Here is a 144179-nt window from a genome sequence, read left to right as displayed (position 1 = left end):
AGCACTCAAAATGGCCCCCAACCACATGGCCTGTCCCCATGAACACCCCATAAAATCGAAAAACACAGAAAAATCAGCACAATCCCAAGCCATCCAGCCCCTCCATGATGCTTAAATTCAAGACAACCCACAGAAAGACTAGGCCCATGCACCACTCACTACCCCTGGTGAAAAGGCCACAACAGGCCAAAAAAACTAAAATCACAGAAAAATCATCACAATCCCAAGCCATCCAGCCCCTCCATGATGTTTAAATTCAAGACAACCCACAGAAAGACTAGGCCCATGCACCACTCACTACCCCTGGTGAAAAGGCCACAACAGGCCAAAAAAACGAAAATCACAGAAAAATCAGCACAATCCCAAGCCATCCAGCCCCTCCATGATGTTTAAATTCAAGACAACCCACAGAAAGACTAGGCCCATGCACCACTCACTAACCCTGGTGAAAAGGCCACAACAGGCCAAAAAAACGAAAATCACAGAAAAATCAGCACAATCCCAAGCCATCCAGCCCCTCCATGATGTTTAAATTCAAGACAACCCACAGAAAGACTAGGCCCATGCACCACTCACTACCCCTGGGCATAATGGATGAAAGCTAGGCAAAATGGGTGCAGGCCTGAGAACACTGCCTGCATTCAAAATGGCCCCCTCCCTCCCAGCACATGGCCAGGGCCTGTAGCAGCACTCAAAATGGCCCCCAACCACATGGCCTGTCCCCATGAACACCCCAAAGAATCGAAAAACACAGAAAAATCAGCACAATCCCAAGCCATCCAGCCCCTCCATGATGTTTAAATTCAAGACAACCCACAGAAAGACTAGGCCCATGCACCACTCACTACCCCTGGTGAAAAGGCCACAACAGGCCAAAAAAACGAAAATCACAGAAAAATCAGCACAATCCCAAGCCATTCAGCCCCTCCATGATGTTTAAATTCAAGACAACCCACAGAAAGACTAGGCCCATGCACCACTCACTACCCCTGGTGAAAAAGCCACAACAGGCCAAAAAAACGAAAATCACAGAAAAATCAGCACAATCCCAAGCCATCCAGCCCCTCCATGATGTTTAAATTCAAAACACCCCACAGAAAGACTCAGTGCACCCACCACTGAGTACCCCTGGGCAAAAGGCCCCAAAACAGCCCAAAAATCGAAAATTCCAAAATTGTAGTTGCAGCAACTGTAATGCCCCAAACAAACTTACTTGTGAAATTTCTAATCCAAAAGTGATCCAAAGAAAGTCAAAAAGGCCTCAAATCCAAATATCCAGCAGCATCCACAAAAAGTAATCCTTCCAGCTCCAGATCCAAATGAAAAGTGACCAGGAGATGGACAAAGCCCTGGGAGGAGCCTGCTGGACAGGAACAGGAAGTTGAAGACTGTGGGGCACTTCCTTCCTCCCCCCCCCCTCCCCAAAATGGACTCCTCGCAAAAAAAGTGCAGGCAAATGTCAACCTGAGGAGTTATTCAGATAAAAATCATCATTTCCAGAAGGTTTATGCTGCTTGCTGGTGGATTTCTTGTGCAGAATTGCAAATTTTTTATTTTCTCGAGTGCGAGATTGTTGCTGCTCGCCGCATCTACAAGCTCGCAATTGCGAAGTACCGCGATACGTGATCACGGCGTACTCGCATTGACAAACTCTCGCTGTGCAAGTTGGCAAGCCGCGATTACGTAATCGCGCTCGCCAAATTCCCGCGGGATCCCGCAGCAAGATCCAAAATGGCGCAGCACTCGCAAAATATCAAGAAAAACAACTCGGCAAACGCTGAATGACGGTAAGTAAACGCCGCGCGCCGCAAAATTGTATCACCAAGAAAAAAAATCCGCTGCGTGCGAATTTGCGGATTTTCGGTAAATTCGCGAGCGTTCGCGGATTGCGAATTTACTGAAAATCCGCAAAATCCGCGAGCGTAACGGATTTTGCGCCCATGCTTAATTATGATCATAAGAAATACCATAAAAGGACCTGCAGTGCTGCTCGAGGATGACATCCAGGGGCGTAACACAGGCCCCCGCAGCCCACGCATTGCGGGGGGGCCCCCACGCTCCAGGGGCCCTATCAGCCGAGCCAGCAAGGACCACATATCTGTCAGGTATATTTGGTGATTACTGGTTATAGCATCGCCTTCGTTTATTGCACCAGGACCTCGCCGTGGCCTCTGCATAATAGTGCAAGGTGCGCAGAAGGCTGCATGTTACTCCCAGGATGGGGCTGGTCTGGGATCAGGGACCATTGTAATGCTTAATTGAAAGTGCGCGCGTGAGGCAGGCCTCACAGAGACCAGAGATGACTGAGAGGGACCGTGAGGCCGCAGGCCATATTTTAATTATTTCTAGCTCCTGGGTGGCTTTGCACAGCAGTGTTGCCCTGTCGGGACGATTGCCCTGACGTCATACGCAAATTACGTCGTTGCCCAGTACTTTCGTTTCACTTTAGTCCCTCGCACAAGGAGACTCCTGAACCCGACTACCAATGGCAGTAAATCGCTGAGGCACCCCCCAGCAACTAGCTGCGTGCCATAGCATTGTACACCCTCCTCCTGCGACAGCATTTGACTTTTAAAGATCCCCCGTCTAGAGTGGGCAGGTAGGACCCGAGTTCAGCAACAACACGTAAGTATCCAAGGCAGGCTTTGCATAATGGTGCGCAGCGCTGCCGGCCTCGGCCGGCAGGGGCCCCTGCTGTATTTGAGATGGTGCGGGCGGGCCCCCGGCCGGGGCCCCCCATGGGAGGCTGGCTGGGACTGGAGTCTTGTAAATGGTGCGGCCGGGGCCACCCTGAGACAGTCTAGTGTTCGAAATCATGGTGCGTGCGGGGCCCCGGCCGGGCCCGAGTCTTCGATGGCCTGGGGAGCGGGGGCCCCGGCCGGGGCCCCGAGAGCAAGTCCAAAATGGGGGGAGGGTGCCCGGCCGTGGCCCCCGTTAGGCCCGTCATCACCCTGTGAGAGGGTGTCGGACTGGAATGGAATGGAGACTGCTCGCACCTGATGAAAGCAAAGACCGCAGAGTGGGAAATAAACATGTAGAAGTGGGTGGGTGTTGCTCATAGCTTTCAAGTTATGTATTAACAGAAGCAACGAAAAGCGCTGTAGTTATTTTGCTGACGTGCGACCTGTTTAGTTGAGGAGAGCAGTTAGGAAGATGAAAGATGGTCCTCATCGGCTGTGCTTTTACATTGCCCTAGCAACTCCTTTTAACTGGCAGCCATCTAGTTTCCTCGGGCGTTTATTTGCCCTGCTATGCATCGATTTAACGAATTAAATATCTTTATTTTTCCTGTATTGACTATTGAGCCTGTGTTTAGATCACTCCTGCAACTTCCTTGTTGTGCGCCTTTTCCCCGTCGCCCCTCTGTGAAGAACTTTCTTCATCACTACAGACAATATTTTCAAACTCCACTTTTCTTTCCTTGGCAGTGGATGGACGGGAGTGAAAACTAACCACATCAAACCAGTGTAAACAGGACCTCACTGTACAGGCTAAAATTCAGTGGGATGAGGAACCTTAAGTGGGGAAGAAGGTTAAGCGTTTGCCCTTGAATTCATGCAAACTTTTAGAAATGTAAACAAGCAAAATCAACTTTGCTCTCAACGGTCTTGGAAGCTAATGAAACTGGTCGCAAACAAAAGTTATGTATTTATTGTTAGTGTTATATAGCGCAATGGACGGAAAGTGAAAGAATGAAAGGCCTGTCCCGCGGCCCGCCGCCATTCCATAGAATCAGGTGGCACGCAGTGCCAGCTTAGACTAAGAGAATCAGGCGGCAGTGCTTAGACTGAGATAACTGTTAATATCTTAGTCTAAGCACTGCCGCCTGATTCTATGAAATGGCGGCGGGCAGCGGGACAGGCCTTGAATTCTTTCACTTTCTGTTCCGCACTTATGCCGCCGCGTATGCGCGTGGGGGGTGTGGGCACTAGGGCTGGCTGCTGCTGAGTGGTGGTGAGCAATGGGGCAGCCCCAGGGCACGCACAAACATCATGCGCCAGCCAGCCGGGCCAATAAGCAGCAGCACTCAGGTGCGTGTCCGTGTGGGGCGTGTGCGTGGCATCAGGGGTGCCCGGGTGTGGCGGCGCGCATAGCCATAATTTAAAGTGAACAACAGAAGGGTGGGGCCGGGGTCTGAGGGATGAGAGGTCTGAGTCCAGTGAGGGTCAGGGTGGGGCCTGGGGTCTGAGGGATGAGAGGTCTAAGTCCAGTGAGGGTCAGGGTGGGGCTAGGCCTGGGGTCTGAGGGATGAGAGGTCTGAGTCCAGTGAGGGTCAGGGTGGGGCCTGGGGTCTGAGGGATGAGAGGTCTGAGTCCAGTGAGGGTCAGTGCGGGGCCTGGGGTCTGAGGGATGAGGGTCTGAGTCCAGTGAGGGTCAGGGCAGGGCTAGGCCTGGGGTCTGAGGGATGAGAGGTCTAAGTCCAGTGAGGGTCAGGGTGAGGCTAGGCCTGGGGTCTGAGGGATGAGAGGTCTGAGTCCAGTGAGGGTCAGGGTGGGGCTTGGGGTCTGAGGGATGAGAGGTCTGAGTCCAGTGAGGGTCAAGGCGGGGCTAGGCCTGGGGTCTGAGGGATGAGAGGTTTTGAGTCCAGTGAGGGTCAGGGTGGGGCTAGGCCTGGGGTCTGAGGGATGAGAGGTCTAAGTACAGGGAGGGTCAGGGTGGGGCTAGGCCTGGGGTCTGAGGGATGAGAGGTCTGAGTCCAGTGAGGGTCAGGGTGGGGCTAGGCCGGGGGTCTTGCTGAGGGATGAGGGTCTGAGTCCAGTGAGGGTCAGGGTGGGGCTAGGCCTGGGGTCTGAGGGATGAGAGGTCTGAGTCCAGGGTGGGGCTAGGCCGGGGGTCTGGCAGAGGGAAGAGAGGTCTGAGTCCAGTGAGGGTCAGGGCGAGGCTTGGGGTCAGGCTGAAGGATGAGAGTCTGAGTCCAGTGAGGGTCAGGGCAGGGTTAGGCCTGGGGTCTGAGGGATGAGAGGTCTGAGTCCAGTGAGGGTCAGGGTGGGGCTAGGCCGGGGGTCTGGCTGAGGGATAAGGGTCTGAGTCCAGTGAGGGTCAGGGCGGGGCTAGGCCTGGGGTCTGAGGGATGAGGTGTCTGAGTCCAATGAGGGGCAGGGCAGGGCTAGGCCTGGGGTCTGGCTGAGGGATGAGGGTCTGAGTCCAGTGAGGGTCAGGGCGAGGCTTGGGGTCTGGTGAGGGATCAGGGTCTGAGTCCAGTGAGGGTCAGGGCGGGGCTTGGGGTCTGGATGAGGGGTCTGAGTCCAGTGAGGGTCAGTGCGGGGGTCGGGGTCTGGCTGAGAGATGAGGGTCTGAGTCCAGTGAGGGTCAGGGCGGGGCTTGGGGTCTGGCTCATGGATAAGGGGTCTGAGTCCAGTGAGGGTCAGGGCGGGGCTAGGCCTGGGGTCTGAGGGATGAGGGTCCGAGTCCAGTGAGGGTCAGGGTGGGGGTCGGGGTCTGGCTGAGAGATAAGGGTCTGAGTCCAGTGAGGGTCAGGGCGGGGCGTGGGGTCTGGCTGATGGATGAGGGGTCTGAGTCCAGTGAGGGTCAGGGCGGGGCTAGGCCCTGGGGTCTGGCTGAGGGATCTGAGTCCATTGAGGGTCAGGGCGGGGCTAGACCTGGGGTCTGGCTGACGGATGAGGGTCTGAGTCCACTGATGGTCAGGGCGGGGCTTGGGGTCCGGAGTGAGGGGGGCCCCCTCCATGTACCTTGCAGGGGGGCCCCCTCAAGTATCGTTACGCCACTGATGACATCTTACTGAAAACGATATACTGCGTGCCTTCTTCTCACACTTTTTAATCTATCACACTGCTAAGCGATGCATCCCATAACAGGATAACCACATCTCAGTGGCCATCATGAACAACATGGAAACAATTTCCAGGATCAAAACAATAACAGCACATTTCCAGCCACACACCCTATGCAGTGTAATGTGCTACCCATGTAGGCAAGCGCTTCAGTGCTCCACATAGGGATAGTAAGCCCTAAATAAATGTTGTAACACAATAGAATAATAGGTTTTTATTTTTACTCAACTGAATTTTGCTACCTTTATTGACCTCTTAAGGATGATTCTGAAATTTCCTTCCTTTCCAACATGTTTTCTTCTTTCAGCCTTTCCTTCTTTTGAGCGTTTCTTTTCTTTATTCCTCTTTCTTTCTTTCATCCTTTCCTTCTGTTGAGCATTTCTTGTCTTTCTTTCCTTCTTTTGAGCATTTCTTTGTTTCTTTCTTTGATTCTTTTTTTATTCTTTCTTTGTTTGTTTCTTTCCTTCCTTTCTTTCTTTCTTTCTTTCTTCCCGCCTTCTGACTTTTTATCCATCTCTCCTTCATTCTGTTTGCCTTTATAATCATCTTCCCAGCTATCATTCCTCCTTTATTTCCGTACAACAGTTTAAATCCATCCATCTATCCTGCTCTTAATCTATCCACCCTTCTCTCCATCCATCGTCCATACATCCTTCTATCCATCTATTCATTATCCCTCTCTCTACCCAACCATCTATCTAGCCTTCATGCTTTCTTCCTTTCCATACAGCTGTCTGTCATTTTCGTCCATTCTTAAACCCATCCTTCCTTCCTTCTTTAAATCCATCCATCTGCTCTTCTCTTAATCTATACATTCTTCTCTCCATTCCTCATCCATCCATCCTTCTATCCATATGTCCATTATCCCCCTCTCAATCCATCCACCTTTCTCTCATCCATCCTTCATTTTCCCTGCTCAGTGTCAATCATCCATCATCTGTAATTCCGTCTTTTTCTCAACCCATCTAACAATCCTTCTCATTATCCAGCTATACTTTCATCCAACCATTCATCATCCATCCTTCTATCTTTCATTCCTTTTCCTTCTATCCATCCATCATGCCCTCCCTTTCCCCCTTCGATGTTCTCTTGTGTCATTTGTTCCCCCACCCAACAGTGATATCATACTATCCTCTTGCCTCTGGAGAACAGTAGTCTGTCATCAATGCCAAAAGAGCTAAAAATATACCTTTAAATATTTATTTTGGATGCGAAGTGGTCCCCACTGCTACAGTGAGGACGCCTCTGCCACTGAGTAACCAGACACAGTGCAATGCACAGCTCAGCCCCCTCCATTTATAACTCTATGTACAGCTTTTATTTTGCCGTGACATAATGAAAGAATGCTGCATGAATGTAGCCTCATTGAAGATCCAGGGGAGCCAGTTCAAAAAGATTTATCTGTGAGTACGTGAGAGGTGCTTTTCACTTAGGGCCCCATTTACAGGTGGGTGTTAATGGGACATACACCACAAATCAGCAGGGTTCTGTGCACCCACTTCCACACTTGCTCGCATATAGAATGTGGAGGAACATGGTGTTCCCATTGGCAGAGATGCCACACCATATTGAGGACCGAGCAAAAATAGGAAAGGTGCGTGAGAGACTGCCCGATTGGGGAAACTCTTCGGTCGGAGACTGCCGCTTCAACCATGGTGATAATGGAAAGAAAGATTCTATTAATGTCCCCAACCTGCTGGGTGACAACTTCCAGTGTCAGGGGGAAATTAGTTATGTGAGTCATTATAATATATCCCTGTTTTAGGGGTCCATCTCCAGCAATGTATAGGCTACAGAAATTCTGCCTTCTCACAAGAATATGACAGAACTTTTATCACTGTCTACCCTGACCCACTCCAGCCCCAAACCAGCTCCTCCAATCTGTTTCAGAGATTCTGCTCTTGGACAAAACTATTCAGGGAACCATAGCACATCAGTAAATAGGTACTGAGTCACCATACCACCTGAGTATCTATGAGTCTGAGTTCAACTAGCTATAGTGCCTCACTTGCCCTCCTAACCTTACCAAAGACACAAGTGAGTTGGCACCTCAGAACACAAGCCTCTCGACCCTCTCAGGGATCATTGTAACAGGACACACACCCTTTTGATCTCTCACTCGTACTTGTCCACAATAAAATAACCAGGAGACACGAAGAAAGTTTAAAATATGTATTCATGCTATCGTGTCTGAAATGCAGTATACGTGCCACAATTCGAAAACCAAATGCATACTAAATATACTGTAAGCATAGTTAATAATCCATACACAATGAACAGCTCTGTCATTTTATAAGGCAGAGTAACCTTAGCCCCTTTCCTGGCTAAGAAAGCTAAATTATTATACATCAAAGTTCTCTGGGATTATTGGCAGATCTCGAACCTTAGCATACACAGATGGACGTTCTACATCTCAGCAAACGCAGTGCTCTTGTCTCAGAACTCATTCCATTTGTCTGATTTTGACTCCTGTGCTCATCTGTATGACAAGACATGTGTGCACATAAACAACAGCTGCATTCTTGTGTTATGTCTAGGTGCTAGTACCTGGCCAGAAAGAATAACAAGGAACACTATTGTTTGACCTTGTCGGTGGTGTTCAGAGTAAATCCCAGGAAAAGAACAGAACACAAAAACATATGCAAGTTCCGTGTAAAAGTATAATGCTGCACAACAGCAAGCGTGTTTATATAGTAACGTGTGCAAAGGAAAAATAAGGCCTACATCGTGCCCAGTTAGGCAAACATAGGGAAAACTACAATGGGCCATGCAGGAAACACATGAAAAAAATCAATCCTTAAGCTGTGTGTAGGGAATAATTTCTGACTCAGTGGCAGAGAACTCTATCTTTGGCGGCCAGCCCAAAAACCTCAAATGAGATCTTTACTTTTGAATTTCCATCAATTAGGAACAACTAGTCATGAAAAAAAGCTTTTTGAATTGGGTCCAGACTTTACATGCTGTTGCGGATCAGAATTCTAGACATATGACAATCTTTATAGGGGTCGTTTGGGCCCACTATGGCACACACTGGTTGTACCTCTGCAAAGAAGGTTATTGTGCTTTGTACCAGCCTCCACATCTACATTTTCAGACCTTAGGGTTACATCTTACCTACAAATCCACCTTACGCTGGATATCAAAGTGTTCACTCCACATCAACAAGTACTATTGAGTATTGATTTGCTCTTGAATGCCTGAAGCAGAAGTTCTGTTCATATTCAATGCTCTTCTAAAGGCTTTTTTCATGGTCACAGAACACATTCTATGTCCAAATTCCTCTGCACGTTTGCCTGGCTGGCATTAAAGACTTATGGTCTGATTTAGAGTTTCGCAGATGGGTTATTCCATCACAAACATGACAGATATCCCATCCACAGTATTACAAGTGCCATTGAATATAATACACTTGTAATATTGTGGACGGGACATCCATCACGTTTCTGACGAAGTAACCCCGTCCGCCAAAATCACGCCCTAAACCTCCAATCACAAATGAAATCCATGGCAAAAAAATGCATGCTACCAACTTGCTTTTTTGGGTGGATCTGACATTTCATTAGTGAGTAGAACCTGAAAAACCTTGTTCAATCTTTGGTACTCTCTAGACTGGACTGCAGTAATTCTCTGCTTGCAGGCCTCTCCAAGACCCACCTTTCACCATCCTCCACTCAGTGGCACCTTTTGTTCACAGAGCCAAAAGGAACGACCATATCACACCTTTGCTGATAACTCTTCGCTGGCTTCCTTTTGAAGCTAAGTTAATATATAAAACTGCTTGTATCACCCATAAAGCCATTCACAGTTCCACCTCTAGCTACCTGGATAACAAACCCAAATTTTCAAGTGGCTCCAAACCCTCATGTAATTCTGTAAAACTACTGTTGGAACCTCCAACGGGGAACATCCTTTACAACGCAACTTTTACCACGCAGTGCCTTTACGACGCAACTTTTACAACGCAGACCATTACAACGCATTGCGCTGGGGGGCGCTCTAGGATAGGGAACATGTTTAATGTACTATCCAACACCTTCCCTACTATCCACGGGGACTGGAGTTGGAATAGTAAATTAAACTAATCACTATCCAGCGCCCCAAAGCACTATGCGTTGTAAAGGCATGCGTTGTAAAAACCGCGTTGTAAAGGCATGCGTGGTAAAAGCATGCGTTGTAACGTCATACATCCCCTCCAACTTGCAAAAGGGAAAGACTTATGGCACAATTTTTCGCAGGTAAAGTGACTAGAATTTGGACTTCACTGTCCTCAAACCTTCGCACAACCCCTCTTTCTGGATCTTCAAAAGAGACCTTAAAACTCTTCTCTTCCAAAGACACTTTTATCAATAATGCTCCTCGCCTAGGTCTCCACTAAGCACACGCTCTCACATCCCATGGTGTGACTCAGAATGTTACATGACACTCATGAGAGAGTTTGTCAACCTTACGCTTCAACTCTGTAAATATGTCACATGTATTTAACCAACCCTAATCACTCCAACTTTTATTAATATGTAATCTTTAGTGAATATGTTATTTGTAGATAATGTAACCCTCACCATGAGTAACTGTAGTAGATATAAGTATTGTCACTTACTACCATGTTACTCTGAATTCTTATGTAATGTACTTCGCTCCACAGTAAAGCGCTCCGACACCGCTGGGTAAAGTAAGGGCTATATAAAACAGCATAAATAAACTAAACATAATTTAAATCTAGTGCAGGTCTTTGTGAATGTGGCAGCAATGAAGATAAAAGTTATTTGTGTGATGTGGTAGCTCATGACTCCAGACCTAAGATTTGTTAGTCTTAATACCATTATATAGCAATTTCCAAATGTGTGTAATATGACAGAAAAAAAACCTTGAGCCACAGAGTTTAACAATTGATCTACCAATAAGAACCCGACTACTCAACCGCGGAAGTCACAATTAGGTCCCAGGTTTTCTGATCACACAGGCAGAAACCCCCCAGCAGGCAGCATCTCTTTAGCTGGTATGGAGACAAATGAGTAATCACCTTAGTCACTGGAATTATGCGATTCTGAAGCTATGGAATCTTCCACATATTATGGATTTACTGCACTTCGCCACATAATCTATAAATTGTAAAACGAGTCCGAATGAGGTGAAAATTTGTTCAGACATTATGGTGTGTTAAAATATTAAAACTTTGACGTAACTGTGCTCCTGAATGTGCATAATGATGCCTATTTTGTATTTTCTGAATGCATAATTTAGACAGCTCTGGCTTTGGAATTTGGCACTTAACTATTGTATAATTCCAGTTGTCCTGTTTTTTTTTTTACCACGATTTATATCTGCCGAAGTGAATTTCGTATTTACCAATATTATAAAACATTGCATTTTGTATCCGTATCGCCAACATCATAGATATAATCTTTATGTACTTTTAATTATATATTTCTGTATTTTAAGACAAATAATGAATAAGGAATAAGAAAATATATAGCCTGGATGAAGAAGGGGACAGCAAACCCCATGGAGACAGACTTTGAGAGGCCTATTGGACAATGTGAATGAAGACCCGCCTCCCGGCTCGCCAGAAGTGGGTGACCCATCAAATGAATAGAGAGAGCCAAGCCAGACCAGAGCCAAGGATGTGGCTTGGCTCTATGACCCTGAACACAAGGCGAGCATGTCAAATATTTGGCATATCGCTCCCGCAAAAAGCATATTCTTTACATGGGTTAAAAGACTTCTGAATTAAAAAATATGTATTTCTTTGAAGGGGAGCGCCTTTCACTTTAGTGCATTCGATTGTATAAATCCGTTGAGTGGCATATTAGAAGTGATAGTTTCTAAAACAGAAACATAGAAAAAAAAAATATACCACCCCATCCCCTTGTCCCGATGATGATGTTATTAGAGGACAAAGAGGCAAGTCGGGTGTCATGTGTCCATATAATGCCTCTTTCGCTGTTAGTATAGATGGGGCAGGGCTGCACTTTATTAAACAATGTACAAGAGATGATTTTGTACAGCGCTCATCCTGAACTGATGTATTTCAAGGTGCTATCAGGCGGTTATGAAGTAAAAGGAGGCACAGTGAAATAAATTAATTGTGAATGGATCACACCAGGTGATACAGCGAGGAAGCTGGGATTGACCACAGGTTTCCTGCTTTCATTTTGTGCGGTTCCATCCACTAGATGGGCGACTGTTTCCCGGTTTACTTCAAATGTTAATGCATTGACTTTAATTCTTTGAGGAGCTAAATCAACACACTCTTAAATAAATGCATGTATCACATGTTTAATCAAGTTGGCACTAGAAGGCTTTCTGAATAAAATGTAAAAGTTAATTAAAGTGAAGCCAAGGCACTCTAATTTAACAATGAGATCCCCAAGTTCCCCTGATTTAACAAAGAGGAGAGGCTCAACACCTCAATGAAGTCAATTAAACCTATTAGCAAAAGAAAAGGTCGCGAAAATTAACACCAATACATGTCTTCACATCTACAGAAGTGAAGTCCGGTGCTTAGCTACAGAGCTGCACGGAATTTCATGGCTGAGCTTGCAGTCAATCAATCAAGACATTTGTAAAGCGCACTACTTACCCCTAGGTTCTCAAGGCACTGGGTGGGGGAGGGGGTAGGGGGGGGCTGCTGCTACTGATCGAAGAGACAGATCTTGAGGAGTCTTATGAAGGCCAGTAGGTCTTGGGTCTACCTCAGGTTGGTGTGGAGGGTGTTCCAGTTCTTGGCGGTGAGGTGGGTGAAGGATCTGCCGCCGGCGGTCGTTCTTCAAATGCAGGTGACTGTGGCGAGGGCGAGACCGGCGGAGCGGAGCTGGCAATGGGGTTGTAGAAACTGAGTTGTCTGTTGAGGTATGCTGGGCTGGTGTTGTGGAGTGCTTTGTGTGCGTGGATGAGGAGCTTGAAGGTTATCCTCTTGTTGTCGGGGAGCCAGTGCAGGTCTCTTAGGTGGGGTGTGATGTGGCTGCGGCGGGGGATGTCGAGGATCAGAAGTGCCAAGGCGTTCTGGATGTGTTGCAGTCGTATCAGGAGCTTGGCTGATGTTCCTGCGTAGAGGGCGTTTCCGTAGTACAGCCTGCTGATGGCGAGGGCCTGGGTGACTGTTTTTCTAGTTTTGGTGGGGATCCACTTGAAGATCCTGCGGAGCATTCGGAGGGTGTTGAAGCAGGATGAGGAGACAGTGTTGACCTGCTTAGTCCTGGAGAGGGTGGAATCGAGGATGACCCCTAGGTTGCGTGCATGGTCGGTGGGGGTCGGGGCTGATGCTAGTGTTGTCTGCCACCAAGAGTCATCCCAGGCTGAGGGGGTGGAGCGGAGCATGAGGACCTCCGTCTTGTCCGAGTTCAGCTTCAGTCGGCTGTTGCTCATCCATTCGGCGACGGCCTTCATTCCTTCATGGAGGTTGGTTTTGGTGGTGTGAGGGTCTTTGGTGAGGGAGAGGATCAGCTGGGTGTTGTCGGCATAGGAGAAGATGTTGAGATCGTGTTGTCGGGCAACATGGGCGAGGGGTGCCATGTAGATGTTGAACACCGTCGGGCTGAGGGAAGAGCCCTGGGGTAGGCCGCAGTTGATCTCGGTGGCATTGGAGCGGAAGGGGGTGAGGCGGACTCTTGAAGTTCTGTCGGAGAGGATGGATGTGGTCCAGTCCAGGGCTTTCTCTTGGATCCCGGCGTCATATAGGCGTGTTCATAGTTTGTGGTAGCAGACCGCGTAGAAGGCGGCTGACAGGTCCAGGAGGATGAGGGCCGCTGTTTCTCCGTTGTCAAGCAGGGTCCTTATGTCATCAGTGGCGGCAATGAGGGCAGTTTTGGTGCTGTGGTTGTTGCGGAAACCGGACTGGGAGGGGTCCAGGATGCTGTTGTCCTCGAGGTAGCGGGTCAGTTTTTGTTGACGATTTTCTCGGTGACCTTTGCCAGGAACGGGAGCAGGGAGATGGGTCAGAAGTTCTTGAGGTCCTGGGGGTCTGCCTTGGGTTTCTTGAGTAAGGCATTGATCTCAGCGTGCTTCCAGCTTTCCGGGAAGGTTGCTGTCTCAAAGGAGATGTTGATTACTTTATGGAGATGGGGTGCGATGGCTGTGTGGGCTTTGTTGAAGATGTGGTGAGGGCATGAGTCTAACGGTGATCTGGAGTGGATGATGTTCATGATCTCGCTGGTGTCCTTGTCGTTGATGCTGGTCCAGGAGAGCAGGCGGTTGGTGCAGGTGGTGTTCGTGGGGCGGTGGTTATCGGGATGGTCGTGGTGTTGAAGCTGTCGCGGATGTCGGCGATCTTGCGGTGGAATAAGGTGGCCAGTGAGTCGCATAGGTCTTGCGAAGGCAGGATGTCGTTGGTGTTGGAGCTGGGGTTGTAGAGTTCCTTCACACTGTTGAAGAGCTCTTTGCTGTTGTGTGTGCTGTTATCTAAGAGGTCTTTGAATGAGACCCTCTTGGCGGCTCTCATGAGTTGATGGTGTCTGCGGGTGGCATTCTCGTGGGCTGCGTAGCTGTCTGGTGTTCGTTTGCGGAGCCAGTTCTTCTTCAGTTTTCGGCATGCTCGTTTGGAGGCCCGGAGGTCTTCGGTGAACCAGATGGCTTTCTTGCTGGTGTGGCTGTTGAAGGGTGTCTTGAGTGGGGCGAGGGTGTTGGCGCAGTTGCCGATCCATTGTCTGAGGTTGCAGGCGGCGGTGTCCTGGTCGGTGGAGTCGGCAGGTGGGTTCTGGGCGAGGGTGGTGGTGGTGGTTAGCTGGTCTTCGGTGGCTTGCTCCAGCGGCGTAGAGGCATCTATTGGGTGCGGTGGTGCGTGGTGGGCTTCCTGAAGGTGAATTGGATGCAGTGGTGATCGGTCCAGTGGGGTTCGGTGGTGTGGTTGAAGGTGACGTGGGGGCTTGTGGTGAAGATGAGGGTCGAGCATGTGGCCAGCGGTGCGGGTGGGTGTTGTCATGACCTGTCTGAGTCCAAGGTTGGCGAGGTTGACGATCAGGGTGGTGGAGTTGGTGTGGTTGTTGTTCTCGAGGTGGAAGTTCAGGTCCCCGAGGAGGATGTAGTCCGTGGAGGCGAGGGCGTGTGTGCTGATGAAGTCGGCGATAGAGTCGCTGAACTGTGGTTGAGGTCCAGGGGGTCCGTAGACGAGGGTTCCTCTGAGGGTAGTGTTGGGGTCAGTGAGGATCTGGAAGTGCAGGTGTTCGGCGGTGCTGAGGGTGTCGTCAGTGTTGGTCGAGACTCTGAGGGTGCTCCTATGAACAATGGCGATTCCTCCTCCGACGCCGTCGGTACGGTCCCTGTGGGTGATCTTGTAGCCTTCCGGGATGGCTATGGCGATGTCGAGAGCTGAGGTGGGGTTCAGCCAGGTGTCTGTCAGGAAGGCGATGTCTGGGGAGGTAGAGTCGAGAAGGTCCCAGAGTTCGACGGCGTCACTCATCCTTCACAGACTGAGTGGTCGCTCCCTGGGTCCCTGGCTGAAGCCTGGTATCGTAGCGCTGCTGTGTTGATTACTCGTTTGGAAAGCTACTTTTGCTTATAGCCTGCATATTCTGTGCTTTGCATATTGCTTTGTGGAAATAGCGCTCTATCTCACCATTTTCATAGCGCTGCACTGCTGAACACTCGCTTTGTAAGCTACTTGCGTTTATAGCCTGCTGTGTGCTCTGTCTAGCGCTTTATGGTATTAGCGCTCTAGCCCTCATTGTAATACTTTCCCATTTAGTTTGCGCTTTCACCTACAGCGCTCCGCTCGCTCTGCTCCTCCCCCCGCCTCCATTTTGGGTGTTTGTTGTCGTCCTCGTGTGCACGACCCGCCTCCCAGCTGAGACGCCCTCCCACAGACTGTATCAGCGCTTCCTCGTCCTGCAGAAGCTGTGACTCACTCATCCTTCACAGACTGAGTGGTCGCTCCCTGGGTCCCTGGCTGAAGCCTGGTATCGTAGCGCTGCTGTGTTGATTACTCGTTTGGAAAGCTACTTTTGCTTATAGCCTGCATATTCTGTGCTTTGCATATTGCTTTGTGGAAATAGCGCTCTATCTCACCATTTTCATAGCGCTGCACTGCTGAACACTCGCTTTGTAAGCTACTTGCGTTTATAGCCTGCTGTGTGCTCTGTCTAGCGCTTTATGGTATTAGCGCTCTAGCCCTCATTGTAATACTTTCCCATTTAGTTTGCGCTTTCACCTACAGCGCTCCGCTCGCTCTGCTCCTCCCCCCGCCTCCATTTTGGGTGTTTGTTGTTGTCCTTGTGTGCACGACCCGCCTCCCAGCTGAGACGCCCTCGCCCCTCCCCCTCCACTATCCATTTATGACAGTTGCTCCCGCGCGCAGCGTCCACGCGCAGCGACCGCGCCCAACCCGCGCCGAAGGTGCGCCAAAGGTAAGCCCGTCTACGCCCGTCCGCGCCTGGCCCGCGCCCAGCGCCAGACCCCCTGCCCCTCGCGCTGCCCAGCCCTCCCGCATTACCTACGATGCCGCCACCCTCCTAGCCCTCAACCCCGGTCGCGCCCCCAACTGCGTCCAAGCCGCTCCTGGACGCACCCATGGACCGTTCTCCTGCTTCTCCTGCAAATTTAGCGGCACCGACAACTTCTCCGCCACGACCACACCTCAGATTCCCGACCCCAACCACTTAGAATGCATCCTTCTCAACACCCGCTCGGTCCACAGGCACGCCATTGACCTTTGGAACCTACTTGACACCATCTCTCCTGACATCGCCTTCCTAACGGAAACATGGATGAACGCTTCCTCCGCCCCTGACATCGCCATCGCTATCCCTGATGACTATAAGATCACACGCAAGGACCGCACCGACCATACAGGAGGAGGAATCGCTATCGTCCATAAGAAAACTATCCGCATCTCAACCAGCTCTGATGCCAACCTCGCCAACTCCGAACACCTTCACTTCCAGATCCACATCGACCCCAAGACCACACTCAGAGGCACCCTCCTTTACAGACCACCAGGACCCCGCGCACAATTTAGTGAGGACATCACGGACTTCATCACTCCACACGCACTCCCCTCCAAAGACTACATCCTTCTGGGAGACCTCAACTTCCACCTTGAAAAGATCAACGACCGCAACACCTCCACCATCTTGGACAACCTCGCCAACCTCGGACTTAAACAACTGGTCACTTCCCCCACCCACATCGCAGGTCACACTCTCGACCCCATCTTCACCTCCAGCAACCATGTCTCCTTCAGCCACACTACGGATCTCCTCTGGACTGACCACAGCTGCGTTCACTTCACCTACAACAAGCCGAAACCCATCATCCACCCCCAACCAACTCTGCAAAGAAACTGGAACAAAATCACCACAGAACAGATCTCCACATCGCTCCTTCAAACCTCCCCAGCCCTCTCTTCTAACGCCAACGAAGCCGCCTCCAACCTCACCCTTTGGTTATCCAACACCGCCGACAACTTAGCACCACTGAAAAAACGTCAACACAAACTTGGCATCAAGAAGGCCTCATGGTTCAACGACGACCTCAAGAAGTCCAAGAAACTGTGCCGCTCCTTTGAAAAGGCCTGGAAAAAAGACCCATCCACCAGCAACAAGGACGCCTTCAAAAACGCCACCCGTACTCACCACCAACTGATCCGAAAAGCCAAGAAAACAGCATTCAAAGATCGACTTGACAACAACGCCCACAACAGCAAGGAACTTTTCAACATCGTCAAGGAATTTTCCAACCCCTCGGCCAACTCCAACGACATCACCCCCTCTCAAACCCTCTGCGATTCCCTAGCCTCTTTTTTCCACAACAAGATTGCTGACATCCACAACAGCTTTGACAACCAACCCGGAAGCCAACCCACCCAACCATCAGCTGACCATCTTCCCCCCGTCAACACCCTTAACGCCTGGAACCCAATCTCCACTGAGGACACCATCCGCCTGATGAATTCCATCCACTCTGGATCCCCCACAGACCCATGCCCTCACCACATCTTCAACAAAGCAGACTCCGTCATAGCTCCACACCTCCGAGACGTCATCAACTGCTCCTTCAACTCCGCCACCTTCCCAGAAGACTGGAAACACGCTGAACTCACCGCCCTTCTGAAAAAACCAACAGCAGACCCCACCGAACTCAAAAACTACCGCCCCATCTCGCTCCTCCCATTCCCGGCCAAAGTCATCGAGAAAGCTGTCAACAACCAGCTCGCCGCCTTCCTCGAAGCCAACAAATCACTCGACTCCTCACAATCTGGCTTCCGAGCCAAACACAGCACTGAGACCGCCCTCATCGCAGCAACAGACGACATTCGAACTCTACTGGACAATGGAGATACAGTCGCCCTCATCCTCCTCGACCTCTCTGCAGCCTTCGACACAGTCTGCCATAGCACCCTTTTACAACGCCTCAGAAACATCGGAATCCAAGGAAAGGCACTGGAATGGATCACCTCGTTCCTCACTGGAAGAACCCAGAGAGTCCGCCTCCCACCATTCAAGTCAGAGGCCTCAGAAATCATCTGCGGCGTACCACAAGGATCCTCACTCAGTCCCACCCTCTTCAACGTATACATGAGCCCCCTCGCGGCCATCGCACGCCAACACAACCTCAACATCATCTCTTACGCGGATGACACTCAACTGATCCTATCTCTCACCAAGGACCCCAGCACCGCCAAAACTAACCTACACGAGGGAATGAAAGAAGTCGCCGAATGGATGAAACAAAGCCGTCTGAAACTAAACTCAGACAAAACAGAAGTCCTCATCCTAGGCAAATCCCCTTCCGCATGGGACGACTCTTGGTGGCCGGAAGCCCTCGGAAAAGCACCCACCCCGACAGACCACGCACGGAACCTAGGCGTCATCCTGGATTCTTCACTATCAATGAACAGACAAGTCAACGCCGTATCCTCTTCCTGCTTTAACATTCTTCGCATGCTCAGAAAAACATTTCGCTGGATACCCTCCGAAACAAGGAAAATAGTCACCCACGCTCTGGTCACGAGCCGACTGGACTACGGAAACACCCTTTACGCAGGTACTACCGCAAAACTCCAGAAGAAACTACAACGAATCCAAAACGCCTCAGCCAGGCTCATATTAGACATCCCACGCAACGAACACATCTCTGGTCACCTTAAAGACCTCCACTGGCTACCCGTCAATAAGAGGATTACTTTCCGACTTCTTACCCACGCACACAAATCACTCTACGACATCGGACCAGAGTGCCTCAACTCTCGACTGTCCTTTTACACCCCCTCCCGCCAACTTCGCTCTTCCAGCCAAGCCTTCGCCACTGTACCTCGCATCAACAAGACCACCATGGGAGGCAGATCCTTCTCCTACCTGGCTGCCAAAACATGGAACTCACTCCCCGCTTACCTTCGCCTCACCCAGAATCACCTAGCGTTCAGAAAGCAGCTTAAAACGTGGATATTCGACAACTAATCCTACCCCCCTTCCTAGCGCCTTGAAACCCTCTGGGTATGTAGTGCGCTATATAAATGCTATGACTTGACTTGACTTGACTTGTTTGCGGGCGAAGCAGGTGTTGAGGAGGATGCGTCTAAGGTAGTTGGGTTCTTTGTTTGGCGCTTTGGCGGGCCGGATGCTGGTGAAGCTGCAGTTTCGGCAGGTGAAGGGTCCTTGGGTGCGCCTCGGGGTGGCCTGGTAGCAGGTGTATTCTCGTCTGGGGTTGAGAGCATGGAGGGTGCTGGTATCGTGGTGCAGTCGGGCGTTGTGGTGTTCGCGGAGGCCACGGGTCCTGGTGCTGGGCGCGGTCCAGGCACGGACAGGCGCAGATGGGTTTGCCTTAGGCGCGACTTCAGCGCGCCAGCGGCGCGTCCGCTGCGCGGCCTCCATATGAGGAGATGTGGGAGGGAGGAGCAGCTGGGAGGCGGGAGCGGGGCAGCGGATGGGATGGCAGGGGGGCAGGGCCGCAGCGGCGGGAAAATGGGCGGCGGGAGAATGGGCGAGGGACAGATAGGGCACAAGGAGACCAATTTGGGGCCGGAAGGAATAAAAACAAGTTAAAGGCACAGGAGAACACAAGTTTAGGCAGGGAAACAGCAAGTGATGTGCAGCAGGTCAAAAGTACAACAATGCAAGCGAAGGTACAGCAGTTTAAAGGCACAGGAAAAAACAAGTCTAGGCAGGGAAACAGCAAGTGAAAGTGCAGCAGGTCAAAAGTACATCAGTGCAGGTGAAGGTACAGCAGGCTAGGGTGCAACAATGCAGGTGCGGGCGGCGAGGCAGGCAAGTCTGGCAGAGCCTTGTATCAGCGCGGGGAGTGACCTGCCTGCGAGCAGGGTCAGAGGTCGCTCAAGAGAGGGGCTGGAAGAGTAAATTGGTGGATGGAAGAGTTATGAAATACAGCCTTGGTATGCGGCAATCCTGGCATTTGGCAGCAGTGTGCAAAGTTTTTGCCTTTTACATTACCCCCTGAGATTGGGAGAGGGGCAGGTATAGATGGGCTGTAGCTAGGCTCTTCACAATCTACCCATCTGCCCTTAAGGCCGTGGTGGCCATGCATGAAGCAACAGCTTGGCTCATTTTGGGCTTGAGGAGCCAAAAGGACCTTGAGCTGAGCCACAGCCAGGCATGGGGCTTAGCTTGGCTCATGCCTTCAGTGCCCACCCATCTCTAGGTTCAACTTCTGCTCTACACTCTAGCTCAATTGAACCATTTGTTAAAAACATAAGTGCCAGGCCCAAATATTTTTCAGAAATCCACTGGCACTGCTGCCAAATGCCAGGATTGCCGCATACCAAGGCTGTATTTCACCTCATAACTCTTCCATCCACCAACTTACTCTTCCTGCCCATCTTTTGAAGCCTCGTTTTTTCATCCCCGTTTTCAAACTTTGTCACTGTTTTCCATCTTTCTTTTCCTCTTCCCTTCCCTGTTTGTAGATTTTCTCTCTCATGCTTTTGGTCAAAGTCTGTTGATTTCAAATATGCCTCGGTACCCAAACTAGATGTTGATGAGCTTGACCTGAAATCACAAGCTCAAATTAAGCACTTCTCATAAGGTAACTAGTTGAATGGCATTTCACTTGATCTTCTAAAAAACTGGTAAGGCATGTCTAGCGTCAGTCTCAGATCACGTCACTGTGACTCATTCTACCAGGTCTTATGATTAACGTACTAGTGCATGTTTTGATTTTTTGATAAGCCAAAAGACCAGCAATGTTGTTTCGGCTTCTTGAGTAAATTTTGCTAAACATCAGTTCCATCAACTAATTAAAAGTAGGGTAAGCGAGTGTACCACAAATGCTCTGTATTCACTTAACATACATCTAACTACTAATGTGATCTTTGGAGTAACTCCGCTCCGCCTGTGTGTCTTCTCGTTCCGCAGAGAACGTGGAGAAGGCAAATCTCTGCACACTCCGCACCGGAGCAGAGTTGGCCAGTTCCCGCCTCCACCCCCCTATTAGGAAGTAAGATAACAGTAAGAAAAAATTAAGTTAAAACCACTTACCTCTTTACCATGGCATCCACGGGCTGCCCTCCTCCTTTTCCTCGCTGTACTGATCATGCTTATAAAAACAGCGCATGCGCGGGTGCCCACGCATGTCTTGCAAGAAATGCGCATGCGCAGGCACGCACAGTTTTCTTAACCCCTTCCACGCTGATGACGAGCTGGGCTCGTCACGGCGTAGCCTCCTCGCACGCTGATGACGAGCCCAGCTCGTCACGTAACATGCGATTTAAAAAATCTCAGCGTGCGAGCGGAATTCCGCTAGCGCGCATGAGGTTAAGCATTAACAGTACGGCAAGGAAGTGGTGGAGGGCAGCCCGGGACGCCGTGGTAAAGAGGTGCTTTTAACTTTATCTTTTATTACTGTTATCTTACTTCTTAATAGGGGGTGGAGGCGGGCGGCCGCAGTCCCGCCAAGCATATTATGAGTTTCCCCTCTGCCACAGTTTTCATGGCGGTGTCAGTGCCATGAAAACCATTACAGAGAGGAAACAAAGAGGGCCCTACAGGGCCCCCCTGTGCCTCTGCGCCCTGGGGTGCATGCTGGGGGGCACAACGTGTGCCCCCCTGTGTGCATGCACACCAGTTCCTGCATGGCATACAGTCCATGCTGTGCAGAAACTGCTTTTGATGTTCCCCTTGAGGTGCTAATTTTCAAGGCACCGCCGTAGGAACGTAAAAAAAATGGCCCAAAAGACACGAGAAATGCAGGGTGATATAGCTATGGCCAGCAGATAGGTTTGGATTTTGTTGAGGTTGTGATTTAATGGGACAGGTTTGGGGGACATATGGTTTCCAATCTGTGGGAGCTGAGGAAAAAAAGGTCAAGGCCAGACATGGCTTTACTGCAGATTGAAGAACATTTTCTCGTCCAGTTCACCGGCCTGGAAGTGAGAAAAATGTTGAAGTGAGATTTGAGCATGATGAAGGAGAGGTGAGACAGGACAGCACTGTTCTGTATGCAATTGCTACCAAGGAGGGTTTCGGGGAGCGGTTGGAAGTATGCAGCAATGCACACATCGCAAACAGAGGTGAACATGGAGGTGTTAGGCGACTGTCATGCAAGATGGATTGGGGTGATTGAACAGGTGGATATTGTATTCCAATGCCCAGTGCTGTTTTGGAACAAAGAGTTCACCTGTCCCTCCTGGGTACAGGGTCTATCTAGTGAAGCCAACAGAGGTGTTGCAATATAAGGGAGGTGGCAAAGGTTGGGGAGACAAAAGAGCACCCCCAGGAAGGGTTTTTCCTGTGGTGGTGTGATGGTTGAAGGTACAGTAATTTGGAACAGAGTGAAGGAAAGGTGACACAAGAGGTAGGCCTGGTCATGAGGGAGGCAGGCTTGACAAGCGAAGTGAAGTGTCTGGAAGCAAGAGGATGGAATATGCAAGTCAAAAGACAACTGAGGTGAAGTTACATTGTTGATAATGAAGAAGGTGGGTAATGTGTGGGTCTGGGACCTGTTTAGAGGGTTGGGGGAGGGATAAGTATTAATTGTTAGTGAGTTTAGAGCGTGCCAGCGTGTATTGCATAGCAGAAGGATTTTTAACATGTGAGTCCGACTTGCTACCAATTAAAGAACACTTTAATCATAAAAGAAGCATGTCAAGGCTTATTCCTCATCCAAACTTTGTGCATCTGCCTTTGGACAGGGATGACCCTGCTGCTGGGTTGTGCAGCTGGGGAGATACATTTTAAATGTGTCAAGAATGTGCTGATATGATTACGCCACTGGACTCAGTGCCATAACACACATCAGGCCATTCCTGAACTGCACACATAAACTAAGGAATGTGTCCTTTTTAAACTGGACTGGCGCTGAAGATCAGGAGTCTTTCTTCTCACTTCTTCACAGTGGCAGCTCTCTAGCAACAGCTACTCATCTTTGTGCAGGGTCTCAGACTACAGAACCGCCCCACGGTGAGCTCCAGCTGAATCTGCGGATGTACGTGGACGGTGCTGAGTGTAGAACAAAGGCACACAGCACCTGCATCTTTGGGCACGGACCAGCATTGCTCCTTTGAAGATAAATGAAAGAAAGTCAAGCAGCTCTCACCCACTTGAAGCTGTGTGGCCCAGGTCCCAGAGTCCTGTTACACTGCTCCTGCGCCTGGGGCCAGGCAGCGCATTCTGCCCTGCTTCCGGTGGCTCCTGGACCTCCTGGATCGCTTCCCACCACCACACCTTGCTTTCAACTTCTCAATCTCTTGGTGATCGCCTTATTTGGTACTAGTCAATAATGCCGTACTAGAGATTCATATTAGACCAAACTGTAAAAGCCATATTACTATTAGTTATGTGAGTATTAAGCAGTATAACAATCATTCATAACAATAATATTAGCAACAATAATAGTAGTAGTAATAATAGGAGTAGATGAGTAATATTAGTGAGGGAATGATGCCAATGGGAATATGTATTAATGTTTCACACTATGCAGGGCTGCAAGAAAAGTTGATGTGCTGCGTTGTGCTAAACGGTGCAGAAATTCATCACATCTATTAGAATATGATGCACTACTCCCTTCAAGTGCTGCCTTGCATCATCGCAGGCACGCTTGCTCCATGCTGCAAGGGTGCCTGCGTAGCGGCAGGATTGTTTTTGTTTTGATTGGGATTCCTTCTTGCACAAAAACAATCCAAAGAGGCATTTTCCTCTTTCTGTACATGCATCACACATTGAAAGGAAAATAATGAGGAGAAAAAAAGATTGGTCTCTGCGTTACGCCATCTTCTTGAATTGCATCAAATCCATAGGTGGATGCACAGCAACGCCCTTGCTGCACCTATGGAACGCATCCCTCCTCGAACTGTAACTTAACGCAGTGCAGGCCGCTGCATTGGTTAGATTTTATTGCAAAGAAAAGCAAGATGATGCAAAACACCCTTTTCTTGGATTTATGAATCTGAATTAGGGAATTGTGGTGCCTTGTGTCGCCTTGCATGACACAAGGACAACGCAGCTCCTTGATAAACCTGTCCCCGGGTACATACGGCACACTGCTGTCTGAACTGCAATCATTTGTATTGTTGTTTTTATTATTATATTTGTGTTATTTGTAGTATAATAATTCCTTCCATTACTGCTGCTGCTACTAGTGCTACTAATGATGATGACTAGAATAATAATAACCTCATAACGGCTATGGAACGTCCAGCTCCAGTGCTGGACGTTCCATTGCAGCTATGAGGTTCGAACGTTCAATGGCCGACAGCAGCATTCCTGAGGTAGTGGTGCCGTCGGCCGCCGAACGTTCGAAGCACTTAAGAGGTTAAGGACAAGAGCAATAGTAAACAAACACAAGCAAATAATAATATAATATTAACAAAAACAATGTGAATACTAAAACAATAACACAAAATGCTACCTGGGATAATAATAGCAGCACTAAATATTATGACATTATATAGATGGAAAGCAGTAAATTAGGAGAATGGTTTTCACTGAAGGGTTCTGAGTGACATCAAACGGACAACAAGAGCAAAGCTCTGAGTGACATCAAACGGACAACAAGAGCAAAGCTTTGAGTGACATCAAACGGCCAACAAGACCAAAGCTCTGAGTGACATCAAACGGACAACAGGAGCAAAGCTCTGAGTGACATCAAACGGACAACAAGAGCAAAGCTTTGAGTGACATCAAACGGCCAACAAGACCAAAGCTCTGAGTGACATCAAACGGACAACAAGACCAAAGCTCTGATGTGGATAACAAGAGCAAAGCTCTGAGTGACATCAAACGGACAACAAGAGCAAAGCTCTGAGTGACATCAAGCGGACAACAAGACCAAAGCTCTGAGTGACATCAAACGGACAACAAGAGCAAAGCTCTGAGTGACATCAAACGGACAACAATACCAAAGCTCTGAGTGACATCAAACGGACAACAAGAGCAAAGCTCTGAGTGACATCAAACGGACAACAATACCAAAGCTCTGAGTGACATCAAACGGACAACAATACCAAAGCTCTGAGTGACATCAAACGGACAACAAGAGCAAAGCTCGGGATGTCTATGAAATCCCTCTGAACTCTAAGGTGAAAAATATCCCCATTATTCACTTTTTACCCATCTACAATGTTATATCTTGTATGGCCTCCAAAATCATCTGCTTTTGTTTTCAACTGCTAAATAGGGGCAAAGGATAATACACACATAACATGTCAGCTCCTCTTGTACCAAAAAGTAACAAAAAACACCTGGCCTCCTTCTGCTAACCTCCACCACCCTCTGTGTTGTGCCACCATTTCCCCTCCTAAAGCTGTGCTAGAGCCAGCACTGCAATGACAGGTTCTCTGAGTCTAGTCAGAGAATCCTGTAATTCCTTTATTATGTAGCAACAGTGGGAAATAACTTTTTTCCCCTCTCTTGCTACATCAATGAAGTTAGTAATCAAATTTGGAATCTGTTGATGACAATGTTGGCTCTCAGTGAAATCCTATGTATGACGTAGAGAATTATAGTTGGGTAAATGTAAGTTACTGTGTGAGCTCAAATAAATGAGAGCAAAGCTTGCATTGTCTATGATGTCACTCCAAAACCAGAGGTGAAAAACATCCCTGAATTTCACTTTTTCTCCATCTATAATGTTATGTTATGTATGGCCACCCAAATCATCTGACCCTGCTTGCAACTGCTTTGCAAAAGTAGAGGAGTAATTGGGCAGCCATACATAACATGGCCTCTCCTCCCTGACCCACCCTTAACCAACCTTCACCACCTTCCCTGACTTCCTTCCCCTTCCTGCAGCTGTGTTTTCTGCTTTTATTCAAAGCAGCCAAGCAATGTTGCAATGGGCTGACAGGATCTCAGAGCCCTATCAGGCAGGCCTGGAAGTCCTTTATGACTTAGCAACAATGAGTAATAAGTTTGTTTATCAACTTGCTATGTCTTAGCAGTGACTTAACAGTTTTAATATCTGGTGTAAACTATAGAGGCTTCGCATGGAAACCATTCATAACATATAGAATTATAGATTAACTTTTACCAGTGTATAATTTTATGTTATGGATGTCCCCCAAAATAATGTACCCCTGTTTCAACTGCTGCACAGGGGCAGAGGAATAATGTGAAGTCATATAGAACATGGCTTCTCCTCCCTCTTCCAAATGTAGAAAAAATATCTAGCCTCAAGCCAACCAACCTACGACCCTGAGTGTCATCCCACACTGTACCCTTTCGAAACGGTGCCTTCTACCCTCCGTCACATGCAGAAAGCCAGTGCTACACTGACAGGCTCTAAGTGAGGCCGGTCAGAGCAGCTGGAATTCCTTTATGACTAGCAAAATGGGTAGCAACTTTTGTCACCCATTGTTGCTATATCACAGCAGTAAATAACCAGATTTAGAATCTGGGGCGCATTACGGAAGCGCCTTGGGGTGCAGCGGGCATGTGCTTCTGCTTTGTGCACCCCTGGGGCACTTTGTTATTACAAAAGGGGCCGCAGATGTTTTGTTCACTGACTTCTGTAATACAGATTGCGCTGGCACACATTGAGCGCCCGGGCTATCATCAGAGGGCGTTCCCTCACCTGCATGGAGGTGAATCTCTTTGCCTTTGCGCCAGTGTTGCATTATGGACGTGGGCGCAGAGATCAAGCATGCTTTTAGAAGGCGCACCAACAGTGCACCACAAAAAAGGTGACGTACTTTTAGTGCGCCTCCTAAAGGCAGCCCTCTGGAGGGGAGAGAGGGAGTCCCATGGACCCACCAGAAATGCCCGTGCAGGTCGGTGCAGTCACTCACTGCATGCGCCAGCAAGGGTATCGGCGGGTTGCTGTTTGCACCTTGAAACACAGAGCTGCTCTGAATCAGCCGCTCCATATTTCACTTAAATGTGCTGCCCCCTGGGGCACCTCATTAACGTTAATATGGTGCACTCTCCTTGTTTGCGCACGGGGCACCTATTTAAAGGTGCCCCAAGGGGAAAACAGGGAACGTGCACCGTATATTTTCTATGGCCCCTGGTGTTCACACCAGTGGTCCTGAATGTGAGCCATGCTTAACAGTAAAGTTACTAACATTGGTAATGTGAGTAATGTTGGTAATAATCGTACTGATAATTTGAAGGACAGACATAATATCAATTACACTTCTATTGCTAATAATAATAGCAACCATAATAATTACTGTACAATAGTACTAACTAACCTTGCCCTTCAAAGGCCCTGATTATGAGATAAGAGAAACTCCATGTGGAGATTCCCAACAGCTGAAATGACCTATTGGCCAGTATTTCCAAAAGGAATTCCACCTATTACGAGTTAGACCCATCCGAATGAGGAATGACTGTGCAAACAATTCAGAGGGGGGGGGGGGGGGGTAACATTCCCATTAACCATATGCACGGGCAGATGGTAAATGGAACCTGGTGGCTTCCCCGTGGGGTGAGTGTGATGTGTGGAGGGAGAGGAGCTGGGAGGATATTGGAAGTAAAGGGAAGAACAGCTCTGGCGAGGCGAGCCTGCTCCTCCTGCCAAATAAAAAGCTTGTCCAGTGGGGTAGCTAGACCTTTTGCCACCCGTGGCAGTTGGGGCGATTGCTGCCTCCCCATGACCTGCAGGTGAAATCGGGGGTAGGTTTGACGGTCCCTGCGTCTGCCACCAGGGCCGGACTATATACCAGGCGTTTTTTGCTGGGGTGGCAGGGTGGGGTCCAGGTTAACTGTGGAGGGGCCGATTTTGTTGCTGGGGAGCTGCAGACGCTTTTAAATGAACAATGTAAAACAAATAGCTTTAAAGCGTACTTTTAAAACATTTGTTTTGCATTGTTTATTAAGGAAAGCCCGGTAGTCAGTCCAGCCCTGTCTGCCATACTGCGATGGCCACAGGTAAGAGCCGCCTCCAAAACTCGTGCCCCCCCACCCCGCTACGCAACTGATCTTGGCTGGTATCAGGGGATACAGCCTGATGATTGTTGGAGAGAAAGCCGCATGTTATTTAAGTAGCTGGAATTTCCGGCTGGTAAAATCAGGCCCAGTGTTCCAGTACCTGTAAAAACCGGGCACAGGAACACCGGCCCATTCGTGCTCTGGCAGAGCCGCGTCTCACCACAGCATGCTGCTTCGCCTGGCTCTGACAGGTGTTACCGCATGGTTTGGCTGATAGGTATCCTTTCCTAATTAGCCATATAAACATACATATTTTTCTACATCACCCTTTAGAAGACTTTGCTTTGAACAGTTTCAAAGGGGAGCCCGGAATAAATTCAATGGCAACAGTCTCTCAGAAGATGCGCCAGGAGGAGGCAGCGGATCTGTGTACAGTGAGAGATTTCCGAGCTGGCTTTATTTTCATCTGCTTTGAAATCAACAGACAACTGGCAATCAGCCGCCTCGTAGTGCTGAGGCAGCAACCGTTTCATTAACTCATCACAGGCGCTTCTGAAAGACTAGAACAACACAGCACGCGGTGCACCTTTGCAGCACATTTCGTGCTCGAAGGCCGGGTTTCAGACCGCGGACTGGTGAAGTTTAAGAGGGCCTGAGCAGGTCTTTCAATGCTGCTGCTGTGCGTGCCATGGTTTGCGGGGCGGCCATCTTGTTTCAGGAAGTCCCTGAAGGAGAGATTGCGCCTGCCCGAGGCCACGCAGTGGCCATCAAGAGGGCGGGTACCTAGTCAAGGAGGGCGGTCCCGCCCCCACTGTTACGTCCGGCACCACCGCCTCACCGGTTGGAGGAGGCGGCCGGCCGAGAATCTCGTCCGGGCGGCGGGGAGGGGCTTCTGGGGTACTTATGCTTCGGCGCCCTTCCCCTAAGCCTCTTTGCCGCCCGGACGCCATCGCGACCTCGTTGAACACTCTTTTCGTTTCTTTCGTCGGTTTAAGGTGAGCGTGGCCTCGGGCCTTCAGCGGCCTCCCCCCCCCCCCATTTCCGGCATTGCCGCCTGCTCCCTTGATGCGAGGTGCGAGCCTGGCGAGGTGGCCTGTGAGTGCGGGCTGCTGTGGGGGGGGGGGCGTCCGGGGCCGTTGCGGTCCTGGTCCCCGAGCGAATGCGGGTTCTGCCGGTACTCGACGGGCTCCGCAGTGATTATCTGGTCGGCTGATCTTCATCCTGGTTTGGGGTCGGTGTAATTGTGCGGACATGTGGGGGTGAGGGTGCAGCCGCTGCAAGATGGGGTTGTATTCCCGGGGGGCGTATTACCTTTGCTCTCCTTCCCCTCACACTTTCTCCCGTTGGGGTGGCCATTTTGTGCCCTGATCGCGTGCTATTTGTTCAGGGGGGGGGCTGCTCGCGTGGGTTTTGGCTTAATGTTTCGTTTGTTCGTGTGTGCTGTCCCCCATTGCCTGCCAGTTGCGCATGGGATTTTTGCCGCGCAATGTGTTTAAGCACCTTGTTATTTCCAAGTATGCAGATCATTCCGTGTCCGTATTTGTGAATCATTTCAGCGCATGTGATGTTAGCCGCGCAATGTGTTTATGCACCTTGTTACTTCCAAGTATGCAGATCATTCAGTGTATATGCATCTGTTGTCCCATGTTTAAGTAAGGCCGTATCCACGTAATACTGCATTTTTCTTCCTATGATTCAGGCATTTTGTTACATTTCATGCTGGCGCGGGGTATGTTTTTGGGGGTTGCGGGGATCCAGCTAACAGGCTGCGGGCTCATTCATGCTTGTATTATAGCCATTTGTATGTTGGTGCGCATTTCGATACACGTGTTTGCTAGTGAGTTCGCTATGCTGGATGGCTTGTTTTGTTGCAATGGCGCGGCGGATGTTTTCGTAATGATGCCTTATAAATGTTTTCAATGTATGTAGCGTAGTTGGGGGGAGGAGCGCTGAGCTTGGCGGTGTCCGGCCTTGTGAGCGCGTGAGCCGGCGAGTTATTGTGCGGTGCCCCCCCGCCCCCCCCCCACCCCACGTGGTCACACGCCTGCTGGTATTTCGTTTTATACGGTTGTCGCTACGATTTTCAGAGTGTTGGGGGGATGGCATCCACGGGGTGTTCCACGCTGTTCATGTATTCTTGCATCTTGTTGCTTGAATGTTGCTTTTACCGATGCGGTCAGGGTTTCGAGCGTGGTGGGGGTTCTGGCGGGCGCGCAGCGAGCACGCTATTTCTAAAGCCCCTCCCCGTGGTCGTGCTGCCGGAGGAAGGGGGGGGGCCTGCGTTTCTGGGGCTCCCGGGCCTGCTGGAGTGTTGTTGCCTGGCGCTGGCCCCTTTTTCCCACATGCTTATGTTCTAACCTTTGTGTCTTCTTTGCAGGAGGCGTGTTTGAGGCTGACCAGGGGCTTTCCCGCGGTTTGGGCGCGCGCACCGGCTTTGCGGCCTCAGCGAGGCCTAGTTATTTACATGCCCCCTTTTCCTTTTTCTTACAGATTCCGGCCGTTGCGCGCAGTCGCTTCCGCATCTAGGCCTCCCGAGGTACCGGACATCGGTGTATCTTGCCGCGCTTTCAGCCACCCCCCCCCCCCCCCCCCTGCCCATCCGGTCGCCCATTTTGCACACACGCTTTCGCAGGGACGGTGCAAGGTATGTTGTCATGCGCGCGCGATTTGGTGTTCTTGTGGTGATTCTCTCCCGCGTCCTGCATGTTTTGCACGTTTCTCCGGGGGCATTCACCGGCGGTGTGGGATCGTGGTGCTCTTAGTGTCCCGGTTTGGGCACGCTATGTTAGAATTCAGGTGTTTCACAGCCCATTCTGTTGTTTCAGGTACTTTACTCGTTTGAGGAACTGCATCAGGGCGTTACTTTCAAAGTCACGAGGATTTGCTGAGGATACTTTCGACTGCGGCATGGAGAGTCAGGGGTCCCCCGCTCTTTTCTCACAGACGTCACAGGTTGAGGATTCTGGGCTAGGATCGTCGCAGGACCCCCAGATGAAAGCCCTTTTGGATGCGATAAAGACTAATGGGGTGGCGTGGGCGAGTGGACTTTTACTAGCCAACCCCCCAAGAGCTCCAGGGCTGGCCCCTGCCCCATTAATTACCGAAATAGAGGTAGCAGAGGACACAGCCACAGGGAGGTCCAAACGCACGAGGAAGCCAACAGTCAAAGACTTCCCACCGGAGCCCCCCGCAAAGTCCAGGGCGGCTGACCCGATCAGAAACGTGATAGTGCACGCCCCGGCATCCCCCCCGGCGGTGGTCCGGGTGTGCCCCCCCTCTCCTCCTCGTTTGGCGGCCTCTAGTGCAGAATTCGCTACCCGGGCGGACCTGGGTAAGATTACTGACTCGCTAGCGTCATTTATGTCTGAAATACGAGCCAGTTTGTGCCCTGCCCAGTCACGTCCTTCGGTTGCTGCGCAATCTGTGATTTTGCCACCTTTATCAGTGGCCCCGTTGTCTTCTGCCGGGGAGGCGGATGTTGTTCAAGTGTGGGGTGGTACTTCTTCTCAAGGGGGGTTGGATGCGGGTCCCGTCAGTTTGCCTATTGTCCAGACGGTCAGCTCTTCAGACAGTCTGGTGCCAGGTGCTATTTCTTCACAGGTTCTGCCGCCGGTGCAGGGTGTGCCCCAGGGGGCCCTCTTGCCTGCGGTTGTTGCAGTCCAGCCTCTAGCGGGGGCATCTGCCGTTCCTCCTCCTTTGCCAACTATCAGTGCTGTGGCCTCACCGACAGCGTTGGTGCCCATCCCTGCGCCCTCAGCCCTCATGACCATGGCGCCCCTGCTGTCTGGCAAATGCTCCCTGGCCTGGCAGGTTCCACAGGCGGCGAAAGAAGGCATTTGGAGGAGGGAGTTCATAGACATTTTCTCGCTCCTCATGCTGGGGGCGGATGGGGTAGATGTGCGAAGGATGGGGTCTAAGGATGAGGAGAAAAAGGCTCGCTTCCAATCCTGGCCTGAGAAGTCGATTAAAAACTGGCGTCAGGCATTCGCCATTTTGGCAGCAGTCATAACAGAACGTTTTCCAGATCAAGCGCAGGGTCTTTTCCAATACAATAGCATCATAGTTAATGAAGCGGAAGCAACTTCTGGGATGGGGTGGTATTCCTATGACTGCGAGTTCCGTAAAAAGATGTCTGTCTGCCCCGAGCTGGAGTGGGATCAGGTCGAGGTCAGACTGTGGATTGCTCATATGGGTAAAAGTAAGGTGGAAAGTGGTAACAGTGTCGTCCAGGCCAGGAAGTCAGATAATGAGAAGCAGTTCTCACAGAAGAAGACTAATTTTCGCCAGTCCTTTCGTGGGGGGCGCGGGGGGGGCGGGTTCAACAAGCAATTCGCCAAGAAGTATGCCCCCTCCACCTGCAGGATGTTCAATGCGGGAAACTGCACCTGGGGGAAAGCCTGCAAGTTCTCCCATGCGTGCAACAGGTGCGGTGGTTCCCACCCTGAGTCCTCTTGTGAGAAGAGATCCCCCGCCCCCAATGTTGCCAACAAAGACAAGTAGAAGTCCCTGGGACCCCCACCCCCCGGTTTCTGAGGTCCCCCAGCAGCGCGAGTTTCTCATCCCTCCCCCTTGTCCTCCTGTGTGGCCGGTCTCCGACCCCCCCCAGTGTGGGTCCAAAGGCCCATCCCCGATCATTTTGCCTAGGTTGCTTGCCCTCCTTCATAAATACCCGAATGTGAAAGATAGGGATACCCTGTCCCAAGGTTTCCTCGAGGGTTTCCAGATCCCCTATCAGGGTCCTAGAGTCAGCAGAGATGCTGAAAACCAAAAATCAGTGAGGGAGCTCCCGGAGGTTGTCGACATAAAGATCACCAAGGAGGTAGCGTTGGGGAGGGTGGCTGGGCCTTTCCTGTCCCCCCCCTCCACGACTTTGTTGTGTCCCCTTTGGGGGTGGTCCCCAAAAAAGAACCTGGGGCTTTCAGGTTAATTCACAACTTGTCATTCCCAGAGGGGAACTCTGTCAATTCTTGGTTACCTGAAGAGGCTTGTTCGGTCTCCTACTGTTCCCTGGATATGGCCATAGATTTGGTGAGGAGGGCAGGGGTAGGAGCCTGGCTGGCCAAGGCAGATATTGAGGCGGCTTTCCGCTTGCTACCGGTCCACCCTGACAGTCAGCATCTCTTGGGCTTCAAATGGAAAGGGGGGTACTACTTTGACAAATGTATGCCCATGGGGTGCGCTGTCTCGTGTGCCTTCTTTGAGGCATTCAGCACCTTTCTGCAGTGGGCCCTCACGGAGGAATACAAGGTGGCTGCGGTGTCTCACTACCTGGATGATTTCCTGTTCATTGGGAGGGAGGGCACGCAGGAGTGCCAGGAGGGCTTGGACTGTTTTGTGGAGCTGGCTGGTCGCTTGGGGGTGCCCTTAGCGCCGGGTAAGACCGAAGGCCCTGCTCAGGTGCTGACTTTCCTGGGGATTGAGCTTGACACTGTACAGGGGGTGTCCCGTCTGCCGGCAGAGAAGGTGGGGGCCTTGAGGGGTGACATTCAGGCCTTGTTGGGCAAAGACAAGGCGCCGCTGGGGGTCATTCAGAGCCTTCTAGGTAAGCTAAACTTTGCTGCGAGAGTGATTCCTGTTGGGCGCGTCTTTGCTAGGCGCCTTGCCAAAGCCACTGCTAAGGTTAACAAACAGTACCATTTTGTCAGGTTGACCTCCAGTCTCAAGAAGGATTTGAGGATGTGGGATGTTTTCTTGGCAGAATTTAATGGGACCGTAAAGTGGAGGTCCCCTTGGGTGGGAAGTCCTGAGTTAAACATGTACACTGACGCCTCGGGCCGCGAGGGCTTTGGGGCCATTTTGGGAGATCAGTGGTGCGCGCAGGTTTGGCCCAATTCTTGGCGCAAGCGGGGCATTACTTCCAACATTGCTGTCCTGGAACTCTTCCCGATTGTCATTTCCTTACACCTGTGGCCCGAGGTCCTGTCCCACAGAAAAGTCTTGTTCTGGTCAGATAACATGGCAGTGGTGCAGGCGATCAATGGATTGTCTGCCAGCTGTCCTCTGGTGCTGTCTCTGCTCCGGGAACTGGCTAGCAGGTGCCTGTTTTGCAATGTCGATTTTAGGGCCAGACACATCGTGGGGGTCACCAATGTCGCAGCTGACGCTCTCTCTCGTTTTCAGCTGGACCGTTTCCGGGCAGCTTGCCCCCAGGCGAGAGAGGAGATGACCCCCTTTGCGCCAAGGCTTTGGCACATCTTGGAGTGGAGCAGCACATGAGGGAACTGGGCGAAAAATCATTAGCCTTGAGTACACGTAAGCGCTACTCAAGCCACCGTGCTACGTTCACTAAAGTTATCTCTGATCTGGGTTTGCAGACGTTGCCATTAGAGAAGAAAGTTCATGCCTTTATAGTGTGGGCAAAAAAGCAGTCGAAATCGCATTCTTGGGTGTGCGGCCACCTAGCTGCAATTGGTCACGAGGCTAGACTGTGTGGGGGCCACGACCCCACCTCTTCGTTTGCTATTAGGGCAGCCTTGAAGGGTTGGGCGCGGGAGGATCCGAGGGCCCCAGATGACAGGTCCCCTATTGATTTCCCTTCTCTCCAGGCCATGTTGCAGATGTTGCAAGCTGTTGTGCACTCCAGGTACGAGGAGGCCCTCTTCGCGGCGGCTTTCGCCTTAGCTTTCTATGGGGCATTCAGGAGTAGTGAGCTGGTGGCTCGCTCTAAGTCTGATACCTCTATGGATGCCCTGGGTGTGGCGGATATTAATTTTGAGGGTGGGTTGTCTGTTAAGCTGAGAAGATCCAAAACTGATCAGTTGGGTAAGGGGTCCCTGATTAGACTTTCCCCCCTGGGTGATTCCCGCTTCTGCCCCGTGGCTTTGCTTCAAGCCTTCCTAGCAATACGCCCGTCTGGGCCTGGTTACCTCCTGGTGCATGCTGATTTCACCCCTTTAACCAAATATCAAATGGACAAGATCATGTTGGCTTGCCTTGACAGGGCTGGCTTGTTGGTGGTAGGGAAGAAGTTCTCGAGTCACTCATTCCGCATAGGGGCGGCCACGTCAGCTTTCCGCGCTGGGATGTCCCCGGGGCAGGTGCAGTCGGTGGGGCGTTGGGAATCTGCTTGTTACAGGCGTTATGTTAGGCCTTGATCCCCCCCCCTCCTGTTTCTTTTTCAGTGTTGTGGATTTTGTTTGCTGTGCTTCATATTTGTATTACATGTGTATTGAATAAACACCCTTGAACATATCGCGTCTTTCTTTGGCAGGTACTCACGTGTGGGTCTTGGGGCATTCTATGGTCAGCAGATTGGCGCGATGGGCTGCCATCCGACAGTGGACTGGTACCTTCTCAGGGATAGAGTGCGTGTGGTTGGGGTACCCTGGTATGCGCTGGCACAGCCTGCTCTTTCGATTAAAGGAGATCCTTGCCCGGGGGGGGCCTCCTCCTCAGCATTTAATAATCCATTTGGGTGGCAACGACATTACCTCTGTGGGGAAGTCTGCTCTGCTTCTCAGGATGAAAACGGACCTGGGTATCATTGGCAGCATGTTGCGCGAATGCGAGGTCTGGTGGTCCGAATTGGTGCCCAGGAGACACTGGCGGGGTGCTATGTCCAGTGAGGCAATCGAGAGAACTAGAAGGCGCATAAATGCGGCCATGAAAAAGTTCACGCAGCGCAGAGGGCTTGGTTTCATTAAACATGACTTGATTCAGGAAAAGGTCAAGGGGTACTTCGAGGAGGATGGTGTCCACCTCACGCCTGTTGGCTTAGACCTCTTTTTGTTGGACTTGAAAGAGGCTCTCATGAGCAGAGGATGCAGGTAGTATAGGTGACATTGGTGGGGGGGCCTGTGCGGCAGCGGTTACCACCGCACAGGCTGTGGCGGAGTTACGGGGCGATCCGGAAGAAGAGAGGTGCAAATGATGTACTTCAGCGGGCACATAGGGGTGCCAGAGCCTAACCTGTAACCTCATGGGAGGTGCAGGAATCCGTGTCGGCACCCCAGTAGTCCTTCGGGCGGTTGTGGGCCTGTGCAGCCGGGGGTTTGCCTAGTCACGCCCAGCAAATGGGTGTGTCAGTAATTTATTCTATTATACAGCAGTTGGGTGGTTCGCCACTGTGCTGTTCGGCTCAATCAGGCGGACAGGTGGCGAGAATGCGGCCTGTCCTGGATCGCCCGTAAGCTAACCCACCATCTTTACATATGTTGTATGTAAATAAATCCTGCAGCAATTTTTACCCAAACTTATACTTGTCTGTGTTTCCTTTGCGGGTTTGGGTATGTGGGGCGGGGGAATGTTATGTCGCCCTGAGTTGACTATGCGCCTGCCCGAGGCCACGCAGTGGCCATCAAGAGGGCGGGTACCTAGTCAAGGAGGGCGGTCCCGCCCCCACTGTTACGTCCGGCACCACCGCCTCACCGGTTGGAGGAGGCGGCCGGCCGAGAATCTCGTCCGGGCGGCGGGGAGGGGCTTCTGGGGTACTTATGCTTCGGCGCCCTTCCCCTAAGCCTCTTTGCCGCCCGGACGCCATCGCGACCTCGTTGAACACTCTTTTCCCTCCCTTCCTCTTACCCAGAGTGTCAATAGTAGAGGGTTGGGGGGTTTTTGTAATGTATTTGTTTCTCGTTGCAGGCGGAGTTACGGGGCGATCCGGAAGAAGAGAGGTGCAAATGATGTACTTCAGCGGGCACATAGGGGTGCCAGAGCCTAACCTGTAACCTCATGGGAGGTGCAGGAATCCGTGTCGGCACCCCAGTAGTCCTTCGGGCGGTTGTGGGCCTGTGCAGCCGGGGGTTTGCCTAGTCACGCCCAGCAAATGGGTGTGTCAGTAATTTATTCTATTATACAGCAGTTGGGTGGTTCGCCACTGTGCTGTTCGGCTCAATCAGGCGGACAGGTGGCGAGAATGCGGCCTGTCCTGGATCGCCCGTAAGCTAACCCACCATCTTTACATATGTTGTATGTAAATAAATCCTGCAGCAATTTTTACCCAAACTTATACTTGTCTGTGTTTCCTTTGCGGGTTTGGGTATGTGGGGCGGGGGAATGTTATGTCGCCCTGAGTTGACTATGTCTTCCATAAGGCCTACGATAAAAACACTTTTAGAAAGAGGTAACGTTATTGATGGAAATTACTATTTAAACAATACTCATAACAAGTAGAATGTTCTTTGTAGTTTAGATCTTACATGTTAAAGACCTGCTAACCCACGATTCACACGAGCGACTCACTTAACACGTCACGGTCACACGGCGAGGTGAGGAATATCACAGGGTGGCAGGGAGACCCGCTGGTAAAAGCTCCGCAGAGTGGATTTCCAGCTTGTCTTTGGAGACTTTGAATAGCCGATGCCCTCTAAGAAGTGTGAAGACACCCCAGGACATTGGCACAAGCCTCAGCAACTTTTTTATTTTGTGTAGGGGTGTTGGTGGGGGGGGGGGGGAGGACAGACGTGTATCGTAGTTAGCTATGTCACGAGGCTACAACCCTCCTTTCACAGTGTAGTATTTTTTAAGGTGGTAGGTCCAATATCATCACTCATTTCAACAGTGACACTCATTTTATTAAAGTAAGAAGGAGAAAAGGCTGAGTCTGCATTTGTTGCCAGAAGACCATGTATACTTCTGTGATGCAAGTACTAAAACACAGACCTGCCTTATATTCTTTGACTTACTAATGCAAAATGTAGACTTAAAGAGGAACTCTTCCAAAATAAAAAGAAAATCATCCCTGAGATCTTCCTCCAGGCTAATTATCTAAGGACAGCAGTCTGCAATATGGTAATGATTCCTGCTGAGTATCCTGCAAGTTAGAAAGAAATCCATGTAATGGGGCGCCCCAACCCATTGGCTTCTCCTCCTGCTATGATCCATAATCACAGACTGGAATCTGTGAAGCCGGATGGAGGCCTCTCATACCAGAGAAAGATAAACAAATGGCTTATCTCTGGTGGAACAGAGGCCACTGAGGTTGTCGTACAGAGGGACTATAGTATCCTGTACTAGCAGCAGTGCTTTAAATATACCGGTACTCACCGGTACTGAGTACTGGCACTTCTCAGTGTACTCCGTCTGAGTACTGGAACTTCTACTTGTGTCAAGAGAGTACCTGTACTCCAAGAGGCAAGCTGGGGTCAGGCTCTGGGGTATGGGTATAAGGGTACATGCCGCGCACGTGCTGCTGAATAGGACGCTTTCAGAGGAAGCGTAGACAACAGTAAGTGTATTCCAGCGCTAGGTTGCTGCTGCAGCCTTACACTCTAACAGACAGCGTGACAGGATTAAGGAAACATGTCCTGACGGCTAGAGCTCCCGACACTGGAACTGTTGCACTGCCAGTTAGAGTGTAAGGCTGAAGCACTGGAATACAATCACCATTGACTGTGAGAGCTCAGAGCCCCTAATGCCTTTCGCCAAGTTTGGTTCCTGCGCACAGGGCTCAATTGGTACTTTTTGCAGTTAAATATAACGCACATTTGGCACAAGGGCACTAAAGCGCTTTAAATGAGCAGCGCAAGTTCTACACAAAAGCATACTTTTTTTTTTTAAGGCATGGGTAGGTGAAATCCCAGCGTCCGTTCAACATCCTGTGATTCTGGGCAAGTCACTTAATCTCCCTGTGCCATAAAAACAAAAATGTATGCTTTCATGTTCTTCTGCTTCTCAGGTAAAAATCTTTAATGCCCTCTGGCCAAGTTAGCACCATATAAAACTGCCAAAAATACCAATTACGCCCTGCGCATGTGACCCGAACTTGGCCAAAGGACACTAGGGCGCTTTGCATTGAATAAGAAACTGCCGATTTGTTAAATGCCTGCGATAAAAGCCGAGCCCTCAGACCTACCCCTACAAGAACTTCAAGATCCATCTCAATCAATTTGCTGAGTACCAGCTCCTCTCTTTTTCCATTGAAAGTACTAACAGGTATTTTCAGTCTCAGTCTCCCTGTCTCACAGGAAGATGATAAACCATCCCTAGCTGACAAGGAAGCAGATGAAGAACACAATTCCAAACTAGGTGTCAATGGGAAAAACCCAGGGCACAAGTCCTATAAAAAGAAGTTGGGGGACTGACAATATGCAAATTACCTTATGACGTCATGAAAAGCAGAGCTCGCACGTTTCCTACGTCCAGTCCAGTTTTTACTCTGTATTCTAGAACTTGTAATCCGGTTTATCCCATTAGAAAATGCGCAAATAAAGACATTGTATACAAAGTAAAAACCTGGACTGAGGGAACTACTCATGCAAGACTCTGGGAAAGCTGGGGGCTCTGCATTACTAGAGGAAGCTGCCCCGTGGCTAAATCGAATACCCACACTAGGTAGCAAAAAATCGCCGTGAATGCTGCGTGATTAACCCAGTCCTTCGCCGATTTGGGTTTTAAAGTCACAGGAGGTCAAATGAGCGCCATTTCATATTACTGCAATTAGGACAATACTGCTTACACAAACGGTTTCCTTTTTCATCCACGCCCCATGGGGCCCAAGATCTTGGCAGGGGGGAAAGCATCCACCCTGTGAAAAGAGTGGGGGGACGCCGTCCACCCTCGCGGACCCCCGACTTGAGCCTTGGAAAAACCATTGCTTTAGAGCTCAATTGATACATCGGGACTAGCACTTTGAGAAAGATCTGCAGTTCATCAGAAAAAAAACCTGGGTGCATAGCTCCAAACTGCACCTTGGGTCAAAGCACCTGGGAAAATGTTGGATTGCACTCTTCCAGTGTCTGTGCTGCACGTGCAGGAAGAATGTATGTAATGTAGAAGAGGGATGTATTCTGCAATGGTGGGGAGTGGGTGGCCATTGGCTATGGGTCATCCTTAAGCGGAGGTGGCATTTCTGTATTCTGCTGACAGTGGAATAAGACTTACTGTTACCTGCATGTTTGCTTCTTAATATTGGCAACCAGTTGCAGGCTTCAGCAGGACATCCCACACGTCTTCGTGAAGCAGTTCCCTATAGGGCGAGGATCCGGGGTCGGACTGTTGCGCACTGTTGCAGTGGTTTTTAACACTGTTGTCTGCTGTAAAGGGTGTGGTGCTACCTGTGTCATGGGCATGGTGTCCGTGCACTCCTGTGAGAATCTGTACATTTTAAATCATTTCAGTGCTTCTGTGAGGCTCCGCAGTGCTACCTCCAGTGCGTGACCTTCTGGCCTTGTGGACTTCCCAGCTTCGTGACGCCACTTCCAATGCCCGGTGGCCATTTTGAATCAGGCTGTCGGAACTTTCAACTGTTCTCTGTGCAGCTTTTGCTCAATGGGCTACATGCTGGTTACACGCAAGCATCGGTGACACGCACACCGCAATGGTATCAAGAGTGTCCATACTTGGTGACAGACATACTGGTTAATTTCATGCATTAATTGCAACCGATATGCACATTTGGCATTTAAATCCGGCTTTTGGCCATTGGCGTTGGCATTGGCATTTATTATTGTGTGTGTCCATCGTTAGTGACATGCACACCTGTTTGTTTTATGCACTTATGGTTACTGACGTGCACCTCTGGAATCTTTTATGCATATGAAAAAGTTTGCTATCATCAGACATTGTCTAGTTTCTGAGGACCACAGTATTTTGAAGCACATTCCTAAGGTGGTGGTTGATGGTGAGGGGGATGGGGCAGAAGATGAGTATGCTACAGCCATCAAATCTCTATATACACACTTCAAAGCGTGTAAGAACGTGACATTAGAGGGGCACACATTTTACAAAAGGGTACAATTGCCAGGAGAATCTGCATCCAGCTATGTAGGTGCATTGTGCATTTTTGCAGTCTTGTGTCAGTACAAGTCGCTTGAAGAGGAGATGATAGGGGACTAATTAGAGGAGAAAACAAGTAATAGAATAGTGCAGGAGGCCCTGTTGTCTAAACCAGACTGAACATTTCAAAAAGCTTTAGCGATAGCAACTTGGATTGAAAGCACCGTATCTCATATGGAATAGGTGTCAGAATCTGTTTCTAAAGGCAGTCTCAAGACATGCTAGTGGTTAAAAACAAGTACAAGAACCAGATGCAGGACCTTTACCTCAGAGCCCTACTATGGGAACAAGTGCCACAGGGCGACCCCTCTTTGATCCTGGGGGGAGATTTTAAACTGGTGTGGGATCCTACGCTGGACCGTAGTAAAGCCTCCACGAAGGGTCTGGAGCCATGCCTTCTGCACTCTGGAAACAGATAACAGACCTAGGCCTGATTGATTCCTGGCGATACCATTCCCCTGAGGTGCGGGACTACTCGTATTACTCACATGTCCATCGCTCGTATTCGTGTGTTGATTATTTATTTATATCGCACGCCCTTATAGGGGACATGGTAGCGGCATCTCTGTCCGACATTTTAATATCCAACCATGCCCATTTTGAGCTTCTCCTGCAGAATCCAGCGGCTTGCCCCAACTGTTTACCGCGGCGGCGCCTGCCGCCACATATCCTGCGGGATCAGGCCAATGTGGAGACTCTACAGACTGCCATTGACTCTTATTTGCAAGCAATGATCTACCTGAAACCCCATTCCCTATGGTGTGGGATGCCTTTAAGGCAACAATTCCCAGTCACATCACGTCGATAGCGATTGCGCGGGCACAGGAAGCCCGCAGACTAGAGGATGGTCTCACCAAGGATATTAAGAGACTGGAGAAGCAGGATCAGGAACATCCTACACTCCCATGCCGGAGGAGACTTGCAAACCTCCGGGGTCAGCTTTGTTCCCTGCGCACCAATAAAGCTGAGCGGTCTCTGCTCGCCCTCAAACAACAATATTTTGAAGGGGGGGGGGGACAAAGTGGGTAGATTACTGGCGAAGCGCCTGAAGGTGAGAGCAGCGAAGGCCCACATAGCGAACATCCAATTCCCGGATGGAAGAGGCCTTTAGTACCTACTACACCGCCCTCTATGCGGCAGATGAGCCCTCCCAAGCATATATCGATGATATTCTGAACCAGTGCCCCTGGACCCCAATACACCCACACTATGCTAAACAACTGGACGGTCCTCTCCTGGCAGAGGAACTGACGGCAGCACTGAAAGACCTCCCGCTTGGGAAGACGCCAGGCCCGGACGTCTTGCCGTTGGCCTTCTATCGTATGTTCATAGCACAACTTCACCCTATTTACTGTGATTATATAACTCCTTTTCGGACACGGAAGGGCCGTCGCCCTCCATGGGTATGGCAGAAATAGCCCTCATCCCCAAACCATGAAAAGATCCCACGCTGTGTGCTTCTTACCGCCCCATAGCACTGCTAAACACTGACCTAAAAATTTACACCAAAATGCTGTCTAAACGTCTGTATCCTCACATGCCTGGCCTTGTGGAGCCGGATCAAGTTGGCTTCATTCACAATAGACAAGGGGAAGACAATCTGCGTAGAATTGCACACCTGGTGGGGAAGGTGCATCATGGGAACATCCCGGCCTACCTTCTGTCACTTGACACGGAGAAGGCGGTTGACCGAGTGGAATGGGGCTTTCTTCACGCGGTCTTGCACAAGATTGGACTAGGACCAAGCCAGATCTCTATGATCATGACCCGATATCTCTCGCTATAAGCGAGGGTTTGGGTTAATGGGCAGCTCAAAGAACCCTTTCCCATACACAGGGGTACGCAGCAGGGATGCCCTCTGTCCCCTATGCTATTTGCCCTGGTATAGAGCCTTTAGCGGAGATGATCAGGCAGAAGGCGGACATACACAGCCTTACTTTTGGGGGCCGCCAGAACAAGGTAGCACTATTCGCAGATGACCTTATCCTCACACTATCGTGCCCACATACATCTCTCCCGGTGCTCCACACTCTCTTACAGTCCTTCGAAAGGGCATCAGGCCTTAAAACTAATCATGGCAAATCTTGGGCTTAAAATCTTATGATTCGAGAAGAGGAAACACCGGCCTTGAAGACAATCACTCCTTATCAATGGGCCACTGATCATATCGATATCTAGGGCTACAACTAACCCCCTCATTAGACACATGGACTCAGGTAAATTGGCGGGAATGTAAAAAAACTGTCTTGAAGGGCCTACGGAGGTGGAAATCCCTAACTATCTCTTGGTTGGGCAGGCTTAATGCCGTCAAGATGTCGATACTCCCTAAAATCTTATACCTATTCCAGTGTCTCCCCACCCCTATACCACACCAGATACAGGGCCTCCAAAAAGATATCACTAACTTTATATAGGGTGGACATAGACCACGGTTTTCCCATAAAATCCTCATGCTGCTGCGAGACAGACGGGGGCAAGCGTGCCCCAACCTCCTGGAATACTATTGGGCCTCGCATCTCCGCTTTGTCTCGGAATGGACTCCCACTGAAAGCGAAAAGGTGTGGTTCCATATAGACAGGATATGCTAACGGGACGTACCATCTGGGACCTTACGTGGCTCCACCACGTGGCGTGTTCCCGTAGCACCTATATTGCAGTGCCTACTAAAACGGTCCTAGATATCTGGGCAAGATAGCCGTGCGTAAGGGACTGACGGCCTTTCCCTCCCCACACACTGCCATAGCTGGCAACCCACTATTCCCTCCGGCCCCCGATTCACAAACATTCACCAAATGGCTACAGGGGGATTGCACAGTGATCAGAGATCTATACAAGGGGGGAATCCTTAACCTCATCGCTGCTATTGATATTTTTCCCCTGTGCTGGGCACTAATAATAATGGGTGTGGTCATGACGGAACCATTCCGTCATCAGCACAGCTCAACCGTGTGTGATGACGGAATGGTTCCGTCACCAGCATCGAAGGGGCTAAGACATTCGCCCAGTGCAGGGAAGAATTTCGTCTCCCAATGGGAGCGGGACTACAGTATGCACAGTTTGTGGCACTGGGTATCTTCACCAGAAATGCAGCAGGCTGCTGTCCGACCATTCACTTCCTTTGAGCAGCTGGTCCGCTCATTTGACAGCTCGAAAGGCCTTATATCTCAGACATACAAGATCCTGCAACACCCTCTGGTACTAACCACACATCCATACAAACGCCAATGGCAGCTGACGTCGGATAAGGAAATCACACCTATGCAGTGGAACCGCCTATGGCGCGACATTCCTAGGGTCCATCGTGGCATCCCACAGAGGGAAAATGCGTACAAAATTATGACACAATGGTATTACACGCCCGTTCGACTGCACAAAATGTTCCCCGCCACGTCCCCTTTGTACTGGAGGTGTCTGACGGCATCAGGCGACTTCATTCACATTTGGTGGGGCTGCCCACTCCTGACCCTGCTCTGGAAGGAAGTCCTTAGTCATATTAAAGAGGTACTAGGCTTCCCCCTGCCTGAATCTGTAGCCACGATCCTTCTGGGCCTTAAACCGGATAACCTAAAATCGCTTACTCGCAGCGACTGGACCATAGCACGTCACATGATTGGGGCGGCTATACAACGTATAGCATTAGATTGGGAAAAAGCAGAGACTCCCCCCGATTGCCGCTAGGTTTGTGCGCTTGTGGCATGTAATAACTATAGAACATTTCACAGCACGACTGCACGCACTAGACACCCGCTTCAATGCTATCTGGCGACCATTAGTTCAATACCTCTGTAAAATAGAACATGCAAGCTATTTTCCCTCCAAGCTTAGAGCGCTGCGTCTCTTTGAGGATGCCATACTCCTGTCAGACCCCAACAGACTCCTCACATAATTCAAATAGTCCCCCACAACTCCTTCAGCAAGCACTAACACCCTCATCTACCATGCCTGCCACCGCCACACGCCACTTCCCGTCCGTCCGCCCAACCACACATGCTGCCATATGCCTCTTCATTCTACCACCTTTTCTTGTTTCAATCTTTTCCGATCCCTCTATCGCTACTCGCTCTATATGGGCCTCTAGCCCTTGTTCTCAATGTTATTGGTTTTCAACAGGTCCTGAGAATTCCTGCAACAAGTTAATATTGCTTCACTTACTAGTTCACGCAGCCAGCCCAACAAGGGTTGTAGGCGACATGCTGTGTCCCAATTAGCCTAAGTACTGCATCTTTCTATGCCGGGAAGCACTTGGAAATAACGCGTACGGCCCTAAACGGGTTGTAGGTTTAACGCTGTGTGCTTATGGACATATGTTCTATATTTGTTTTGGAAAATAAAACAGACTTTAAACGAAAAACAAGTACAATAAAACCAAAGAGAAAATTGATCAGAAAAAGGTCAACAGAAACGAGAAGGGTAACAGAAAATCTAGTTAAAAGCATTTGGAGTGCTACAGGTGTGGCAATATGACCCATCTTGCTAATGCCAGAATGTGTCCAGTTATGGATAGGAATGTGCCAAATGTTTCAAAAAGGGGCATTTAGTGAGGGTCTGCAGGTCATCTGGTAGGGAATCGTCTGGCAGAGACTCATCTGGAAACGTGCACAAAGTAGAACAATATACAGAAGGAGACTCATCATCTAGTCAGGAAGTTCAGGTCTTAATCATCGCAGGATATAGTGGACAGTTTCACATGGGGGGCATATGTAGTGGGATTTTGCAAGGATCAAGAAGACCTTTGTGTTTAGTGAAAATCAATAGGGTGGATGTAAGAGTTTTGGCAGACTCAGGGTCCCCGTTCATCCTTACGATTGAGTAAGTATGGATGGAATTGTTCCAGAATCAGGGAATTTTCTTAAGAGGTTCCTCTATATGCCCAGGAATGGCAGGAAAATCATTGATGTGGTGGGTGAATTTGATGATGACTTATGCTTCAAGGATAGTAAGTCTCGAGGGGCCGTGCTTGTGGCAAGAGATGATGCATGCCTGCTGGCGTGGTACGACCAGGGAAATTTGTGTATCATAGTGGACCTCAACAATCCCCATCGGTTATACTAAGGAAGGATTATACCCTGGCTCTAGCAGTCATGGAGAAAACATGGGAAATGATGTATCCTGAAGTTTTCAGAAATCAATTGAGCTTATTTAAAGGCTTCAAGCACAGAATAAGATTCAATGAATCTGCCCAAGCAGTGGTGCATAAGGTCTGTAGAGTACCCTTAGCCTTGCAGCCTAAGGTAAAACAAGAGCTGGACAAGCTGTGGCATACAATGTAATAGAACCGATTGAGTCTTTGGACTAGTTGGCTCTTGTACTTCTGGCCAGGAGGGCTAATTGCGCTCTGCGCATGTGTTTTGAATTACGTGACCTCAATGAGCATATATGGGTGAATCAATTCCCCTTACCTAACATTACAGAGCTGACTTCTACACTCAAAGGGGGGAAATGGTTTAGTTTGTTGCATATGACATCAGCATATCATCAGATCGACTTGCACCCAGATTCTAGGCATTACACAGCAATCATCCCTCCGAAGGGGTAATCCAATTTAAACGCATGCCCTTAGTACTTCCTTCTACTTCTGTGTTTTTCCATATGAATGTGGAGAGCATGTTCAAAGGGATGTCCGAGGTAATGGCCTTTCAGGGCGATGTGCTGGTGTATAATGCAGATCAGAAACAACATAATGAAAGGCAGCACCAAGCATTATCCATTTTGGAGGGTAAAGGGGTGACTCTTAGCCTCGACAAATGCAGGTTGAACATACCCACAGTGGAGTATTTAAGTTACAAATTGTCCTCAGGGGCGTGGAACCCAAAGCTAGCTTAGTAAAAGTCATAGAAGATAATTTTACTCCAGGTAATAAGGACCAAGTGAGGTCTTTTATGGGACTCACTAAATTTTATGCTAGGTTTGTGCACAAATGCTCTGTGAAAACCTGTCACATGAGAGGTCTTCCCAAAAAGAACACTAGATTCACGTGGGAAACTGAGTGTGCTGAGGAATTTTATCAAATTACGAGAGAGGTTGCTCATAATCATGAATTTAATCATGACTGATTCCACTCAAAGAACATTGGAAGCTATGCTTATACAACGAGGGGGGCAAAGATGAAGTAGTAGCGTTTGCCAGAGGTTTGGAGGGAGCTGAAGCAACGTATTCTGTTATTGAATGGGAGGCACTGTCCATTTTAAGGCTTATTTGTGGGGTTCGAGGTTTACTGTACAAATAAACCACAAACCTATGGTCCAGCTATTAACCAAAAAGGGGGGAGAGAGGGTAACACCCAGGATTGCCGAATGGCAATATACACTTCAGGAATACAACTTTAGCATTGAGTATGTGTCAGGTAAGAAGAATATGTTAGCGGACTGTCTGTCCAGATTACCTGGTAGCGAAGACAATGGGAGTGATGAGGAATGAAAGGACGGTGATACTGGGGTCATTTGCAGAATAGAGAGCCACTTAGAAGGTGCCATATTGGAACAGGAGTGTAGAGATGTGCATGAGGGGGACCAGAAAGTCAAGGCGGTCATGAAGGACATAAGTAAGGGCTCGTCAAGGGAATTCTGAGGATAGTTCAGTCAGAAAGTACAAACATGTTTTTGAAGAACTTTCTCTTGCCAATGGGTTATTCTATTGTTCCTTTTTGCTGGTAGTTCCTGAAGCAATGAGGAACAAATTGCTCATGTTAGCTCATGAGGGCCACATAGGCATGCAAGCTATGAAAAGGAGAGTTAGGTAGAACTTCTGGTAGCCTGGTTTAGATAGGCATGTGGAGTACTTGTGATGGACTGCATGTTCTGCCCAATGGAGGAAAGCTTTCCTTACCTCACTTTCGATCTCTTCCTCAAGGAAAACCGCACCTGGTATTGTTTTATGTATTGGCCCCTCACAGCTCTTCCATGCGACAGCAACTATCACAATATACAATAACGGAATTATCCTCATAAAGCCACAGACCGCAATCTTAATCTCCAGCACAACATCTTCCCCACCATTAAAAACTTTGTGTCTAAACCCCAATTGATTACCCAATCCTCTCCCAGCGCCAGCACACATTGGGTTACATCACCTACCCAGAATGACAGCCTCCCCCTTCAACCACCCTGTTCACCACCGACATCGGATTCCTAGGATACCTCCACCTAATCTACCCCTCCCGCAAATACACCACACCTCTCCCTTCCAAAACCACCAACCTCGCCTTACATCCCTCTACCACCCTTACTTCCTCTGTCGTCAGAGTCTTACGATTCCACCCATTTCTCCCCCGCTAATACTCCTCACTTCTCTGCACCAAAACCACCCAGTACGCCTGACATCCTCGCCTCTCGTCCACCTCGCGAATTTCTGGCTTCGGATTCTTACGGCACCTCCACCCAATTTTCCCCCACCAACAACTCACCTCACAACACCTCGACAATGCCACACTTTCTACCTCCCATCACGGTTGATACAGCATTGTCCCTCTTGCTGATTCTGAACCCCGTCAGCACAAGATCATAGCTCCCCTCCCCCCTAAAAGCAGCATCTCTCCCGTTTCGACATCCTGGCCTCATAATGCTACTCCTGTCAAGTACTCATCCCATCACAGCCACCCCCTCTGAGGTCACGGGATGCCTCATATCTCGACACCACAGCACCTCATTGATAAAGCATTACCCTCTGAGCACCCCCCGCTCCCAACTACCCCTCCCACTCCCACACAACAACCAACCACCCCCTCTATTCAGCCTTCTACACCCTCCTCTCATCCAACCCCTAGCATAACACTACCTCCAACAATATCCATACCTGCACCTTTGTAGCCATCCACATGCATAACAAAGCCTTCAAACCTACTCATAACCTCACCTGACCTTAGACTGGAGGAAATCACCAAATCAAAAAGGAACTCCAATCTTTTAAGGAGGTGTTATGGAGACAACCGTGGAGTAATACTCCCTTTAGAACTTCTAACTCAAATGAGCACCCACACCACATTACTTGCACCCCTAAACCCACTCCTCCCAGCTGGAATACAGTTCCCCATCACAATACACCATTGCGCCCAATGTGAAGCATCAATCAGCTTACTGAAAGCGATCTGCTATCTCTCCTACATTCCTATTATCCTTCTCCCATGATAGGCCCAACTGCTACTCAGATGACCATACCCACTACCCACTATCAATCCTTTCAGATCCGCGAGACACAACAATAGAGGGGTCATCGATAACAGCCTCAGAAGTGTCCCTCTCACCCAGGACCCTCCTTTTCCCTCCTCACACCCCGTCTTAAATGCACATTCCTCAACTGCCGATCCGCCTCCAGACATGCTACGGAGATAGTTAACCTCATCATCTCACAGGAACTAGACCTGTTAATGTTAACCGAAACCTAGCTAACAGAATCCTCCACCCCACTTATTGACATTCTAGTACCCCCTAACTACGACATCATCAGACTGGACAGATTCGATAAGAAAGGTGGAGGTATCGACTGTATACATCATAGCAACATCACTGTTAACAGATCCATATCCTCAGTTTTACCCTCTTGCGAATACATTTGCCTTGACATTAGCAACAACTGCAAACCAGCTTGCTCGCTTCACATCGTCTATCATCCACCAGGTGACAACCTCATCTTCACAGAACACCTCATGGATATGATTACAACTAACCACGGGCGGCAAAATACCCAAATATTCCTTGGCAATTTCAATCTCCATTGGCATGACAACAATAACGCAGTGGTCAACAGCCTCAAAAACTTCCTTGGCGATCTAGCTCTCACCCAAACCTGCAATAGCCCTACTCATAATGAAGGCTCAATCTTGGATCTAAGAATCTCCAAAAGTGACGTCATTCAGTTGGAGTCGAATCAACCCTGCCACTGGTCGGACCACCATATCATCACCTTCTTCATCAAGGAAACAGTAAAATTCAACTTGGTTCAGTCCACAAAAACTAAGATTTGGAAACGAGACCTGAAAAGACTCAACCCCAACACACTACCCTCCTCAAGCTACAACCTTCTTCAGCCACCTGCTGATACCTCAGACGTCCAAAATCTCACTAACCACTACATCAACTCTATGTCCTCGATAATTATTGAGGTAGCCCCCCTTCAACTAAAGAGAGTTTCCACTAACGACTCTAAGCCCTGGTACAATGGCCGACTTAACTAGGATAGACGGTCGCTCAGAACCTTCGAACATAATTGAGATCAGTCCCATCTACTAATCACCTTAAGTTACTAAGGAAAAAGAGAAATGCCTACTACAAAAAGATCAAGCGCACTAAAGCAGACTTCTTCAGCCACCAACTAGACCAAGTTAGAAATCGCCCCCAAAAACATTTCGAGCTAATCAAAACTCAAACTAAAGAAGCACCCCAACGGCTACAAGACGCAGCCCGACCACATCCCAACTATGAAGAATTTTCTGCCTTCTTCAATCAGAAGACTGATAACATTGCGAAGGATCTACCTACCGATCTATTATTGTACTCGGTGCCGCATTCGCAAACCTCCCCTTCACCACCAACTTTCCCACTCCAAATCCCCTCAAAGCTTGACCTTAAGAAAGAAACAACCTGGTCATCCTTCGATACCTACCCTGAAGAGGCCTTAAGCAAGATTCTCAATGCCCTAAAGCCTTCCAACCACCTCATCGATCCACTCCATGCTAACGCTGTTAAAGATTTAACCCCTTGGCTTCTACCTCTCTGGACCAAAATCATCAATAGTTCTCTACTACAAGGACGCATCCCAGACTCCCTCAAAGTCGGACAGGTTTCACCCATCCTAAAGAAACCAACAGTGGACCCCACGGACCTTAACAACTACCGGCCTATATTCAATATTCCTACCTTGGCCAAATTACTTGAAAAATGTGTACACCACCAATTGACTAAACACATTGATCAATGTAACCTTCTTAACAACCACCAATCAGGCTTCAGAGCTGGTCATAGCAGTGAATCAGTCATGACACACATTATCGACGATGGGCTTCAAATCCTTGACCAGAATGGATCATACTTACTCATCCTTCTAGACCTCTCTTCGGCCTTCGATACGGTCAAACAAGAGAACCTGCTAGACCTTCTCAAACCTAGAATGGGTCTATTAGGGTCAGTGTTAAATTGATTTACCTCTTTTCTCCATAACCGAACACAACATTTCTTGTTCAACAACACCTTGTCCTAACCAGTACCAGTATGGTTGGTGTCCAGCAAGGCTCCTCACTATCCCCAACATTGTTCAACCTATTCATGGAGCCACTCACAGAAATTCTACAGGCTTCCAATGTGCAATATCATATGTACACAGACGATACTCAGCTTTATCTTAAGATCAGCACCATAAAAGACATTAAACGGCTTAACACCACACTCATGAACACCCAGACATTGCTGGCAGAAAACCATCTCAAACTAAATGCTCAAAAAAACACTCCTTATAGCTCCACCCGCCAAAATTCCCACTATGCAAGACTTGATCCAACATCTTACTGCACTCAACGTTCAACCAACCATTATTGACTCTGCGAAATCTTTGGGAATAACTCTAGACAGCAATCTCACTATACAGAAACACATTAGCAACGCTACAAAGGGGGCACACTTCCAAATAAACACTCTGAGGAAGTTGAAACCCTTCCTGACATTCAATGACTTCAAGCTGGCTGTACAAGCTCTGGTTATACCTCGTGTGGAATATGGAAGTGCCTCTTTTTGTGGCCTTCCAAAAGTTTAGACAGCTCCCCTTAGAGCCTCATTACACGCCGCAGCAAAACTCATCACTGGCTCGTAAAGAAGCTCCCACATTTCCCCAGACTTAAAATCCTTGAACTGGCTCCCACTGGAAGCAAGAATTCATTTTAAAATAGCCTGCATGACACATAAGGCCTTACATTACAACACTCTCAGCTACCTTGCACAGAAAGTGACAATCGCTGGTGGATCAAGGTGCAGATAACCTACTACTGAAACCTCAAAGATTCAAAAAGAAGAAAACATATAAACAAACCTTATCGGGAATGGCGCCAAGGATTTGGAATGCTCTTCCTCCAGAAATCAGACTGAATGCCTCTACCATCTCTTTCAAAAAAGGAAGGTAAAGCGATTTTCATGGCAAAATTCACCTGATTACAGACTAAGTAAATCTGAGATTCAATATTACCCTTGCTAATTTTTCTCTCTTTTGTTAAGGATCTAACTAAACATCCTAATTTTGTTTTCAGCACTGGACTTTTATCAACTATGATGCTCCTGTTATGTACTCTACGCTTTTTTCCCGGTACACGAACTGTTCATGTCATCCGTGATCTTTCCTTCATAGAATTTCCTTATAATTTGTTATGCTATTCGGGATTTTTCCCTCTTTTATTAATATGTATAACTTGCTTTGCTTATTGGAAAGTGCTCTGATATCCGCAAGGATCATGTCCGCGCTATATAAAGCCTTCAAAATAAATAAATAAATAGGTCACAGGTAACTGTTCCAAGTCCAGTGAAGGCAGTTGAAGGTCCCAATAAAGCATGGGCAAAATTGTCAATAGACATTATAGTACTGATGACATTGTCCAGTGGAATTTCAGAGTATGGCATTGTTTTCATGTACTACTATACTTGCTGGGCAGAAGTCAAATTTGTAAAGGAGTTAACTCTGCATGAGTGATTGAATATCTTGAGTTCTTGTTTGCCAGGGAAGAGGTTCCTGGTAAAATGCTTTCTGACAATGGATGGCAATTTACAATTGCAAAATTTGAGGAGTTTTTGAGGCTTATGGGTATAAAACACACAAAAACCTCCCTTTATCATCATAGGAGCAACCGTCTCATTGAGAGATTTAATAGGGTCGTGGATGGGTGAGTTTGGGATTCCTGCAAAGAAAATAAAGGATGTGTGTAGAAGAGAATCGAAGCACAAAATAAATGTGATCCGACATGACCAAAGCAGGAGTCCAGAGAACTGAGGGTGAGTGTAGGTGATCTTGTGAGGGTGAAGTGTTCAAGTATTTTATCCAAGGAGAAGTCGAAGTTCTCCAAACCCAAGAAAGAAGTGATAGTTAAAAAAAGTGCTGTGAAATTGGAGGATGGTAGATGGTGGAACATGGGTAAAATAATGGTGTCTCGCCGGCACTGGGAGAATGAGTCCGGGGAACAAGTGCTGGAAAAAGGTAATGGAAGTGACTAACGTGGAAAAAGGACGAACCTTGTCTGCCAGGGATACCAGATTACGTACCAGATCCTGAGATTATGTCTTGCAATAACAATAAGGAAATTGTTAAAGAGTCTAGAGCTAATGTATATTAAGCAGTGCCATGGATTTTTTTCATGTGTGTATACATATTGAATATTATTTTATTTAGATATGTTTAAGTGGGACTTTCTGGTGTGCTGTGTGTTTACTATATTGAGCACAATTTTTATGAATTTATTGTATAAGGAAAAGATGTGTTGTGTTGCACTCTTCCAGTGTCTTTGCTGCACGCGCTGATAAAATACATAGAATATAGAAGGGGGATGCATTCTGGAATGGTGTTGAGTGGGTGGAAGTTGGCTATGAGTCATTGTTAAGCGGAGGTGGCATTTCTGGGCCCTGCTGACAGTGCAATAAAACTTCCTTTGTTACCTGCATGCCTGCATCTTAATAGAAAAGCTCACAAACTGGATGGGAAACAACAATGCTAGGCCTTGAAAGCACCTCAGATCAAAAGACCTCTTGAAAGGGCATCAAGGAAAACTAGGCATCCTGCTCAAAGGCACCATGACACTTACCTACTCACCATCAAAACAAACCTGAAGGATCCTTCATCACAGGAAGACGCAGAAAAGACAAATCCTAAAAGCGAGACCAAGTACCATAGTGTGAGGCTGAACAAAAAGAGTTGTGTGAAAGACTGTAGCGAGAGATGGAGCGGGGATTTGATGACAGGAGGCACAACTTGCGTTTAGCTGGGCCCTATATATATTTTATGTTGGGCAAAATGATGTCTGTAATGCCGCCTGCTGGCTATCAACACCCAAAGAGTCTGAAAGAAAGTTCGTCTGAACATGCCGGTATTTTGAGTTTGCAAATATCCTAAGAGGACTGAAAAGCTGTCAGTGAACTCCATACACATATCTTAGATAGAAAAAGATGCCTGATGGCATCATGGGCAAGTGGGGGAGCTGAACAATGTAGCAAAAACCCACCTTCTCCCACATGCAAGCATGTTTTTTTTGGCACAGGAAAAGTCCTGTACCATGACAAAAATGACTGAGGACACTGGAAATGCAGATATAGATTTATATATATATATATGTGTGTGTGTATGTGTGTGTGTATAAATATATATTTATATGTGTGTGTAGATATATATATTTTCCACAAAATGTCAAGTAACACACTTTCAGGACAAAGTACAGATGCTCTTAGGAATCCATTTATTCCATCTTCACATTACACGTGAAGATGGAATAAATGGATTCATAACAGCATCTGTACTTTGTCCTGAGATTGCGTTATTTGACATTTTGTGAAAATCTATTGTTTCCCGGCTTGTAAGTGGCTGTGTGGGGGAGTGAGTGTCTGTTTGATTGGGTGTTAGGTTAACTGAGTGGGTAAGGGAGTGGATGTTTTGGAGAGTGACTGTATGAGTAGCTGTATGGGTTAATGAGTAGATGTGTAAGTGCTTGTAGGGGAATTTGAATGGGTGTGTGAGTGGCTCTGGTGAGAGGCTTATGGGTGAGTGACTGGGTGTGTGAGTGCTGCATGGGTGAATACATTGGATTGGGAGTAGCTGTTTAGGGGAGTGAGTGGCTGTGTGAATGAGTGTATGGGTGACTTGTGTCAGTAGGTGTATGGGTAACTGCGTGGCCGTGTGTGTGAGTGAGTGGGTGTATGAGTGGGTATGTGGATGGGTAAGTGGGTGTGTGAGTGGCTATGTGGATGGGTAAGTGGGTATGTAAGTCATTGTATGGGAAGGTCCTTGGGTGTAGGAGAGGTTGTGTGGGGGTGTGAGTGGGTGCGTGAGTGGTTCTGTGGACGATGTCATCAGTGTTGTCACTGACCCTGTCATGAGTGATGTAATATGTGAGGTCATAAGCAGTCCATTGCAAGGGCATAGGTTATCATTAGTTCAGCTAACCATAACGGCTGAATTTCACTGGTTTTTAACGAGTGAGATTTGAGCCTAACTATAATGTCCCTGTAACCATTGTTTTCTTCAGTGAACTTCTAAGGTTTTTTAAATTCTATTTCCTAACTCTAATGTCCCTGTAAAATGTGGTTTCTTCAGTGAATTTCTAAGATTTTTTAATGTTGTTTCCTAACTATAATGCTCCTGTAACCTTTGTTTTTTTAAGCGAATTTCTAAGGTTTTTTTTAAAATTCTTTTTATTGAAAAGTAATCAAAAGAAAATAATAACATCAGGTGAAATCACAGCTGTAATCTCTGCGAGGGCCAATTTGTCGTTAATACAGAATCACATAGCACCATATATAAAATTTGGGATCATGGGGAGTCCTGCGCTTCTGCTTCCACCTGCGACACTGGGGGTGTACATATCTCACCCCGATAGCTAGTCCATGCGCCCCAAATCTTCCCCCATCTCTTCGGGCAACCTCTAGCTACCTATACTGCCCTTTCCCTGAACATACACCAATCTAAGTCTTCCGCCCACTTGGTCGGTCAGGGTGGCTGGCTAGCTCCCCACAACTGAGCAATATTCCGTTTCGCCATCATACATGCCAACGTCACCCATTGTTTCAATATACATCTCCGGGCTTCCAGCCTTATCTCCTCCCCCAATACTTCTTTCATCTCATCATGTATCTTTATCCAGAATTTCTGCACCTCCACACAGTGCCAGAGGATATGCATGAAAGTGCAAAGTTCTCCACAACCTCTCCTACATTCACCACTCCCCGCCTTTCCCATGTGTACTAATCGGAGCCCAGTAATGTATGCCCTATGTAAGATCTTTAGCTGCACTAATCTGAGCCGCATCTGAACTGCAACCACTTTAGGGGAGGAAACTGCCTCCACCCAATCGTCATCATCCAGTGCCAAACCATCTGCCACCCACAATGTTCTAATACGTCCCAGCGGGTTTTCCATATTATTAACAAATTTCTAAGGTTTTTAACGTTTTATTTCATAACTGTAACTTCTAGAAAGTGAATGTGTAAGTGAGTGCATGAGCATCACAGTGGGTGTGTGAGTGCGTGCATGAGTGTCTTAGTGGGTGTGAGAATGAGTGCATGAGTGTCTCAATGGATGTGTGAGTATCTGTGTGGGTCAGGGAGTGGCTGCATATGTGTCTCACTGGGTGTGTGAATGTCTAAGGGGGTATGGGAGTGGGTGCATGAGTGTCTGAGGGGGTATCAGAGTGGGTGCATGAGTGTCTGAGTGAGTGTCTCAGTGGGTCTGAGTTGGTGTGAGTGTGTGTGAGTGCGTTTGCGAGTGCCTCCATGAGTGTGAGTCAGTCTGTGAGTGAGTGCCTGAGTGGGTCTATGAGTGGGTGCGTTAGGATCTGAGTGGGTTTGTGAGTGAGTATGTGAGTCTCTGAGTGGCTGTATGGGTCTGTGAGTAGGTGCAGGAGTATCTGATTGGATCTGTGAGTAGGTGCATTAGTGTCTTAATGGATCTGTGAGTGGCTGTGTAAGTGACTGTATGGGTGTGTTAGTGGGTGTCTGAGTGCATCTGTGAGTGGGTGTGGGACTGAGTGGATCTGTGAGTGGGTATATCAGTGTATGTGGCTGGTTGTGTGAATGCCTAAGTGTGTGAGTGAGTGTCCAAGAGTCTGTGTAGGTAAGGCAGTAGATTTGTGAGTGACTCAGCCACAAAGGAACAGTGCCTGCCCTTTTATCCAACAAGAATTCTAGAGTTTTGTGCAAAATATCTACCCAACTGGAGTACTATGTACTGGTCAATTACTAAGTGCTACCTCCCTGGGTAAATTCCCAGTATGTATTTTGCACTACACCTGCATAATGGAGCACAAGGAAATATCACCAGTGACCTGGTGTGCGTTTGGCAGTGTGATTGTTCCTGATGCGTCTTTATCCAGAAATTTGTGATAACATGAATCCTCCTATAGAGAAGACAGCAAGACTATGAAGAGGTAAATCTTCACCAAACAAGGGTCATTCTTCCTAACTATATGAAGTAAATGCTTCTTTGTTTGGAGAACATGTTCTCATATTCCTCATCAAAATCGGTGGAAAACGTCCTGGGGGCTGCTTGTTAAGCTGTCCATCATCCTGGAAAAAGGCAGGAAAACATTTGCATACTATTAAGGTGGTCTATGCCAAATTGGAAAAGATTCCAAGTGATTTGCACATTTCCACACTCGTAGTTATTTAAATGGAGAACCATGGACTCTGCTCTCACTTGTAGTGGCCAGGAAAGAACCCACTCGTCACATTCACAACAGATGGCGTTCTGATAGATCCACATAGCGTTCACTTCCACTAAGGATTTCAGATCCTTTTTCGATGTGGAATGACAGAGAAAACACATTTGATTTGCCTTCGCCAAGCCCAGGAAGTTAGGATCATTTTACTTTGACAAAAAGGGAGGGCCCTGTGACCCCATCCCCCGGGGACCATACATCATTCAATACCAGGAGGCCCCCCTCCCCCGGGCTGATTTTAGTGGCTGGGCCGCAGGGACCCCATCCCCCGGGACCCAGCCACTATTTAATACCACCAGGACCCCCTCTGCGGGTGGATTTTGGCCATTGGTATACCACCCCCCAGGGCCCAGCCATGTCTCCCTGGGTGCCCTGGATCCACCCAGGGCACCCAGTGCGCTAAGGGACCATGTGAGGAGCCTCAAGGCCCCTGTGGTCCCAACCAAGTCTCTGCCTCCTGTGGGATCCGGCATTGCTGTTGCACACAGAGAGCTGCTGAAAATGCAGCTCCATGCGTGCAAGAGCAATACTTGATGAAACTACACTTCCAGCAAGCAGGAGCATTTTCACAGCTCCCTCTTGCTGAAAGAGGAGTGTTTGCTTTTGCAAGGTAGGAGCCCCCAACAAGCAAAAGCAAACAACTATCTCCTGAGGGTAGACACCTCAGGAGATAGAACGAGCCAGCCCAGGGGGGTGGCGGTCCCCATGGCCATATAGGGCTCCAGGAGGAAGGGCTGTGCAGCCCCCCTCCTTTGTTGTGCATGGGCCGGCCGGGTAGGTGGTGGTCCCCGTGGGCCTTAATGGCAAGGGAGTGGGCCATGTGGCCCCCTCCCTCTTTTTAAAAAAGTAATTTGCCCTAGGAAGGTGGTGGCCCCCAGGGATTAGTGCGAACCCCTTGTTCATGGTTTATTTAAGCTCTGGGGAGGTGGTGGTCCCCAGGGGAGCTGGCCCATGTGCCTCCCCCTTTTTTTTTATTATAGCCCCAGAGAGGTAGTGGCCCCCAAGATCATGGGGAGGGGTCAGCACGACCCGCCTACTACATTTTAACAATTGCCCCGGGGAGGTAGTGGGCCCAGGGGCTCTGCATGGTCCGTGCTAAATTTGAACAATAGCCCCAGGGAGTTTGTGGTATTCGGGGCTTGGGGGATCCGTCGGCCCGGACAAAAATAAGCCCTTAGAGGGCAGTTCAGTATGCCCCCCTCCTTATTTTAATAAAATACGCATTCTCACAGGACCTGGCCCACAGATTCGCAGCTCCGTCATGATTTTGCAGCAAAACCTTTTTGTTTTTTAAAGGCTTTTTTTGCCCTGGCTGCTTCCCTCTGGGACCACAGGACCAGAGCTAAGGGGGCAGGGTACTCCTGCCCTGCCCCATTTTTTTTTATATAGTTTTTTTTGGGGTCTCGGCTGAAGCTGAGTTCCTAGATGGCTGCCAACAATTCCTGGTTGAAGTTTTGGCGGTCAACCAAATCTCAGCACGAGATCAGGAGGGTTTGCAGACCCTTTGCGTCCATAAATATCCAAATTTGGATTTCTTGTAATAACTCTAAAAGTACTTGATGGATTTACACCAAATAACACAAAGCAGTCTTTCTGGACCAAGAGCTAGCTTTCTGCCAAATTTGGTGTAATTTCACCCAGCGGTTAGGGCCGTAAACATGTCTAAAATCTCTATAGGAATTAACAATGGAAACACACTTTTTTTGACACCCCCCTTTTTCTTAGCCCCCGCTTGACGAATCACCCTGAAACTTTCTATGCACAACTAGAATCACCTGCACACTTTTTGGGGAAAATTTTGTGAAGATTAGTCAAACGGCGCCAAACATATAGGCAAGTCAAAAAACGCTTTTCCTATGGAACATGGTCCTAACTATAACTACCTACTGGTAAACGCCAGTAGGTGATATATATATGTGTATGTACGTGCATATTACTTTGTTGGTAAAACATAACGCATCAGTAGTGGCTTCTTCAGACCACACCCATACTCCATTCACCAAGATGGCTCTTGCAGTGCAACCCCGTACTTCAGTTCAGGATCTTGTTCGCCATTGACTGGAGTTTTAATAATTCCTTCCCTTGAATAGATTGGTCTTTTTTCATAGGTAGTATTGTAAACTGGGCACAGTCCTATATACTCAACTCTGTCCAATCGCTCTGCGGCAGTGCAGTGGTTGTGACTCATGTTCCTATTTCCTAACTCCCAGAGGTGTTACTGTATCATGCAAAACATGTTTTCACCGAACAGACGCTACCTGGCCTACACCACAATGTGAATTGAGTTGGGTAAGCTGTCATTTTTAATGGAGAATTGTTAGACATTAGGTACAATGTTTGTCAAGACCCATAGCAAATCTCCTCTTCAAAACCCCTAGGATTAACGTGATCAACCATTGATGCTACTGAATAGTCGGAATTGGATTAGATTGAAAGTCTGAGGTGGAATAATTCACACAAACTTGAGGAGCAAGTAGTGTGGCTCACTGGTTAGAGGCGGCAGACCCGAGAGCAGAGGACGGCCCGGGACCAGGGTTCGATTCCCGGCGCGGCAGGTTTCTGGACCAGGGTCAGCGGACTCGATAATTCTCTCGCCTCGGTGCCCACTCTGATCAGCGATCACACTCGGCAACTCTGGGCATTAGCTTGCCTCATCTTCACTAACGGCCCCACCAGACTGCCGGGGATGCCTGGTCTCACCCTGGAGATACCCATTAAGGGACCATCTCTCAGGGAAGCCAGGAAGGGTTTCGCAGCGGTCGAAGCGCCTTGGGACCCTACGGGTAAGTAGTGCGCTATATAAATGCCTATACATTACATTACATTACATCCTCTCAGAGGTCAAGAAAGACCAGCCTATTTCTAGCTTTTGAAGTCCCCAACCAAAGTAAGAATATTTATCTAGTTGATGTGTAAATTTGACTGCCCCTTGAACTTGAGAACCAAGCCAAATGGGCTTTCAGGCCCGCTCCTCAGTATGGTTTGACCACGAAAGAGCATTGAGATCAGGGATTAATTGGTAAAAACATAATTGCAGTGGCCTTAACGTCTTTTTTTAAGGAAATCTATCTCTGATACTGTCAAATAGTGAGGTTGAAAATACTAAGCTGCTTTTACTTGATTCTACCTCATGACTCTTTTTGTCTCCACCCTATAATTCCTGTCTACTTATCTCATACTTCCAGTTTCCTTTGCATCCCTGATTTCTCCACTTTTGTCACTGTTTTCCTAACTTCCCCTATCTTTCTTTCTGTTGCTGAGGGTCAAAGACTAACCTTATTGGAAAGCCAACAGGTCTTGAGTTTGGGACCTATTGCCTTTGCCAATGGTTCGTTTTTAGCCATGTTGCACAGCATCCGGGATCCTGTGCAGAATGGTTAAAGAATTTTTAAAAAAACCTTTTAATGGTTCTGGCTGCATCATTTTGTAGGCACATGCACAAAACTTTATTTTTTTATTTTTTAAGCCGGCTGTGGGAAGCAATGCAAGGGAGGCCAAAGCGGGGGGGGAAGCAACATGGGGCAGAAGGCGAAAGCACGACGGAGATGCGGGTGGCGGAAGCAACACAGAGGGCTTGGGTGGGGGAAAGCAGATGACAGAGCAAGAGACAGCAAACTAGAACACTGGTTGGAGCAAAAGGTCGAAAGAGAGCAATGTGGAACAGGTAGGGGAGAAGCACACAGGTGAGGAAGCAAGGAGCAAGAGCAACATGGAGGGGCCGAGAATAAAAACACGGGCGACAGAGAGCAACACAGAACGCAGGGGAAGACAAGAATGCAAGGGAGACAGTTGGAAAAAACATGCTCTCCCATGGAGAGCTTACCCATAAATAAAAAAGTAGTATTTAAAAAGCAGTGGAAGAATAGAAGTCAGACAATCAAAAGAGATGATAGAGTCTGTGCTCCATGGGAGAGACAACCACAAGACTGACAAGCTGAATAAGAAGCAGGCAAATGAGAGTGACGGGAATGCCAACCAATGGTAAGCAATGGGTGAGCTCCATACCTCTGTATGTTCTTGGTAAGCCTACAGTATGCCTCTCAACAGACAACACATGCACTGTGCAGTAGGCAAGACCAAAAAAATGTGTCCTGATCTCCAGAAATGAGAGGTACGGACACTGGCACAAATTGAGCTCTGATTCCTAGAACTAAACTTTCCAGTGCGTGTCAATGTGGGATCCTCAACTTTTAGGACTTGGTACATGGCTGCTTATTGGATCTCAACAAGAGGTCTTTGCAGCACACTCAAATATGAGTGGGTGTGAGGAGCACAGCATACCTACAAAGGATTTAGTGCTCCCGTGTCTTTCAGAGAAGAGCATTCAAGCACAGCAAAGGCTTTACACATGACATTGTTACTTTTGTAAAGTAGCCACAGTGGAAGAATAGCAGGCATGTGTTCTGAAAATGCAGAACAGTAGATAAGGTTATCCAGTTAGATTTTCTTAGTAAATCTACTCAGCCAGTCGACAATGATGTGAACCAGACTTCAGAACTTGCAGGAATCATAGAGGGCAAGGATGTGAAATAGTTTGCAGTTATGAAGAAATGTGATCTCCTAACTTTTGCCCTCTAGAAGGACCCCAGTCTTCTTCTAAACTATTTGGAGATCTTGGAACTTCTGCTTGCTAAGACACCATTCCTAGAAAATGTGCCCAGTCTAGCGTTGATAGGAAAGTTAAACAAGGGGCCTGTCTGAGATCTAGGCTTACAGATATGGTTTTTAACCAGAGGCACAACTGAGGCTGCCCTGAACAGACACAGGGAAAAGTCCTCAAGAGCAGAAAATCTGGAGCAAGAGGAGGATCCGTTTTTGCGCCAGCCTAGAAAGGGCTTCATCGCATAGCGAGGCTGGGGCTTCGACAAACCAAGGATGATGTTCAATTTGCTCCATAGTGACACTAGAAATTACATTCAGGGCATGGAGGGAGGGAAGCAGGGTCAAGATGAGAGAGATTAGGCCAGGTGGGAGTGCTGAGGCTTTGCTGATCGTTGGCGATTTCAGTGCAAATGAGCGAAACCTTATTAAGGAAGTAAGCGCAAGGTCATTATCGAGCTCTTCGACTGGCGCCAGGGGATTCCTCGCGCATCTCAGAGAGTGGAGAGGGCCTTAACAGCCTGAATGGCCTCCCCGGGTCTGTTAATAGCCAATTTAATTTTGGTTGAAAAGTAATATTCCCTTAGCTGGGAGGAGAGCTATATGGTAGCTTTTACTATACATTTGCATAGGATAGTTGGCCCTCGTGGGAATTCAATTTCTGCAGTAAATCTTCCTCGTTCCACACATGCAAATGGAAGAAATACAGCCTTCATTCCTTCCTGGACTTGATCTAGGCGGTTCTTGGTACACTCAATGTACAAAATATTAGTATTTTAATGAAATAACAATTAGGTCTCTATTTTGATTGGTGTGCAGAAACTGAGTTTGGTACAAGTGCCAGATTGCGTCGGATTCAGTAGTATTACCCTGACAAAAATTACGTATCCTGGGGCGCTTTGCGCAATTATATTCAAAACTTCAACAAATTTGACAGTAAAATAACACGTGTGGCATGGGCACCTTGGGATGGTCAATGCAAGCTGTACAGGTGTGCTCGTCTGAGTGCGAATTGCCTGTGTGCGACCACTTTGTGGCACACAATTAGGGCGCCTACTAATTGCTTCTTTGCCTCCTTGCCCATAATATGGCACATATGCAGAGGCAAAGTATTTCTTCATTTGCATGCGGCCATGACCTCATGATAAAGAGAGAACACACGCTTCAGATCATGTAGCATTTCGTTTTTTTAAATAGCACAAACATTGACCCTAAGGTATCAATGCACTTTACATGAGCACTAGTTGCGTTCCAGACGGACACATTCCTATTTTCTTGTTATGCACAGAGAGATGAAGTGATTTGCCCAGAATCACTGGTGTCCCTGCCTTCACTCGAACCCTGGTCCCCAGCATCAAGGTTCACCGCTCTAGCCGTAAGGCCACATCCTCTCCACCATTGCATGTGTGCTGACATAACCTGTATTATAGAAGAAGTCGCACAAGTGCCTGCAGCCTCTTCTTAAACCCAAAGGTCACCCATGATACAGAAAGCAAGTGCACGTGCTCATTAACTCCTCCCCCCTCCCACCCCCACCCCTCGGCACTTTGTGCGATCAGCCCCAGGGTTGCAGTTTGTGGCCCGGAGGCATGCATTGGTGGTGAATTCAGAGCCTTAATCTCAGCTTAGACTTGATGGGTACATTTGCATCGTGGCAGGGCTATTCTAAGGTCTGTGAACATAGTATGTAAATTCATTGTATGTGGCTATCCAGAAAATATGGCATGGATCTGGCCCTCCTGCACCTTTCTTGGACACCCCTGTCACAGTGAGGTCCAGTCACTGCATTTACAAGTTGGCAAGGAGAGTCTTCCACTATGATTAGACCATTATTTTATTTCAAGGGTCTCTCATAGTTGATGTCCACATTACTTTTATTTTAAACTCGTAGTGCTCTATAAGGCACACCAACCTAAATGTGTTAAGAAGTGCTAACCTTGTGACTATTAAATGGTCTTATGAATGAAAGACACAGGCTCGTCTGGTAATTTCATAAACTTTGCTCTGTTACTAACATCTTTTTTGCGCCAGGGTGAAAAACGAATGAATGAAATTTGATTTATTTTTTTGTGTGGTTATAAAATATGGAATGCAACAATGTTTTTAATTCAAAATACAAAGATGAAAATACGTTTTAGGCGAAATCGCTTTCAGTTTCGTATTTGAAAATCAGCATAAATAAAGCAAAAACAGCTGACTGTTTTGCTAACAACATCTTCGGGACATTTGGAAAGCTTCCCTGGGAATGCATCGACTCATTGCTTTGTGGTTTGTAACGCACATTTGCTAGTTTTTTTATTTGTTGGCTCTATTTGTTTTAGGCTGTCCAGCTTGAGTTTGTCCCTTCCCTTGCCCAAACCCTATTACTGTATTCTTCCACCAGGACTGGGTTTCTGCAAACAGGCCTTTAAATCTTGTTCTTATCTTGACACATTTGCTGTGTATTCAAAGACAGAGTTCAAATGCCAAGCTCTGTCTTCCAGGAGGCTTGTTGTTTGCTTTTCTTTCCCTGACTTCAAAATGTGAGGATTTATGTGACAATCATTCTGGCTAATGGGGGAGTGCTTGAGGAAGGCTGTACAATGCTGTTTTTTTTCTAGCACGGAACAACATTTAAATGTCTGTAAATGAACTGTGATGATGTTCCAGAATTAGAAAAGCACAAATGTAGCACATTGTTTGGCATTTCTGAAGTGTGGTGGAAACAAATATTTTATTATGATCAAAACAAATCAATACACTAGGTAATGACATTTACGCACACTATCGTTTGTGCGCTGTATACTGATGTCAGTAAAACTGTATCTCTGTGCAAAAGTAATGGTCATTTTAATTGAAGATGTGGCATCTGTAATTGCAGTGTGCTACAGCACCATGCATACACTACTCTATTTACTCAGCACCACACTACTCAGCACCACTCTACTCTGCACCACTGTACTCTAAGCTGCTACACGCTATGCCACTGCACACTTCTCTACTCTACACCATTGCACTCTATGTTACTGCACTCTATGCCACTCTCTTCTACTCTGCACCACTGTACTCTATGCCACTACTCTCTGTCCACTTAAATGTGCATTACTCTACTCTAGGGCTCTCTTCTGTATAACTACTCTACTCTATCCCACTGTATTCTACGACACACTACTTTGCAAGACTGCACTCTCTTCCATTGCACTCTATGCAAATGCACTCTAATCTGCACCAATAAATTCTGCACCACTCTACTGTACTCTAAGCCAATGCACTCTTACCCACTACACTGTATGCCACTGCGCTCAATGCTACTGCACCACATATCTCTACGCCACAGCACTCTGCATCACTCCATGCCGAGACAATGCTCCCCAACCAACCCACATCCTACCCTCTCCAAGATATCATCTCTGCTCCCGTTCCCCAACCTGCATCAGTTGTTGGTGTCAGTGGATTTCTAACCAGAATCGGGGAAAACCAGTGGAGAAGTTCCCAGTAATTATGGGGCATGCAGGGTTATTGAGATATTACCAATTATGGTGACAAAAACTTGTAATGGACGGATTTTGGTTTACAGAGATTGATATCCCCATACCTAAATCTAGCCAACTTGTGATGAAGGCCCAAGGAGGTCAAATCAACAACCACCTTGACTGTCCGATAACAGCATTTGCATTTCCAACTATGCTGCAGGGTCTATGCTTGTTTACAAGTGGGTGTGCATTAGCCAGCCAGCGCTCTAGTGATTTGCATCCAGTAGTAATCACAGGAATGCCACATTGTTCAAAAGATTCAGTGTCCTCAAGTCATCAAGTAGAGGAGAGAGACCAACACTGCATGCAGACGAGTTGCCAATCTCAACCTCTGGCACTGGCCTCAGTTCAAATAAAGCTCAGTACCTCACAAGTTCTTTGGCTCTTTGCATGATCTGAAAAGCGGAGGATATGCAAAAGAATAGCACAGAATACTATTTTACATTTTCTGTCCAAAAAACACAAAGAAAAAAATCCCTACCCATAAAAGAAGGAAATTCTTAAAAATGGAAAACTGTGTATATGCAAAACTTAAATGCGTATGACTATAAATATGTTTGCAAAACATTTTAAAAGGAATGGTTGTACAAGTGTGTTTCAGCACCGGCTGCCGCAGTGCTAAAAATACGGGATGCGCCCGCCACTGTGGCGGGCGCATCCTAATATCAACCACGGGATCCCCGCCCTTATGGCGGGCGGTCCCTTTCACCGGTAGGATGACGGGTGGGCAAAGTCCGCCCGTCATCCTAATGAGGGCCTAAATATTGAGTCTCTCAAGCATCACATAAGTTTTAACCTTGAATCATTCTTCCTTTAAATTCCCCCAAAAATTCAAGATACCCAATAGGTCAATTTTACAACCTTTATAAAATACAGGAGTGAGATTGGCAGAGGTAAATATCTACTGGACCACATGTTGTGGAAGAGGTCACTGGTGATCATAGTAATCCTAGCTGTGGAATTTACTATGAGCCGAAAATATTTGCCACTAACTGGATGTCAACATAGGGATCTACTCGTTCCAAAGAATTGACACTTTTTTATCTCGTTCTCAGCAACCACTAATACCATATCTTCCATCTTACCTTAGACTTGAAATACAGAGTCCGTACCCACTAATGGTTCTGGTGCAACAGCAAACCTATTCAGCTTTGAGTGAAACTTTGACAAACTTTAGCAAAATATCTAACTTTCCCATACATTCTATAACATTTTTTGCTGGACATATTATCCTTATCCTAGTATGGGGATGACATTTGCATCGAAAACAAACATTTCTTTATTGAAAAAACACATTGGCTTTGTTATCCATCTTATACTCTCTTTGTCCTTTATCACTGCTTTCACTGAACAACATATATTGGTTCTGTATGTTTATCAGTAATTTCCTTATTTGACATCTGAAAAGTTTCAATACCCTTTGCGAAGTTGCTCTCTTGATGGCTTCCCCAAGTGACGGGTTGCCCATAGATAATATTTTTTTGTTGAATATTCCTGTCTACACAATGACTTATGAACAGATCCCATACAAGCTGATCAGTCAAGTTTTCAAATTGACATTCAGCCACTAATTTCTACAATGCTGTAATAAGTGTACTCCTTGTTTTATACTTTTGAAAAATGTATGTCTCATTACGATCAAACTATGTTGAACATCAAATAGATTTGATAGTTTCTTTACTACTTCATGAAATTCATCATGATCATAGATTGACTGATCGCCGATCTCTTTCCCCAGAAAGACTTATGGGTAATACAGAGTGCTTTTATCTCTCCTTTGTTCATTCATTCATGCCTGCCTTCAAATCACAATCTCTGAACCTGCTTGCACTAATAGCCTCATGCCATTACTTCCGCAAAACTGGTGGTTTGCAGTGCATTTCTAAAAAAACGTGGTTGTTTATTCTCAGATTGTATACAGGCCATAAGTATATTAACAGTAATATGGGAGAGATGTGTGAATAGTTTGGGGAACATCCATGACAACGCGGTCAAAACACCGCGCTGTCATTACGACGCGTCTTTTACAACGCAAGTCGTTACCACGACTTGCGCTGGAGGGCACTCTAGACTAAGGAATAGTGGATTTACTATTCCAACACCTTCCCTACTGTACGTAGGCTGGTGTTGGCATAGTAAATCTAACTATTCCTGAGTCCAGCACCCTACAGCGCAAGTCATGGTAACGACTTGCGTTGTAAAACCTGAGTTGTGATGTACCGCGATCTAAAAGATCGCGTTGTAACATCATACAACCGAATAGTTTTGGTAGAATAAAATTTAAATATAAACTCTCTTCAATTAGACAGCCTTGGATAGTACAAGTTGAGAAAATGATGTATTAAGATGGGTACTCACCGCCTCTCCACTCCCCAGCACATGTTAAATTAGGATGAATGCAGAATCTGAACAATTAGCCTGTTCCCAAAAATAGTTTGCAAACCTTTCTTGGTATGGGCATCACCGAAGACGCGCTGAAAAGATAGAAGATATTTGATGTTCAACCGGTGTGCGCTTCACCGAGAATATGACTGTTTGAGTGTGTATCACTGTGTCACCAAGGAAACACTGCTTCATCAATCGGTTTTAATTATTGTTCAAATTGTACCTTGCTGTGCGTACCAATGCAATACACTGAATATCGCTTATAGTTAACATACATGGCAACCTTTTAGAACAGGTAAATAGGAGATTTTAATAGGATAATCGGGAGAATGCATTTCCCCAATTGAATTTTATTGAAGCATCAGCAATTTCAGGTGGGAGACTGCTAAAATAAAAATAATTGGGAGACTGCTAAAATAAAAAAAATTGGTCCAACAATCGACAGTTTCCCACCCGAATCGTGTGTATTGGCATGTTGAGTCAATGCTGTTCTAATACACTGAATAACATTTTGTGGCCAATGTTGTTCTTTACTCTGGACAATATCTAGATGGTATACCGTCAAATGTGTTGGTAAGTTACTGCTAAGAAAGTTTTCCTTACATCTGACATTGTTTGTTGTCAACTGTAACATGACGTGGGAAAGTAATGCTTCTCCTTGCGTGGCTTGATAAAATGATGTGCAGTTGGAAGCGAGGCTTGGAATGCAATTTGCGTTCCAATTCTCCAAAAGTATGCTTATGTTAGAGAATTTCGTCTCACCAATATAGCATTCTATCAGGAGCGGCCGGCACAGCTCGTGGGGTTTGCTCATGGGCTAATTAAAAAAATTAAACCTTGCCGCCACCACCAGGTCTCACGTATTCTCTTCTGCTGGCCTGCGTCCGACTCCAGGTCGGAACAGGAAGCAGGCAGCCAGGCACCCACCCCTAAGCCAATTCCAACGCTCCAAAGAAGCGTTGTAATTGGTCTGAGTGCCTTGACACTGGCTTAGCAAGGAGCTGTAGAGTAGATCATGTTCTCCATGCAGGCTGTAATGCAGCCTGCATGGAGAACAGGGGAGTGTGCATGACTGTTTTGAGTGGCCCGAGAGGGCTGACCAAACAGTCATTGTGCACAGGAGTGTCTACCACTCCTCCGCTGCAGCTCTGTCCTGCCCCCTCATGCACTGCCGCAGCAGGAGGAAAAAATTAAATGATAATAACATTCCGTTATGAATTAAATGAATGAAAGAAACATTTATAGAGCGCATCGCTACCCTAAGGCATCCCAGCACTGTTTGCAGGCGCGGACCAAGACAACATCTTTACTGAACAGTGACATTAAAAAGCCACATTTTAAGTATTTCCGAAAAGACGTATGACGTATGTGAGGGGGAGGGCATTTCACAGCCTGCCACATTATAGGAGAAAGAACAGCCGCCACTTCTTGCTCTCTTTATTTTTGGCACTGTGGCGACCAACCTGTTCACCAGGCTGAGGCTTCTGTTGGCGGGTGGTAAGGGATGATCATAGATTGATTGATCGCTGGTCCCTTTACCCAGAAAGACTTATGGGTAATACCGAGTGCTTTGAATGTAATTCTCTTGGCAGGCAGTGTAGAGTTTTCAATGCAGGTTTGGCCGATTGCCGATAAGGGAAATCTAGGAGCAAATGGGATGCACAACTTTGATTGATATGTAGTCTGGTTTAAGCATGGGCGAATTTTGCGAATCTCGCGTTCGCAAACTTTGCGGATTTGCGAACTCGCAATCCGCAAAATCCGCGAATTCTAGCAAATTTGCGGATTTTTTTTTTGTGTTCGCAAGGATTTCTGCCAGTTCGCGAGGGTTCCATACCAGTTCGCAATTGCGAACTTACATTTCGGCACGCAACGGTCGCGATTATGTTGTTTCTACGTCTGGTTCATCATCACAGGTTCCCAGCACCCTCTGTTTCACCACTTCAACCCTCTGTTACATCAATGCGACCCTCTGGTTCATCATCACTGTAGATTATGGGGGGAAAAGCAAGCACACCAGCCCTGCTTCAACTGACATGAATTAATTTGGGGTTAGTTTATTAATGTGTCACTGTTTTAAAATTCCAGTCTGGCACCTGCTTCCTTATCTGTAATTTGCTTTCTGTTGCAGTGCATTTTTTTTCCCAGGACCTTTGTGGCCTACTTGTAGCTATTCTATGAGCCTGCTGTGAGGGTCAGAGCAGGGTCATACAATTGTTGCAACTAGCAACTGAATTCTGGAGGGGCCCCAGTCAGTAAGCACTACAGGGAATTGTTACTAATGATGAGTTTGAACTCTTGCCCCTGCCGAGTGCTTTCAGTTTTGAAAAACTCGTTTTTCTGCAATTTCGCGGGATTCGCGGGGCGCGAACACGCGCGAGATCGGATTCGGAAGCCGCAAATTCGTGCGAATATGCAATTTGTTTTTTTGCGGCGTGTTCGTTGGCAAGGTTTTGTGCGTTTTTGCGAGCCGCTCGTAGCGCAAGGCGCGAAGTTACCCTCGCGGTCGTTCAAGGGCACGGCCATCTTGTTTGCCTGACGTATTTCCGTTTCCAGGCGCGAAGTGTAATCTCGCAAAGTCTGCGGCTTGCCAGTACAGTTTCGCGCATGTTCGCAAGGAAAATCTCGCGCGAACTTACCCGCGCGGTCTTGAACGGGCGCGGCCATCTTGTTTCTCATTCATTGCTATGGTTCTGGGCATGGTCTTTGTATCCTCTGTCAATCTCTGCCATCCTTTGCTTGTTTGAAGTTTTTTTTGATCTATTTTACTTATTATCTATCCCTCTATTTTTCTAGCCCTATATTTTTGTGTTTACTGCTACTTTTGGTTAATTTTAAACTATTTTTTTAAACTCTTTTCTTTTCTTCTCTTCCCTATTCTATTTTCTTTATTCCTTTCCGCCCAGACCATGGTGAAGGGAGCCGGGAAGCATCCCGAGAAGGGGAAGGGTCCCGCACCCCGGGTCCGGCTCCCGTGCGGGCGTTTGAGGGGGGAGGAGGTCGTACCCAGGGAGATCTTTACCCCGGAGGAGGTGGGCCAACTCATTTTTTATGTTCAGCGCCGCCTCCCCAGGACCATCATGGGAGGCGGCAAGATCAGTGCCGGGTACGGGGTCCGGGAGCGCCGGAAGCGGTGGGAGAAGGTGTGCCAGGCCATTTACCACCACTCTCGGGTCTGGCGCACCTACAACCAGGCCACCCACCGCTGGACGGATGTCCTGACCCGTGAGCGAGATCTGCTCGACCTCCTTGGCCTTGAGATCCCCGGGCTTGGTGAGTAGTAGTAGCTATTTCTTTACTACTATGTTTTCTCCTGCTGTGTTATTATATTGCAAATTTTTGTTTTTTACCAAGAGCAATAATGCTGCTCATTACATTGTAGGTAAATTATATTTCAAAATCTTCTGTGCATTTCAGGTACACTGCTCTCCTTCTTCTCAGTAGTGTTGCTACTATGCTTATTTGTTTTAGATTTTGTGTTCATTTCATTGGCCTGTGAAATTATGTATGAGTGTAGTTTAAAGAACTGTGTAATGCTACACACTAAGGTTCTGATTTTTAATTACCGGCGCATCCCTGCAAAGTAGCAGGGATGCGCCAGTAATTGTGCGTCACGTCACCATCACCCATGGTGCGCCGTATTTACAATGCGGCGCACCATGGGCCCAAAACGTCACCAAAGCGTTACGCATCTGTGCCGTAAAGGCGGCGCATTGCTGGAGTTGCGTCGCAACGATGGTGCAGCTCCATCAATGCTCTGGGGTGCCCTATCTCCCCAATGCTGCGTCAAGCCGTACGTCTGCTTCAAGCAGGCGCAGGGTTTGAGTCACGCATCATTGTCCTCAAAGTGACTGATTGAAATCTTGTAGATTTCCCTCAGCCACTTTAAAGGATGCGTTCCTGCGCAGGAACGCCCTCCCTTGCGCCGGAACGCCCTCCCTTGCGCCAGAACGCCCCCTATTGGCGCAGGGCTTTACAACGTGATGCATCTCCCATATGCATCACGTTGTTAATATATGCCGCACCATTGCGCCTCTTTTGTGCTGTCGCTGCGTCACAAAAGTCACGCAACAATGGAGCAAAAGAGCCGCAAGGGGCTTCTAAATCAGCCCCTACAGACTCAAGTCCAGTCCTTCCTTTGTACACATGGCGATAAGAAGAAATAGTGGTGGTGGATTAATAGTTTGAGTATTTTAATGACTGGTTAATGTAGTAGGAAACTTTAGTGTTGTCGCTGATCTTCAATCACGATGGACTTTGGCTGTCACTTTGCGTGCTGCGGACTGCTGCCTGCCAATCCTAGGCAAACCTTTTTAGTACTTTGTTTAGTGAGTTACATAGGGTAGTTTCCAATTCGACGGTCCGCAAATCAAGCAATACTAAAGTAATAACGTAGTCGACCACATGAGATTGGTCAATAATATATCCCGTGGAGTCGTTCCCTATTTGCTATTTCGCAAAAATATTTTGTTAGTTCTTTTGAAATGTTTGATTTGGTTGAGAAATATCATCCATGTTTTCTGTTTTTCTTTCTTTCATGTTGTACATCAGCTTCCCTCAGGGGCAAGAGGAGGACACAGGAGGAGGAGGAGGAGGGTGCTGTTGACGATGCAGGCCAGGACCGGGCAGGCGAGGGCTCCTTTGCTGGCCCCAGTAAGTTTTAATTTTAATATAGAGCACTTATTTTTTCCTAGCGTTCCTCATTCGATTTTTTCTAAATCGTCTTTGATCTTCTTGTAGACAGGATCTAAATTCTTATCCTGCCTCGACTATGACTCCGTGTGGTATTACTAGATTATTCTTATTAGTCTGTCTGTGTAGCTAACTAAGATTGCACATTTGGCATTTCCATTGGACTCCCATTCTAGTCAGCAATAGCTCTATGCACTGAGTGCAGTCCTCTGGGATTGTCCATAATGTCTTTTCAAGTATTCTAAATGTTTATGCTTTGACCATTGCCAACAATAAAAAGGTGAATGACCACCAAGAAAGAATAAGATACTACTTTACTTTTGGTTTGGATAGGAGGACAATCCATTCTACTACTGTTGCAGGGACAAATCTGCACAAACAGAACTATGGACACTAAATAATGCATTGCTTAGCTTATCAATTATAATAGGTGCTGTTAGACTTTCCACATACCTCAGTGATAACAGACTTTGTAGTTGAACCCCCAATCTCCTTACTGACTAGATAGTGTGGCAGAGTCATTTAGCTCCCAAAGTCACCGATGGCAGAGGCACGGACTCATGCTTGCAAAAATTCCAAAACCTTTAGCTCATCCACTCTAGTCTGGAGGACCAAAAACCACAGAGTCTATTTAAGTTTAAAAGCTTTATTAAAAGTAAACACATTTATTAAAATCAAGTTTGTCATAAAAGTGAACGTGTAACTGAAAATGGAAAAGTGCTTAGTGCTGACGATTAATTGGACACATTTCTTGTGGTCGAGCCGAGCTCTCACCTGGTTTGAACTTGATCCTGCTCGTGTTCTTAGAAGTCAAGCTTCTGTCTGTTAGGAGAAAAAGTGTTGCGTGTTAAAAAGTAAAAAGCAAACATTCATCAGTTGTGCCAAAAAGTGCAGCAAGACAACAGCCTTCCCTGGAAAAAGGGACATTTTTACATTAGAGTACACAGTCATAAATTATTAAATTGTATACTGTTTTTTTCACATTTCTTTCTTCCTCCTAGACCAAATATGATATAGTAGTGAGTGGTGTATTCTAACATTATTAAATGTACTTTGTAGGTGGAACATCTGGAGACGGGGCCAGCGCGGAGGTGGTGGTGGCATTGGACGAGGAGGACAACTCTGGGGAGGAGGCGGTGCAAGTGCCGGACAAGGACATGCCTGTGAGGGTTCACACGGTGGTGGCGGGCAGAGGTAAGCTATACATTCCTTAGTCATTGAGATTGAAGACTGCAGAGTGTGCTTTCTGCACGGGTGTATTATAAATAAACCAGGTAGTAGCCTCCTCTAAATGTACTTCGACTTAGCTGTGAAGTTTTTGGCGAGAAGAATCCCAATCAGATCTGAGGTGAACTTGATGGATGGGATGAACGAAAAGCGAAAGAAGGGTGTAAGTAAGTGTGGAAGGACGAGAAATGTAATGATGACTGGCAAAGAAGAATGATATGTGTTTGCTTGGTCCCCGAGGTGGCTGGGAAGGAAAGAATATGGTATGGTGCATGGCTGGGTGAATGATGAAGCAAGGATGGGTGGAAGGAGAACAGCCTGGGTGGGTGAGACAGAAACTGTATGTGTGCATATACTTTGAATGGATGGATGCCTAGATCATTCATGGTACTATCTGACTCTTAGATAGCATATGTGTATCTAGAGAGAGTAGACGGTCACTGGATGAACTAAGTGTTACTTTGAAGAGCATGTAACACCGCACCCGCACGTCCGTTCCAGTGTAGGAAAGGCAAGGAAAAGAAGTTGTAACGTTGTCCAAATACTACCATGAATAGTAGCAGTAGTTTGTATTGCAACTGCAAGCACAGCATATATCCGGTTATTACGGTGGACACTCCCTACCTCTCTTAATAATCTTTAGTTTAGTAGTAGTACGTCATTCATGTGTGGGGGTATCACTGTTCACTCAATAATAAGCAAAGCACCTAAAGGCATCCCATATGTCATCAAATACATCCCATGTGAAGTGATAGATAATCAGATAATTTAGCTTCTTCATTTTCCTTTTCTAATACTCATTTGCACTGTAGGGTGAAAGCTAAATTAATTAAGCAGTAGCCCTTTTAACAGAGTATTCTCAGTGCCACCCGTAATAGAAAAGTAAGAGCTTCACCACCTGCATGTACTGGACCGGTACAGTAACGCAAGTCTGTCTCACTCACCATGGTGTGCGTCTGTTTTTCTCGGGGGCAAGTTCACTGCGCTGGCATTATGCCTGCTTGCATAAGATAACGTACAAATTTTCCTAAACAAGAGAGAAGAAGAAGAATAAGAGTGGTGTACTGTCATAGTCGACTGTAATGGAAGTCCATAGTGCTCGTAGAATTTGTTCCTTAAACTCCCACTAATGTTAGAGCAAGGATGAAGAAGTCGGAGGTTACATAGATACTGTCCTCAATAGTTATGTACTGTGCTTTCAATTTGCTACTTGTACTGTGACAACTTTCTGCTCAATCATTTTGTGTTAATCTTAAGGAGCATTGGTTACAGACTATGTCTTTCTTTCTTCATGTAGTTGCTCCTTCCAAATCCAAGACACCATCAAGGAGGAAGGACCTGGCTCAAATGGCCCGGCAACGGAGGCTGGATGCCACTGTCGCTGAATATCGGCGGCTGGTGGCCCTGGAGGAGGAGGAGACGCAGTCTGGTACAACAACAACGTCCACTGGGACAGCTGCATCCTCCTCCGTACGGGCTGCCAGTGCTCCAGCGGTACGGAGCCGGGCTACCAAAGCCAAACGCCACCGCCGAGCAGCAAAGAAAGCAGCTGCCCCTCACAGGATTTGCAAGGCACACCGGCGCCGCTTATCCCTCAGACTGTCCTACCTGGAGCAGGAGGTCCATAACTATAAGAACTCGGTGGAGGGCCTCCGCTTCGAACTTGCCACCCTCCGCAAGGAGAATGATGTCCTGGCTGCTAAATCCAACAGCACCCTGCCATAGTGTCCCTTGCCCCTTTTTTAGAGACTTTTGGGGGGTGGGAATTGGGAGTTGGGTTTTTTGGGGACTTTTGAAGGACAATCGTTGGGGTTAGGGAGGGTCTTGCGGGAGATTATTTTGTTAGGGCTATAAAAATATACTTTTTGAAACTTTATCTGACCATACCTGTTTTTTACTGCTTTTGAGTCTGGTGGGTGGGGGTTTAACAGTAAGTTTGTTTTCCTGAATAGTCCTAGGACTTTAGTAGTACTACCGTCAATCCAATCTCTCGTCTCTCCTAATACTCCATTATACTACCTCCAACCAAACGCCTATCTTACCTGTAATTTCTGTTTGCAAGTAGGGCTAGGCCCAGGGCTGGCTCCACGGGAAACAGCGAATAAGGTTGGCAATCCTGGGCGGATAAAATTTCCTCATAGCGGTGGTACTAGTGGTGTGACACAGTGGCAGTTGCATGCCTATGAAAAAAAAGAAAATGAAATCTGGTTTGTCCTCCTGAGCAATACAACGGTACAATAGAGAATATAGCAGGTGACAGAAGTACACTAGAACAGTGCCACATTGTAGCCTAACAAATGGTAAAGTATAACTAATACGGTTGAAGTTCTTTGACATTAGCCATGGGTCTTTGTCAAGCAGAGTAAGAATATATCCTCGGATTTCTTCACCAGCCTGTTGCTATCACCTTATCCTCCCCAGCAAGTGTGTGGATTTATTGCTGTAATTTAGTCACACATCAATCAAAACCACACAGCCCGGGGGAAGAGGGTTAGGGTTTGAAAAATGGATGGGTACGGGGGTTTTTGGGAAAGGTTTTGGGAGACAAGAAAAAATAGCACAGCATGGACAAACAATTGTGAACATAAACAAATCTTTGGGTACAAACCTATCCATCAATCTTTGAAAGTGCATGCACTACTGCATGCATGTCAGTGAAAAGTAAGTAGTACTTTCGACAACTGTGGAAGAAAGAATGCGACAGTACAGGGCGTGTGTGGAATTATTGATAACTATATTCAACATAAGGTCTCTGTTGCCAGATACCTGAGAGCCTTGCTGGTCACTATAAATCCATTCACAACACTCAATGGGGTTGGTCTGGAAGGTATAGTAGATAGAAAAGGAGAAATTGCTCTTTTTCTAGGTGTCCCCTCACTCACCAGGGTTGCCCCTTGGTGACATGCTTCATCATTGGGGCCATCCCAGTCCTCTACGGGCTGGGGCGTGCTGCGACTTGCGAATTACGTGGGAGCACTTACAAATGACTATGTGTGGTGCAGATGTGATTGTGGAGTGGACTAAGTGATGTGTTAAGGGATCAATTTAGAAGCAGAGAGAGATCCAAGAAATGTAGTCACAGTCAGAGAAAAAGACAAAGGATACTGTATCTGTATGTTGTTGTAGTTGTCCTGTTGAAAGTGGTAAGTAAGTTTCCTGCAGAAAAAAAATCCTCTTATTAGCGGCACTCCTCCATTGCAGCCGACGCTTCGTCCATCGATGTTGGTCACCAGAAGACACCCTGTAAAAAAGCACAGCATGGACAAACAATTGAACATAAATAAATCTTTGGGTACAAACCTATCCATCAATCTTTGAAAGTGCATGCACTACTGCATGCATGTCAGTGAAAAGTAAGTAGTACTTTCGACAACTGTGGAAGAAAGAATGCGACAGTACAGGGCGTGTGTGGAATTATTGATAACTATATTCAACATAAGGTCTCTGTTGCCAGATACCTGAGAGCCTTGCTGGTCACTATAAATCCATTCACAACACTCAATGGGGTTGGTCTGGAAGGTATAGTAGATAGAAAAGGAGAAATTGCTCTTTTTCTAGGTGTCCCCTCACTCACCAGGGTTGCCCCTTGGTGACATGCTTCATCATTGGGGCCATCCCAGTCCTCTACGGGCTGGGGCGTGCTGCGACTTGCGAATTACGTAGGAGCACTTACAAATGACTATGTGTGGTGCAGATGTGATATTGGAGTGGACTAAGTGATGTGTTAAGGGATCAATTTAGAATCAGAGAGAGATCCAAGAAATGCAGTCACAGTCAGAGAAAAAGACAAAGGATACTGTATCTGTATGTTGTTGCAGTTGTCCTGTTGAAAGTGGTAAGTAAGTTTCCTGCAGAAAAAAAAATCCTCTTATTAGCGGCACTCCTCCATTGCAGCCGACGCTTCGTCCATCGATGTTGGTCACCAGAAGACACCCTGTAAAAAAAGCACAGCATGGACAAACAATTGAACATAAACAAATCTTTGGGTACAAACCTATCCATCAATCTTTGAAAGTGCATGCACTACTGCATGCATGTCAGTGAAAAGTAAGTAGTACTTTCGACAACTGTGGAAGAAAGAATGCGACAGTACAGGGCGTGTGTGGAATTATTGATAACTATATTCAACATAAGGTCTCTGTTGCCAGATACCTGAGAGCCTTGCTGGTCACTATAAATCCATTCACAACACTCAATGGGGTTGGTCTGGAAGGTATAGTAGATAGAAAAGGAGAAATTGCTCTTTTTCTAGGTGTCCCCTCACTCACCAGGGTTGCCCCATGGTGACATGCTTCATCATTGGGGCCATCCCAGTCCTCTACGGGCTGGGGCGTGCTGCGACTTGCGAATTACGTAGGAGCACTTACAAATGACTATGTGTGGTGCAGATGTGATAGTGGAGTGGACTAAGTGATGTGTTAAGGGATCAATTTAGAAGCAGAGAGAGATCCAAGAAATGCAGTCACAGTCAGAGAAAAAGACAAAGGATACTGTATCTGTATGTTGTTGTAGTTGTCCTGTTAAATTTGGTAAGTAAGTTGCATGCAGAAAAAAATTCCTCTCATTAGCGGCACTCCTCCATTGCAGCTGACGCTTCGTCCATCAATGTTGGTGACCAGAAGACACCCTGTCCACTGCCTGCCTGATGCTGAATTGTGGCTCGCTAATGTGAAGCCTGACTCCATCCTTTTTTCCCCATTGCACAGACTGAAACCCGGCCTGTAATTATTCAACGAAAAACAGGAAGTGATATAATATTACAACACCACTGATAAATAAATATAAGGTATGTAGGCTGTGGAGTGCAAAAAGTCACACTTTGATTTTCCTAGTAGACAGTACAATATTTTTGAAAGTGCGTACTCTGTCACCTTTTGAAGGATAAATAAGTATGGGCAAATTAATGTAGCGGATCTTTCCCCTCGAGCTAGGTGTACTGTAAACTGTGTTTTAGAACAAAATTAGATCTTCCCAGCGGTGCTCCCACCCAGACCCTTACTAAAGCCAGTCGCAAAAATGTAGAAGACCCCCAATCAAATCTCAAAAAACGAGGCCTAGCAGAAAACTGGTGACAAAACGTACTTTGAAAGTAAAAGTAGGCCCAAGTACCCCCTTACCCACCGTGGATTGCATTCAAACCACTTGCAAGCAACCAAGCAAAAGTATCCATAGCCAGCATCGCTCCAAGACTCGAAAACCCCCCCACCCAAACACATGCAATAGAAATACTGCTAACCCTAACGAAACCTAAGTTAAGAATAGTGGCAAAGGCTTTCTTTAACTATGCCAAATCCCCCCTTTCCCACCATGGATTTTCTTCAAATGACTTGCAACCAAAATTACACATTCTCACGAGTGCTCTAAGACCCCAGAACTCAGTTGCAAAAATCTAGAACACCCCGAAACACATGCAATCCTGCTGCTAGGGCTAACCCTAACGAACCCTAAGTTACAAAAAGTGCCAAAAGGCTTTTCCGCGAGGATTTTGTCCCAACCACTTCTACCCGGTATTAGACCTTCCCAGGAATGCCCCAAGACCCGCCAACCCACCCGCCAAAAAGCATAACACCCCCAAACAGGCCAAAAGCAAAATCTCATACTTGCAATATTTCTCGGCCTTCGGTCCAAACGCGCTGCGTAGCTAGGCCATAGGTCCGGTTTGCCACCACGGATTTCCTGAAAAGCAAATGCAATCAAGATTAGAGTGTCCCAGTAGTGCTCCCAGACCCCGAAACTCACCCACAAACACCGGGAAGCCCCCCAAACAGGCCCCCGAAAACGCTACATTGAGCAAAATGTCACAAATAGAAAAAAAGAAATCGGCGTGGATTTTGTCCAAACCACTTTTATCCGGTATTAGAGCTTCCCAGCAATGGCCCCAGAGCCATCAACCCAGGAGAAAACGAGTAGAAGACCCCCAAACAGCCAAAGAGCAAAAGTACAAAAATGGGGATTTAGTCATTTTTTTCCAAATTTCCCAAATCACTCCGCGCGCGCTCTGCAGCTAGGCCCTAACTCCCCTCTGCCACCATGGATTTGCTTCAAACCTCTTGCAAAGTAAAGTATATATAGCCAGCAGTGCGCCCAGACCCCGAAACCCACCCACAAACACCAGGAAGCCCCCCAAACAAGCCCCCGAAAACGCTACATTGAGCAAAATGTCAGAAATAGCAAAAAAAAAATCGGCCTGGATTTTGTCCCAACCACTTCTACCCGGTATTAGACCTTCCCAGGAATGCCCCAAGACCCGCCAACCCACCCGCCAAGAAGCATAACACCCCCAAACAGGCCAAAAGCAAAATCTCATACTTGCAATATTTCTCGGCCTTCGGTCCAAACGCGCTGCGTAGCTAGGCCATAGGTCCGGTTTGCCACCACGGATTTCCTGAAAAGCAAATGCAATCAAGATTAGAGTGTCCCAGCAGTGCTCCCAGACCCCAAAACTCACCCACAAACACCAGGAAGCCCCCCAAACAGGCCCCCGAAAACGCTACATTGAGCAAAATGTCAGAAATAGCAAAATAAAAATCGGCGTGGATTTTGTCCAAACCACTTTTATCCGGTATTAGAGCTTCCCAGCAATGGCCCCAGAGCCGTCAACCCAGGAGAAAACGAGTAGAAGACCCCTAAACAGCCAAAGAGCAAAAGTACAAAAATGGGGACTTTGTCATTTTTTCCCAAATTTCCCAAATCACTCCGCGCGCGCTCTGCAGCTAGGCCCTAACTCCCCTCTGCCACCATGGATTTGCTTCAAACCTCTTGCAAAGTAAAGTATATATAGCCAGCAGTGCGCCCAGACCCCGAAACCCACCCTCAAACACCAGGAAGCCCCCCAAACAGGCCCCCGAAAATGCTACATTGAGCAAAATGTCAGAAATAGCAACAAAAAAAATTCGGCCTGGATTTTGTCCCAACCACTTCTACCCGGTATTAGGCCTTCCCAGGAATGCCCCAAGACCCGCCAACCCACCCGCCAAAAAGCATAACACCCCCAAACAGGCCAAAAGCAAAATCTCATACTTGCAATATTTCTCGGCCTTCGGTCCAAACGCGCTGCGTAGCTAGGCCATAGGTCCGGTTTGCAACCACGGATTTCCTGAAAAGCAAATGCAATCAAGATTAGAGTGTCCCAGCAGTGCTCCCAGACCCCGAAACTCACCCACAAACACCAGGAAGCCCCCCAAACAGGCCCCCGAAAACGCTACATTGAGCAAAATGTCAGAAATAGCAACAACAAAAAATCGGCGTGGATTTTGTCCCAACCACTTCTACCCGGTATTAGACCTTCCCAGGAATGCCCCAAGACCCGCCAACCCACCCGCCAAAAAGCATAACACCCCCAAACAGGCCAAAAGCAACATCTCCTACTTACAATATTTCTCGGCCTTCGGTCCAAACGCGCTGCGTAGCTAGGCCATAGGTCCGGTTTGCCACCACGGATTTCCTGAAAAGCAAATGCAATCAAGATTAGAGTGTCCCAGCAGTGCTCCCAGACCCCGAAACTCACCCACAAACACCAGGAAGCCCCCCAAACAGGCCCCCGAAAACGCTACATTGAGCAAAAGGTCAGAAATAGCAACAACAAAAAATCGGCGTGGATTTTGTCCCAACCACTTCTACCCGGTATTAGACCTTCCCAGGAATGCCCCAAGATCCGCCAACCCACCCACCAAAAAGCATAACACCCCCAAACAGGCCAAAAGCAACATCTCCTACTTACAATATTTCTCGGCCTTCGGTCCAAACGCGCTGCGTAGCTAGGCCATAAGTCGGGGTTGCCACCACGGATTTCCTGAAAAGCAAGTGCAATCAAGATTAGAGTGTCCCAGCAGTGCTGACAGACCCCGAAACTCACCCACAAACAGACGGAACCCCCCCTAAGAGCACCTCAAAGGCAAGCAAGTCAGCAAAAACACTAAAAAATTTGCGCCTCGGATTTGGTCCAAACCACTTTTATCCGGTATTAGAGCTTCCCAACAATGGTCCCAGAGCCGTCAACTCACCTGCAAAGAGGTAGAACAACACCCCCACAAGTGCTGAGTCTTTCTTCATTGGGCGTAAACCAGCCCTCTGCTTTGATGGAAATAGGAGTCTGGAGGAGGAGGATAGAGGAGCATGTTCTTCTGAACTTGTGAACCTGAGGAATGCAGACTGCAGCACCTTCAAATCAATTAGCAAACCAGTGAAGACAGTTCTGCTGATGGGCTTGTTTTTGTGATTATCTGATTAAAGTTTGAAATATATTAACTGTGCACAACAAAGAAAGACAGACACACAGGAATAAAAGTGAATAAGGACGAAAAAGAAAGTTATTGATTCGTTGTCTCATTTTCAGGGCTCGGTATCACGGTCCAGGAATAAGAATAAGGCTTCGTTATCATACTCTGAGAATTCAGGCAGGGTGAGCTCAGTGTCACCTGACAGAGTAGAAATTCCCTCATCTATGTTGCTGGCCACCTCGTCTTCATCCGGCGCGCTTTCTCGTACTCTGAAATCTGGTGGTATGAGGTGCTGATTCATCTTGATCATTGTTAACCTCTCCACATTTTTGGGCGAGAGGCGGCTCCGTTTGGAAGTTACAATGCCACCAGCAGCACTGAAAACACGTTCAGAAGACACGCTTGCGAGTGGGCAAGACAAGTAGTTTAAAGCCAGGTTGGTGAGCTGTGGCCACAATTCTTTTTTCCCATGCCAATACGCCAATGGGTCAGCATTAACATAGACCTCTGTTGAGTCATTCAGATAGTCCTTCACCATCGACTCAAGGTCCTCATCCAAGGTTCCTCCACTTTGCTTAGCTGTTGCTGTGCCTCTGACCTTTTGAGAACCAAACCCAAGCCGAGCTAGCTAATCCTCTTCAGCCTCCAATGTTTCTGTTGTGTCTGGTGCAGATGATCCGGTTGCCGGTGTCTTTAACGGCTGAGAGGTCACTTGTGCCACAGCCACAGGTGCAGAAGTGGATTGTTTTGACTGGGGATGGCCTGCTGATGTACTGCCATTTCCTTCAATTTTCTGCCGTTTTCTTTCAAACCTCTTGGCTGACAAGGCTAGCCAACGTTTGTACTTTGGAACATGTTCATCATCAAAAGGAAAGAATGCTTGGCCTGCCAGCGCCTTTTTGTAGCGTGGATCCAGAATAGTAGCACAAATGTAATGCTCTTCTGAGTGGATCATTTTAAGACGTTCATCACCTTGTAGGAGCTCTAATAATTTCTCAGCCAGAACAAAAGAGTCTTGGTTTTTTACATCTTTTTCAAACACAGAACACACCTCCTTCAGTTGGTGCTCCAGCATGTACAACAATGGGATAGCTTTTCCCAAATTACAGTCCTCCTTGCTGACTGCACGCGTGAAGAACTCAAAAGGACGAAGCATGCGTGTCAGGCTTTGAACTATGTTCCATTGCGCCGCACCCATCCTCAGGTCCTCCTGAGCTGTACCCTCTGTTAAGAAATATTGATCGAGTACCGTATACTGCTCATACAGACGCTCAAGCATGTAGAAGGTTGAGTTCCAACGTGTTACCACCTCCTGGATGAGTGCTTTCACTGGCATTTGACGTTGATATAGCAGGCTCCTCAGCTGCTTCCGGGCCTTAAAAGAATGGCTGAAATGGTTGCACATTTTTCGGCAGGTGTCCAATACTCTGTACGCTGCACTGCCTTTATTACCCAAGAATTTTTGGACAACCAGGTTTATACAGTGCGCCTAACACGGCACTCTGAAATAGTCACCCAGCCTCATGGCCTTAACTATATTGGCGCCATTGTCCGTGGAAACATAACCAACCTGCTGTGTGACGTTTCTCCAAACCAAACATGGCTAGTGTTGCATGTTTCCGAGCAGCTTTAAAAACAATGTCCGCGTCAACACCTGCGTTTAGCTTTGCTTTAGCCCCTGAAAAAGAGACCCAGTGTGCAGTGATGCACATGTAATCAGCGCCTGCGCCACTGGTCCACATGTCTGTTGTCAGATGTATAGTGTGAACAGCACTCTTCTGCAAAGCTGCCCCAATCACCTTCAGAACATCTTCATGTAGTGCTGGAACCGCAACTCGGGCAAAATAGAACCGGCTAGGAACCTTCCATTTAGGGCAGAGCGCTGCCACTAATTCTAGAAAACCAACCCCTTCTACAAAAGAAAAAGGGAGAAGGTCCAGAGCTAGCATTTTAGCCAGCTTAGTGTTATACAGACGCGTCAGTGGGTGGTTGCGTTCATATTGCGCTTCTGTAAACAACATCTTTTTAATGTTGCCCTGGACCAAGGATTTACGGGATGATGATGATATCTTCGACCCAGTTACGCTCGCTGATGAACTTTTCCGCGTTGATGTCTCACTCTCTCCCACACTCTTAGTGTGGCTCACATGGGGTGTGCTGCTGACAGGGGTACTGGGTGTAAGTGAAGTGTTTGAATCGTCTTCTTCCTCCTCGTCATCATCAGATGAAAAATCAACGTTTTCATTACGTGCAATTCGGGCTTCCTTGACCGCCTCTAGGTGCGCAAACCATTGGACAGGGTGCGCTCTCCTAAGATGACCTCTCTGGCCTCCGGTACCATAGTTGGTACCAAACTTACCACGACTAACTAGAAGCTTACACATGCTACAAATGGCTACGTTTTCCATTCTTGGGCAAACACTAAAGAAGTCCCAAACTGGAGACTTGAAATGTCTTTGGGGGCCGGAGGAGGCGGCGATACTGGTGGTGGTGGTCCTGCTGCTAATGCCAGATGAAGTGGAGGATGTGGATTGCCGAACTTCAGTACGTTTTGCACTTTCACCACCACTAATTGAGGTCGAGGTGGATGGAAGTCCCTTCTTGCGAGGAAGAAATATGGAAGCGGTAGGTGTTGGTGTACTAGTTAACTCCAAATCCAATGATTGTTGTGTTTCCATTGACTCCTCGTCGACATCATCATCACGCTCAGCAGCTTCTCGGGATAGGGTCAAAATGTCTCTTTGCTGCATGCCCGCTGGGGCTGCAGTGACCATTATGATGACTGGATCGTCGTCGTGAAGGGCTTCATCAGCAGCAGTATGCGTCACTTCTTGTTGAGCCTCATCACACTCCATAGCTATGAGTTTTTCGACGACCTTCCTTTTACGCTTAGGTATCTTTGTCAGATCATGGTGTGCCTCACTCTCAGGCTGCCGTGGTGGTACCCAATCGCCATCCAGATCATCAGTAGGAGGTGGGCTTGAAGAAGATGTAGACACCCCCCTTGATCTTTTCCTTGCTAGGGATGTGGAAGACAATGAATGATCATCAGGAGGAGTGGCTTCCTCAAATGATACCTCGGTCTGATTGTCAATTTCTTGATGTGCCCCTACTTCGGGAGGAACAACTATTGTGGGCACTTGTGACCCTCCATGCACCTCTGCTTGCGCATCTCCTTGCGCTGCCTCTCCTTCCACATGTACTTGGGCTTGTACTACTTGCACATGTTGTTGTTGCGGCTGTGGTTGTTCAACACTTGTCAGATGAGTTACAACAACCTGTGTTGATTCAGGGACATTGCTGATACTTTCTTGCGATGAGCCAACATCACTGGTCGATGGTGATTGGAGAAGTACACTGACTGCCTCTGAAGCACTCAAGGGCTTTGACTTAAGTTGGCGTGGTAGTGGAGGCACTGAACCCAATGGAGCGGGGGTGCTGCTCCTAGCTTGGTCCCCAGCAGATCCTGCTGCTGCAGGCGTACTTTTTTTTTTGCTCCCAAAAAACGTGGCGGTTGGCACACCAGCCTCCTTGGTAACTTGCTTCTTCTGCTCCATACTAGCAACTTTCTTGCTAGAGGAGCTACGGAGACCTTTTTTTGGGGCCATCTTCTTCAGAGCAGGTCAGACAGCAGGCCGCAGTTGCACGAATTGTAGAGTTGTCTGAGGCCAGACGTGACGTCGCGTGACGTTATGCTGCACACACACACCACTGCAGGACTTCTTCCTGGCACTGGTGGTTCTCTTGAGTCTTGTGCACCTAAAAACAATGGAAGACAGAGGAACATCAGTTCAGTTATACACCCCAAAAAAATCGGGAAAAAAACGGAAAAATCAGCACAATCCCATTCCATCCATGCCCTCCATGATATTTAAGTTCAAGACACCCCACAGAAAGACTAGGCCCATGCTAGACTCAAATACCCCTGGTGAAAAGGCCACAAGTACAGCCCCCAAAAACGAAAATCACTGAAAAATCAGCACAATCCCATTCCATCCATGCCCTCCATGATGTTTAAATTCAAGACACCCCACAGAAAGACTAGGCCCATGCAAGACTCACTACCCCTGGGCATAAAGGTTGAAAAGTAGGCAAAATGGTTGCAGGCCTAACAACAATGCCTACATTCAAAATGGGTACTTGACTCCCAGCACATGGCCAGGGCCTGTAGCAGCACTCAAAATGGCCCCCAGCCACATGGCCTGTCCCTCCCCATGAACACCCCCAAAAATCGAAAAACACTGCAAAATCAGCACAATCCCATTCCATCCATGCCCTCCATGATGTTTAAGTTCAAGACACCCCACAGAAAGACTAGGCCCATGCAAGACTCAATACCCCTGGTGAAAAGGCCACAAGTACAGCCCCAAAAAACGAAAATCACTGATAAATCAGCACAATCCCATTCCATCCATGCCCTCCATGATGTTTAAGTTCAAGACACCCCACAGAAAGACTAGGCCCATGCTAGACTCAAATACCCCTGGTGAAAAGGCCACAAGTACAGCCCCCAAAAACGAAAATCACTGAAAAATCAGCACAATCCCATTCCATCCATGCCCTCCATGATGTTTAAATTCAAGACAACCCACAGAAAGACTAGGCCCATGCAAGACTCACTACCCCTGGGCATAAAGGTTGAAAAGTAGGCAAAATGGTTGCAGGCCTAACAACAATGCCTACATTCAAAATGGCCACTTGCCACCCAGCACATGGCCAGGGCCTGTAGCAGCACTCAAAATGGCCCCCAGCCACATGGCCTGTCCCTCCCAATGAACACCCCCAAAAATCGAAAAACACTGCAAAATCAGCACAATCCCATTCCATCCATGCCCTCCATGATGTTTAAGTTCAAGACACCCCACAGAAAGACTAGGCCCATGCAAGACTCAATACCCCTGGTGAAAAGGCCACAAGTACAGCCCCAAAAAACGAAAATCACTGAAAAATCAGCACAATCCCATTCCATCCATGCCCTCCATGATGTTTAAATTCAAGACAACCCACAGAAAGACTAGGCCCATGCAAGACTCACTACCCCTGGGCATAAAGGTTGAAAAGTAGGCAAAATGGTTGCAGGCCTAACAACAATGCCTACATTCAAAATGGCCACTTGCCTCCCAGCACATGGCCAGGGCCTGTAGCAGCACTCAAAATGGCCCCCAGCCACATGGCCTGTCCCTCCCCATGAACACCCCCAAAAATCGAAAAACACTGCAAAATCAGCACAATCCCATTCCATCCATGCCCTCCATGATGTTTAAGTTCAAGACACCCCACAGAAAGACTAGGCCCATGCAAGACTCAATACCCCTGGTGAAAAGGCCACAAGTACAGCCCCAAAAAACGAAAATCACTGAAAAATCAGCACAATCCCATTCCATCCATGCCCTCCATGATGTTTAAATTCAAGACAACCCACAGAAAGACTAGGCCCATGCAAGACTCACTACCCCTGGGCATAAAGGTTGAAAAGTAGGCAAAATGGTTGCAGGCCTAACAACAATGCCTACATTCAAAATGGCCACTTGCCTCCCTGCACATGGCCAGGGCCTGTAGCAGCACTCAAAATGGCCCCCAGCCACATGGCCTGTCCCTCCCCATGAACACCCCCAAAAATCGAAAATCACTGAAAAATCAGCACAGTCCCATTCCATCCATGCCCTCCATGATGTTTAAGTTCAAGACACCCCACAGAAAGACTAGGCCCATGCTAGACTCAAATACCCCTAGTGAAAAGGCCACAAGTACAGCCCCCAAAAACGAAAATCACTGAAAAATCAGCACAATCCCATTCCATTCATGCCCTCCATGATGTTTAAATTCAAGACACCCCACAGAAAGACTAGGCCCATGCAAGACTCACTACCCCTGGGCATAAAGGTTGAAAAGTAGGCAAAATGGTTGCAGGCCTAACAACAATGCCTGCATTCAAAATGGCCACTTGCCTCCCAGCACATGGCCAGGGCCTGTAGCAGCACTCAAAATGGCCCCCAGCCACATGGCCTGTCCCTCCCCATAAACACCCCCAAAAATCGAAAAACACTGAAAAATCAGCACAATCCCATTCCATCCATGCCATCCATGATGTTTAAGTTCAAGACACCCAACAAAAAGACTAGGCCCATGCTAGACTCAATACCCCTGGTGAAAAGGCCACAAGTACAGCCCCCAAAAACGAAAATCACTGAAAAATCAGCACAATCCCATTCCATCCATGCCCTCCATGATGTTTAAATTCAAGACAACTCACAGAAAGACTAGGCCCATGCAAGACTCACTACCCCTGGGCATAAAGGTTGAAAAGTAGGCAAAATGGTTGCAGGCCTAACAACAATGCCTACATTCAAAATGGCCACTTGCCTCCCTGCACATGGCCAGGGCCTGTAGCAGCACTCAAAATGGCCCCCAGCCACATGGCCTGTCCCTCCCCATGAACACCCCCAAACATCGAAAATCACTGAAAAATCAGCACAATCCCATTCCATCCATGCCCTCCATGATGTTTAAGTTCAAGACACCCCACAAAAAGACTAGGCCCATGCTAGACTCAATACCCCTGGTGAAAAGGCCACAAGTACAGCCCCAAAAAACGAAAATAACTGAAAAATCAGCACAATCCCATTCCATCCATGCCCTCCATGATGTTTAAGTTCAAGACACCCCACAGAAAGACTAGGCCCATGCTAGACTCAAATACCCCTGGTGAAAAGGCCACAAGTACAGCCCCAAAAAACGAAAATCACTGAAAAATCAGCACAATCCCAATCCATCCATGCCCTCCATGATGTTTAAGTTCAAGACACCCCACAGAAAGACTCAGTCCACCCACCACTGAGTACCCCTGGGCAAAAGGCCCCAAAACAGCCCAAAAATCGAAAATTCCAAAATTGTAGTTGCAGCAACTGTAATGCCCCAAACAAACTTACTTGTAAAATTTCTAATCTATCAGTGATCCAAAGAAAGTCAAAAAGGCCTCAAATCCAAATATACAGCAGCATCCACAAAAAGTAATCCTTCCAGCTCCAGATCCAAATGAAAAGTGACCAGGAGATGGACAAAGCACTGGGAGGAGCCTGCTGGACAGGAACAGGAAGTTGAAGACTGTGGAGCACTTCCTTCCTCCCTCCCCCCTCCCCCCTCCCCAAAATGGACTCCTCGCTAAAAAAGTGCAGGCAAATGTCAACCTAAGGAGTTATTCAGATAAAAATCATCATTTCAAGAAGGTTTATGCTGCTTGCTGGTGGATTTCTTGTGCGGAATTGCAAATTTTATATTTTCGCGTGTGCGAGATTATTGCTGCTCGCCGCATCTCAAATCTCGCAATTGCGAAGTACCGCGAGACGTGATCTCGCCGTACTCGCGTTGACAAACGCTCGCTGCAAAAGTTGGCAAGCCGCGATTACGTAATCGCGCTTGCCAAATTCCCACGGGATCCCGCAGCAAGATCCAAAATGGCGCAGCACTCGCAAAATATCGAGAAAAACAACTCGGCAAACGATGATAAACGCCGCGCGCCGCAAAATTGTGTCACCAAGAAAAGAAAAATCTGCTGCGTGCGAATTTGCGGATTTTGCGGGAAATTCGCAAATCTCGCGGATTGCAAATTTACCGAAAATCCGCAAAATCCGCAAGCGTAACGGATTTTCCGCCCATACTTAGTCTGGTTGTCGTGGCCTTAGGAGCTCCTAGATAGAGTGCATCTGTAGTCCATGCATGAGAAAATCAAAGCCTGAACCATATCCTTCTTGCCAGGAACAGGAGGAGAGGAAGAACTTTCTGAAGCATCCTCATGATGCCGTAGCATGTTGTAGACAGTTTCCCTGTTTGATACCCCAGAGTAAGGGAGTGATCCAGCCACATGCCAAGATGTTTAAGCTGATTCTTTGGTGGTGGGGCAGGGCCAAAACAAGTTGGCCACAGTAACCCTGTATTAGAAGTTGGAGAGTTGCCTAGGAGTATAAGCTCCGTCTTATCTCCGTTCAATTTTAAGCATGAGAGCTCTATCCATTTGGCACCCTCCTCTAAGCAAGGGCCTAAGCTTGCAGATGAATTTTCTGGGCGATTTAAGGCCATGACAAGTTGTGTATCATCGGCGTATGTAATGATTTTTATGCCAAATGGTTGGACTATCTCAGCCAGTGGCCTCATGGTCATAATAAATAATGTGGGGTTCAGGGAGAATCCCTAAGCCACACCACAGCTGAGGGCCATATGCTTAGACCCAGCTTCTCCTTCGAAGATCTGAAAGGATCTATCTTCTAAGAAGGATTGTAGCCAAGTAATAACCCCCCTGACACTCCCAGTCTCCTGATCCTGAGGGACAAGATATTATGGTTGATGGTGTCAAATGCGGCGCTGAGATCCAGGAGAATGATAGCCACTATGCCACCATGATCCAAGATCCTCCTCGACTCTTCAGCAACTGCTAGGAGGGCCGTCTCTGTCCCATGTAGGGGCCAGAAACCCGTCTGTGAAGAGTGAAGCAAGTTATTTGATTCTAGAAACCCAGATAGCACTGAGTTAACATGGCTTTTCAGGATTTTGCTGATCACTTGGAGGAGGGAAATAGGCCGATAATTTCCCTGGGTCAAGATTGTTTTTTTTAGTAATGCTTTTACCATGGCACATATCCATGGTGGAGGAACCACTCCTGAGGAGATGGAGGTGTTGATCAATTCTCGGATCACTGGGAGAATTGTACCAGTCGCTAATTTCAGAACAGTGGGGGGCAGGATCCCTCGGTGATCCTGATTTAACCCAGGCCTGGATGGATTCTACAGAGTTAAGATCAAGTAAAGGGATATGATCCAGCATTGCTTGAGTACCCGAGGGGTGCATATCAATAGAATACAGGTCTTTGTGAGTGGTTGCGCAAGGAAATGTATATCGTGAATCTTCTTGTGAAGAATTCTGCCAGGTTATTGCAATGGGTGAGGGCGCCTTCGGTGGTAGCATTTGGTGCGGGTGGTTTAATGAGGGTTTGATCAATATGAAAGATTTCCCACGAAGCGTTGGAGGCAAGAACTATTTTTTCCCCATAGTACGCCGCTTGTGCCCTTTTGATTTCGGCTTGATACATTTTAGTAGCCTCCCTATATTTTTGTTTACTAGGTGCTGCATAGTCCTTTCTCTATTCTTTCTCTTTCTCATTCTCTTTCTTTTTCGAATTCGGTCGAAGAGTGCATTGCGATTCACATCTCCATTTATATGCGATATCCTACGCATTCGATCTCCAGGTTACTGCAGAACAGCATTTATTGGTATGGACAGCCAACGCCTGTCGATGATTGAAACAGCCAACTTCGCAGCCTGATGCGTTTTGAGTTAATCTCTTCATCAGAGGCTGTTTTGGTCGAAGAGTGCATTGAGGTTCACATCTCCATTTATATGCGGCTGTTTCAATATTGCAACTTGCTGACTCATTTGAGCTGCCCAATCAGAATAAGGGGCATAAGATATCACCACTGTGTTATCGGGAGTGGCTGATTGAATTGATGCTGTTACCACTTCTTTCCTCTGCCCCTCTTGATGCTATTGTAGCCTACATTTCCTCCTTTGTTTCCTGCGCTTGTTGTTTCTTCTGTGCCTTTCTTCGTTTGTGGTTGTGGCCGTAACGTCTGACGGCGGTCTTCTCTTTAAAAAAACAAGTTCTTCTGACGGGGTATATTTCGTCTGCACCTGAATCTGCATTGCCTTAGACCCACTCTCATCTGAGTCAATGTTGCTTGCAGCTGAACTCAGGTCGGTATCGGAAACCACAGAACTGGAGTCAACCGATATGGGAATCTCTGGATTTCTTGACACACGTGCTTGCCTCTAATGGTGTCATATTTGCGAGCAAACGTGAATACTCTGCCTGTCTCGTGGTCACGTTTGCCCAGTGCATACTTAAATATTTTATCGTTTCTTCATGCTTCATGAGGCGCACATCAAATTCTTCTCTGCTTTTCTTAATGAAATCCTGTTGCTCATGATGTTCCAATTGCTGATTTAACTCTTCGATTCCCTTAAAAATGTCATTCTTGTCAATTTCCTCGTACTTTATGAGTATGGAAACCATGTTCATAGACCCCTCTAAATTATTCGTGGCCTATTCTTTAAGCTTAAGGGGATTGGGGTTCTCAAATTATGGAGCAATGAGAACCCTCAATCCCTGCGGTACTCTACCAACTTCTCTGTATTTCTCTAGGGATCTTTTTTCCCACCATTTAGGAATCTTCGTCCGTAGTAATTTTTCTAATTTCTTCATCAATGTTTTAACATCATTTGTACTTTTAGTCTCTTTATTATGTCCTTGCAGAACTTCATCTATATTCGGTAAATTTAAAAATAAGGCATCGGCCACCGCCTCCCGGTTCCGTAGCGCATCTGCTGATGTTGTCATATTAGATGGCAATAGATGTAGATGCACCAATGCACTCACTACTATTGCGTATTAAGCACAGTCTGATCAAAATACACAATCCTTTCTCCCACAACAGTCACGGTGTTTTCGAATATACCACAGCTTAGCCCAAAGGTCCTCGGTTATCCCGCTGGTGTCTTCTGACTCCGTTGAGTCACCGGGGCTACCCTGAGTACTGCCGTGTTGTTTCCTCATTTAATTGCGACTGCGGGGGGCTGGCTCCAAGTTGCTCCTTCCGGGTTAGACTGGAATCGCATCCGCGATGTTGGCCGCACAACAGCCAGCCTCGAGTTGAAAGAAGGGTCCGTAAAGGCGAAAACGGTTGTGTTCCGCCAAATCGAAATGAAGACAAAAAATCCTGGATTACCGCTTCTGGTAATAAAAGACAGGTATGGACCACAACGTGAAATTTCAAAGTGAGTGCTTTATTGCAGTTTCAGCATGACGCGTTTTAGCTGTGATGTCACAGCCTTGATCACATGACGCACCGGAACCTAAACTGACATTTTATAGTGTTACACTGAATGTTCCGGTTACACCCCCCATGGGTTTTGATAGAGCTAGTAAACATACTACAATGTCACCTATAGCATACTGGTCTCCCTTTGTCTTATATCCACAATAATTTATGAAAAACAACAAGCATGTACACATCATTTACAGTTGTAAGGTCAAAGTATTTTTAAAAGTCATTAAAACAAATAATTACTATTGATATCTAAAACCAAGTGGTTCATATACCTATCTATTGACCTACCTAAGCAGAGACCATTACTGACCATCAAATCAACCAGTGTAGGGGCGCAATCAGGAACTAAAGCATAAAGTGCATGTACAATAAATATATATATATATATATATATATATATATATATGAATGAATGAGGTGAATGAGGTTTGATTTGTATAGCGCATGGCTACCCTGAGGCCTCCCAGCGCTGAGTAATAGAAAGACAGAGAGAAACAGCCACAGTGCTATGGATGCGTCCCGAACAGATGAGTTTTCAAGAGCTTCCGGAAAGCCAGAAGATTGTTGTTTTCTCAAAAGGCAGGGGGGAGGGAGTTCCAGATTTTTGCAGCTTTAAACGAAAAGGAGCGTCCGCCCCATCTTGCTTTTCGTATCTTCTTGGTGGTGGCCAGGCACAGGGAACTGGAGTGCAGGGCTCTTTGAGGAAGATAGGAAGTGACCAGAGAGTGCATAATCGCTGGACCAGTCTTCCAGATGGCTTTATGAGCCAGGCACATAGCCTTGAACTGTATCCTAGCTGAAATGGGGAGCCAGTGAAGTTTCCTCAGTGCTGGTCTTGCAGACTGCCAACGCGGAGTCCGGAAAAGCAGCCGGGCTGCACAGTTCTGCGTTACTTGCAGTTTATTGATCGTAGATTGGGGAGCACCAAGATATAAAATATTCCCATAGTCCAGGCGAGAGAGTATAAGGGCCTGAACCATGATTCTTCTCTACTGGAATGGGAGGAGGGGAATGATTTTACACAGCATTCTCATCAGACCAAAGCACATGGCAGAGAGTTTGGTGGCCTGGTAGGAGAAGTTAAGAGAGCTATCAAGCCACATGCCGAAGCTCTTTATCTGCGTCTTTGGAGGTGGAGCGGGCCCAAGCAAGCCGGCCACAGGGAAGCAGGGACAGAAGACGAAGGATTGCCCAGAAGCATAATTTCTGTTTTGTTCCATCCACTCGGCCACCGCCTCTAGGCAAGGGCCTAGGGTTCTAGACGACCCCTCAGAGTGATTTAAGGATACCACTAGCTGAGTGTCGTCTGCATAGGTGATGATGTCAATGCCGAATGGATGGACAATCCCCGCCAGAGTATTCATATAGATATTAAAAAGCGTGGGGCTCAGGGCAGAGCCCTGTGGAACCCCACAGCTAAGGGGTAGCCTGGAGGACACCACATCCCCCTCAAAGACCTGGAAGTAACGGTCACTAAGAAAGGATTGGAACCAAGTCAGTGCCGCGCCCGACACTCCCATACTTTTAAGTCGGTGGGCCAGGATGTTATGATTGTCCGTTTCGAACCCGGCACTGTGGTCCAGGAGGATGATGGCAGCTGTTCCCACTTGGTCCAGCAGCCTCCTCGCCTCCTCCTTCACCCCCAACAGTGCTGTTTCCGTCCCGTGCTGAGGACGGAAACCCATTTGAGAAACACATAATAGGTCGTTAGATTCCAAATACTCAATTTTATTTATTTATTTATTTTTTGACCTTTTAGAGCGCGACAGCTACCCAAAAGGGTTTCCCGGCGCTAATGAGGCAGTAGGTTAGTGAGTCGAACAAAATTACCATGGTGCAGTTAGGGGCTCTTTATTGATTAAACAACCATGTCTTTATGGCTCTGCGGAAATGAACATAGCTAGATTCCTTGCGTAGAGTCAAGGGGAGAGAATTCCACAATTTGGGGCCCAACAGAGAAAAAGACCTCCCGCCCATCCTGGTGAGTCGGATCTTGGGCAGGCTGAAAAGGCCTTGAGATGAGGATCTCAGACAACGGACAGGAGTATATGTATGCACCAAGGATTGTAGATATCTCGGGGAGTACCCCATTTTATTCTGTGCATAAAATTCAGGGTCTTAAACTTGACTCTGTTTTCAACTCTGAGCCAATGTAGCGTGCGAAGATGTCCTGACATGCGTTCCATTCTGTGGCATTTGCATAGCAGTCTTGCGGCGGCATTTTGCACAAGCTGAAGCCGTCTGATGACAGCCTGAGATGCCCCTAAATAGAGAACGTTTCCGTAATCTAAACGTGAAGTAATTAAGGCGTTGACTACGGACTTATGTATATCTCCAGGCAGCATCGAGATGATTTTCTTGAGCCACCGCAAGATGGTAAAGCAGGTGGCTGTTAGTTTCCTGACTTGGGGTTGCATAGTTAGGCCTTTGTCTATGATGATCCCTAGATTTCGTACTTGTTCCGAAGGAATGGGAAGGGCCCCCATTTCAGAAGGCCAGTGTCTTGGGCTCCAGAGATCTTGTTTGGGGCCCAGTATTAAAACCTCCTTTTTGTCCTCGTTTAATTTGAGCAGGTTGTCCCTCATCCATTTTGCAATTTTGCTAAGACCGGACTGCAGGGGGGAAATGGAATCGTTACCAGCATTTGAGAGTGAAAAAATGATCTGGGAATCGTCTGCATATGTAAATATTGTCAGACCTTCAGTTTCGGCTATCTCAGCAAGTGGAGTTACATATATGTTAAATAGCAAAGGGCTGAGTACCGAACCCAGAGAGACTCCATACGGAGACAGATGAATGTTGGAAGAGGCTGAATTGGAGGTGATTTGAAAAGTTCTCTGGGTTAAAAAAGAGGTGATCCAGTCCAGGGTTTTACCCCTAATGCCCCTGTCAGAGAGGGACTTTTGCAAGATGTTATGGGAAATAGTATGAAACGCTGCGCTGAGATCAAGTAAAATCAGCGCAGCCGAGTCACCTCTATCTACCAGATGGCGTATAGTTTCCGTCACTCCCAACAGTGTTGACTCCGTGGAGAATCCGGGGCGGAACCCTGACTGGGAAGAATGAAGTATATCATTGGCCTTCGTGTACAGGGCAAGATGGCAATGAACATGTTTCTCCAACATTTTGGAGAAAGCAGGCAGCAGGGAGATGGGACGGAAATTGGCGAGAATTTTAGGATCGGCTGTAGGCTTTTTTAACAAAGGTGAGACCATGGCATGCTTCCACATAGCCGGAACCAAGATGTTATTGATATGTTTCTCAATCAGCTTACTCAGCCATGGGAGGAGGGAAATTAGGCGATAGTTGGACAGATTAGACTGGTCCAAGCTCGGTTTCTTCAAGAGAGCCCTAACCATCGCACACTTACATGAAGTAGGAACCCTACCAGAAGTAATCGAGGAGTTCAAAACATCAAGGACAACTGAGCGGATTGAGTCGATGACCGAGATAAGGTGTTGTGGGGGAGCAGGATCCAATGGGGAGCCTGAGGTCACTTTGGAGACCAGTTCTAGTGAGTCATCATCTAGGAGACAGAACTGCTCTAACGAGCAGTTGTGCTGAGGAATGGTACTGCCGATATGGCTGCCTCAGCCTTAGGCTTAGTGGTAGGAAAGGATGAGTAGATTTTTAGGATTTTTTGATGGAAGAAGACAGCTAGGTTATTGCAACGTGTGAGCCCTCTTTCTGGTGATGGGGATTTTTGGGGAGGGGTGATAAGTGATTTCGCTATGCAGAAGATTTCCTTGGCCGAATTGGCGGCTGTATTAATATTTTCCTCATAGAACTGTGCTTGGGCAATTTTAATCTCAGCTTTATACAGCCTAATTGCTTTCCTATATTCCTCTTTCCTACTTTGTGAAAAATTCTGTATCCAACTCCTCTCTAATCTACAACAGGATTGCTTTAAGTCCCTCAGTTTGGAGGAGAACCAGGGGGCTGTTTTCTGCCTGTTTTTATTTTGGATGAGTTCCTTGGGAAGTACTACATCAAGGATGTCTTGAATCCAGCTGTTCAAGTTGTTGCTAGCCAAATTAGGATTGGGAACCGTAGGAGGTTTTGTGTCTTCAAGAACTACCTTCCATCCGTTGGAGGGAAGTCTAGACCATTTCCTTCCCCAAGACGTTGTTAGTTCCTGGGCAGGCGGGGTGTAGCAATATCCCAGATTAAAGGGATTGAAAAGTGGTCTGTCCAAGGGAGTGGAGTAGGGATCCCAGTGCTCAGGCTGTCCAGGTTGCGGAAAACATGGTCAAGGAGATGGCCCTTATTATGCATAGGGAAAAAGCCTTTTTGTTTAACGCTGGATCGCCTGAAAACAAGATAGTAGTCCACTAACTACGTAGTTAGAGGGGTCCAAAGGGATGTTAAAGTCGCCCAACACCGTAAAGTTGGCCAAGACTAGTGCTGTATTGGCGACTAAATCAGAGAGATTGGGGAGGAACTGTCCTAAGACTCCCGGGGGGCGGTAGATAAACAAACCGGAGATGGTGTTCGTGGGCGAGAACTCTACTGAGAAAGCCATGCTTTCACAGTCTGAGAGTGCGGTGGGTAGGGTTCAACAGTTATAGGAGTCTTTATAGATAATGGCCAGACCCCCACCTCTGCCTAAGATGCAATTAGCTCTACTTATTAAGAAGCCTTGGGGGAGGGCCTGAACAATAGCAGGGTCAGTTTCAATCTGGAGCCAGGTCTCAGTTAAGAAGAGAACATCTGGCCCAAGCTCCTCTACTAATAGTGGTATTTCAACACACTGTTTAGGTAGTGATCTACAGTTTAGGAGAAACATCTTCTGTGGAGTATCAGCAGGAGGCATGAGATGTGCGTTAGGCAGCTACTTAAAGTTGCAGTGTGGGCAGTGTGCAAGAGAGTTGGCAAGGTTCAGTGAGTGTAGACACTTAGGGTTGCTTTCTGTTGTCATCTCATGCAGACATGACGAGCTATAAATTATTGGGCCCCCAGAAAAATGGCCAGGGGTAGTGGCCCTTGGGCCCGGTCGGGTGCGGACGGGCGCAGACGAGCTTGCCTTTGACGCGTCCACTGCGCGTGTCCGCTGCGCGTTAGCATCATTTACCCTGATGTAGATTGGATCGCTTGGAGAGCTGGAGCGTCACCCTGCCAAGATGGCCGTCCGCTAAGGGCTCAACCAGGAAGTGCTAGGCTCGGTTATCTCCCTCCACACAACCAGCATAGGAATTGCTGTGGTGGACCGGGGAGTCGGCGAGCGTGTGGCAGCAATGGGTGCAGTAAGTACAATAGTGCTTAAATCAATGTGATCAATAAAAAACAGTCTGAAACCCGCCATAAAAAACCAGTAAAAGTATCCGCCATCACCTAGACCAAACCATAGGTAAATCCCAGGTAAAAACTAGACCGAAACCAATCCTAAATACAGGCTAAAAACTGTCTTCTAAAAACCACAAACAAATCTCAGGTTACAGGCAGACCTAAACAATGTACTGATCCCTTAGTTTGTTCATAAAAAATTGTGAAGGTCTTCTCCTGTGTTTAAACCCTTCGGAATCTTAGTATCAAGTAATAAGATGTATTGAGACTCTAATTGTCGTAGTTTCTCCCTGTTTCCACCTCTTGGATCTTTGGGCACTGAATCATGACAAAGTAGCTCAAATCATTAAATTCATATATTTATACTCACTGAAAAAAACAAGGATAAAGTGACATCATAGTTAGGTATGATAATTATATTTTTCTTTGCATTTTAAAAATAAACCTTAGAAATTCACTGGAAAAGACAAAGGTTAAAGGGACGTTATATTTAGGTGAAAATGTAATTTAAAACATACCATTTTAAACAATCAAAACCACTGAAATTCACCAGCTATACGTATCTCAATTAACTAAAACTTGTGCCGTAAGCTAACTGTAACTTGTGCCCTGGCCATGTACAGTTGAGGCAAGAGTTATGGTTATTTCAAATAACTATAGATAACTATACAGTGGTTTTGTTAGTTTAAAACAGTATGTTTTAACTGACATTTTCACCTTTGTTTATTCAGTGAATTTCTAAGGTGTTTTTTATTGAAAAGTAAGATATTATTATCATACCTAACTATAAAGTCACTTTAACCTTTTTGGGTTTTTTTCAGTGAATTTCTAGGACTTTTTTAATGTAATGTTTTATTACCATGCGTAAAGCCAGCCCCCCCTCCCAACCTAACTCACCCCAACCCTGCCTAACCCCAATCTGTCCTCGTTCTCCAAAAACCACCAATGATTATAACCAAATGTATGTTTCAACATTACACCCAATGCAACATTAATTAATATTTATTGCTACAAAATATTTGTTTAAGTTTTATTTGAGCACATCTGTGACTTTTTCTTTTTGCAGTGTTTTCATTATTACATTTTGTGGGTTTGAAATGTGAAAATACATTTTCAGAAACTGATTGTTTTTTTCAAAAGTATCACATTTTTCAGCCCAAAAAATACCATCATAAACACAACTACAAGAGGACCAGGTAATTTTTTTTATACATCTTCAGGCCACATAAAACACAATAATAACACCAGTCAATAGAGGGAACTGCAGTCCCAGGTGTAAAGCAAAAGCTCTAGCTTGGAAAGTGCTTAAAAAATTATGATAAGTTCTCCTGGGGTTATGGTTCCAGTAAGCCAGGAAACCTACAGTTTTTTTCTAATGTTGCTCAGGGACTGCAAAACCCCCTGCAGCCTCCCACAACATTAACAATTAAAATTGTGGTGCCCCTGCACCTCATAGGGGTATCAAAAAAATATCTAAATAGCCCTTAAAGGGCATTGTGGGGCACTCCTTGGAGAAGCAGTGAATAATAAATGAGCATCTGTGGCCGCTCATTTATGACTCACTTTTGTCTAGGTTTTTTTCATTTTGTCTAGGTGACCTGATCCCACCTGGGACACCCAATGTTTCTTTTTTGCTTAGCGTCCACAGGGGAGCCCTAGGCCCCCACGGACGCGTCTGCTTCCTGTATGCGGCCCTGTGGGACAGTGCAGGAGCCAGCATTTTTTTTTAATTTACGAGGGATGCCAGTTCTCACCCAGGACACCCCAAACCATTATGCTTTTTAGGAGCCATTGGGGGAGCCCCAGGACCCCAAGGGCCAAGCCAGCTCTGTGCTCCTGCAGCAACAGTCATTATCTTTTTTCTTTTCTTTTTCCAAGTGAGGTGCCCCGATGTCCACCCTGGGCAACCCAGAGCAGGTCCATCATTCGCTGCCATGGGGAGGCCCAGGACTCCCACAGCATCACTGGCTCCCCTGCTTTCAGCCATCGTGGAAGCTGGTACTACTCCCTCCCTGCAAGAGCAGTTTTCTTTTGCTCCCATGGGGTGGGGGCCAATCTGTATTTTTCCCATTGCCTGAGAGTACAGGAAGAAGGGAAAGGTTTTGTTCAGTTTTGTTCGGTTTGGGAGCAGTTTTGGGCTCCTGGCCGGTGGGAGAACATTTCACTTTCCCTGCCTGCACTTTCAGGCAGAGAAATAGATGGTGTTCCGGGGTTGAGGTACCCAGGATACGGTCCTTTATATGACGCCAGGGGATGGGGTCCCCGGGGCCATAAAATAGCGCGGGGAGGTGGCCGCCCACGCCCCTCTCATTTTTCTACATTTTTGGCCCCAACTAGTACTGGCCACCTCCAAAGCTTTTGACTAATCAGTTGGGCCACAACACTGTCACACTGTTGACACAACATGCATTATTTGTAATTCGTTTTAAAAAAAATTGTACATTGAAAGGAATCTGTTTCAATAGTCTGTTGTATGTGGGACACACTAATGTGCCCCAGAAGAGTCTATAGAAAACAGATGGATTATAATTCTGTGGTGGGAAGAAAGGGCCCTCTCCAGGCTGGACTCGCTGTATTTGCAAGTGCTCATGAATCATCCGAAACAGCTGCTAGGCGACTCTGAGCAGGATCCTGTTTAATGGCACTTACTTGAGAATCTTTAAAATGGGTATTAGTAGCATCTGTTATTTACAGCATTTGGAAACAGAAGAAGGGCTGTTTTAGTAACATTTGGTCTGATATTTCATGTTCGAATTTATATAAAAGTGTAACATGGGGAAGCAAAGGATATCTAGGAAGAGAGATCAGGAAAGGGAGAAACTCTAGAAATAATTAGGCTTTTAAGGCCTTCAACAGTGAATGACCCTTAAGTCAAACTCAGCATAGAGTTCCGAACTACACGGTAAACTTCGCTCTCCTCCAGATTGGGTCCCGGGTGAGGACTCGAAAAATTCACAACAAATGATGGCCAGATGTGCAAGGGCCCAGCTGGAGATAAGCACATCTTCACAAATCGGCACAGAAGGGTCAAACTATGCAAGCACCCACACTTACATACAACATGATGATGCAAAGGAAGGGAGAGAGACCTGTGGAGTGAAGAGACTGGGTCTCAGTTTATAGAACAATATGAGGAAGATGGCTGTATTCATTTAGTTCGTTTTTTGACAATTTGTTTTATTTATTAAAGAAAGACAAAATTCAGCAGTGATGAAAACGAGAGTAAAGACTGAAACCATCACTAGTAGTCCATCACATACAACCTAATTTCCATATTGGAGAACAAGAGAGAAGGTTTCCAGAGTAAGTAATGACCCTCAGAGGTAACTAGCTGACTCAGGTTATATTCAGTCAGGTTATGGTGGATGTTTAGAAGATCTGTCCCCATCCAACAAAGTACAACCGCGGGGAAGCCCCTCATATCACTACCACCGGACCTACATTTACTCTGCCCCAACACTGACAACCTAAGTGAGGAATCGTCAACAGGATTCCTCCCACGAGAATGTAACGTGGCAAGAGGCCAACAATTGTCATTTGAAGCACCAGAGAAATCCTCTGAGCATTGTTTGCAAATCCATATGCTCCCGAGAAGAGAGAAGGAATACTGAAGGTCGCATTATAGCGACACAGCAACGGGAGGCAAGGGAACAGGAGAAACGGGAAGACATCGATTGGCCTGAGCAAATCAGAACTTGAGCGAGCCCTACCGACTATTCAATAAATGTAAATCTTTATTTCAGGGTAACACGGTCCAAGAACCCACCAACCTGGTATCTGTACCAGCATAAACACGCTCTATACACCTAGTAACCCACCTTCGATTAAAAGCTGGGAAAGTACTTTTGAACCCAGTTCATCTCGGGGTCTATCAAGTTCTAAAGACAGAAAGATAAAGTGCTTAATTTGGGCTGTGGTTGGAGATGGGGGACACCGCATTTATATTTGGAGGCCGGCACTTACCTTTCCGCATGAGACATTGACCCCGAGCAAGAGAGGTGAAAACACACACCGGAAAGGACTAGGAGGAGGACGGTGAAAGCAGGGACTGCAAGAGTCAGTTAAAGGGACAGGGAGTGTCTGGCAGTGGATTAAAGAGGTATGAGGGGATTTTAAGAATACACAGTCTTGTATTCCAAGAACTGGTGTTGAATGGCAACGGCCAAGGGCTTCTGAGCAGAGCTTCGGGCTCCGGCACTTGTTCCTTTACAAGTCAAGCTCTGGGTAGATAGACCATATGAAACACGTTAGCTGGAAGCGACTTGACCTGCAATCACAACCCTGAAAAATAGCACCTCACCCAATTGCGGATTTAATGGCACCTCACCCAATTGCAGATTTCGCCGGCAGGTTAAAAAGACCCACAGCAACTTCTGATTACAGGCCCAGGGAGAACCCTACATCCAATTCAACACTACTCTTACTATATTGGGCATGGTCAGTTCACGGACAGCCACTCAGACTGCACCCTAGGGGCAAATCCACAATTGCAGAAAAATACAGCTACAAAGAGAATTGCTAAGGCCCCAGGTTTTTGCAGACGTGTGCTATATAAAAAATTGTGTATAGTAACAAATAGAATTCACAATTATATTTCCAATTGTTGAATTTGTCAAACAATTCCCATATATTCTCAAAATTACACAGCATAGAGTTGTGGCAGTGGTACACTTTTTCAAGGATTCCCGATTGATTAGGTCTTAGCTAAGACTATACTTTTGTTTTAACATACAAGTGAATATAAATACCTGCTATGTACAGTGAAAATTCCAATATTTCAGTAACAAATAATATGTATTTATTCTTCAGTTTATTCTTTACAATACTCCCGGAGGTGCAGTTCCTGCTCCTTGCCATGCGTGTTTTGACCTATACTGGCAGGTCATTAAAGGTCTTTTTTAACCCCTCCCATGCTCATGACGGGCTCAGATCGTCATGAGCCACGGTGGCCGTGTGCTCATGATGAGCTGAGCTCGTCATAACGGCCACAACGCTCGCAGCCGAGGCTAATTCCCCCGCTGTGCTGAACGTTCCACAGAAACGGGTGTGGCAGTGACGATCTTAGCTCATCATGAGCACAGCGCCACAATGCTGCGTCACGAGCTGAGCTCGTCATTGGCACGGGGGCGCTGTACGCGCCCTCCCCCCAGTACAGCGGGGGAATCAGCCCCATAGGCAAGGGGTTAAGGCTTCCACTTCATCAAGAACTCAAAATAAAAGTTGAGGTGTATGCAATCTGCTTGGTCAGGTCTAAAGCGTAAACTTAGAACATGTAGGCGAAGCACAACACGTTCAAGTGTGATCACCTTAATGTGAAGTTGGCACTGGTTTTTCTCAGGAATGTAAATGCCTTATCCCTTTCAATTGGTGTAATGTCTTCCCCACATTCTGTCCCCTATTTACATTCATAACTGGTGTTGCCCGGACAATGTGTTTCTTGAGGGTATCAAGGAGATAAGGGCTCCAGTATGTTTGTTCTATTATGTTGGTCAATGAGTTAGACATTAGGGGTGCCTCTGGAAAAGTATCCCTGGCGACCGTACCTGCCTTAAGTACTAAACCATATTGTAAAGAAGATGCTGAACGTTTCCTGAGCTTTCCTAAAAGTTATGAACTTACCATTAGAATAAAGATGTACACTACATTTGCAGCGTCCTCCCTCACACCATGCTACACTCTTGTCTCTGACTGCCTCGTAGAAAATGGGAAATCAGCACATGGAAACTCTGCAAATTAAATGGGGGTGTAAGTTAATAGCATCCTCATGTTTACTGCGATTGGAATGATGCTAGTCTCAGAAATGCTAAATCCAGGCCTACCAAGATGGGTAGAAACAGTCACTTACCAGGGCCAACTCCTAAGTCCAAGACCAGTTAATATTAAGCTGAAGTTAGGGTATTAACATCCCAAGTCTGTTCATTGTAGGCTACCCTCAGTTTTAGTAGCAGTTTCACCCTGCTTCTATACCCTAAGCAGAACAACCTAGTTAGGCTCTTTGAAGATTTCCCTAGGGTATAGGAGTGCACAGAACTGTAAAACAAATATGCATTGGGAGAGAGCCACAATTTTAGTCAAGATTACCCTTCTCATTGCTGACAGTAAAAAAATGTATTTAGAATTTTAAAGAATCGGTGATGTTAGTTATAACTCGCTACAGAGTTAAGACTTTCCCACGTGTCTCTGAGTTAGAAATGATTAAACCTAGCAATTAAATGTTGTCTGTCCCCTGGCAAAGACACCACCCTCATAACACTCCAAAACACCCAGTGGGAACGGGATGGATTTGTCCTAGTTTAAATTTAGCCCTGAGGTAGAAGAGAAAGTCTCCATTGCAGCTAAAAATCCATCCAGTTTGAGTGAGATCTTGAACGTAGAATAATATGTCTTCCAAGCAGAAGGGAAAGGCGGGGCCGCATCGGCCCCCCCGCCGGTATGGCAGGGCTCTGGCCCCCCCTTCCCCTTGTCGACAACCCATGGTGGGGCGCGCCCCCGCCGCGTCATTATGACGCGGTAAGCGCGCCCCACCATTGATTGGTCCACAGCTCCCCCAGTTGACCCGGAAGCGATAGAATCGCTTCCGGGTCAAAGGGGAGAGCTAAGGTCAGGCCAGTTGGGACTGGTCTGACGAGAAGGATTTAAAAGGCCGGGGAGCGCGGGAGGCGTTCTCTTGTTCCAGCGCTCCGCAGGCCTGCCCTTTGATCCCCAGCCTCTTTAGGCTGTTATCTTTTTCTTCCTTTTTTCATTGCAGATCCGGATTAGGCGAGCAACGCCCCCCTTTTTGTTTTCTTTTTACTGCAGGTAGCGGTGGGGCGTTGGCTGTAGCGGAGCGGGGATCAAGAATGCCCGGTGAACTTCTTGAGGAGCAGGGAGCCAGAGCGCTATCGAGAGCCGGCGCAGTTTGCTGGCAATGCGTTGTTTGGCGCTCCCGGGCGCTACAGGTACCGGGGGGAGTTGGGTAGCTGAGCACGGCCAGATCGGGGTGGCGAGGCTCGCGCCAACAGAAGGGATTAGGCCGGGCCATTTGTCGTCTTACCGCATGTCGGGTGTGGGCCCATAATAGATCCGGTCGGAGCAGCCGGTTTGGGAGCAGGAGGGTAGCGAGGGATTTGCTGTGGTGCAGGTGTCTTTGTAGGAGCCGGGAGCACTCGGGGAATGTTTTTTGATTTTGTGCCAATCAAGGAGAGGAGGGCACCCGGTTTGGGGGCGACTTATGGAGGATAAAGCAGTTTCAAGTTCAAGTTCAGGTTTAGCATTTGTATAGCGCACTACTCACCCAGGGGGTCTCAAGGCGCTTGAGGAGGGGGGGGGGGTAGTTTACTTATCGAATATCCAAGTTTTTAGTTGCTTTCTGAAGGAGAGGTGGTTCTGTGTAAGGCGGAAGTGGGTGGGGAGAGAGTTCCAGGTTTTGGCCGCTAAGTAGGAGAAGGATCTTCCCCCCATGGTGGATCTATGGATGCGCGGAATTGCGTCGAGGGCTTGATTGGATGATCGCAGTTGGCGGTTGGGGGTGTAAAAGGACAGGCGCGTGTTGAGGCATTCGGGTCCTAGGTCGTAGAGGGCTTTGTGTGCGTGGGTAAAAAGACGGAACGTTATTCTCTTGTTGACGGGGAGCCAGTGGAGGTCTTTCAGGTGACCGGAAATGTGAGCTTGGTGGGGGAGGTCTAGTATGAGTCTAGCTGAGGCGTTTTGGATGCGTTGGAGTTTTTTCTGTAGTTTGGCTGTGGTTCCGGCGTAGAGGGTGTTTCCGTAATCCAGTCGGCTTGTGACCAGTGCGTGGTTGACCGCTTTTCTTGTTTCGGTGGGGATCCAACGGAAGATTTTTTTGAGCATGCGTAGGATGTTGAAGCATGATGAAGAGACGGCGTTGACTTGTCTGGTCATCGAGAGGGAGGAGTCTAGGATGAAGCCTAGGTTGCGCGCGTGGTCCGTAGGTATGGGTGCGGTTCACAGGGCCGGTGGCCACCATGAGTCGTCCCAGGCAGAGGGGGTTAAGCCTAAGATGAGGACTTCCGTTTTGTCCGAGTTCAGTTTTAAACGGCTGTTCTTCATCCACTCGGCTACATCTTTCATTCCTTCGTGTAAGTTGGTTTTGGCGGTGTTGGGTCTTTGGTGAGGGAGAGGATCAGCTGGGTGTCGTCTGCGTAGGAGATGATGTTAAGGTTGTGCTGGCGCGCGATGGATGCAAGGGGACTCATGTATATGTTGAAGAGGGTGGGACTGAGGGATGATCCTTGTGGTACGCCGCAGATGACTTCGGTGGCCTCTGATCTAAAAGGTGGGAGGCGGACTCTCTGGGTTCTTCCGGCGAGGAATAAGATGATCCAGTCCAATGCTTTTCCTTGTATTCCGACGTTGCTGAGGCATTGTATGAGGGTGTTATGGCAGACTGTGTCGAAGGCTGCGGAGAGGTCAAGTAGGATGAGGGCAACTGTTTCTCCGTTGTCCAGTAGTGTTCGAATGTCGTCTGTTGCTGCGATGAGGGCGGTCTCGGTGCTGTGTTTGGCTCGGAAGCCGGACTGAGATGGGTCGAGGGAGCCGTTGGATTCGAGGAAGGCAGCGAGCTGACTGTTAACAGCTTTCTCAATGACTTTGGCAGGGAATGGGAGGAGCGAGATGGGGCGGTAGTTCTTAAGTTCAGTGGGGTCTGGTGTGGGTTTCTTCAGGAGGGCACTGAGTTCGGCATGTTTCCAGCTTTCCGGGAAAGTGGCGGAGTTGAGGGAGCAGTTGATGACGTCTCGGAGATGGGGAGCAATGATGGAGTCTGCTTTGTTGAAAATGTGGTGCGGGCATGGGTCGGTTGGCGATCCTGAGTGGATGGAGTTCATCAGGCTGATGGCGTCTTCAGTGGTGATTGGGTTCCAGGCGCAAAGGTTGTTAGAGGGGGGTTTTGGTTCGTAGGTGGGTGGAGTGGACTGGTCTTCGGAATGGTTTTCAAAGCTGTTATGTATGTCGGCGATTTTGTTGTGGAAGAATGAGGCTAGGGAGTTGCATAGGTCTTGGGAGGGAGTGATATCGTTTGTGCCGGCGGTGGGATTGGTGAATTCTTTGACGATGTTGAATAGTTCCTTGCTGTTGTGGACGTTGTTGTCAAGTCGATCCTTGAATGCTGCTTTCTTGGTGGATCGGATCAGTTGGTGGTGTTTGCGGGTAGCGTTCTTGAAAGTGGTCAGGTTGTCAGTGGGTGGGTTTTTTCGCCAGGCTTTCTCGAGGGTGCGACAGAACCTCTTGGATTTCTTAAGGTCATCGTTGAACCAGGGGGCTTTTTTGCTACCTTGCATGATTTGATGTTTTTTCAGGGGTGCTAGTTCGTTGGCACTGTGGGTGATCCATTGTGTGAGGTTGGTGGCTGCTTGGTTTGGGTCCGATGACTTGGTGGGAGGGTTTTGGTGAAGCGATGTGAAGAGCTGGTCGGTGGTAATTTTGTTCCAGTTTCTTCGGGGAATTGGTTGTGGGAGGTTGTGGGTCGAGGTTTTTTTGTAGTTGAAGTGAACGCAGCTGTGGTCCGTCCAATGGAGAGCTGTGGTGTGGTTGAAGGAGATGTGCTTGCTGGAGGTGAATATTGGGTCGAGCGTGTGCCCGGCATAGTGGGTGGGGGTATCAACAAGTTGTTCGAGTCCGAGGTTGGTTAGGTTGGCCAGAAGGGTGGTGGTGTTGCGGTTGTTTTCCTTTTCCAGGTGGAAGTTGAGGTCTCCCAGTAGAATGTAGTCCTCGGAGGGGAGGGCGTGTGGGCTGATGAAGTCAGTGATTTCTTCGCTGAATTGTGTGCGGGGTCCAGGTGGCCTGTAGATGAGGGTGCCTCTGAGTGTGGTCTTGGGGTCGGTGTGGATCTGGAAGTGAAGGTGTTCGGCGGTAGTGAGGTCATCGTCTGAAGTGGTCGTGATGCGGATGGTGTTTTTATGGACGATGGCGATGCCTCCTCCTGTTTGGTTGGAGTGGTCCTTTCGGATGATCTTGTAGCCGTCCGGGATGGCTATAACGATGTCGGGCGCTGATGAGGCGTTCATCCAGGTTTCTGTAAGAAAGGCGACGTCCGGCGATGCAGTGTCGAGTAGGTTCCAGAGTTCAATGGCGTGTCTGTGGACCGAGCGGGTGTTGAGCAGCATGCACTTCAGGTGGTTAGTGTTGGAGCTCTGTTTGGAGTTAGTGGATTTGGTGTGGGTCCTGATGCAGTCTAACTTGCAGGAGAGGCAGGTGAAGGGTCCATGGCTGTGTCCTGGAGCGGCTGCGTAGCAGTTTGGGAGTCGGCCAGGGTTAAGAGCTGAAAGGGTAGCAGAGTTGTAAGTAATGCGGGTGGAGAGGGGTTTGCGGGGGCCAGGGGGTATGGTGCAGTTCAATAAGCTACTTAACGTGGTATAGAAGTGGGCTCAAATGTGGTGAATCGGGGTAGATCATTTAAAATCACCGTGCCTGGAATGCTTATGTAAGATTTCTTTGTTGGACACTCGGGGATAGCTCTGAATTTGTGCTAATCCAGGGGCAGAAGGGCGAGCAGTCTGGGGGGACTTTTAGGGGATAAGGTCAGCAGCTCAATAAGCAATTTAACTTTGCATACAAAAGGACTCAAATGTTGTGATCCGGTGCACATCATTTAAATTCACTGTGCCTTGAATGCTTATATAAGGTTACTGGTGCTCATGTGAAGTGCTCTGATACCTGGGGGTCATAGTTCTCTTTGAGCCCAATATAAACCAACATACTTTATTGGTTTAAACTGAATGGAATTGGTGGCATACCGCAACTGCAGGTTTCAATAAATTTATCGCTTGTGTGTCCTCATATGTTTACTAATGTTGTTTTTGCATCGCAGCAATACCTAGGGAGTGCACTGCATACTCAATGGCAAGGAGCGCGGCTGGGGGACATCGCTGAAAGGGGACACAGGCAGGCCTGCATTTCAATGCTTCTAAAGGCCACCGGGCTAGAGTCTGCTCGCCCAACACACAGGCTAACTGGTGTGGCGCGGTTCCAGTTGCATGGTGCTTATGGCCAGTCTGTGTACCCCCAACTTCTGCAGTTAGGTCCTGGTGGTAGCAAAATAACATTGTGTTCGCAGTGTTATCGCAGGTGTAGGTGACTTAGGAGTTGTTGGGCGAAAGAGGATGGCTAGTAAACGTGGCGCAAAGCATTCCCGCACGTAACATATGCTGCAAGGTATGATGAGTAGTATGGCAACGATGAACAGGTGTTGGACTTGGCCCTTCTGGCAGGTTCACCCCTGAACTTTTTGCCTAGTGTTAATAAATAATTATAGTGATTTCTGGTCTTTGCGCACTTTGACACTGTGGCGCAGTGTAAAGTGCGTGCGCTCCCTGAGTGCGTGTGTGAGATTGGCCTGATCTCCCATAGGAATGCATGGGGAATGTCTGTGTCCCTGGTAGTTCCTGATGCGTGAGGCGTGCATGCTCAAGTTTGGTATGTGCGAACTTGTGAGAGTGAATGATGCGCAATGATATGTGCGGCGTGTATGTGTCTAGTGGGTAAGTGCCACTTCTAGACATGGCTGTGTGTGTGCTGTGAAGGTGCTGGCGTGTGATTGGCTGGAGCTGGCTGGGATGCCAGGCTCCAGGAGTCTGTGCGGGTCTGCCCCGGTGGTGAATGGAGAGATTTGCATGCAGATGTGAGGGAGGGGCTGCGCCTGTGTCCTGAATGAGGCTGGGTTTTCCCCACACAATGCTGGCTCCGCCCCCTGTGGTGCGACTGATTACCCTAGCCTGCCCGATGAATGAAAGGGGTGGTTGAGCCATCAACAGTGCTCACAGACCAGCTGCGACTGGTTCTGCCCCCACCCTGCACCTACAGACAAAGGTTTTCGTTGTATAAAAATGGGGCTGTGTCCCCACAGAGGTTGTTCTCTTCCAGGATCCTGATAGGAGGGGCTGCTGCTGGTGGGGCCCAGGAGGGACCACCATGGGGGCTGTCTCCTGCCCTGTGCGCTGGCCCCTGCATGCCCCTCCTGATGCCCAGGACCTTCTGCTGAGCCTTGTCCTGTGTGCCCTGTAGCGCCTGGAAGCGCTTAATTTCCCCTGTAGCGCTTGGGAGCGCTTTATTGACTGCTAGCGCTCAGAGCGCTCTGTTTTCCACTAAGCGTTTGGGAGCGCTTCCTTTCTGCCTGCAGCGCTGAGAGCGCTTTTACTTGTCAAACCGGTGCCCACCCGGCATTTGCGGAGTTCTGCTGTGCTCGTTATTTATTTACGAGAGCCCACCTCGCATTATAATTTTAAGAGCCGGTGCCCAACCGGCATGGCCCTGTGATCACCGCCGCGGCCCCAGACCCCGGAGAAAGATAGCCGCCGGCATCCCCACCCGGCCGCGCTGGGATTGGTCCAGCCGGCCGAGCCTCCTGATGATGCCTTTCCCGGGGCCGCGCCGTGATTGGCTGCTGGCCCGGGATTCCCTAGTGACGCTGTCCCTGGGCCGCGCCGTGATTGGCTGCCAGCCCGAGGACTCTGAAGTCCGGCCCCCCGAAGGCACGAAGAAGCAGGTAGCGGCGGGAGCCTACTCCGCGCTCCTGCGGTGCCCCGAACGTTGGGGCCATATCTGAGCCGAGCCCACAAGGCTCACGGTGCCGCATCTGTCCTCGAGTCCAGGAAGGACTCCGAGGACGCCCCAGTTGTTTGCTTGAGCCCAGAGAGGCTCCAGGTGCCCCAATTGTTCTCGGGTCCCCCTGTGAGGGACCCCACCACCCAGTGAGGCTGCAAAGGAGGCATATCTCTTTTGTTTAGAGCCTGCAAGGCTCCCCCATAGTGTTGGCCCCATCATATTGTTGTATCAGCTGCCCAGCACTTCGTGGGCAGCTGCCACGTTTAGGCCCCTGACTGTGGACACAGGGCGTCCTAGCCCCAACAAGGCAAGAGGGCCTAGGGACTGTCACCAGTGGTGACAAATGTGAGTTTGGCACAAGTTGTGATTTAATTGCTTATGTGAGCTTTTCGCTATTGTGTTCTCCTGCGCTGCACCTCTGAATGTTTTTAGGCATCATGTGTTCTTCCCTACATCCCTACAGTTATTGTGATACTTAGATGGTTGTTTTCTTGCTAGTACAGGTGGTGCTAGTGAGGTCTTGGTTCCCTGCCTGACCTGTTCCTAAGGTGGTTAGGATGGCGTAGGTGGTACTTAACCTTTGCCAGTAGTTACTGGTTGTGTGCTTTATGTTCTATGTTGTGCTACAGTGATTTATATTCTAAGTTCTAAAAGTGCTGATTCCTGACAGTGGTCCAGGTGGCCCTGTCTTGTACATATCCCTTGTAAATTCTGCCCGTGCCTCATGGCACATTGTAAAGTGTGTGTTTTATCTAATGTGTTTTGGTGTAATACAAAGGCTATTTTTATATATAACCTTGTGTGGAGTTTCCTTTGTGGTGGGCCTTGGGTGTTGTTGCTGGGGTGCGTGCGCAAATACTTAACTCACATCGCCTCCAAGTTTAGCCTTGCTGCTCGCGCCACGTTACCTAGAGGGTGAGCAGGGGTTATCTTGGCGTGTAACTCCCTTGCCCTGACTTAGGAGTGGTGGTCTCTGACTGACTTTGGCGCAAGCCCTGGCCAGCCAGGGATCCCATTTCTAACATTGGCGGCAGCGGTGAGGATAAGGATTTGTGTTTGCGTTGTACCACAGTGGCAACTGGCCGCACTACAAAACTCTGCATTTTAGATAAATCACATTGTGGGGATTATTGTATGGTGCTTTTGCTAAAAATGTCATTTCTGTGGAAATGAGTTTCTTGTGCACTGTGAGTTAGGTGTCCCTAGCTCGGGAGGGTAGATCATCCCCCTAAGTGCAGTGTGTTTTCTGGATTCACCATGAGGGTGGGATCCAGTGGTGGCAGCATAATGTGTTCAGTGCATGTGTCCCCTGTCCCTGTCCTGGAGTAATGGTACCTGTGTCACGTGTGGTCAGGTTGAGAAATCAGGGGTGGTAGAAACTGCCTTACCAGTCTGGGGAGGGGTGTGTGTGGATGAATGGTGTGTTGCACTGGACAAGTGGTGTGAGTTCTCTGGATTGGGAGCTTGCTGAATGCTTGTGTACTCTTGTTTTGCTCAGATACCTAAAGTTCCATGTGTTAAACTTTTCCCAAGAACGTCTGCAGAGAGTGGAGCCTGCTTTTGATTTTCTGTGGTCTGTTTAGAGACAGATATTTGGAGTTGGTAATGTTCTGGGAGGAGAGAGGCATAGGGGATGGAGTGATTCCAAAAGGAGTGGCTGAGGTGTCTTCCAGCCCAGTGTGGTGGAAGAGGTTGTGTAGCCCAGCTAGGTCTCGGTGTAGGGGCTCACGTCCTGTCTCAAGAGGAGAAGTAGTGGGTGGGACTGCATGTCTCCAGGTGCCCGAAACCCAGTGTCAGGGCCTGGAATGTTTCTGAAGGGAACGTCTGGCCGGGGGCCTAGGCTGTACCAATAGGTCATTTAAGGAAGATCTCCCAGAATGTTTGAAGAACGTAGAACATCAGTGAACAGGATTTCATGGGTGGGCCTGAAGCTCATGGGAGTTTACCCTGCCCCTGTGCCATTGTGTTAATTGTTGGGGAGTGACCCTATGGAAAGTTCTGGTCTTCCAGCCCAGTGTGGTGGAAGTGGCTCAGAGGAGCACAAGCCTGGTCTTCGTAGTCTGGGTGTTTTTTTTCTTAGGAACACCAGGTGAGGGAGCCTAGCATGTCCGTATGGAGCGTCCTTCTAAGGAGATCTCCCAGTGTGGAGAGAATGTGGAGCACCTGTAAGCAGGGCTCTAGTAGTTCTGTTATCTGGCAGTACCGCTCCAGTTGGGAGGGTGCAGAAGTCCAGATGGAGGGGTGCGAGGGGGATAGGTTCCCCAGTGGAGAGCCAGTGGGTCAGGGGCCAGCCAGAAGGGTTGTGTCGCCAGGGAGTGACCATGGTGATGCCACTTCTGTCATGAGAGTCAGGCAGACTTGTACACGACACATTAGTTGTGTCACCCTCAAGGAAGTCCTGGTGCACCAGGCATCTGACCAAAGGGGTACGTCCCTCGGTTGGGGAGCCAGTAGCCGGTGTGTCCGGATATGGACGTAAGGGCAACTGTACGTAGTGTCCTGAAGGTACAAGAAGGAACTCCTGCCTGAAGAGAGTAAGCTGTATGGGGGAATTGACCTGCAGTGGTTGCCTTGCTGCTAAAGGAGGAGAGAATTTGAATACCAGGTGGTAAACCAGTTTAGGGAGCTGTGAATCTGTCATGACCAGCCTGGTGTCCTGTAGGCACCGCACTGAGCCGCGTCTGCCTTCGGCCGCGCAGCCTACGCCGCTCGCCGTCCCCGTCTCGATGCGGTCCGCGAGCCGCCGCCTGCGCCGCATCTGGCAACCCGCAAAGTGCAACGCCTCACTACACCGTTCTTGTGCTGGTCTGACCGTGGTCACTGCTGCTGAGGGAGTAAGGTCCTAAACTGGTGGGAAAGTTGTGTTCTGGAGGGTGCTTCAGAAGTAGAGGTAGGGTGGGGCATTCTTGCCCGTGACCTCTGGTCAGCCTGAGGGTGCGGACCCTAGGTTGAAGGATCAGTGGTAGTTTGGAACTACACTGAGAAAGGGAGTGGAGAATGGCTATGTAGGCCAGGGGTTACCACCCCCCACTCTGTGGATTGGTAGGGACCAGTGGTATCTGGGTGGCCTAGGGCCTGGTCCTAGCCGTGGACAACTAAGGAGTACCAGTGGGGTAGCCTAGTTGGGCCTGCTTTTTTTTAAGTATGTGCTTGTCTTATGGATCAACGTGGCGTAGAACCGGAGGGTGTCCCTGCAGTGCGGGCCCGCGTCCGTGTTCTATCGCCCCAAGCAGGGAAGTCCATCACGGTGGTGATTGTTCTCCCCTGCGTTTTGGCAGGAAGGGGGTTGTGTTGGACTTGGCCCTTCTGGCAGGTTCACCCCTGAACTTTTTGCCTAGTGTTAATAAATAATTATAGTGATTTCTGGTCTTTGCGCACTTTGACACTGTGGCGCAGTGTAAAGTGCGTGCGCTCCCTGAGTGCGTGTGTGACATTGGCCTGCTCTCCCACAGGAATGCATGGGGAATGTCTGTGTCCCTGGTACTTCCTGATGCGTGAGGCGTGCATGCTCAAGCTTGGTATGTGCGAACTCGTGAGAGTGAATGCTGCGCAATGGTATGTGCGGCGTGTATGTGTCTAGTGGGGAAGTGCCACTTCTAGACATGGCTGTGTGTGTGCTGTGAACGTGCTGGCGTGTGATTGGCTGGAGCTGGCTGGGATGCCAGGCTCCAGGAGTCTGTGTGGGTATGCCCCGGTGGTGAATGGAGAGATTAGCATGCTGATGTGAGGGAGGGGCTGCGCCTGTGTCCTGAATGAGGCTGGGTTTTCCCCACACAATGCTGGCTCCTCCCCCTGTGGTGTGACTGATGACCCTAGCCTGCCTGATGAATGAAAGGGGTGGTTGAGCCATCAACAGTGCTCACAGACCAGCTGCGACTGGTTCTGCCCCCACCTTGCACCTACAGACAAAGGTTTTCGTTGTATAAAAATGGGGCTGTGTCCCCACAGAGTTTGTTCTCTTCCAGGATCCTGATAGGAGGGGGCTGCTGCTGGTGGGGCCCAGGAGGGACCGCCATGGGGGCTGTCTCCTGCCCTGTGCGCTGGCCCCTGGGCCCTGCATGCCCCTCCTGATGCCCAGGACCTTCTGCTGAGCCTTGTCCTGTGTCCCCTGTAGCGCCTGGAAGCGACTAATTTCCCCTGTAGCGCTTGGGAGCGCTTTATTGACTGCTAGCGCTCAGAGCGCTCTGTTTTCCACTAAGCGTTTGGGAGCACTTCCTTTCTGCCTGCAGCGCTGAGAGCGCTTTTACTTGTCAAACCGGTGCCCACCCGGCATTTGCGGAGTTCTGCTGCGCTCGTTATTTATTTACGAGAGCCCACCTCGCATTATAATTTTAAGAGCCGGTGCCCACCCGGCATGGCCCCGTGATCACCGCCGCGGCCCCAGACCCCGTAGAAAGATAGCCGCTGGTATCCCCACCCGGCCGCGCTGGGATTGGTCCAGCCGGCCGAGCCTCTTGATGATGCCTTTCCCGGGGCCGCGCCGTGATTGGCTGCCGGCCCGGGATTCCTAGTGACGCTGTCCCCGGGCCGCGCCGTGATTGGCTGCCAGCCCGAGGACTCTGAAGTCCGGCCCCCCGAAGGTACGAAGAAGCAGGTAGCGGCGGGAGCCTACCCGCGCTCCTGCGTTGCCCCGAGATGCCGCCGACCCCCCCCCCCCCCGGGGCTCCCTAGAGTGAGGGAGAGCCCTGGAGAGCGAGAGGAGGCCGGCGGCCCAGGGGTAATTGGATCCACTCCCTAAGTGGGCTAGAGCCAAGAGGGGGAATGTTCGCGGCCCAAAGCAACATGGTGAAGGGGGTCCTTTGGGGGCGGGTCCTGTAGGGGGGCTGGTGCCACCGGTGATCCCTATACCTACTCCTCGGATTCCGGCAATTATACCTGCAATCCCTGCACCTGCCACGCCCGCGCCAACACCAAGCTCAGTGCCTCTGGTGGTCCCAAGTGTAGTCCCGGTGGTACCCACATCTAACCCCGCACCAGTCCCGGGGATTCCTGTCCCAAGCGTAGCAGCCCCCATCTCTGTTTCAGCACCAGCAGGGGTTGGTCAGGTCCCACCTGAGCTAGCGTCGCAGATAGTGGCAGTTCTCCCTTGGCTAGGAAAGGGGGGGATGTTACCGTCTTCAGTAGGCGTGAAAGAGGTGGGGGAGGATCCTTTAGCGAAGGCACATAAGATGGTGGCGAAGATCATGGCTGCCCCAAGTAGCGAGGGGCAGAGTATTCCTAGTCCTCCACAAACAGCGTATCCAGGCAGCAACCCCGGAAAAGACAAGATGTTAAAACCAACGGGTGCCGGGGAAATTGGTAAGAAGGTGGCTTTACCATTACTGGGCGAGGGTACATTACCCTCTAGGAGGGAACATTTGGCTCAGCAAGTAACACGGGAAGTGAAGGAATTAATTTGGGCTGGCATTTATATCAATATGCTTTTTTTTCCTTGTGGATAATAGAGAAATGGAATATGCTAGGAAGCAGAAGGATTGGATGTTGCCTAGTGAATGGCGGGTGGAAATGGTGAGCTTCAGGGTGGAGGAAACATTGAACAATTGGATTAGAGCCTTCTCTGTGTTTATGGCGATTACAGCTGAGCTTTCCCCTAACTTGCAAGCAGAGATGACGTGTTACCAGAGTAGGATCACAACATTCCATGATAAATATGGGGGTGTAGGATGGAAGGATTATGACATGAGTTTCAGTAAAGCTAGAGAGTTTGACTCATCACTTACCTGGGATCAGGTTGACTCAATACCATGGTATGGTCAGTTTACAGCAGGACAGCCTGGTAATGCGGGGCAGAGATGGAAGAGAAGCTACCTCCCCAAATCCCCTCAGCCCTTTCGGTCGGCGCAAGGCGGGGGAATGGCCCCTAGTGCAGGGAACAGTAAGGGGCAAAAAGGGGTTTGCTGGGATTTTAATAAACAATCCTGCACCAGGGCACAAGACACGTGCATGTTCCATTTGTAACCAACCTTCCCACCCAGAAACAACATGCTGCAAAAAAGGTAACGCCTCCTCTGGAAAGAGGGGAAGAAAGAAACAGGAATAGGGAGAGAGTACAACTGGTGTCGCATTCACCCATTGACGTTCTGGCTATGACTCCTTGGCTGAACAGGTACCCAGACCATGCCTCTGCTAGGATGTTGCAACAAGGTTTTTTGCAGGGCTTTAGGATCCCAGCGGTGGACTACACAGGAACGTCAGAGTGTGGAAATCAACTGTCTGTTAGGAACAACCCAGAGGTGGCAGCGACTAAAATTACAAAAGAACTGCGTCTGGGTAGAATAGCGGGTCCTTTTGATAACATCCCTGTGCACAATTTTGTTTGCTCACCCCTGGGTGTGGTGCCAAAGAAAGATGAGTGCGAATTCAAGCTGATTCATAATCTGTCAACGCCTAGGGGCACATGGCTAAATGACGCCATCAATGAAGACGTCTGTACCGTTAAATATGCATCCTTTGACCAGGCGGTAGATATGCTGAGAATGTTGGGACCAGGGGCCTTGTTGGCAAAATCAGATATTGAATCCGCTTCCCGGCTACTGCCGGTTCATCCTCTAGATCACCATCTGCTAGGTTTTTCATTTCAAGGCAAATTCTATATGGATAAGTGTATGCCCATGGGTTGTTCTGTTTTCTGCGCCTACTTTGAGAAATTCAGTTCCTTTTTGGAGTGGGTTTTTAGACGGACATCTGGGCACCAAGACGTCATGCATTATCTGGATGACTTTCTCTTCCTCGGGTCGGCGGGCTCCAGGAGTGTGAGTGGGCATTGCAGGAATTTTGTGTGCTCATGCAGGCTTTTGGGGTCCCACTGGAGCCGGGAAAGATGGTGGGTCCAATAATAACATTAGAATTCTTGGGCATTGAACTGGACTCAGTAGAGGGTTGTTTTAGGTTACCTGAAGACAAAATCATTGAAATTAGAGCAGCACTCCAGCATTGTTTGGCCACAGACAAAGTGACACTACATCAGCTACAGCAGACTGTTGGCCAGTTGAACTTCGCACTGAGAGTGATACTCATGGCACGACCTTTCTCCCGCTCAATCTCGCAGACCATGACAGGTCTGCGGCAGAAGCACCATCACATGAGACTGATGGCCAAGGTCCGCCAGGACATGTGGATTTGGATCACATTTCTGGAAGGCTTCAACGGCAGGTTAGTGTAGCTCGGTCCCCCCACTACGTCTGCAGAGTTAGGTTTATGGACTGACGCTGCGGGCAGTGTGGGATTTGGCGCCATACTTGGAAACAAGTGGGTGGCACAGAAGGGGCCGGCATGGTGGGATGAGAGTGGTCTGACAACTAACATAGGTTTCCTGCAACTATTTCCAATCTGGGTTGCAATGATAGTTTGGCCTCAGCAGTTGTGTAATCAAACTGTAATTTTCTGGTCTGATAACATGACAGTAGTTGATTGTGTCAACCAGCAGGCGGCCTTGTGTAAGATGATACTCCGCCGACTGAAGGAAATAGTGCTGGTGTGCATGAAGCTTAACATACAGTTTAGGGCCAAACATGTTCCAAGGGTGCTAAATAATGCAGCTGATGCACTCTCTCGCTGTAAGATGCAGGTATTCAGGGAACATCTACCATCCGCAGAGGCGACGCCTGCACACTTCCCGGGAACACTCTGGCAGATTGGTGCCCCCTGCTACAGAACCTCGTGGCAGCTAGCCTAGCGCCCAGGACCAGAACGGCTTATGAAGGGGCGTTTTTGTCTTACTGCGCTTTTTTGGGGCAGGATTGGGCTGAGAGATGGGATCAATCAAAGAACTTCACCCAGTACCTAGACGCATTGCACAAGGAGGGGCGCTCTGCGGCGACAGCCAGCCGGCACGTGACAGCTGTTTCTTTCTTTGCACAGATCAAGGGTACCAAGGATCCCACAAATAGTTTCATTGTGGAGAAGGCTCTAAAGGGGTGGCGGCGCCTCCAAGGAACCGCCACGAACACGAGACAACCGATAGGTTTAGAGCGGCTGGCATCACTATTAAATGCCCTGAGAGGCATCTGCAATTCAACAGGGGAGGTGCTATTGTTTAGAGCTGCCTTTTCACTAGCCTTTTCTGGGGCATTCAGGGTAGGGGAACTGGTGGCTAGCAATAAGCAGGACCGGTTGGGTGGACTCCAGCTTGAACACACAAGGATACTAGGTGATGCGCTGTTAATTACCATTAGGAAATCAAAAACTGATCAAGAAGCCCGTGGTGAGGGGCTGGTACTTCATTAGAAAAGGGGGTGGTGATGAACAGAGTGTCTGAATTAAGCAGACCACTCTTACCCAGTCCAAAGATCAGGGCTTGATCCATCACCGTTATTTATCTCACTGCACCATCCCAGCTCAGAACCTAGCTATATGCAAATCAGTCTGTCCCTGGCCCAGTGCATCATGGGAACAGGGCAGACTAAACTACCAAGCCAATTCTTCACCAGAAAGGAGACAAGCTACCGGGGACCGGTTTCTGGCATTTCAGCCGTCTTCGGCCCGGCTTGCTTGAATCCTGATGGTGCAGTGAGAAAGGGACTCATGTCTGAGTATACCCTGCCACACCTATAGTGGCCAAAAACGATTCAGAAAAGGGGGTGGTGATGAACAGAGTGTCTGAATTAAGCAGACCACTCTTACCCAGTCCAAAGATCAGGGCTTGATCCATCACCGTTATTTATCTCACTGCACCATCCCAGCTCAGAACCTGGTTATATGCAAACCAGTCTGTCCCTGGCCCAGTGATCATGGGAACAGGGCAGACTAAATTACCAAGCCAATTCTTCACCAGAAAGGAGACAAGCTACCGGGGACCGGTTTCTGGCATTTCAGCCGTCTTCGGCCCGGCTTGCTTGAATCCTGATGGTGCAGTGAGAAAGGGACTCATGTCTGAGTATACCCTGCCACACCTATAGTGGCCAAAAACGATTCAGAAAAGGGGGTGGTGATGAACAGAGTGTCTGAATTAAGCAGACCACTCTTACCCAGTCCAAAGATCAGGGCTTGATCCATCACCGTTATTTATCTCACTGCACCATCCCAGCTCAGAACCTGGCTATATGCAAATCAGTCTGCATCATGGGAACAGGGCAGACTAAACTACCAAGCCAATTCTTCACCAGAAAGGAGACAAGCTACCGGGGACCGGTTTCTGGCATTTCAGCCGTCTTCGGCCCGGCTTGCTTGAATCCTGATGGTGCAGTGAGAAAGGGACTCATGTCTGAGTATACCCTGCCACACCTATAGTGGCCAAAACGATTCAGAAAAGGGGGTGGTGATGAACAGAGTGTCTGAATTAAGCAGACCACTCTTACCCAGCCCAAAGATCAGGGCTTGATCCATCACCGTTATTTATCTCACTGCACCATCCCAGCTCAGAACCTGGCTATATGCAAATGAGTCTGTCCCTGGCCCAGTGCATCATGGGAACAGGGCAGACTAAACTACCAAGCCAATTCTTCACCAGAAAGGAGACAAGCTACCGGGGACCGGTTTCTGGCATTTCAGCCGTCTTCGGCCCGGCTTGCTTGAATCCTGATGATGCAGTGAGAAAGGGACTCATGTCTGAGTATACCCTGCCACACCTATAGTGGCCAAAAACGATTCAGAAACCACCATCACCACCCCCCTTTTCTGAATCGTTTTGTCCACCATAAGCGTGGAAGGGTATGCTCAGATGTGAGTCCCTTGCTCACTGCACCATCAGGATTCAAGCAAGCCGGGCCGAAGACGGCTGTAATGCCAGAAACCGGTCCCCGGAAGCTTGTTTCCTTTCCAGTAAAAGAATTGGCTTGGTAGTTTGGTCTGCCCTGTTCCCATGATGCACTGGGCCAGGGACAGACTAATTTGCATGTAGCCAGGTTCTGAGCTGGGATGGTGCAGTGAGCTCAAAAACGGTGATGGATCAAGCCCTGATCTTTGGACTGGGTAGGAGTGTTCTGCTTAATTCAGATACTCTGTCCATCACCACCCCCCTTTTCTGAATCGTTTTGTCCACCATAAGCGTGGAAAGGTATGCTCAGATGTGAGTCCCTTGCTCACTGCACCATCAGGATTCAAGCAAGCCGGGCCGAAGACGGCTGTAATGCCAGAAACCGGTCCCCGGAAGCTTGTTTCCTTTCCAGTAAAAGAATTGGCTTGGTAGTTTGGTCTGCCCTGTTCCCATGATGCACTGGGCCAGGGACAGAATAATTTGCATGTAGCCAGGTTCTGAGCTGGGATGGTGCAGTGAGCTAAAAAACGGTGATGGATCAAGCCCTGATCTTTGGACTGGGTAGGAGTGTTCTGCTTAATTCAGATACTCTGTCCATCACCACCCCCCTTTTCTGAATCGTTTTGTCCACCATAAGCGTGGAAGGGTATGCTCAGATGTGAGTCCCTTGCCTACTGCACCATCAGGATTCAAGCAAGCCGGGCCAAAGACGGCTGTAATGCCAGAAACCGGTCCCCGGAAGCTTGTTTCCTTTCCAGTAAAAGAATTGGCTTGGTAGTTTGGTCTGCCCTGTTCCCATGATGCACTGGGTCAGGGACAGACTAATTTGCATGTAGCCAGGTTCTGAGCTGGGATGGTGCAGTGAGCTAAAAAACGGTGATGGATCAAGCCCTGATCTTTGGACTGGGTAGGAGTGTTCTGCTTAATTCAGATACTCTGTCCATCACCACCCCCCATTTCTGAATCGTTTTGTCCACCATAAGCGTGGAAGGGTATGCTCAGATGTGAGTCCCTTGCTCACTGCACCATCAGGATTCAAGCAAGCCGGGCCGAAGACGGCTATAATGCCAGAAACCGGTCCCCGGAAGCTTGTTTCCTTTCCAATAAAAGAATTGGCTTGGTAGTTTGGTCTGCCCTGTTCCCATGATGCACTGGGCCAGGGACAGACTAATTTGCATGTAGCCAGGTTCTGAGCTGGGATGGTGCAGTGAGCTAAAAAACGGTGATGGATCAAGCCCTGATCTTTGGACTGGGTAGGAGTGTTCTGCTTAATTCAGATACTCTGTCCATCACCACCCCCCTTTTCTGAATCGTTGTGTCCACCATAAGCGTGGAAGGGTATGCTCAGATGTGAGTCCCTTGCTCACTGCACCATCAGGATTCAAGCAAGCCGGGCCGAAGACGGCTGTAATGCCAGAAACCGGTCCCCGGAAGCTTGTTTCCTTTCCAGTAAAAGAATTGGCTTGGTAGTTTGGTCTGCCCTGTTCCCATGATGCACTGGGCCAGGGAGAGACTAATTTGCATGTAGCCAGGTTCTGAGCTAGGATGGTGCAGTGAGCTCAAAAACGGTGATGGATCAAGCCCTGATCTTTGGACTGGGTAGGAGTGTTCTGCTTAATTCAGATACTCTGTCCATCACCACCCCCCTTTTCTGAATCGTTTTGTCCACCATAAGCGTGGAAGGGTATGCTCAGATGTGAGTCCCTTGCTCACTGCACCATCAGGATTCAAGCAAGCCGGGCCGAAGACGGCTGTAATGCCAGAAACCGGTCCCCGGAAGCTTGTTTCCTTTCCAGTAAAAGAATTGGCTTGGTAGTTTGGTCTGCCCTGTTCCCATGATGCACTGGGCCAGGGACAGACTAATTTGCATGTAGCCAGGTTCTGAGCTGGGATGGTGCAGTGAGCTAAAAAACGGTGATGGATCAAGCCCTGGTCTTTGGACTGGGTAGGAGTGTTCAGCTTAATTCAGATACTCTGTCCATCACCACCCCCCTTTTCTGAATCGTTTTGTCCACCATAAGCGTGGAAGGGTATGCTCAGATGTGAGTCCCTTGATCACTGCACCATCAGGATTCAAGCAAGCCGGGCCGAAGACGGCTGTAATGCCAGAAACCGGTCCCCGGAAGCTTGTTTCCTTTCCAGTAAAAGAATTGGCTTGGTAGTTTGGTCTGCCCTGTTCCCGTGATGCACTGGGCCAGGGACAGACTAATTTGCATGTAGCCAGGTTCTGAGCTGGGATGGTGCAGTGAGCTAAAAAACGGTGATGGATCAAGCCCTGATCTTTGGACTGGATAGGAGTGGTCTGCTTAATTCAGATACTCTGTCCATCACCACCCCCCTTTTCTGAATCGGTACTTCATTAGGCACAAACTAACCCATGCTGCCCAGTGATGCACGTGGAGGCCTTCCTCTACCAGAGAGTAGGTGCAGTGGGGGGGCATTATTAATGCATGCAGATGGTACTCCACTTGTCAGACTCCACGCTGCCGAATCCGTTTGATGCACATATGACTCCACCTCCCGATCTCACCAACACGCTAGTAATAGCAACACAGCGTGTTCGAGTGATAGGGCGAGGGAAAACAGGAAACAAAACAAGGAAGGGACGGAAGGGGACTGCAGGGAAGGGACAGCTGGAAGACAAGAAAACAGTCACACAGGTTATTCGGATTCACCTTGAAACCCTACACTCATTATAGTCTCACTAAGTAAGAGTGACGTTTCACCTTTATGAAAAGAAGATTGCTCCTCCTCCTCCCTGTGTTTTTCCTGAATGTTGATGTACTTCACCCTAGTCCCTATGGAACACAAACACAGTTAATGACTAGCCTTTTACCAGAACTAATATATATGATACAGTATTCAGCGTTATACCTACCCTGCCTTGTATTGAAAAGTGTTCAAATCAAAATCCAATGAAAGACCCCAAAACACCTCTGTGATTTCAGCACAATACTCTTCTCCAGATAAGTCTATTCACAAATATATAAAGTTCCAAAAATGATTCAGGAAGGACACGGCAAGACCTAGCCTCCAACTACTGTCTTCCGCTCTCTAGTTCACACTCAGCGTTATTTTCGTGTACCCACTCCAAATACGGAAAGGTGTAGGATCTCCCCCCACTACCTTCCGCTTTGGCACTTGCCGAGGTAAGCACTAGTGACTTTCTTCGTAACGGAAGTACGCAGATTCGATGATCCGCGTTACTCCGTTCTCACCAAAACAGAATAACAAAATCCTTCCCCATCACCTATAACAGTTCAGGCGTCTTGCTTTCTTTGGCCCTAAATCCAGGCAGCCTGTGCGCTTTACACCTCAGCGTTGAGACAAACCACGCGTTAAACCTCACGCGTCTTTTGGGGGTTTTACTCACGATACTGTAGCTGCTTTAATCCCGGTTTCTGCGTTGTCCGGGCTTCTCGTTTGCCCGCCTGCAAACTCTAGCAACCTCGTCACTCCTGCGAGGAATTGTATAATCCATGCAGCGCTGACCTCGCGCTGCGGGGAAATCAATCAGGAAGCGCCGTCCTCGCGCTACGGGGATAACGATAGACTTCTGTTCTCAAGCGCTTAGCTAATCCTAGCTAACGCGCAAAAAGTCTAATCCAGAACCAAATCCTCCTTCTCAAGGATACCAAGATCGCACTCCTCTCAGTCTCTCCCAACAATGTTGAAAGACAAAATCACGAACAACGTGCAGAGGGGCCGACCTGCTTTTATAATGCCCCGCCTCCACACTAGAGTTCTGGGAGATGTAGTTCCGATATTAGGTGGCGCAGCTTGACTACCCTGACAGAATGCCCCCCTTTCTAGCGCCTTCTAGGGCCCGGCTTATTTGGAAATCTCCTATGGAATGAACGCACCGCAGCAGGAGCGTGCACATCCGAGCTCAGCTCCCAGGAATCATCCTCAGCAGAATACCCCTTCCAGGACACCAGATATTTCAGCCCTCCCCTGCACCACTTGGCATCTTTGATACTCCTCACTTCATACTCCATACCACCATCACATGCCACTGGCGGAGGGGCTACTCTGCGTGAAGTAAGGGCAGGTTTCAACAATTGCACATGGAACACTGGGTGTATGCGCATCGACCCTGGCAACTTCAACTTATAGGTCACGGGGTTCACCTGTCGCACTATGGTGTATGGGCCTATATATCTTGGATGGAACACGCTGCGCAATTTAAACCTGATGTTCTTTGTGGACAGCCATACCTTATCCCCCACCACATATTGGCGACTCTCTATCCTGTGACGGTCTTCCCACTTTTTATACACCTCCTTCGCTTTGTTCAAATGTACCTGCACCCCCTTATGGACCCTTCTCAGCATCATTATTCTTTCTTTCACCGCTGGCTGGTCACTAAGATCCGAGGGGATGTCAACTGGCAATGTATTAGCATCAAAACCGTAATTGGCCTTGAAAGGTGACATTCCCGTTGAGCTATGCCATGCGTTATTATAGGCCAGCTCTGCCATCCATAACAGGTCCACCCAAGACTCATGAGCTTCCTTAGAATAGCATCTCAGGTATTTCTTTAACGTCTGATTCAAACGCTCAGTCTGCCCATCGGTCTGTGGGTGGAAACTGGTAGATAAATTGGACTCTATTTTCAGGGCCCTACACCACATGCGCCAGAAACGTGCAATAAACTGTGGTCCTCTGTCGGACACGATCACCCTAGGTATTCCGTGTAACCTGACCACATTACTAGCTATCAACTGAGCCGTTTGGCTGGCATTCGGGAGGGCCTTACAAGGGATAAAGTGTCCCATCTTGGTGAGACTATCTATCACTACCAACACGGCTGATGAGCCCTTATCCATTGGTAGACCTGACACAAAATCCAAACTGATATGCTGCCATGGTTGACTGGGGGTAGGCATGGGTATCAGTTTCCCTGCTTTCTTGGTAGTCATACCCTTGGCTCTAGCACACACCTCACAACGGGCCACCCACTCAGTAACATCCTTGCTCAGGGTTGCCCACCAGAAGTGCCTTTTGACTGTATCGAGAGTTTTACGTATACCAGGGTGTCCTAACAGTTCCCCTTCATGACACCAGCCAATAGCTCTCTGTTGCAACGGAATTGTGGGTAAATACAACTTGCCCTGAAAAAATGGCAACCCGTCTCTCAATTTGCAATCCAGTCGGTCATGCGCCCATGACCCCCATCCACCCGGATACTGATGTTTCCTCACCTCGTCCAAAAAGGATTCAGCCCTCACCACACACAGAACCTTCCCTGATGGAATAATTGCCTGTTTCTCGTCCACACACTCCAATGGCATTGTTTGTCTGGATAAGGCATCTGCCTTCCTATTCTCAGACCCCGGACGGAAAGTGACCACAAAATCAAACTCTGCAAAAAAGAGCGTCCATCTCAATTGTCTTGCTGTTAAGTGTCTAGCAGAGGACATAAATTGTAGATTCCTATGGTCTGTGTACACCGTAATGGTGTGCAGGGCCCCCCATAGATAGTGCCTCCATTCTTGAAAAGCTCTCTTAATGGAAAGCAATTCCTTTTCAGCTATGGTGTAATTGAGTTCAGCCGAACTCAATTTCTTTGACAGGAAGGCCACAGGGTGCAACTGACCTGTACTACGGTCCCTCTGAGATAGTACTGCCCCGATTGCTTCGTCCGAAGCGTCCGCCTCAACCACAAAAGGATGTTCTAAATTGGGATGTGACAGCACTGGGGCAGAAATGAAAGAAGATTTAAGAGTTTGGAAAGACTCCCCTGCCGCAGCTGTCCACTCGAAAGGAACCCCTTTCTTCAATAGATTCGTAATGGGCACTGCCAGCAAGGAAAAATGCAAAATGAAGCGCCGGTAATGGTTAGCGAAACCCAGAAAACTCTGGACTTCCTTCACGTTCTTTGGTACCGGCCAGTCTCTCACTGCTTCCACCTTGCGTTCAGACATTTGCAACCCCGAGGGACTGATCATTACCCCCAGAAACTCCACACTGTACACCCCAAACTCACATTTACTGAGTTTAACAAAGAGACGATGTTCTCTCAGTTTCATCAGTACCTTACTGACCTGTTCTACATGACAACCCTCATCCATAGAGTACACCAGGATGTCGTCAATGTATACCACAACGAATAAGTCAATGAACTCCTTCAAGACATCGTTGATCAGAAACTGAAATGCCGCGGGGGCATTACACAGCCCAAAGGGCATGACTAGATATTCATACAGGCCATACCGTGTCTTGAATGCCGTCTTCCACTCATCCCCCTCACGCACCCTGACCAAGTGATAGGCTCCTCGCAAATCCAAGCGAGTATAGATCACGGCCTCCCTCACTTGATCAATCAGTACTGTAATGAGGGGGAGAGGGTATCGATTACGTATGGTATTTTTATTCAAGACGCGGTAGTCCACACATGCCCTCAGATCACCATTCGCTTTAGCTATAAAGAAAAGTGGAGAAGCCGCAGGGGAACGGGACGGTCTTATAAAACCTATACTTTCGTAATGATCAATGTATTCCTTTAAGTGCACCGTTTCCGGAACAGATAAGGCATACACGCGGCACGTAGGAATCACTGCCCCATCAATCAGATCTATCCGGCAATCATAAGGTCTATGTGGTGGCAACTCCTCAGCTCGGCTTTCACTAAATACGTCCCGGAACGCTTCATATTGTTTCGGGAGGTTCACCTCCTTCTCAGCGGCTGTAGCCACCATAAACTTCAAAGCCAACACCTCTACCGGGGAAGACACATAAGGTACCAGATGTTCTTTACAAAACCCAGAAGAAAAATGCACCGTGCGAGATTTCCAATCGATGGTAGGGTTGTGAAATGTAAACCATGGCATCCCTAGAATTATTTCATACTGAGGAGCCTCTATGATGTTCAACTCCACCTTTTCCACATGCCTTCCCTCTGACACCTCAATAGACAACTCTACCTCAGCCGTTTTTTCCGTTATCAAACCTGATTTAATTGGCTGACCATCTACAGCTAAGACCTCCTCTGGATCACCTCTTGGTACTCTAGGAATCATCAAACGAGACACCAACCCATTGTCAACAAAATTTCCGGTAGCCCCGGAGTCCAGCATGACCATGACTTGATGGGATTTATTTTCGCACTCCAGAGTCATGACCAGTACCAGATGGGATTCAGTTTCCCCTATGCCAGAGGAGGACAATGACGTAAGCTTCCAATCAGGGTTCTCCTCTTTGGTTGGCAAAGGCACCGAACCCTCATCGCCCTCTCTGGCAGTATTTGAAACAGCCACCCTTTGATTCTTGTTCCATGTGTTCGAAGTTTTTGGTTTGGAAGGGCACTCTCTTACATAGTGACCCTTCTTCCCACAATACATACAGAGGCCTTTTACCCTCCTACTCTCTCTATCTGTTTTGGACAAAGGGGGTCGAATAGCTCCTATCTCCATGGGCTCTATTCCTGCTTCTGCTGAACCCAAAGCTCTAGAAGGAAAACTCACATTACGGGTATATCCCCTGTCCCATTTTCTTCGATCCCCGCTCCTCTCAGTCAGCCTACCATCCAACCTCATGACCAAATTCACCATATCTACACATGTCGTGGGTTGAGGATCTACATGTGCCACAGCGTCCTTCAATTCCTCCCTCAAACCCTGATAAAACAGAGTCATTCTTTTGCCCTCCGGCCATTCAGTTTCGGCAACCAAACGATTAAACGTAGTTAGGTAAGTTATCAAATCACTCCTACCCTGCCGTAGGGACAATAACTCCTTATCAGCACTGAAATTGGTGGCCCTCCTGTCAAAGACCTTTTCAAATTCTTCTCTGAATGAAGTCCAATTGGACAGCATGGCATCATCTCGTTTTATTATAGGTACTGCCCAATTTGCAGCATCTCCCACCAAATATGATATGGCAAACGCTACCCTAGAATGGTTATTGGGAAACGAGGCAGGTTTGCAAGAAAAATGGAGCATTATTTGCGTCATGAAGGCCTGCGTTTTGCTAGGATCCCCCCCATACCTCTCAGGGGTGGCTAACGGGATAGGAGGGGGAACCGTAACCTGAATCTGCGCAGGACCCGTAGAAAAAGGGTTCTTGGATAATTGTTCTACCCTATCCTTAAGCAGAACAGCCTCTGCCTTTGACGCAGCCAGTTCCTGCTGAACCAAAACCAAGGCCCTCAATACATCATCCAAGGTGGCCATATTGTGAAAAATAAATACAAACTTGGTGAACATTATCGGCGCCATCTTGCCCCCTCTTCCAAGCCCATTCGTGCGCGTAAGCGGCAGCCATTTTGAGCACCATGGCCTCCCTGCCCCTCGCTAATAGCCAGCGCGTCTCTCTCTCTCTTAACCTCGCAAGCATTCCCCCGCACGCTGACAACCCCCGCTCTCTCATGCCTTGGGTCATAAACCCCTCTTCAGCGCAGCTTCACCACGGAATCCTATCCTGTTCCCAGCGCGACACCTCCCCTCATTCCTTTCATGGCCTCAAACCCTTTTGATGCAAACCCCCTTTTCCTGTGTCCCCGTTTGTCTTCCCTGTTCCCAGGCCGCCACCTGGCTCTGCGGATACTGTTTATTACCCCGTACAGTAGGAAGCTTCCCCCTCCCCATCAAAAGATCCCCGAACCGATCAAAGCCCCCACCCCATGAGATCCGATCAAACCCCATGCATTCCGTGAATCGGCGGAATGCCCTGCTGTGCGACAACCATCACCTGTTGTGACCGGGGTGGGGAATCCAACTGTAAATGTGTGTGGGAACGGGCCTGCGGGGGAGATTCCGAGGATGTTCTTTCTAATACTAAAGTGTTGCAAGAATGTGTTATGTGCAATAAAGGTCGTAAACCCTAGTATAAGAGGCCAGGCCTCAGAGATGTGGTTAGAGCACCTCGTGACGATACTTGCTGTCTGAATTGATGTGTTCTCCTCCGGAGAGAATAAAATCCTCGTTTCCCGCCTTCCAGTCTCCAGCGCCTGCTTCTTCATTTGATTAATATTGGTGGGTCATAGAGGCGATACCGCCGGGCAACATAAAAGGGTCTTTGGTTACCGGTTGTCTTTGGAACCCTTTTTAACAATTGGCGCCCCAAACGTGGGGCCCATCAGCGACTCGTGGATCCAGTGGGAGAGGTCCTGACGACAGAGTGAACGACTGCAACGATCGGAAGGTACCCTGTCCGATAGACCCTCGTCTGACAGCCGATCATCCGAACTTCACTGGTTCCGAACAGACCTCTCTCGAGTGATCTGCGGTCCTGACTGGGAACCATCAGGAGTGCCACGAGAAGTACGAAGAGAAGAGGACGATCGGGCGCTGGATTCGGAAGACGAGAAACTGTCCATACGGTCCGGGTAAGGTCGTGTAAACACGACGAATAGCGAAAGTGATAGATAATTGAAAGTGATTGATAATTGTTGAGAAAATACTAGTATTACTTTTTGTTAATTTATTGGAGATTCACTGTCTACAAACGGAGAAACAACAGGCTCTCCCTTTATAAACAGCGAAGGATAGGTACGCACCCGTCGGACCTATCTTTCTCCCCCACTGAACAATTGCCCCTTCCCCCCATTGATTAACTGTTATAGATTGTTTTCTGGAGATTCTCTGTCTGCAAACAGGGAAAAATAGGTCCCCTCTTTGCAGATAGCGAAAAGGTAGGTGACGCGAACCTTTGCGAGCCTACTTATTCTTCCCATTGACCATATTGATTTTTTATTTTTGGCCTAACATTGATTGATTGCTCAGAATTGGTTCATGAGGTATTCACTACGTGCAAACAACGTAGAATAGAAATATTCTGTCTAGTCTTTGCGCGCAGTGATAAGATAGGTAGTGCTGACTATTATCCCATTGTGATCCGTCATGCCTGTCTTCTCCCCACTGGTTAGTAGCCTGTTTTACCCGGACCGCTTATTAGAGATGAACCATCCGGCTCCGCTGGAAGGCACCCCTAATAAGGACATGTTCATGAAGCATGGATTAATCGCTATAGCCTACAGTGAGCTGTGGCATAAATATACGAAAAGGGATCGAGAAAGACAATGGCCACTGAGAGGATCCTTTGATCTCGACAAGATAGAAACAGTAGAAATAGCCCTTCGTAGGAATGAAACAACACCTATTATGCTCGATAGTCTCGGTATGTGGCGCAAAGAAGCCACGCGACGAAGGGAAGGCGACGAATTCAGAAAAGGTGAGGGAACACGACGGACAACCCTCCAAACGTCTAGTAGGCAAAGGGAAGGGCCAGCGATGGCACAGTCCCGAGGAGTAGACATGAAAAGCGAACGGTGTAAAGGGATGTGCCGACAAGCCAACCCCGGAACACAACGACCCGAAGGTAATCCCCCGACATTACGCACAGGACGGACAGATTTAAAACAAAACCAATGTGCTTTCTGTAAATGTCTTGGACACTGGAAAGCCCAATGCCCGACTCTGCAAAGCATAGGTAAGAATGGAGGGTTGACAGAAAGGACGGACCGACAGAAAGGAAAAGGACGTGAGATAAAAACCAATCAGACTAGTGCAGACAGAACAGACAGGGCCACCCCGTTTGATTATGCTCGATGGCACAGATTTCGTCAGACCAATTTTAACGACATGTTAGAGTTCTGGGACTGATTGCTCTCTGTTGCTCCCCCACTCTGAAAAACAAACACAACTGCAGGTCAGTGTAAACAACCCCCCGTTAGAGAAAAGACTCGAGAAAGCCAAGCGTCTATTATATAACTCAGGATTTAATTACGGTAAAACACACAACCAACAGTAAATAGAATAACTAGTAGAACTCTCTAGAAAACGAACTTTACTAATAGGAAAAATACAAAACATATTATGCTCACTCCTGAAGTCTTCCAATGTAACAGTTTGATGGTCCCGCCCATCCGAAACACATAGCACGTGTGGGGCGGGGCCTGCCAGCAACCATGAGCCCAAAAAGAGATTGCTGGCGAGAAGGTACTGGAGACCCCACACAGCGGGCAATGAAATGGTCTTCCCATATTGCCCTTCCAGGGATGGCGTCCCCCGGACCGCGAGTAGGGAGGGGGCGGATGAAGGTGACCCCCTCCCTTGTATCTCCTGGTCCGGCCATCACGAATTCCTCCATCGAACGGATGCAGGGTGGGCAGGGAGGAAGAGGCGACGCGGACGAGCCTCTTCCACCTCCACAGGTAGGAGGCTTCCCTGCCCTGGCCCGACGCCGATGTCCTCCAGCCGGGCGACGGCCATATTTCCGCAACACAGGACACACAATGCCCAACTCGTATATTTTCTCAGTACAGGATATACAAGACCCGGCTGGTATACTTGCGTAGTACAGGACACACAATGTCCGACGGGCATATTTACGGAGCACCGGATGTACAGTGGTCCCCCAAGAGTCGGAATCAGGGGTGTAGGGTGGTCATCATGTGCGCCCCTGATTCCAAGGGACGGCGTAGGATGCGCCGGGAGAGGAAGGCGGCACGGACGAGCCTTTCTCACCTCCCCAGACGAAGGCTCCACTGCTGCACCCTGGCGCCCCGAACCAAGATGTCCTGCTCCAACCGCATGATGCTCTGTTTTTCGCCATCACAAGAAGTTTTCCTCCACTCCTGATGGATACGGCAAAGGTCGCTACAGGGTCTCAAAATGGCGTCTGGGCCCTCGAAAGGCGGGTCTAGGCCACTGGAGTAACTTTGTCCGAAATTGCAACTCGGGCGCTTGCCCACCTGGGCGCGAGCCCCCACCATCGACAAACATCCCCTCGACTTTGAAGATTCTACCAAAGTCCCAAGAGCCCTCGGCCCCTTCAGGCTTCCGGTGAGGAACAGTTGCATTGATCTCAAATGAAATAACCACGGCACAGCAACAAGATGGCGGTGCTCTCGTGTCTGCATCAGCTTCCGTCTGAACCACCCAGGAACATTATGGGCTAACGAACTCGAGCAAGTTCCGGCTGAACATCAACATGACCCGGTAAGAGAGACTTTACCCCCTCCCTCTCTTGATTGACGGTCCACACCACCAGCCCCTTTGTTAGCACAGTTTTCTTTTGGACTACCGAAAGGGACTCTGGTCCAACCGCCAATTGGCGGGGATATTTTGCCCCTGATGCTACTTCCGGACTAAACCGGCCTCGCCCAAAATGGCGCTGGTATCAATGGAAACTAACGGATGCCTCGTGGTGTTCCTTAGCTAATGAAACTTGATGTACTAAGATATATATGTATATATATGAACCATTGCGCACTCGATGTCAAAGGGAGGAGGGTTCACTTGGCAAACATTTAAGAAGGATTCCGTAAAATGTTGATTGCAATGAACAAATTATTTTTGGTATTCGTAGTAACTGATACATAACGCCGCTTACGATGCACACCCGCGATGTACATCTTGGAAATGTGATTATGATGAGCTTGACTGTGTTTCCATTTATGAACTGAAATGCCCCTGATTCCTTCGTCACGCAATGAAATGTTTCTGGTTACTTGCAAATAATTAATTAATTAATTAGACCATTTTTCATGTTCTTGTGCTATAAAATAACACCTACTGTATGTGCTTCCATCGACGACATGTCAGGCCAAAATATGAATTGCGCTCTCACATTTTTCGTACTGAATAATTCTACAAATAAAGGTCTTAAAAAGTTAAGGATAGGCATCGCGTACTTTTTGTAAATGCGGGTATCGGTGGGAGGGTTTTTCTGTGCGCAACTGTTCTGCTCTTTTTTTTAAGGTTATCCGAGAAATGGTTGTTCGGCCCTGGGTTGATGGTCAAATCGAAGGTATGATACGCTGCCTCCAAGATATGCGACTAAGCTCAGGAACTGACGTATGAAGAAGGACCTCGACTTCAGAGAATGGGTAAAGTAGAATGGTGTGATTGATAAATTGTTATAAGGATATGGTGGTCGAAGGTACTAAGGTACAGGGTTGAACGAAGAACTGGTATGCCTTAAGAACATCACAGCTTTGGGAATGATTTAGGGATCCCGATGACCGGATACATCTACGAAACCGGGTACCTCGCGCTAGGCACCTCTGATTCCTCTTTTTAGCGTTTTCACTACACACGATCCTTAATACCATCCTCGGACCTCCCCATGAACCACCTATCACATTGCCTGCCCCCATGTCTTTAGGAAACCAAAACCCTAAGGGATTATATCCCGAAGAGATAAGTACGAGTATGTGGTAAGTAAAGGACTTTCGTGCCCATACATTTGATGTGTTCGAATGTTGTCCCCCTACCTCCCCCTTTTTTCCCCCTTTTTCCCTCTGCAGGCTACATTAGAATCCCGAGTATCATAAGGGATCTGGAACCACGTCACGCCCGATGCATGAAGACGGACTAGCGCTGCAAAACGGCACAACAAGGACGCTCTACCCAATGCGACCTTTTTACCTGATCTAATACTCTTCTGTCCCAAAACTGCATGCTTTCTACCTCCTAACACAGACCCGAAACGTCTAACGATGGGTAACGCACTGAATAGCCCAAACAATACACGGTCATTCCCCATGTCACACGTGTACTGTTTGGCCTATTGTCTGTCTCTCTCTCTCTCTCTCTCTCTCTCTCTCTCTCTCTCTCTCTCTCTCTCTCTCTCACTCACTCTTCCACTCCTCCACACTTTCCCTCTTCCTAGCAACTGGCACCTAATTGGCGAACCTGGTGCACCTCCTGATTGGCCCCAAATACCACAAGTATTTGCACAAATTTGTCCTAAATAAAATTGTATTGGTACCACGTTACTACCTCTCCTTCTCTACTAAAATATGGATGAAATTTAAATTGACCGATAGGAAAGGGACAGGTAAGACGACTAAGGTTCCCTAAATTTGACCCACTCTCAGGGAACTATTTGTCAGTGGCTTCTATGATAAAATGTGTCTGTGGTAATGCGACCATCCCCATTGAAAACTGTCTCCGTACCCCAAGCTGTAAGAAATGATCGAGACACCCCCATCTACCCAAAATGCCCCTAGTTTGGTATCAGCTGCCTTGAACGAGAACTTGAAAAACGCCCCTCGCTCCGATTCACTGTGTCCTTAATCGTTTTTCATAAGATCCCACCTTCCCCGAGGATAAGTTTAATAATTATAGCAAACCACCCCCCCCCGAGTTTTTTTGTAGTAACCAGGTTGCGAGGATTTATATAGAAAGTTAGAAAGATGTATGCAAAGTTAAAAATTAGATCGAAAATCGAAAGACCTCATTGCTGTAAGCCTTGCTGAAAATAAAATGTTTTGATGTAATGAAGACTTGTTTAGCCTATGTTCATCCCTCAGAAGGATGCCTATCAGACTATGGTGAATAGCACGTTGCACTTCTTGTAAAATACAAAGCCCTGAAGACCAGCCTAGCCTTTCAAGACTCGTACTAGGGAAATGGGTCTCTGCCAGAAGAACTGACATCTACTATTATAGACATATGACAAATGAACGTTATAATCATCAAAGCGTCAAAGAATTAGCCAACAAAAGGAAGTTGTAAGGAATCCAGCAAATCCATCATCAATTGTTTATACGTTAGCCGCAAAAATCTCAAATGTAGCGAGTGCTTACCCCAGTTGCTTGGTGTTGGGAGAGAAAATAGATTCATGTAATTACCTTTTTCTGCAAAATCTCTAAAGACTGTCTTTTTCAACACTCATTTAAGGATATCACTGTCGGAGGAGAAAGAGACCGGATGTGGGAGCACACGGCCTGACTGCGGATTGTGGAACGTCAGCAACGGAGGCCGAGGCGAGACCACAGCAGTAAGGAGACGCCGGACGGGGCACTGTTTCAAACAAAGCTAAGGAAAGGGCTGACCTGAAGCCCCTGCTCTATGATCAGCGTGTGCCAAAGAGTCCCCGCTCTCTGAAACATGGTTACGGACCCGCCTGTCGCAAACCCTCCGTCCCCCCGATCTGTTCCCGACTTGGCCTTGCTCCATCCCCTCCTCCTCCGACCTACCATAAGGACTGTTCACACCCGCACCTTTCCACCCGAACTCCCAAGTTCCTCCAAATCCTACTGAGCTACCCAGAAGAAGAGTACTCCCTGCGTCAGAAGGGAGGGAGCTCCGACTAAGTAGACCACGAACTATGTTAAATCCCAGAACGGTGACCTAGAACTCCACCAAGGGTCGCCCCCGAAGAAAAGATAAACAAAGTCTGTGGTTCTGCCCGCTACCAAGCACCTTGAAGATGATGGAAGCAACAGGAAATGCCCACCACAGAGACTCAAGAAACGAACTGATCTCACAATTACCCCCAACGACTCAATCCACATGAACATTTCTGTTGATAGGTAATCCAGGTGTTCAACAGTGCCGACAGAAGACGACAAAAGGACAACGAGAACTCTGATATTTTTACTGTATCTCCTTTCTCTCCCAATCACCATTCGACTGACTATGCACCCGCCGTATACAAAAAGGACTTACTTATATGATAACTTACCAGTTCTTATTCTATGATCTGTACCCAACGCCCTCGCTACGTAATTCTAGTCTGATATTGCATTACGATGACTTTTCCTGCAACCACCTTAACGATGAACCCGCCTACTAACTGATGAGATTTTTCAATATGATGTTTATAATGTGATGTTTACGTACAGTTCTTTCGCCTAAGTCCCCTCTCCCTTACTTATGATCACTGCATATAGGGGTAGATAGGAAATAGGCCAGCAAGATGTCTTGGAAATGTTAAAGGGAGGACTGTGAAAAATAAATACAAACTTGGTGAACATTATCGGCGCCATCTTGCCCCCTCTTCCAAGCCCATTCGTGCGCGTAAGCGGCAGCCATTTTGAGCACCATGGCCTCCCTGCCCCTCGCTAATAGCCAGCGCGTCTCTCTCTCTCTTAACCTCGCAAGCATTCCCCCGCACGCTGACAACCCCCGCTCTCTCATGCCTTGGGTCATAAACCCCTCTTCAGCGCAGCTTCACCACGGAATCCTATCCTGTTCCCAGCGCGACACCTCCCCTCATTCCTTTCATGGCCTCAAACCCTTTTGATGCAAACCCCCTTTTCCTGTGTCCCCGTTTGTCTTCCCTGTTCCCAGGCCGCCACCTGGCTCTGCGGATACTGTTTATTACCCCGTACAGTAGGAAGCTTCCCCCTCCCCATCAAAAGATCCCCGAACCGATCAAAGCCCCCACCCCATGAGATCCGATCAAACCCCATGCATTCCGTGAATCGGCGGAATGCCCTGCTGTGCGACAACCATCACCTGTTGTGACCGGGGTGGGGAATCCAACTGTAAATGTGTGTGGGAACGGGCCTGCGGGGGAGATTCCGAGGATGTTCTTTCTAATACTAAAGTGTTGCAAGAATGTGTTATGTGCAATAAAGGTCGTAAACCCTAGTATAAGAGGCCAGGCCTCAGAGATGTGGTTAGAGCACCTCGTGACGATACTTGCTGTCTGAATTGATGTGTTCTCCTCCGGAGAGAATAAAATCCTCGTTTCCCGCCTTCCAGTCTCCAGCGCCTGCTTCTTCATTTGATTAATATTGGTGGGTCATAGAGGCGATACCGCCGGGCAACATAAAAGGGTCTTTGGTTACCGGTTGTCTTTGGAACCCTTTTTAACAATATGTGCTCCAAACCGACCCGGCAGAATGCAATTCGTGGGTTCGTGATTCTGTCAGACTCCACGCTGCCGAATCCGTTTGATGCACATATGACTCCACCTCCCGATCTCACCAACACGCTAGTAATAGCAACACAGCGTGTTCGAGTGATAGGGCGAGGGAAAACAGGAAACAAAACAAGGAAGGGACGGAAGGGGACTGCAGGGAAGGGACAGCTGGAAGACAAGAAAACAGTCACACAGGTTATTCGGATTCACCTTGAAACCCTACACTCATTATAGTCTCACTAAGTAAGAGTGACGTTTCACCTTTATGAAAAGAAGATTGCTCCTCCTCCTCCCTGTGTTTTTCCTGAATGTTGAAGTACTTCACCCTAGTCCCTATGGAACACAAACACAGTTAATGACTAGCCTTTTACCAGAACTAATATATATGATACAGTATTCAGCGTTATACCTACCCTGCCTTGTATTGAAAAGTGTTCAAATCAAAATCCAATGAAAGACCCCAAAACACCTCTGTGATTTCAGCACAATACTCTTCTCCAGATAAGTCTATTCACAAATATATAAAGTTCCAAAAATGATTCAGGAAGGACACGGCAAGACGTAGCCTCCAACTACTGTCTTCCGCTCTCTAGTTCACACTCAGCGTTATTTTCGTGTACCCACTCCAAATACGGAAAGGTGTAGGATCTCCCCCCACTACCTTCCGCTTTGGCACTTGCCGAGGTAAGCACTAGTGACTTTCTTCGTAACGGAAGTACGCAGATTCGATGATCCGCGTTACTCCGTTCTCACCAAAACAGAATAACAAAATCCTTCCCCATCACCTATAACAGTTCAGGCGTCTTGCTTTCTTTGGCCCTAAATCCAGGCAGCCTGTGCGCTTTACACCTCAGCGTTGAGACAAACCACGCGTTAAACCTCACGCGTCTTTTGGGGGTTTTACTCACGATACTGTAGCTGCTTTAATCCCGGTTTCTGCGTTGTCCGGGCTTCTCGTTTGCCCGCCTGCAAACTCTAGCAACCTCGTCACTCCTGCGAGGAATTGTATAATCCATGCAGCGCTGACCTCGCGCTGCGGGGAAATCAATCAGGAAGCGCCGTCCTCGCGCTACGGGGATAACGATAGACTTCTGTTCTCAAGCGCTTAGCTAATCCTAGCTAACGCGCAAAAAGTCTAATCCAGAACCAAATCCTCCTTCTCAAGGATACCAAGATCGCACTCCTCTCAGTCTCTCCCAACAATGTTGAAAGACAAAATCACGAACAACGTGCAGAGGGGCCGACCTGCTTTTATAATGCCCCGCCTTCACACTAGAGTTCTGGGAGATGTAGTTCCGATATTAGGTGGCGCAGCTTGACTACCCTGACACCAATTACCAGGTTCCAATTCAAAAGGGTGTTGGCTATGACAATTGACAGGGCCGGTTTAAGTCCAAAAGATTTTGGGACACATTTGTTCCGAATAGGGGCTGCCACGGAGGCAACTACTAGAGGGTCACACAATAGCAGTGTAAAAAGAATTGGGAGATGGCCTTCTAATTGTTACAAGCATTATGTACGACTGCACATTTTGTGAGGGTGGCAGAGCAATTGGACTGACGCCTGTCTTGTTTGTTTGCTTGTATTTCAGTTTCTCGAACCTGTCACGCAGGGTGGACACTACCGTCAGCACATCACCAGCAAGTATCTTCATCACGGCAGACCCATGCACAGGACAAGGAGGCACATGTTGTATGGGTTATTGGTCATTCTTATGTAAAACGTCTCAAATCTATTTTCCTTACAGGTAATTATAGACAGAGGGCTGAACAGGGAGGTTTCAGGGTTTCCTTTCATGGTAGGGGGGGTCTCTGCCTCAGTCAGTTTAGGAGGTTTGCTACAGAGTTGCTCAACAGACATACCCCGCCGCCCACAGTTGTTATCTTGCACTTGGGCGGAAACGATCTGGTAAAATTGGGGAGAAGGGTCCTGACGGAGGAGATAATCTCTGAGGTAGGCTGGTTAGCTAAGACATGCCAGGGCTGTACAATAGTTTGGTCCCAGATGATTCCCAGACTCAGATGGAAGGGGGGAGGGGATTCTGTCAGGGCGTTGAATCACTTGGTAAAGAGGATCAACAATAAAATAGGGAAATTATTTTGGTCACCTCATTTGCAAAACATACCACATGGGTGTGTCAGGGGGGAACTGTTCTTCTTACAAGATGGGGTTCACCTGACTAGTGCGGGCAACGGCATATTTTTGGAGAACATCGTGGCATGGCTAGGGTTTTTTTAGGTCTGGGCATGACCTTGCAGAGTAGGAGGATAGGGGGGCAGATAGTCGGTCAACTACGCTGGCCTGTGGCGGTAAGGTCATGATTGGTGAGCAGTCAATATAAGGTCCTTAAGGGGCTGCGCCATTCTTGAATGGGGTCGCCCAGGGGGAGGGACAAGTGATCCTCCTAGAACTCCAGGGGCGGTACATCCAGTTGGATGGATGGGTGCGGGGGAGTCACGCTTTCTTTAGGCTGGTTGGCCACCCTGCACGTGCACTATGACGTCATTAAACTGCACAGAATGCAAGGGCCCCCCTTTTGTTAATGGAGTTCATGGAGCATACGGAGGTAACCGGGGGGGGTTGGGAAGTACCCTTTTGGTGAACGGGCCCTCTGCGCATGCGCACTCATACGTGAGGGAGTGGCTGATTGATAAGGATCTGACAACGGTTAGTGACCTTGCTGTAGGCCCAAAAATAGGATATGCAGAAAATTAATAATGTATGATTATGATTCAAAATATTTGTTTGGAATAGGAAATAATTTGTATTAGAAGTATGTTAAGGTTAACTCTTTGATACATGTCTACATGAATTGTAATCTAATGTTAACTATGTTTTCTGCATAAATTAATGTGTAAATAATTGTTTATTTCAAATATTTATTTGTTTTTATGTTTTAATAAATACGGCCGGGGGGTTGTAAGACCCCCCGCCTTCCAAAGGAAATCCTCTCTCATGTCCAATTTCTAATAATTGTGGGGGAACACAAGGCAGGGGAGGGGGATGGTCGGTAGTCTCTGACCATAGGGAAAGGCGGGGTCGCACCGCCCCCCCCGCAGGTATGGCAGAGCGCCGGCCCCCCTTCCCCTTGTCGACAACCCATGGTGGGGCACAGCCCCGCCGCATCATTATGACGCGGTAAGCGCGCCCCACCAGTGACTCACGGGATCTACACGACGTGATCTAGTACGCCTTCACTCTTAACCTCGCGCCGCGCTTAGTCTATAAGTGTCGGAGTAACTTTATTTTGCTTGCTGCCAGTTCCTCACGTTCCCTTTGATATCGCTCACACGTGGCAGTACCTTATTTACTCGGTGCCAGCGACGATCGTTTGTACTGTGTCGTAAGACCATTCACCCCCTCACGCTCCCATTGATATCGCGCACACGCGGCATTACTTCATGTATTCGGTGCCAGCGACAATCGGAATTATTGTGTCTCATTAACTTTTTTAGTTATTCATCCCCTCACGCCGCCCTATCATAACTTCTCACTAATAGATAGCGCCATTCTGTGGCATTGCGCCACTTATCCGCCAATCCACCAATCACCTCGCCCCCTATAGCTAATAGTTCATGATTTTTTCACACGCCGACCAGGACCACTCGCCTGTCCCGAGCACTGCTCACCACACCTTACACCCAACCCGCCTCCCCCACGCCCTCCTCCTCTGGCACTCGCCCCTGTTCAGTTCGCCACATTTGCGAATGCGCGCCTTCTATCCCCCCTTCCTTCCCTCTCCCCCTTACTCAATCCTTTGTTCGCCACAGCACTGCCTGACATCGACAACCCTGTCCTGATGACGATCCCGACTCACAGGGATCGAAACGCCATCGACATCACAGCGCAATTTTAGAGCGCATCTTTACGTTTTGTGGTCCTGTAAAACTGTTTGTTCAAAGATTTAAGTGAATTTAACTTAACCCTGCGGAGCCATCACTGTATTACTTTCTTGTCGCTTTGCGCCGTTCACGCTGTTCACTCTCAGCACTTGCGTCTTCACTTTTCACTAATTGTATATATTCTTCACTCACCAAGTGCCCTCGAGTTGTCACATGATTCTCTCTGTACAGTGCTGTTTAACTGTATTTCCATGTGTAACACCCTTCTTTAATATGGTGAATAACAAGCTTTCAAACCATATGAGCCTCCTTGTTTCTTGTTTATGTAATGCAGACTGCATACATTACTTAACTGTCTCAAATTGAATACCTGTTGGGAATTGTTATTGTTCATCCACCATTGATTGGTGCACAGCTCTCCCAGTTGACCGGGAAGCAACAGAATTGCTTCCAAGTCAAAGGGGGGAGCTAAGGTTAGGCCAGTTGGGACTGGTCTGACGGGAAGGGTTTAAAAGGCCGGGGAGCGTGGGAGGCGTTCTCTTGTTCCCGCGCTCCCCAGGCCTGCCCTTTGACCCCCCCAGCCTCTTGTAGGCTGTTATCTTTTTCCCCACCCACCATCCCCTGAAGCAGATTGTGATTCTTGTGTGATAATGTTGTTATACGATTTGGTGATCTTTTCCAAAGTAACTGTGTTGTGGTGTGAATTTTCTTCTTAGGCCTTTTTTCCCCGTTTACAGGTCAGCGATTGTATTTATTGATATTGCTTAGTCCGGCGGTAAGGTCATGATTGGTGAGCAGTCAATTTAAGGTCCTTAGGGGGCGGCGCCATTCTTGAATGGGGTCGCCTAGGGGGAGGGACAAGTGGTCTCTCCTAGAACTCCAGGGGCGGTACATCTAATTGGATGGATAGGTGCAGGGGAGGGGGGAGTCACGCTTTCTTTAGACTTGTTGGCCACCCCGCACGTGCACTATGACGTCATTAAACGGCACAGAATGCCCACCTTTTGTTAATGGAGTTCATGGAGCATACGGGGTAACCGGGGGGGGGCAGTACCCTCTCGGTAAATGGGCCCACTGCACATGCGCACTCATACGTGAGGGGCATGGCTGATTGATAAGGATCTGACACCGGTTAGCAACCTTGCTGTAGGCCCAAAAATAGGATATGCAGAAAATTCATAATGTGTGATTATGATTCAAAATATTAGTTTCGAATAGGAAATACTTTGTATTAGAAGTATGTTAAGGTTAGCCCTTTGATACCTGTGTACATGAATTGTAATCTAATGTCAATTATGTTTGCTGCATAAATTATTGTGTAAATAATTGTTTATTTCAAATTTTTATCTGTTTATATGTTTTAATAAATACGGCCGGGGGGTTGTAAGACCCCCCCGCCTTCCAAATAAAATCCTCTCTCATGCCCAATTTCTAATAACCGTGGGGGAACACAAGGCAGGGGAGGGGATGGTCGGTAGTCCCTGACCATACACCATTACATGTTCCCAAATCTCACTCCAGATCATGTTAGTTAGCGACTTCACCACCAATGAAAGAGAACCAACAATGAAGCCATCCTTGCCTAGTACCATGCTTCAGTGTCTAGCTTTCTGAAATTGTGGATTTAGTTCTCACCATCACTGTAGATTTTGTATAAACAGGTCTTATGCAGCCCATGAATACATTTGGGGCAGAAGTTCACATAGAAGTGATATTCACATCCTATCTTGTGGGAGGCATTACACTAGGATACAGCATATTCCTCAGGGCTTTTAGAGATTAGTTGCATGATGTGCACTAGATTCAATGGGCTAAGTGACATCCTTCCATGAGGCGTAAAAGTGCACTCATCTAAACAATCTTCAATAACGATGAGTGCTTGCCTCTATCTTTCCAAACACCTTTGTGTCCACACATAGCATACACAAATGACAGTACAATCTTAACCTTGGGTTCACTGACAGAATAACGACCCCCAAAATATCCCTATACACAAATATCGAATTTTTTAATATGGATGTCAAAAATATCAACATCCTATATCTAAAATATTGAGAGAGAAAATATAGATGTAAAAAATATAGTTGTACAAAATATCCATTTTAATAGATATATAAAAAGTAATATTAAATATATACAAAAATGTATTAGATTTAATATAAATTTGAATAAATATAACAAAGAAATGTAATTTAAAAATTTAAACATACGTATATAAAATGTAATATATATATTTACTTTAAAACAATGAATAAACTATTACATTTATTTTATATTATATATAAACATTTATGAATAAATATATATATAAATACACCAATAACATAAAATATAATAAAAAACATTATATTATAAATTAAAACATTAAACTATTTAAAAGTCTTTAAAATTAAATTTACAACTTCAGTGACTCCAACAGTAGACAAAGTGTTGGATAGCCGAGGGGTAAAAATTATTATTCCCACTCCAGTGTGTGCAACAGTAGGAAAAATGTTGGAATGCGGAGGGGTAAAAATTTCTATTCCCACTTCAGTGAGTGCAACAGTAGGGAAACTGCTGGATAGTGGAGGGGTAAACATTATTATTACCACTCCAGTAAGTGCAACAGTAGGGAAAGTGTTGGATAGCGGTGGGGTAAAAATTACTATGGGTACAAACGCAGATGCTCTTGGATGGCTTCAATGATCCCTGATGGGGGGGGATTGAGGCGGTTCCATTTTGCAAGAATCAGCAGTCCATGCATGCTATTAGGGCGGTGGCCAGTCAAAAGATTGCAAAAGAATGTGCCCTGGGCAGAGATGCTGGTCCCTTTGATTTGCCCCATTTTGCAGATTTGATCTATTCTCCTTTGGGGGTAGTGTCCAAAAAAGAACCAGGCAAGTTGTGCCAGATACACAATCACTTCGCTCTTAGAGGGAGTTCTGTAAATGAGGCTATTGATCCGAAGGTGTGTTTTGTAAGGTGCACCTCCTTTGACCAGGCCCTTGCTATGCCCTGTTGGCAAAAGTAGACATTGAATCCACTTTCCGCTTGCTGCCTCTACACCCAGATGATATCCACTTGTTGGGTTTTCAGTTTGATGGCGCATTTTATTTTGACAGGGGTATGCCAATATACTGCTCTGTATCTGGCGCATTCTTTGAGACGTTCAGCTCATTCTTTGAGTGGATTTGTAAGAAAGCGACTGGCGCCAAGTGGGTTCTGCATTAGCTGGATGATTTTCTATTTCTGGGCCCCACAACTCATCACACTGTGTGGAGGTATTGGAGGGTTTGGTTGACCTGTTGGTGCAGTCAGGGTACCCTGGCTCGGGACAAGACTAACGGCCCAGCACAGTGATTACCTATTTGGGCATTGGACTGGAAACTCTGGGGAGGGGTATACAGGGTCCCTGGGTATGAGGTAGCCCAGTTTAGATGTTCACCGAGGGAGTGCTTGGTGGCTAGGATGGTTACGCTTCTTCAGCTCCAAGTCTTGGTTGGTCAGCTGAACTTTGCCTCATGCGTTATTCCGATAGAAAGGCCTTTTTCTAGATCCAATGCAAAGGCCATGGCTGGCTTGAGA

This window comes from Lissotriton vulgaris, chromosome 2_1, assembly GCF_964263255.1.
Source record: "Lissotriton vulgaris chromosome 2_1, aLisVul1.2, whole genome shotgun sequence".
In the NCBI taxonomy this organism is placed as follows: domain Eukaryota; kingdom Metazoa; phylum Chordata; class Amphibia; order Caudata; family Salamandridae; genus Lissotriton; species Lissotriton vulgaris.
Note: the sequence above shows the minus strand (reverse complement) of the source record.